Source organism: Drepanopeziza brunnea (assembly GCF_022702325.1).
Source record: "Drepanopeziza brunnea f. sp. 'multigermtubi' strain 214-2 chromosome Unknown ctg11, whole genome shotgun sequence".
Taxonomy (NCBI): Eukaryota; Fungi; Ascomycota; class Leotiomycetes; order Helotiales; family Drepanopezizaceae; genus Drepanopeziza; species Drepanopeziza brunnea.
In genome coordinates, this window is record NW_027094074.1 from 1,526,216 (window position 1) to 1,662,391 (window position 136,176).

The 136,176-nt window shown below is 47.3% G+C and overlaps 37 protein-coding genes across 38 annotated transcripts; 21 read left to right on the forward strand and 16 right to left on the reverse strand.

Moving 5' to 3' along the window:
* Positions 1–309: 309 nt before the first annotated feature.
* Positions 310–1,335, forward strand: L3040_006553 (uncharacterized protein; the record flags this gene model as incomplete). The annotated part of the gene is made up of 2 exons (XM_007290128.2): positions 310–539; positions 612–1,335. The coding sequence occupies 2 exons, from the start codon at positions 310–312 to the stop codon at positions 1,333–1,335; spliced, it is 954 nt and encodes a 317-aa protein (XP_007290190.2).
* An 833-nt stretch (positions 1,336–2,168) lies between these two features.
* Positions 2,169–3,095, reverse strand: L3040_006554 (uncharacterized protein; the record flags this gene model as incomplete). The annotated part of the gene is made up of 1 exon (XM_007290129.2): positions 2,169–3,095. The coding sequence occupies one exon, from the start codon at positions 3,093–3,095 to the stop codon at positions 2,169–2,171; it is 927 nt and encodes a 308-aa protein (XP_007290191.2).
* Positions 3,096–4,544: 1,449 nt separating this feature from the next.
* On the forward strand, positions 4,545–6,223 carry L3040_006555 (uncharacterized protein; the record flags this gene model as incomplete). The annotated part of the gene is made up of 5 exons (XM_007290130.1): positions 4,545–4,770; positions 4,821–5,056; positions 5,108–5,387; positions 5,447–5,540; positions 5,623–6,223. The coding sequence occupies 5 exons, from the start codon at positions 4,545–4,547 to the stop codon at positions 6,221–6,223; spliced, it is 1,437 nt and encodes a 478-aa protein (XP_007290192.1).
* A 994-nt stretch (positions 6,224–7,217) lies between these two features.
* L3040_006556 (uncharacterized protein) lies at positions 7,218–8,468 on the reverse strand (the record flags this gene model as incomplete). Its single annotated transcript, XM_007290131.1, has 2 exons — positions 7,218–8,344; positions 8,411–8,468. 2 exons carry the CDS (start codon positions 8,466–8,468, stop codon positions 7,218–7,220), a joined length of 1,185 nt encoding a protein of 394 aa, XP_007290193.1.
* Positions 8,469–9,031: 563 nt separating this feature from the next.
* L3040_006557 (uncharacterized protein) lies at positions 9,032–10,187 on the forward strand (the record flags this gene model as incomplete). The annotated part of the gene is made up of 2 exons (XM_066154157.1): positions 9,032–9,286; positions 9,480–10,187. The coding sequence occupies 2 exons, from the start codon at positions 9,032–9,034 to the stop codon at positions 10,185–10,187; spliced, it is 963 nt and encodes a 320-aa protein (XP_066011139.1).
* A 651-nt stretch (positions 10,188–10,838) lies between these two features.
* On the reverse strand, positions 10,839–12,284 carry L3040_006558 (uncharacterized protein; the record flags this gene model as incomplete). Its single annotated transcript, XM_066154158.1, has 5 exons — positions 10,839–10,894; positions 10,946–11,438; positions 11,509–11,921; positions 11,981–12,114; positions 12,172–12,284. The coding sequence occupies 5 exons, from the start codon at positions 12,282–12,284 to the stop codon at positions 10,839–10,841; spliced, it is 1,209 nt and encodes a 402-aa protein (XP_066011140.1).
* Positions 12,285–14,532: 2,248 nt separating this feature from the next.
* L3040_006559 (uncharacterized protein) lies at positions 14,533–16,668 on the forward strand (the record flags this gene model as incomplete). Its single annotated transcript, XM_007290134.2, has 2 exons — positions 14,533–14,707; positions 14,759–16,668. The coding sequence occupies 2 exons, from the start codon at positions 14,533–14,535 to the stop codon at positions 16,666–16,668; spliced, it is 2,085 nt and encodes a 694-aa protein (XP_007290196.2).
* A 2,085-nt stretch (positions 16,669–18,753) lies between these two features.
* Positions 18,754–20,603, forward strand: L3040_006560 (uncharacterized protein; the record flags this gene model as incomplete). Its single annotated transcript, XM_007290135.2, has 4 exons — positions 18,754–18,864; positions 18,922–19,006; positions 19,107–20,336; positions 20,440–20,603. 4 exons carry the CDS (start codon positions 18,754–18,756, stop codon positions 20,601–20,603), a joined length of 1,590 nt encoding a protein of 529 aa, XP_007290197.2.
* A 280-nt stretch (positions 20,604–20,883) lies between these two features.
* Positions 20,884–21,894, reverse strand: L3040_006561 (uncharacterized protein; the record flags this gene model as incomplete). Its single annotated transcript, XM_007290136.2, has 1 exon — positions 20,884–21,894. The coding sequence occupies one exon, from the start codon at positions 21,892–21,894 to the stop codon at positions 20,884–20,886; it is 1,011 nt and encodes a 336-aa protein (XP_007290198.2).
* A 1,051-nt stretch (positions 21,895–22,945) lies between these two features.
* Positions 22,946–25,553, reverse strand: L3040_006562 (uncharacterized protein; the record flags this gene model as incomplete). The annotated part of the gene is made up of 2 exons (XM_007290137.2): positions 22,946–23,758; positions 23,808–25,553. The coding sequence occupies 2 exons, from the start codon at positions 25,551–25,553 to the stop codon at positions 22,946–22,948; spliced, it is 2,559 nt and encodes an 852-aa protein (XP_007290199.2).
* A 767-nt stretch (positions 25,554–26,320) lies between these two features.
* Positions 26,321–27,219, forward strand: L3040_006563 (uncharacterized protein; the record flags this gene model as incomplete). The annotated part of the gene is made up of 3 exons (XM_007290138.2): positions 26,321–26,540; positions 26,689–26,935; positions 27,027–27,219. The coding sequence occupies 3 exons, from the start codon at positions 26,321–26,323 to the stop codon at positions 27,217–27,219; spliced, it is 660 nt and encodes a 219-aa protein (XP_007290200.2).
* Positions 27,220–27,621: 402 nt separating this feature from the next.
* On the reverse strand, positions 27,622–28,926 carry L3040_006564 (uncharacterized protein; the record flags this gene model as incomplete). Its single annotated transcript, XM_007290139.2, has 2 exons — positions 27,622–27,651; positions 27,703–28,926. The coding sequence occupies 2 exons, from the start codon at positions 28,924–28,926 to the stop codon at positions 27,622–27,624; spliced, it is 1,254 nt and encodes a 417-aa protein (XP_007290201.2).
* Positions 28,927–29,951: 1,025 nt separating this feature from the next.
* On the reverse strand, positions 29,952–31,181 carry L3040_006565 (uncharacterized protein; the record flags this gene model as incomplete). The annotated part of the gene is made up of 4 exons (XM_066154160.1): positions 29,952–30,317; positions 30,365–30,573; positions 30,622–30,901; positions 30,951–31,181. The coding sequence occupies 4 exons, from the start codon at positions 31,179–31,181 to the stop codon at positions 29,952–29,954; spliced, it is 1,086 nt and encodes a 361-aa protein (XP_066011141.1).
* Positions 31,182–31,651: 470 nt separating this feature from the next.
* On the forward strand, positions 31,652–33,180 carry L3040_006566 (uncharacterized protein; the record flags this gene model as incomplete). Its single annotated transcript, XM_007290141.2, has 5 exons — positions 31,652–31,700; positions 31,768–32,250; positions 32,311–32,419; positions 32,487–32,539; positions 32,627–33,180. 5 exons carry the CDS (start codon positions 31,652–31,654, stop codon positions 33,178–33,180), a joined length of 1,248 nt encoding a protein of 415 aa, XP_007290203.1.
* A 9,633-nt stretch (positions 33,181–42,813) lies between these two features.
* L3040_006567 (uncharacterized protein) lies at positions 42,814–44,782 on the forward strand (the record flags this gene model as incomplete). The annotated part of the gene is made up of 2 exons (XM_007290142.2): positions 42,814–43,640; positions 43,720–44,782. 2 exons carry the CDS (start codon positions 42,814–42,816, stop codon positions 44,780–44,782), a joined length of 1,890 nt encoding a protein of 629 aa, XP_007290204.1.
* A 3,256-nt stretch (positions 44,783–48,038) lies between these two features.
* On the reverse strand, positions 48,039–50,004 carry L3040_006568 (uncharacterized protein; the record flags this gene model as incomplete). Its single annotated transcript, XM_066154161.1, has 6 exons — positions 48,039–48,084; positions 48,427–48,491; positions 48,747–48,805; positions 48,860–48,893; positions 48,955–49,168; positions 49,286–50,004. The coding sequence occupies 6 exons, from the start codon at positions 50,002–50,004 to the stop codon at positions 48,039–48,041; spliced, it is 1,137 nt and encodes a 378-aa protein (XP_066011142.1).
* Positions 50,005–50,552: 548 nt separating this feature from the next.
* Positions 50,553–52,298, reverse strand: L3040_006569 (uncharacterized protein; the record flags this gene model as incomplete). The annotated part of the gene is made up of 3 exons (XM_007290144.1): positions 50,553–50,693; positions 50,743–51,616; positions 51,664–52,298. 3 exons carry the CDS (start codon positions 52,296–52,298, stop codon positions 50,553–50,555), a joined length of 1,650 nt encoding a protein of 549 aa, XP_007290206.1.
* Positions 52,299–52,500: 202 nt separating this feature from the next.
* On the forward strand, positions 52,501–53,408 carry L3040_006570 (uncharacterized protein; the record flags this gene model as incomplete). Its single annotated transcript, XM_007290145.1, has 4 exons — positions 52,501–52,531; positions 52,602–53,056; positions 53,109–53,331; positions 53,383–53,408. The coding sequence occupies 4 exons, from the start codon at positions 52,501–52,503 to the stop codon at positions 53,406–53,408; spliced, it is 735 nt and encodes a 244-aa protein (XP_007290207.1).
* A 1,095-nt stretch (positions 53,409–54,503) lies between these two features.
* L3040_006571 (uncharacterized protein) lies at positions 54,504–55,525 on the forward strand (the record flags this gene model as incomplete). Its single annotated transcript, XM_007290146.1, has 2 exons — positions 54,504–54,553; positions 54,610–55,525. 2 exons carry the CDS (start codon positions 54,504–54,506, stop codon positions 55,523–55,525), a joined length of 966 nt encoding a protein of 321 aa, XP_007290208.1.
* An 847-nt stretch (positions 55,526–56,372) lies between these two features.
* On the forward strand, positions 56,373–58,870 carry L3040_006572 (uncharacterized protein; the record flags this gene model as incomplete). The annotated part of the gene is made up of 8 exons (XM_007290147.2): positions 56,373–56,455; positions 56,527–56,559; positions 56,785–57,026; positions 57,133–57,328; positions 57,379–57,540; positions 57,597–57,742; positions 57,787–57,828; positions 57,882–58,870. 8 exons carry the CDS (start codon positions 56,373–56,375, stop codon positions 58,868–58,870), a joined length of 1,893 nt encoding a protein of 630 aa, XP_007290209.2.
* A 429-nt stretch (positions 58,871–59,299) lies between these two features.
* On the reverse strand, positions 59,300–59,788 carry L3040_006573 (uncharacterized protein; the record flags this gene model as incomplete). Its single annotated transcript, XM_007290148.1, has 1 exon — positions 59,300–59,788. One exon carries the CDS (start codon positions 59,786–59,788, stop codon positions 59,300–59,302), a length of 489 nt encoding a protein of 162 aa, XP_007290210.1.
* Positions 59,789–62,374: 2,586 nt separating this feature from the next.
* L3040_006574 (uncharacterized protein) lies at positions 62,375–65,232 on the reverse strand (the record flags this gene model as incomplete). Its single annotated transcript, XM_066154162.1, has 5 exons — positions 62,375–62,934; positions 62,994–64,099; positions 64,157–64,889; positions 64,947–65,153; positions 65,208–65,232. 5 exons carry the CDS (start codon positions 65,230–65,232, stop codon positions 62,375–62,377), a joined length of 2,631 nt encoding a protein of 876 aa, XP_066011143.1.
* A 557-nt stretch (positions 65,233–65,789) lies between these two features.
* Positions 65,790–66,443, reverse strand: L3040_006575 (mitochondrial 54S ribosomal protein bL21m; the record flags this gene model as incomplete). Its single annotated transcript, XM_007290150.1, has 1 exon — positions 65,790–66,443. The coding sequence occupies one exon, from the start codon at positions 66,441–66,443 to the stop codon at positions 65,790–65,792; it is 654 nt and encodes a 217-aa protein (XP_007290212.1).
* A 203-nt stretch (positions 66,444–66,646) lies between these two features.
* On the forward strand, positions 66,647–68,017 carry L3040_006576 (uncharacterized protein; the record flags this gene model as incomplete). Its single annotated transcript, XM_007290151.1, has 7 exons — positions 66,647–67,057; positions 67,286–67,352; positions 67,436–67,554; positions 67,604–67,723; positions 67,777–67,796; positions 67,921–67,953; positions 68,002–68,017. The coding sequence occupies 7 exons, from the start codon at positions 66,647–66,649 to the stop codon at positions 68,015–68,017; spliced, it is 786 nt and encodes a 261-aa protein (XP_007290213.1).
* Positions 68,018–68,468: 451 nt separating this feature from the next.
* On the forward strand, positions 68,469–69,792 carry L3040_006577 (uncharacterized protein; the record flags this gene model as incomplete). The annotated part of the gene is made up of 2 exons (XM_007290152.1): positions 68,469–68,761; positions 68,904–69,792. 2 exons carry the CDS (start codon positions 68,469–68,471, stop codon positions 69,790–69,792), a joined length of 1,182 nt encoding a protein of 393 aa, XP_007290214.1.
* Positions 69,793–70,762: 970 nt separating this feature from the next.
* Positions 70,763–71,283, forward strand: L3040_006578 (uncharacterized protein; the record flags this gene model as incomplete). Its single annotated transcript, XM_066154163.1, has 4 exons — positions 70,763–70,776; positions 70,849–70,996; positions 71,093–71,183; positions 71,237–71,283. 4 exons carry the CDS (start codon positions 70,763–70,765, stop codon positions 71,281–71,283), a joined length of 300 nt encoding a protein of 99 aa, XP_066011144.1.
* Positions 71,284–72,420: 1,137 nt separating this feature from the next.
* On the forward strand, positions 72,421–73,636 carry L3040_006579 (uncharacterized protein; the record flags this gene model as incomplete). The annotated part of the gene is made up of 2 exons (XM_007290154.1): positions 72,421–72,429; positions 72,482–73,636. The coding sequence occupies 2 exons, from the start codon at positions 72,421–72,423 to the stop codon at positions 73,634–73,636; spliced, it is 1,164 nt and encodes a 387-aa protein (XP_007290216.1).
* Positions 73,637–76,565: 2,929 nt separating this feature from the next.
* L3040_006580 (uncharacterized protein) lies at positions 76,566–76,997 on the reverse strand (the record flags this gene model as incomplete). The annotated part of the gene is made up of 1 exon (XM_007290155.2): positions 76,566–76,997. The coding sequence occupies one exon, from the start codon at positions 76,995–76,997 to the stop codon at positions 76,566–76,568; it is 432 nt and encodes a 143-aa protein (XP_007290217.2).
* A 5,703-nt stretch (positions 76,998–82,700) lies between these two features.
* On the forward strand, positions 82,701–83,918 carry L3040_006581 (uncharacterized protein; the record flags this gene model as incomplete). Its single annotated transcript, XM_007290156.2, has 1 exon — positions 82,701–83,918. One exon carries the CDS (start codon positions 82,701–82,703, stop codon positions 83,916–83,918), a length of 1,218 nt encoding a protein of 405 aa, XP_007290218.2.
* Positions 83,919–84,433: 515 nt separating this feature from the next.
* Positions 84,434–85,156, reverse strand: L3040_006582 (uncharacterized protein; the record flags this gene model as incomplete). The annotated part of the gene is made up of 3 exons (XM_007290157.2): positions 84,434–84,916; positions 84,975–85,058; positions 85,124–85,156. 3 exons carry the CDS (start codon positions 85,154–85,156, stop codon positions 84,434–84,436), a joined length of 600 nt encoding a protein of 199 aa, XP_007290219.2.
* Positions 85,157–85,211: 55 nt separating this feature from the next.
* L3040_006583 (uncharacterized protein) lies at positions 85,212–85,796 on the forward strand (the record flags this gene model as incomplete). Its single annotated transcript, XM_066154164.1, has 4 exons — positions 85,212–85,331; positions 85,420–85,616; positions 85,671–85,717; positions 85,765–85,796. 4 exons carry the CDS (start codon positions 85,212–85,214, stop codon positions 85,794–85,796), a joined length of 396 nt encoding a protein of 131 aa, XP_066011145.1.
* A 189-nt stretch (positions 85,797–85,985) lies between these two features.
* L3040_006584 (uncharacterized protein) lies at positions 85,986–86,697 on the forward strand (the record flags this gene model as incomplete). Its single annotated transcript, XM_007290158.1, has 4 exons — positions 85,986–86,234; positions 86,287–86,367; positions 86,417–86,586; positions 86,679–86,697. 4 exons carry the CDS (start codon positions 85,986–85,988, stop codon positions 86,695–86,697), a joined length of 519 nt encoding a protein of 172 aa, XP_007290220.1.
* Positions 86,698–87,473: 776 nt separating this feature from the next.
* L3040_006585 (uncharacterized protein) lies at positions 87,474–89,642 on the forward strand (the record flags this gene model as incomplete). 2 transcript variants are annotated; one of them, XM_066154166.1, is made up of 2 exons in its annotated part: positions 87,474–88,535; positions 88,585–88,626. In XM_066154166.1, 2 exons carry the CDS (start codon positions 87,474–87,476, stop codon positions 88,624–88,626), a joined length of 1,104 nt encoding a protein of 367 aa, XP_066011146.1. The 2 variants fall into 2 exon arrangements, with proteins under 2 accessions (XP_066011146.1, XP_007290221.1); XM_007290159.1 differs by having other exon boundaries at positions 87,474–89,642.
* Positions 89,643–90,764: 1,122 nt separating this feature from the next.
* On the reverse strand, positions 90,765–92,607 carry L3040_006586 (uncharacterized protein; the record flags this gene model as incomplete). The annotated part of the gene is made up of 2 exons (XM_007290160.2): positions 90,765–91,928; positions 92,089–92,607. The coding sequence occupies 2 exons, from the start codon at positions 92,605–92,607 to the stop codon at positions 90,765–90,767; spliced, it is 1,683 nt and encodes a 560-aa protein (XP_007290222.2).
* A 1,313-nt stretch (positions 92,608–93,920) lies between these two features.
* L3040_006587 (uncharacterized protein) lies at positions 93,921–95,993 on the reverse strand (the record flags this gene model as incomplete). Its single annotated transcript, XM_066154167.1, has 5 exons — positions 93,921–94,978; positions 95,034–95,117; positions 95,169–95,434; positions 95,492–95,823; positions 95,889–95,993. 5 exons carry the CDS (start codon positions 95,991–95,993, stop codon positions 93,921–93,923), a joined length of 1,845 nt encoding a protein of 614 aa, XP_066011147.1.
* Positions 95,994–104,177: 8,184 nt separating this feature from the next.
* L3040_006588 (uncharacterized protein) lies at positions 104,178–106,102 on the forward strand (the record flags this gene model as incomplete). Its single annotated transcript, XM_066154168.1, has 4 exons — positions 104,178–104,208; positions 104,275–105,609; positions 105,739–105,925; positions 105,979–106,102. The coding sequence occupies 4 exons, from the start codon at positions 104,178–104,180 to the stop codon at positions 106,100–106,102; spliced, it is 1,677 nt and encodes a 558-aa protein (XP_066011148.1).
* Positions 106,103–106,732: 630 nt separating this feature from the next.
* Positions 106,733–107,768, forward strand: L3040_006589 (uncharacterized protein; the record flags this gene model as incomplete). The annotated part of the gene is made up of 2 exons (XM_007290164.1): positions 106,733–107,198; positions 107,272–107,768. The coding sequence occupies 2 exons, from the start codon at positions 106,733–106,735 to the stop codon at positions 107,766–107,768; spliced, it is 963 nt and encodes a 320-aa protein (XP_007290226.1).
* Positions 107,769–136,176: the final 28,408 nt, after the last annotated feature.

Sequence of the window (136,176 nt, forward strand, 5' to 3'; positions counted from 1 at the left end):
TTACAACAAAAATCAGATAGAAAATCCCGACGAACTTTTTCCCCCCATTCCTTTTCCCCCCAAGCACTTCTTGCATGTAAAATCGTCCAGCCAAACGGCACTCGGTCACTCAACACCGTCACCGTGGATATCTCCCTCCTCCTCAAGGCTCCGGATTCCAATGAGTCTCCGTCATCCTCGTCGTCGACGCAGAGACACCATACGCGATCGACATCCGTACCGTCGAGCCGTGGACAGCCGGAGCCGAATTCATCATCCTATGCCCTCGCTAACACGTCCGCCGCCGCGGGCGCTGGGGGGAAGCGTAGCATGCCTCCCCACCCAGCAGAGTCCCCGGCCAAGAAGCAGAGTAAATGGTCGCCCGAGGAGGATGCTCTGATCATTGACCTGAGAGGGGGAGGCATGAAATGGGAGGACATCTCCAAGAGACTGCCGGGACGAAGTGCCATCAGCTGCCGCCTCCACTACCAGAACTACCTGGAGCGGAGAAGCGAGTGGGACGAAGAGCGCAAGAACAAGCTCGCGAGACTCTACGAGAGGTAGTTATCCCCCCATCTGATCATTGAATATATCACGATCACCACAGATCTCTCTAACACATACCTCGCTAGATTCAAGCCAGAGATGTGGTCCAAGGTAGCCGAGGAGATGGCTGTCCCGTGGCGCGCAGCGGAAGCGATGCACTGGCAACTCGGAGAAGCAGATATGGCACGGCGCGCCGGCGTGATCCCGTTCTCGCTGTCGAGCGTCTCGACAGACGTACCACCAGCACCAGCACCGTCACTGGGACACCGCTCTTCGCCTTCGCGAGGCCACCGGTACGGCCAGTCCCAGTCGAACATCATCATGGGCAGCGGGCCTGGGCCAGTGCTGCAGCAAGGACCGCCACTGCCACCATCAGGCCGCTACAGCCGGCATGCACACTCCCACAGCACGTCCAGCTCGAAAGGGCACGGAGGCGGATCGGCGCGGACCATCGCGGCGCGGAGAGAGAGCACGCCGCGGTCCGTCCCGCCCGCGAGTCCGAGCGATGGGTTGGCGTTGGCGGCCATCGGAGGTGGAGGCATAGGGGGAGGGGGCATGGGCAGCAGAGGCGGTCTGATGCTCCCGAGTGTAGCGGAGATGACGACGGGCATGAGTCCGTACAGCACGCCGGCGTACGCCATGTCGATGTCGATGCCGATCCCTGCGATGGCGGGCGGCGGCTATCCCAGTCCGGGACCGGGACCGATGCTGCCCTCCATAGGCATGATGGGTGGGAATCTGCCGGACGGGAAGAGGAGAGCCAGCCCTGACAATATGGGACCGCGGGAGACGAGTCGGCGGAGGCAGTGAAGTCGGTGGAGGCAGCGAAGTGAATCTGATGCTTTTTCCTTGTTGTTGTTGGAGACTTGAGGGACGGACAGGCTTGGGAGCTGGATCGGATACCGGATCGGATCGCATTGCATTGCATTGTATGGCATTGATACGGAGGCGTTGCGAGGAGTGCTTGCTTGAACGACGATATGACCTGACGGCTTGGGATAGAAGGAGGATTGCGAGATCAGATCAGATCAGATCAGATCAGAGGCGGGCCAAAAAATCCGAAAGCATAGCGTGGCACAACGTACGGCATGATGAAAAATCTCTTATCTTAATGACCTGCATCTCACTGCTTTTGGGTTTGTTCTTCTTGTTCCGCTTTTTTTCTTCTTCTTGGGGGGTTTTTTTTTTGCTTCTTTCCTCTTTCTTTTTTCTTTTCTTTTTTTGAGCGGGTTCTTCAAACAACTGATGTCTGGCGTCACGGTGTCTTCCTCCCTTCTTCTAGACCAATCATGTATTAGCGTGTTGTTGTTACGGAGTATTGTGCTGTGTGTTGTTGTACGTAACTGTAAAATCCAAACAACAAAAAGCAATCTTTATTTTGCTAGCTGGCCTCCCACCTCTCGAGCCGGGGAGAGCAGCTCACGCTTCCCTTTCCTCCCTTCGTTACTGTCTGTCTACTTCGTCTGTAGGTCGTCGATCCGCTCAAGACCCATAAGCAAGGAGAGAAACCCAGCTAAGCCATGGCCGTATTCCACCGCAACCAGGCTTTGCTTTTTGTCCGAAGAGAGGGCGGCAGCACCAGCGTCAACAGCTCATTGATCATGTGCAATCCACACACCCTCCTCCAACGGTTTCTTCACTCCCTAAACGCCCTTCTGACAGATAGCCCACCAGTTATCCTTCTCATACCCAGCTTCCAACACCTCTCCCCCCACACTCGCAATATCGTCCTCCAGCTCCCCCTTCCGGTACAGATGGTAGTACCGCTGAAACGTCTGCTCGGGCTCAGCCCCCTCGGCCTTCTTTTTCCCACTCTTCAACACCCACGGAACCATGACATCCTGCTCATGTCCCACATCCCACCCCCGCCGACTACCCCCCTGCTCCAGCGCCCAGACGTACACCAACGCCTTACCGCCCTCCTTCAGGGTATCCAGGATACACTTCACGGCTTCTCTCCGCCTCTCGGGCGTGGACAGGTGATGCACGACTGCTATACAGATTGCGAAATCGAATCTGGCATTTTGATGCGGTAAGAACAGCGAGTCTGCGACGACGACCGAGTGAGGTTCGTGCTGCGTAGCGATCTTGACCAGGTTTGAAGAGCGGTCCGAGCCGATGATAAAGATGTCTTTGTTGACGGCCAGGTACTTGCCGTTGCCGCAGCCGATATCGAGGCCGATGGAGCCGGGCAGGAGAGACTGGAGGAATGATTCGACGATGGGCCAGGGCTTGTAGCGTGTAGAGGAGAAGTGCGAGGCGATCTGTTCGTATACCTGGTGGACGTGCTGTTCTTCGTATGATTCTGGGACGATGGCGATAGTCTCGCTGGGGGGACACGAGTTTGCTGCACTGCCTGTTTCCGTCGGTATGGAGCCCGATTTGTTTGTTCCCCGACCAGGTTTGACGATGTCTTCACTCAGGGGCTCGCTTATATTTGTGAGTGGTTGTTCTGGTCGTGTGACTTGGATAGCTTGGCTGCCAGCAATCTCAATAGCTCGCTGTTGCCCATTGGCTATAAACGTATGTGACTGCTCGTTCACTCCATCTTCGGCCGCCATGTCAATCATCGTTACAACTCCTTTCTCCTATCTTTCTGCCCGGGTTAAGGATTGAGATGTCGTCTCCGGACCAGACCTCTGATGCTTTGACAGCTTCACGCTCCACTGGGTGTTGCTGATGGAGAGCTTGGTGGTTATTCCTTTCTCAAACCTTTCTCCGAGGTGTGTGTATCTTGATGAGCGTGAATCTGTTCGTTCCTTGCCCACCACCCTTCCCTATTCGCTTATTCCTCCCGGAACCTTCCAGGCTGGGTACTTGAGGACTTCTCCGGATGAGAAAGGCCCAAAGTCTACAGAGACGGTACCAACAACAGCGTACGGAGACGGACGTGTATGCCTGCTCAATAGCTTGCCTGCCCTACCCGCTCTTCCGGCTATGGGTTTGGTATATCTATGAATCGTCGCTCGTGCAAGCTGTTTTCCACCCTGCGGGATTCTGGATTGCACAGCACAGGGCAACGGGCACACAGCAGCTCGGATCAGTCACGCTGTGAGAGATGTCGTCAAAATAAGCTCTTGTTGTTGTGCAGAGAGACATGCAGTGCTTCCCGAGACAGTGTCGGTGTCTACCTATACTCTGTAACGAGAAAACATTGAAATGCGAAAATAAACGAACGTGCCAAGGTTTGGCACCTACGCTCACTCCCAGCCACAGTCATAGCCACAGCCATACTCCGGAGGTAATAAAGTTAAAGCTAAAGCTAAAAGCTAACACTAACACTAACACTAACACTAATACTAACACTAAAGCCACACCCGCTATCGCCACAGCTTAAGCGAGACCAGCCGATAAAATTAGGACGTCGAGAACCTCACACTGCATGCAAATTTGTTATCCCGATCATGACCGCTCATCCACCACTCTGACGGAGCACTCCAAATCATATTACTGATCAATCGTAACTCTTGAATTCTCTCAAAGACGACAACGCTGGAGAGGGTCCCATTGCCCGTGGTATCACACCGCCCAAAAAATTGAAATTCGAGATCTACAGAAAATTAAACGGTTCGGCTGGACTTCGCTCAGATGCATATGCTATATAAACTGCCAAACGGAGAAATCTTATTGCGTGTGCTTCAAAGGGGGTACTCGCTCATTCTGATATATATACCGTGGTGTGCTCCAATATCTGTTGCGGGTCAAAGTCTAGGATCGGATACGGCTGCAGCTGGTCACCCGTTTCCTGTTCCCGTTTGGAAAAAATCGAGGTGAATACATACACAGCTAGCCGAGCAGTGCCATCCATTGCCTCATCGGGGCTATTGTTCTCGGCGTAAGTACCTCAAGCATCGACAATGCTAACACGCCCCGTCGTCGCCGACGCGTAGATCCACAACGCGCCTCACAATCCTCCAGAAACCTATTGTCCTCGCCGGCGCTAGAGCACCGCGAAGGTATTGTCAACCGCGGACAATCATTACAGTACATTGCTATTGTCGCTTAGCGCCCTCGCCATCATGGCTCGCGAATACTTAAACCCTCGATTCCCCCAAAGCTTCAAGAAACTTTCTCTCTCAGCATCACCAAGCAAGAAGCAGCACCCTATTCGCAGCAACTTCTTCGACCACAAAACATCTTCTTCACTTTCAACACCCTTTAGTAACAAGCTTCCACTAAGATCTCGTCCAATAATGTCGTCCTCTGCCGGCTCGAGACGCCAGCAGCGCGATCCCGCTGTAGCAGGTATGGCAACTGTTTGTCTGGCTATTTTCTATATACTGACACTGCACCAGCCCCTCCTCCACCCCCCGCGGCTCCCGTCCAGGTCCTCACGGGCCTTGAAGAGTGTGGAATCCTTGACAGCATGTCAAAGAAGCGTACTCGGTCCCAGAGTACCCCGAGTGACGAGGCGCGATACGCGAAGCGTGTCAAGATAACCACCATCTCAGCAAACGATGACATGGTTACTAATAACCGTGTCATCACGCGGTACTTTGGCCACGGCCTGATCAGGAAGCAGAAGAGAGCTGTAAGCTACATGTTCTTACTAGCATTTGGAACCTTCAACTGACCTTGGTAGCTGGCGAGAATGAGACGTGACTCGGCGCGTATGCCAGCTTCCTCCCAGAGAGGCATGGCCAACCCTGGTGTTCTCTGCTACCGCTTGAGTCTACTCCAGTCCCTGCTACACCTCCCAGGTTTCGTCAACTGGGTCATGGACTTCTTGGGTCCCGAGCAGTGCGTCTCCAACCACTGCTCGGACTGTGTGTCGTGTTCGCTGCACCAGCTGTGTGTTGCTTACTGGTCGGGGGCCTCGCTCGCCATCCCTCTCAAGCACTTTGACAACACGCTGAAGAGCAGTAAGTCATTCACATTAGACCCAACCCAGCTGAGTACATTGGGACTGACCAACTGTTAGGCGGATGGTCCACCGACACAGAGATCGGCCACGGCGACCCGGATGAGCAAATGGTCAAGCTCTGCGACTACCTGCGGGGAGAGCTTCCCACCAAGTAAGTAGCTTTCTGGGTCTCCGATCTATTCAACTGCGACCCAACGGGTCATGGGGATATTCAAATGCTGACTTCTGCCCAGGTACTTCTCTCTGTTGGACCACACCATATCCATGCGGTTCAACCAGGTGATCGGATGCCCATGTGGCAACAAGTCCGTCACCCCAAACCGGACCACCTCCAACCTGGCACTGTCGATGCAGCCCAAGTCTGCCGCCGGTCTTACCGGATACGTGCGCAATCTTATGCAAGACCCGAGCCCCATCGACGACTACCAGTGCCGAAAGTGCGGGAAGAAGGTCACAGCCCGGATGTACTCGGAGGTCACCCACTTCCCCAAGATCCTGTCCATCCAGCTCAAGCGGATCGACTTCAGCGGTCGGAAGGACAACTCCGCAGTCAAAATCCCTGCGACCCTCGACCTCAGCCAGTACGCCGTAGACCCGCGATACAGCAAGGGCTTGTATGAGCTCGTCGCCGTCATCAAGCACCAGGGCACCGCCCAGTACGGCCATTACATCTGCGCGGCTAGAGGCCCGGATGGGCTGTGGATGAGCTACGATGACCTGAAGATGAGCAAGACTACCTTGGAGGCCGCGACCAAGAACTGCCGGGGGATGACACCCTACATGATGTACTACGAGAAGAAGCGGGCTCCATTGGCCGGGGAGGTGCAAGCTTGATCTTTCTGTGGCGGAAGGGGGTGGGGGGGGAGAAGGGGGTGGGTAATGGGTGGTAGCTGGTTTCCGAGTTCCTCGGTGTGCAAAAACCGGGTACATCCATAGTACATAGCGTGTTGCTGCTTTTCTAGACTAGACATGGGGAGACGGGCGGGATGGGTTCCTTCGATCCGGCGTTACTAGAGATACCAGTTGTGTTGTCGGCTGCAAAACCCGACTTTTTGGCGCTGGCTTGGCTTGTCTTGTCTTTTTGCGAAAAAAAAGAAAAAAAAAAATCTTTTTTTAAAATGTTTCTGAACGAACGAATGTAATTGTGTTGTTGGTTTGTTTACTCTCTCTCTTTTCTCTTTCCTCTTTCCTCTTTCCTCTTTCCTCTTTCCTCTTTCCTCTTTCCTCTTTCCTCTTTCCTCTTTCCTCTTTCCTCTTTCCTCTTTCCTCTTTCCTCTTTCCTCTTTCCTCTTTCCTCTTTCCTCTTTCCTCTTTCCTCTTTCCTCTTTCCTCTTTCCTCTTTCCTCTTTCCTCCTTTTCCTTCTCCTTCTATATGCTGCATGCATGCAGCTTGCCACACTCTACCTCTCTCATGCCTCTTCTCCCCTCTGATCAAGAATCAGGATCGAATCCTGTCGTCCCCGGAAATAGGAGTACGTACATAATCACTCAGTAACCATAGGTAATGAATTGCAAGCGCTGAGCCGTCTGTCTTCTCTGTCTTCTCTTCTCTCTCTTATTTCTCGTCAGTTCAAGTGTTTTCAACGGCAGCCGGGCAAGGTTGTCACCGGTTGAAAAGTGAGAGCTGTTAGATCACGACGCGGATCGATTGTCAGGCAGGCACCAGGCTGGGAGCAGGCCAAAGGTGAGGCTGGGAACTTCAAAGATAATTTAATCTCAGAGCCTGTTTAATCTGCATTTCGGCAATTGCACCGGTTTGGAGCATCCCGTGTACAGGTTTGGAAAAAAAAAATCTTTCCCAGACTTTCATGGGTCCTTCCCTCCCTCCTCACTTTCCTGTGTTCAGTGAGCTCTTCTCATCATACACGCTGCTCTCAATCAACTCAGGATAGACAAGGCCTCCTTGCTTCCTGACCTCGTCCATCGTCTCCATGATCACCAGACTCTCCTCCCATCCGATGCCATCACTCTCCAGCTTTCCATCCCTCAAGCATCTACCAGCCTCGTCCGCCTCCCAGAACATCCCGTGTCCAAAGTCCTTTTGCTTATCGAACGGAATCGCACACTGCACATCGTTAACAGCGCCCTTCTCACCTCCCTGCATAATGACTCTGTAGTGAGTCGGTCTGTAGAGTGGTCCCATGATCTGGATCTCGCCCTTGGACCCCTGAATTCTCGCTGCCGGGCCAGCAGCCGGGCTTCCCTCGCCATCAGGCGTAGTAGCAACTCGCAGGCTCGTCGTAGCGATTCCCACGCTCTTCGCCTTTGGGAATGAGAGGATCATGGACGTGGTCTCATCCGCACCAGTCTTGTCATACTTCTGAATATCCGCCAAAACCTTCGGCTTCTCCCTCTGCCCAACTGGCTGGCAATGATACAGAATCTGGAAGACCCAGGTCAAGGAGTAGATTCCCAGATCCAGGAGCGCACCACCCGCCAAATCGACGTTTACCATGCGGTGCTCGTCAGCGAACGTCAAGCTCCCATCATCCTTGGCACTGCCGAACGAGAGATCAGCTGAGACGCGATGCACCTTTCCGATGGCTCCCGACGTCACCAGTTCTCGGACTTGGATGCTGAGCGGGAAGTATCTAGTCCACACTGCCTCCATGAAGAAGAGCTTCTTCTCCTTGGCCGTCGCGATCAATTTCTTGGCCTGGGCGGCGTTAACAGTGAGTGCTTTCTCGCACAGCACATGCTTGCCCGCTTGCAGCGCCAGCATGGAATTCTGAAAATGGTGAGAATGCGGAGTTGCGACGTAGATTATATCCACGTTGGGATCTGCGACGAGCTCCGCGTACGAGCCATAAGCTTTTGCAGAAGGGGGAGCCCCGACATCTTTGAGAAAGGTGGAGGCGCGGGATGCAGAAGAAGAGGATGCGGCGGCTGCAATGGTATGCTTGATGTCGGACATCTCACGGAGAGAAGGGTTGGTGAGAAGGTCTTTGGCGAAGGCTGGAGATCATTTGTCAGACAGAGGTATGTAGCTTATTCCATCGTGAGGAAAGAGTTTGGACGGACTTGTTGCAATGCCCCCCGTGGCCAGGATCCCCCACTTCACTTCGAAAGGAGAAGACATGGTGGTAATGTGGTGTTGGTAGGGTTAGTTATGATGGGTGTCACCACGGGATGGAAAGAGAAGTTGAAGAGGTTGATGAGGTTGAAGAAGATCAAGATGAATAAGAAGATGAAGAAGATGAAGAAGATGAAGAGAAGATGAAAAAGTTGTAGAACTTGAAGAAGTTGACGAAGTTGACGAAGTGGACGAAGTGGAAGAAGTCGGACTTGAAAGTGGGAGAAGGACTGCCCACCCCACCAAGCGCCAAGAGGCTGACTGATGTTGAGATTCAGAAAAGAGAAGCACCTGCAGACTGCAGACTGCAGAATGCAAAATGCAGTTCGTGAGCAGCCCGAGTCGTCTTGACAACATCCCGGCCCTTTCAACTTTCAATGCCGAGTCAAAACCCATAAGGCTTGCAATTGACTGAGTAAGGTAAGTAGCCGAGGGCTCTCAGTCTACGAGGAGTGGCCCGATTCCGCCTTACCCAGGCAAAGCTCCACAACACCACCACCACCAACACCAACACCATATCCACATCCACTTCTACTTTCGCACTCTCGTATCCAGGGCTACAGAAGTCAATGGCCATGTCTTCAAAGTCGGCATTAAGCGTGGTGCTGTCTCCCCGAGCCAGTCCTGATATCAAAGTGCCCAAGTTCATCTATGGTACGGCTTGGAAGAAAGAGAGGACGGCCGAGCTGGTGTATCAAGCCATCAAGGCCGGCTTCAGAGCTATCGACACCGCGGCTCAGCCAAAACATTACAACGAGAAAGGCGTGGGAGACGGGATCAGGAGGGCTATCGAAGAAGGAGTGGTGCGAAGGGAGGATCTGTTTGTAAGTCCGCTATTTAATCTCCACTTTTCTCCAACGATCACGAGATCCGAGCTTGATTCAAAGTCAACAGATCGAGTACCTTGAAGTATCGAGATCCTCGACATCCCCTGCTGCTGCCGCTGCTGCTGCTGCTGCTGCTGCTGCTGCTGCTGCTGGCTCTCCGGCTGTTTAGATTCAATGCTAAGACCATCAGATCCAAACCAAGTACACCCCCCCCTCCGGGCAGGACCCTAAAAACATGCCCTACGACGCCACCTCCCCCGTGGAGGAGCAGATCATCAACACCCTCTCATCCTCGCTCACAAACCTCACGTTTCCTCTCACAGTCCAAGAGCCCTACATCGACTCTGTAGTCTTGCACTCCCCGCTCCCCACCCCAGAGCTCACCCTGCAAGCCTGGCGCACCCTCTCCTCCTACGTGCCCACCAAGATCCGCTCCCTGGGCATCTCAAACACCACCCTACCAATCCTGAAATCACTTGCCTCATCCATGACGTCGAACCCCGGTCTCCCATCCCCGGCGTTCGTGCAGAATCGCTTTTACGGGGACACGTCCTACGAAGTGCCGCTGAGGAAGTTCTGCAGGGAGAACGGGATCGTGTTTCAGAGCTTCTGGACACTGACTGGTAACCCGGTGTTGCTGAGGAGTCATGTGGTGCAGGAGGTTGCGAGCGCGTTGGAAGGGAAGGTGGAGAGCGGTGAGGAGAAGGCTGTTGCGCTCTATGGGCTGGTCTCTGGACTCGGAGGCGTGGCTGTGTTGAACGGGACGACGAACCTAGCGAGGATGAGTGGGGACCTGCAAGGTTTGGAGGTATTGAAAGAGCTGGTGGAGGGTGAATGGGCGGAGAAGTGGGAGGCTTGGATGAAGGGGTTCAAGGGGGTCATTGGAGAGCAAGACTAAGCACCTTTGTGTGGCCGAACCTTGTACGGGTGTGGCGTCTACTAAGATTCTTGTAGCTGGTCCCAAAAGAATTGACTTCTTATCCAGCGTAGTGTTCATTTATCGTTCAGCTCACCCGCAAGAATGTGGTAAAGTGATTTCTTCTCCAAGCTGGTTGATTTGATGTTCTCGACGGTACTAAAGAGGGAGCTGGCGGCCTGAAGAGGTAGAAATGAGAGTAACATTGAGATTTTGCGAATTATGACGGAGGGCGTGGCGGATTTTGCTTGAGCTAAGACGGAGGGGAATTTGTTCAGGCCGTTGTCGAGGATTTTTGGCGAAGGCAGCATTAGCGAGGGTGGGATGAAGCGATGATTTTCCGGCGGCGTACTTGCCGGATGCTGTATTGTGAGCTTTGACAGAAGTGGTGCCTAGAGGGATTTTAGCTGGTTGTGAAGACGAGTCAGATGGAGACGAGGCATTGGAGGACGTATCGGAAAGAGATAAAGAAGAATAATTAAAGAGGGCGGGTCCCGTGACACATGAGAGCCTTGAAATCGGGCAGGCAATGGAGCATTTACGCTACCAGATTGAAGATTGATGCAGATAGCAATGAACAAAGCAAGCCATCATGGACGATTGCATGACAGATTGACAATTTGTGTTATGGCTCTACGCCTTGCCGAGAACCTGATCAAGCACACCGATTACCTGCTTAACCTCATCCACTACGCCACAGTTAGAATGTGCAGATCCCGGATTGAAGGCAACCAACTCACCGGTATTGTAGTGCACCATTGACACTCTCACGACCCCATCATCCTGCGGCAGCCCCAGGATCTCATCCGCCAATCTCACACTGTAGAAAGTACCCCATCTTATCCCCACTTCTCCATTTGTCAGGGCATCGACAGCTTCGACAACATCCCTACTCTTCTTCCCCGTGACGACGAAAGAAATCGTGCTGACCCGCTTCTTGGTATCCTTGTCTTTCTCTCCCATGACCGTCACGTCTGACCGCGAGTTCAAGTATTCCAGTAGCGTACCCTGCAGCAGCTCTTCATGCTTCTCGATCTTTGCCCACGACTCTGCAGGCTCAGGTCCAAAGTACTCCAAAACCGCCGGGACAGAGGCCGTGAGTTCGTAGCAAGAGCCCGCAAGAGCGAGCTTTTCTTGGAGGGTGCTGGATGGGTTGAAGTGATGACCGAGGGACTTGACAGCTTTCAACCCAGCCTCGGATGCGTAGAGCATGGAGATGTGAGGCCCGTACACCTAATTTTCGCTCATCAGCAAAAATTTCCAGGATTAGGGAGGCTTCAGACAGAGAAAGCAAAAGATGTACCTTGTACCAACTGAAGCAGTAAAAGTCCACCCCCAGAGCCTGGACATCGATCTGCCTGTGAGGAGCATAGGCGACCGCGTCAACGCACAGCAAAGCCCCCGGGATGGCGTGTACTGCCGCGGCAATGGCGGCGATGTCGTGGATCGTTCCCAGAATGTTGGAGGCGTGTGTACACGTGACCATCACGGTCTTTTCCGAGAGCAGGTCCTTGAGGTCAGAGGCCTCCAGCTTGGGATTCGTGGTGGTCTTTGGGATCCACCATTTCACGGTGAGGTTTTGCCGAGCGGCTATGTCCACCCAGGAGGCGATGTTCGCTTCGTGGTCGACCTTGGAGATGATGATCTCGGAGCCGGCGGGGAAGTTGAGGGAGAAGGAGAGGGTGCGGAAGAGTGATGTCGTAGAAGCTCCGAGGACTTTTTTTTTTTTTTGATCATTAGCAGGCTTTGGGAATGTCGTGGATATATGTACTTGCCAATGTTGTCGGCGGACGCATTGATATACTTTGCTGCTGCGACATATCCATCTCTATAAAGGGCGTTGGATTTCTTGCCAACGGCGTAGGACGCTCCCAGTTGGACATTGGTCTTTGAGAGGTAGTTGCAAATGCTTCAAGAAAATGTCAGACTCGGATTTGAGTATCGCTGTCCTGAAGAGGGTAATTACGCGTCTATGACCGTCCCAAGGGTCTGACTTCCTCCAGCATTGTCCAAAAAGACCTGCTTCTGTTGTAAGGCCGGGAACTTGTCCCTAGCTGTAGCAACATCGAAGGAGCCCATGGCGTATATAATTGATAGAATATAGGAGATAGATTCCGCGATGGAGAGAAGAGTTCACAGAGTGATGTTCTTTATACCCCATTCTTCATTCTCCGGAACTAGGTAGAGCATCCAGCCAGCCAAATGCCATGGATTTTCCTTGGACTTCCAGTCAATTAACCAATAGCCGCTATCTCCAAAGGAAATCCATAACCCAATTATGTAAGATACGGATTTCAGAGCCGAGTTATCTCAACCTGCGTGATCACTGGATTAATTCTACAATGAGTTAAATAAGTTAACTTTTCTAGCCGGATCCCGGAAACACAGTTCAAATATTGTATGATCGTAATCTTATTCGGTACAGAATGTCTTTGACTTGCGCTTGGGGAAAGAGAGGGGGAATCTTGCGAGCATGCAAAGTACGGATACAGCGCCGACGACAACAATAATTATCACATGATAAACGGAATACAGCACTGGAACGAAAGCGGTCGATAGCTATAATCGATAGTGGTTAAGCTTTACGTACGAGCATATGAAAACACGATCACAAAGGTGCAAGATACGATACTGTATGACTTTAGCTATATCTACCAAAAATATTTGCCAAATCGATCTCTCATATACCACCTGCGCCAGAACACCAAGAAAAAAACCCGACTGCTAACTCCGATTCCTAGGTAATCTAACCTTTTTCCTAGCCCGTCCCTTATCTTGACTCGGCTCGCTACGTATGCTCGCCTTAACTTTTGTAACCCTAAATCCTTCTTTCTTCACTCACGGTACAACTCTGGGTGTATTTCTTCAAAGCCAAGACCTAAACCCGCTGCGCGTCGAAGCTGCCAGACTGGGTTGACAGGCATGGTGGATCTGGAAATTGTGTATGGTACCGGTACCGGTAGATGTACTACGTACAACTAAAGCCGATACTACCCTTCCGAAAGTGTAATTCTGTAAAGGATCTTCTCAGCTGGGCTTTAATGCCCCATCACCCTACGTATAGATAGATGCACATTCCGCTTGGAAAAGTTCATTTAGAGCCGGTACTCATGTACAAGCCGCTTGTACTGTTCTATGCTTACCCCCCCCCTTAGTCGAAGACGCCCGCGCGAATCAATCACTTCCACCACAAGACCACGATCGAACATTTGAGGTCCTTTGCGTGCATCTAGGAAAAGCTGTCGGGGGGCTGGTAGGCTTGGCATCCAATAGTGCCAGGGCCTTCCTTCTCCGCGAGCAGCGCGATCACGGCATGTAAAGTCGAAAGAATCGACGGAATTGGAATCCCTGAGAGCGCACTTAAGAACGATAGGAATTAGTCTATATATCATGCGGGACGATTATGTCGTCAGAGTCGTCGAGGTCGAACCGTCTGCGAATATAGGCAAGTGGAGGTCCATATATCGAGGTTGAAATGGCCGTCCAGCAATGATCCTTTGAGCGTGTAAAGAGAGGTTTTTGAAATGGTCGCCAATAGCTCGAATTACACGGCGCCGCCGGTGGTGAATGTAATATAATAGTAGCAGTACAGCACCGGATTGAAGGCGATTGATGGCCATATTCAGCGACCTGATGAAGTTTTCAAGCCAATGCCGTATACATAAAAACACACTGTCACTAAAGCACGATCTGGGACCCAGTTTAGCTCCATAAAGCATAGAACGATGGTTTCTGAATTGCTCAAAGCCGCATCAACTTTACTGCACAGACGAATTACTTGCTTAAAGATGCTGTTCAAGGCTGAATCCTTATAGTTTTATTAGTTCAAGCCCTGGTAACAGCCCTTGCAATATTATTCTTTCGATAAACATTTTGGGGGGAATACATGTCAATTGGTCCAATGACTAGGTATTTCTTTTGAAGGGGGGTTAGAAGACCGTTGAAATGCCCCCCCCCCCCAGCTGTCTGCCTTCAAGGACGACTTCAAACCTCGTTTCATAGTAACTCTAGCATCGTTGGCCTTATTGCCTGTTATTTCGACTTCTGATCTTGCTACCCAGGTTCTCATGCAGCGTGTCCTTGGTGGACTGGAGACGCCGGCCTCGGCAGTCGAACGCAGTCCTAGAGCCAATTTCTGAGATTGGTTTGCATGAAGCCGAAAAGAAATATTCGGCATCCATAGAAAATAGTCAGGTTTGCAGCATCAAGCGCTTATGCGCACATTAAAGCCTCGTTATTCAATGAGCAGCGTTGAAGATACATGCACCTTTCCCAGCTGAGCCGACGAGGTCCCATACACGGCCCCGCTAAAAACAGGTCGGTCAAAATGGGCAGATTTCCAGCTCGACAAAAACTTTTGTTGGAGGAGACTGATATCTCGACTGCATCAATTGCCCTTCCACAACATACAAATTATCGCAGGAGCACCATGAAGCGCAAGGCAGACACCCAACCGGGCAGCCAGGACGGCAAAGGTATCCTAAAAAAGCGAGCGAAGATTGGTAAGGCTTCTCTAGATACCTGACACCGCATAGCCTGACCCGAGTCAACAGTCTTGTCCAGCGAAGATGTCAAGAAGAGCTTCCGCAAAGGCCTTTTCGCCAAAGACGTTCTCAGGAAGTACGGAGAGGATTACGCAAAGTCCGAACCGTATAAACATGGCGTCATCACCTCCCTCATCGATGATGACCTCCTCCGCTCGGTTCGCGACGAAATTCGCGAGAATGTCCAGTTCACCCCAAAGGAAACGGATATTTACAAGATCCACCAATCTGGAGACTTGGCAAACCTCGACGGGTTAGAAGATAGTGCTTTGGAGAAGCTGCCATCGGTACTGAGGCTGAGAGATGCAATGTACTCTTCCCAGTTCCGGAAATATGTTTCCAAGATTACAGGCTCGGGAGAGCTGAGCGGACGGAAGACGGACATGGCGATCAACGTGTATACACCTGGATGCTATCTACTGTGTCACGATGACGTGATTGGAAGCCGAAGAATCAGCTATATCCTGTACTTGACAGATCCGGATATACCCTGGGAAGAGAAATGGGGTGGTGCGTTGAGATTATTCCCTACGACTACCCATGAGGATGATGGGGTTACGACTATTACGCCAGATCCTGATACTAGCAAGATTATCCCTCCTGCTTGGAATCAATTGAGCTTCTTCGCAGTACAGCCCGGTCTTAGCTTCCATGATGTTGAAGAGGTTTATCATGCGAAGAACGAGAAACAGTTGGCGAAGGATGGTAACAGAATTAGGATGGCTATTAGTGGATGGTTCCATATTCCTCAGATTGGAGAGGAGGGATATGTGGAGGGCGAAGAGGAGAAATGGGGAAAGAACAGCAGCTTGAAGCAGTTGCAAGGTAACCCGGATCGATACGATATGCCCAAACCACAACCGATTACAGTTGACCTTCCGACCGAATCGAATGTAGAGGGATTCGATGAGGCGGATCTCGATTTCTTGTTGAAGTATATGGCTCCTACCTACCTGACTCCGGATACATTGGAGGCTATTGCAGAGCAATTCGCGGAGGAGTCTACAGTTACCCTCGATGGTCTTCTCTCCAAAAAGTTCTCAAGTAGAGTACGGGAGTACGTTGAAGCTCAAGAAGCATCTCCACTCCCTTCCAGCAGTACCGAGATTGACAAAGGTCCCTGGAAAGTCGCTAGGCCGCCACATAAGCATCGTTACTTGTATCTTCAACCGTTCAGTAGCTCGACTGTCGACAAGGCTTCCCTGGAAGACCCGATCAAGGAGTTGACTGAAGTCTTTCTGTCGAGTCGACAATTTAGGCAATGGTTGAAGCTGGCTACGAAGGGCGAGATTGAGAATTATGATATCCTGGCTCGAAGATTCCGGAGAGGCCTCGATTATGCTCTCGCTACTAGCCATGAAGGGGAGCCGCGATTAGAGCTTAGTCTTGGCCTAACCCCGACGCCTGGCTGGGGTGCTGAGGAGGATGAGGGAGAGGGGGCCGATGAGCATGAGGAAAAGGACCCTGCGCCTAAGAAGAAAAGCAAGTCCAAGAAGAACGGGGACTCGCAAACGAATGGCAAGGACAAGAAGAAGGAGCCTGAGCCTGAACCTGAACCTGAGGAACCCAAAGAAGAAGATGATGTCGGAGGCTACGAGACCTACATGGCTGGCGACGAAGATGACGCAGCAGATGCGGCCGTGTACAAAGCTGCTACGGGCGAAGAAGACGATAACGTTCTCTTCACAATGCCAGCTACGTGGAACAAGATGAGTATCGTTCTGCGGGATAGTGGGGTATTGAAGTTCGTCAAATATGTCAGTAAGAACGCTAAGGGTGATCGGTGGGACATCAGTGGTTCCTTTGGGGTGAAATTCTCGGACGAGGAGGGTGAGGAGGAGATGGTCCCTCTGCCGGAGAGCGACGAGGAAGAGGTTTTTAATGGGTTCCCGGATTCAGATGATAGTGACTCTGATTGAGAGTTGGATACGGACGTGGCCACCGTGTGTTTGTATGTTGGGCTTTGAGGGGAAGATTGCCTGATCCAATCGACAGGACTGCAGTTGATAATCTAGATATAGAATACAACAATCCTCGCAAACAAAAGCAAAACCAGACTCCGCCGTAAAGTACATATCAAGATCCCCTTTCTCTTTACAACAATTACGATATACATAGCAAACCCCCCTTCGTACTCTACTCGCGCGCTCTCCCCATATTGCGATCCGCCAAGCCAGCGTGACCTTTCAGAGTGGAACTTCCATCTCACGCGTCCCCAATATTTTTGGTACACGTCTACGTAGATCTACTTACCTGTCAAGGTGCTGCTGGGGATGATTTGTAGAGCTGACAAAAAAAAGAGAGGAAAAGGGAAGAGAAGAAGCTGCACTACAAGATCTAAAGCTGATGCGGTGGTGTACTTAACCAAGTTCCTCGCCACATGGATCTCGTTTGCGTTTGCTACGGACAGTAGCATCAGTCGACGATACGATGCTGTACAGTATCAATCTGCATAAAAGGCTGTTGATGGAAAGTGGTGGTCGCTTGCTTGCTTGCTGCTTAGCCAGCTGTCTGCCTCTTCTGGAGATACCGGCGTCGCTTACTCCCAAGGTAGGTAAGTAGGTCGGTACTGACCGTATCAAGCCGATTGGAACAATTAAGGACGGAGCTGTGGATATTTTTTGCCATGGGTCAAGAAGAGAGAGATTGAGAAGGCGACGACCACGACGATATGTATGCGAAGAGAGCTAGCAGGCCGGCTAGCATGGCTAGCAAAGCCAAGGTTGTCTGGGTTTATGATGCTCCCTTATCAAAACATGTAATAAGTCTCTGGATCGCATTAAGTTGAAAAAGGACCAAGTGCTGATGGATTTATCTGTAGATGGGTTTTACTTAGGCAAAGGCCGATGGCGATGGTGAAGACGACACCTAGTATTATGCGAGTTGTCGTGGACTCGTTTTTTTTTTTGTCATCTCTCAACGGGCGGTAAACCAAACGATGGGATTGCTCCTCTGACTTTGAGCGTGTCGGATTCGTGAGTCGGTAATCAAAATCTCAGATGAGCTCGAGCCGAGTCGGGGTTTGGTGTCTGGGACCTGAAGCAGCCCTCTGAATGTCCCGGCATTTCTGGGACATTGAAGCGGCCGTCATGCACCAGAAACTTCGGCCCTTTCCTGAATACGCAAATCATTATTCGAGGGTGCTCCATGTCCCATTCGATTTGGAATGTCCCGCGGGATGTCAAAGAGCCAGAAACGTGGGACAAAAGGTGCGACTTGCAACAAAACTCTCTCAGCAAGCAGCACGCTTTTGCCACGTGATCAAGATGGGCCTGTTAGTAAGCTCTTTCCACGGTCTCGGGTGGCAGAATCCCAAACAGTGATGATCAGGATCAGGTAGGTGGAAGAACTACAACTACCTTTATTCATTGTTGAATAGTGAAGGTCAGAAGATATCCAAGTTACTCCCACAATATGATCTATTCAAGACAAGTTAGGTTAACTTGTGCAGCAACACGGGAAGATTTGAAGCCGAGGAAACGCCCTCAAAGAGTCTGAAAGGGAGAACGCCTTCAAAGAAAGGAAGAGATGTGGGTGGTTGCAGAGGGGGGGTGTCCCTTTCGATCTCCAAAATATATCCAGTTCCATCTACAACTGCAAATTCAGAACAGAAAACTCTCACGCCGCTCGCTTTGGTGCTACGTGAGCTGCTTGCCATCTACCTACTCGACATGCCAATTTATCCAACTCTACTAAAGCTTAAGGCAACATAAGTATACAGCTGACCGCGGGGTGACATTTGGCCACCGCCGGATAAGCGAATGCGAACACGACGACGGGCGTGGAATTCAGCGAATCACGACTGAGCCAGAAGAGAAGTAGTTGCCTATGGAGTGGACAGAGCGTACGATAGTCGAAGTCTGAAACGGTGCTTTGCGAACACACAGATACATATATACATATATGTATATGTAGGTATATATCAGACGCCTGGCTACTTTCGACCTGTCTGGTCTCCTGTTTCTTTCGCTACTCATTCTGAGCCGTTGTCTTGCGTACCCGTAATGTTTTTCTTCTATCTGAAGAGCCTGGTCCTGCTTCTGGTATCTGGGATCGTGTACGGCAATATCAGTAGCTGGATTAGATGGAGGCGGTTGAGGCAATGGGGAAAGCAGGTGAGCAGAATTCTTGGGATCCCCAACTCTGAGCACTGATGTTAACCTGACGGCAAGTATGGATGTGGTGAGGCGCCAAAGCAGCTGAACAAGCTGCCTTGGGGAGTCGAGAAAGTTTGGTTCATGATCAACAATATAAAGGGTATTTATTTGCTCTCCCTCTCTCTCTATCCACCTCGACCCTCTCCCTTTGTCAAATTGTTTTTAAATATCTTAATCGCCATATTGACTGGGGACGCCAGGTCTGGATTTCCTGGAATACATACGTGGGCGCTACGTTAATATGCAATGTTATACCTATCGCATACACGGCCTCTTTTTCAACTCCATGGTCACAACCTCGGACCCCGAAAACATCCAAGCTATCCTCGCCACCAAGTTCCCAGACTACGACCTGGGACCCGCGCGCAACGATGCTTTTTACGAGCTCCTCGGCAATGGCATTTTCACAGCCGAAGGCAAGTCATGGTCGCATTTCCGCCAACAGCTCAGACCCCAGTTCACCCGCGACCAAGTGAGCGACCTCGAGGCGGCCGAGCATCACCTCAACGTCCTCTTCAAAGCCCTGCCCGAAGAGAACGCATCGGGCTGGGTCGAAAACGCCGATTGGCTTCCCCTCCTCTACCGCTTCACCCTCGACACCAGCACCGAGTTCCTCTTCGGGCAGTCGGTCAACTCTCAATCCACCGCCCTGCACGCCTCGGACTCGGGCTACTCAGCCGAAGAACAGGAGAACCTCGCGTTCGCGAAAGCCATGACCGACGCCCAGGAATATGTGGTTTCGCGCCTGCACTTCCGCATCATGGCCTACTTTCCCATGTCCAAGGCGTACAAGAAGTCCTGCGCTACTGTGAAGGCGATGGCGGATCGCTTCGTGAAGCGCGCGGTGGAGTCGAGCCACGAGCGCAAGGAGGAGCCGATCGATGGCGAGAAGCGGAAATTCGTGCTGCTGGATGCCCTGGTGGCCGAGACGAAAGATCCGATCGAGCTGAGGGATCAGACGCTGCACATCCTGCTCGCGGGCCGCGATACCACCTCCTCGCTCCTCGGATGGACGATCCTCCTCCTCGCCCGCCACCCCGAAGCCTTCCAGAAGCTGAGACGGGCCGTGATGGAGCAGTTCGGCTCCGAGACGCGACCGACTACGCGGGAGCTTAACTTCGCCAGCTTGAAGGCCTGCAAGGAAATGACGCACGTCCTGTACGAGACGCTCCGCCTGTACCCCATCGTTCCCATCAACGGCCGCCTGGCAACGAGAAACACGGTGCTGCCCACCGGCGGCGGCCCGGATAGGAAGCAGCCGATCGCCATCCGAAAGGGGGAGCCGGTAGGGTACTCGGCGTATGTGATGCACCGCCGCCGAGACCTCTGGGGCGAGGATGCCGACGACTTCAAGCCGGATAGGTGGGAGGGCAGAAAGCTAGGCTGGGAGTTTGTGGGCTTCAGTGGAGGGCCGAGAGTGTGTATTGGTCGTAAGTCTTTCCCCTTGTTGTCGCTGGCTTGTGACCTGTGACTTGTGACTTGTGACTTGTGACTTGTGTGGGTGAGAGAGAGCATGGGGCTGATAGGGGATAGAACAATACGCGTTGAACGAGGCCAGCTTCTTCATGGTGAGGGTGCTGCAGAGGTACGACGTGATCGAGGCCTTGGACATGACGGGTCCGCTGAAGAAGGGCCTGACGATTACGTTGCAGCCCGGGGATGGAGTCAAGGTCAGGATGCATAGGGCGAGCTCTTGATCGAGCCGCGCCGCGAGTTGGTTGAAGCCGTGGACACTGATCCAGGCGCTCAAAGCTGATTTTTCCCGTTTTTACCTTCCCTGTTCCCTTTCCTGCTCTGGTTTTCGTCTGATCATTGCGGAAACGTAGCAAAAATGGGTATCAATTTTCTTCATCTCAAAAAAAAAAAAAAAAAAAAAAAAAAAAAAAAAAAAAAACTCCCGCTTCCCAGCTCCGCAACGCAGAAAGTGCATACATACATACAATAATCCATGGACAAGCAAGCTCAGCTCAGCTCAGCTCAGCTCAGCGCTCCTCCTCCCACGGCATTCAGCGCACCCGAAGTCCCCGCACCAGACCCAGACCCAGACCCAGACCCAGACAGGAGCCCTCCCTTCCTCTTCCTCTTAGTCGGCGGCTCCGGCTTGTAGCGGCCAAAGGCCACCTCCAACTCATCCTCCGTCCACCGCCTATGCTCCTCACTCCCGATGTAGCAGCCCTTCTCGTCCCGCGCGAACCACTTCTGGTACTCCCGCCGCGGCATGTACACCACCTTTAAGATCCTGTCCGCGTCTCTCCTACTACCACTACCACTGCCACTGCTACCTCCGCCGCCGCCTTTCAGTTTCCCGAGCAGGCCTCCGAGTTTGCCCCCTTCTGGCTTCTTCTTCTTCTCCTTCTCCTTCTCCTTCTCCTTCTTCCGCACGTCTTCTCCCTCGGCGGCTGCCGCGGCCTTGATGGTGGAAGAGGGAGAGGCAGAGGCAGAGGCAGAGGCAGAGGCAGAAGCAGAGTAAGATGGCGATGAAGGAATCACATCCGTGATGATGGCAGGGATGATGCTATCATCGGTATACCGCTTCGGCAGCAGCTGCGGCACGGTGTACATGTCGCCGGCCATGCTAGCGAGGGAGCTGGCGCGGAACCGCAGCGGCGCGGCGCGGCCCGTGGCCGTGAAGTGCTGCATGTCATACTCGGAGAGCCCGGCGGGGAAGGGGGGGCCGGCCTGATTGTCCATGTTCGGAGCGGGGGAGGGCGGGTGCTGCTGGCTGACGAGAGGCTCGGCGTCGGAAGAGGAGGAGTAGGGGGGGCTTTCCTCCTCCTCCTCATCCTCCTCCGCGGCTGTTGGGGGAGGAGTGTTGCTGCTGCTGCTGCTGTTGGGCTTGGGAGCGGCGTACGCGATGGTCTTGTTGTCCGTGTCGCGGTATGGGAGCATGCGGGCTTGGGTCTGGGTCTGGGATTGAGATACTGCTCTTGCCGAGCTGTTGCGGCGGCGGGCTTTCTGGTCGGGTCGGGAAGGGAAGCTGAAAGGCATGTTGGTTATTGTTATTGTTGTTGTTGTTGTTGCAAAGCAGCGTTCGACGTAAGACTTATATATCTTGGTAATGAATAAATGGTATTGGTATTAGGACCGAGACAATCCGATGTCAGATGATGATACTGAAGTTGCAATCCGTCACGACCGTACAATTCATCAAGTTGACGATCTGGTCCAACCAAAGCAGCGATCTCTAAGCAGGACGGCTGAGGTTGGTCACAGGATGTCATAAGTTGTCACACTCACTCACTCACTTACCATATATATCCGTATTCGAGAACAAGGTCTTCAAGCCCCAAGATATGGAAGCGAAAAAAAAAAAAAAACTTCAAATCCGAGGGCAGAAATGCTGGCTCGGCTTGTTGCCTGGCGATCTTGAGAAATCCGGCGGGTCCGGATTAAGAGAATGGAGGGAGAGAGGGAAAGAGGGAAAACAAAAGGAAAGAAAACAACTCCTTCGTACGAAATCTACCCCGCACGCACGCACGCCCGCGCGCACTTTGTCCAACCCAACCCATCGCTGCTGGCATCGTACGTTTTGTTTGACCCAAAGATTGTGATGGGTCAGCGACTCGTTGTCGATCTCGGTCTCATTTACGTTCAGGATGAACAAAGGCTCTATCTCGTTATCAATCCAGGCCGGCAAACTTCTGGTTGGAACAGAAGAAAGGGCAAGAGGGGGTGAGAGCAAGAGGGCAGCAGGCATAATAGCGGGTAACGCGGACAAGATAATCCCAAAACCAGAGAGGCAAACGGGATATACTGCTAGCAACAGAAAAAATTAATCAATTATACACAATACAATTCAAAACGGCATCGGCCCTGCTTTGGAAAATAAGTACACGGAGGCGCTCATAACTCTAAAAATGGTATATCCAGCGTCAGAAAGAAGCCCGTTGCATAGAAGAACGCCCATCGCACGCTAAGCAAACATCGCAAAGGCAGGCAGCCATCCCCTTTCCAAAACACCTTATTTAAACAGTGCTCTTCCCCTCACGAATCCAATAAATATCTACAAAAAGAAAAAGGGTCACTGCGGTAGGTAGACTTATAACTCTATCCCCTCCGCCATCTTTTGGCGCAGCCGATCGAAATAAGCCTTCGGCCATATCTTCGTCAGCTGGTCGTTAGTAGGCGGCTGCTTGTTACACCGATCCATCACACTAGCCAATATACGGCCCAGCAAGTCTTCTGTAATAGGTAATGCCTCGTCGTAATCAACCGGATTCAAAAATGGATCTCTGTCACTCAGCAGTTGCTCCGCCGAAGGCCGTTGAAACTGATCTCTGTTGAGACATTTCTTGAGCGTCTTGATGAGAGAAGAAGGCACAGGCACCGACCCGACGCCCAGAGAGGGATATTCGATTTCGTAGTTGAAGTTGATGATAGCTTGACACCGATGCATCTGGTTGGGGATGTGAGCGAAGGGTGCGCGGCCGTAAACCATTTGGTAGAGAATGCACGCTAGACTCCACACGTCGCTGGGTTTCCCGAGTTTCATTAGTCGCGGCTCGTTGGGGATACGGCCTCTTGAATCAGGTTTTGCGTTCGAGTCCATCAGGGACTCAGGGGACATGTAATTTGGGGTACCGATTTGCGTTTCTCTGTGGACGTTTACGGTCTCGTCGGTTTGGATAGCGTTGGCGATGCCGAAATCGATCAGTTTTAGTCGGCCTTGGACCAGGACAAAATTGTGTGGCTTCAGGTCGGAGTGCACAATGTCGTGCTCGTGGATTGCTTTTAGACACTCGAGCATTTCTTTCCAATAGTGGCGGACGAAGCTGGGGTCGAATTTGGCGTTGTCGGACTTCAAGCGCATTTCGAGCATCTTGTTCATATCCAGTTCTCCCATTTCCATCAACTGCAAGACATTAGTATGCGTCGCAAATACGCGAGCTCGAGCCACTTACAACAGTCAATGTAGACTTTTCCTCGTTCAGCTCAAAGTCCCATAGACGGATAACTCTTTCCACTCCTTCAAGCTTCTTAAGCAAATCAATCTCGCCCTTAAATCCTCTGACTGCTGACTCGTCCGCGTCTTCGAGAGAAACCCGCTTCAGAGCAAAGAACTTCGAATTCTCCGCCATCACTCTGTAAACCCGGGAACTTCCACCACGACCAATGCAATCCAATCTGGTATAGATCTTTCCGTTAACCTTCATCTTATTCCTCTTCCCGCCTGCGTGAGAAGCCGTGGCAGCACCAGCAGTACTGGTCGCGGCATCTAAGATTGACATTTTAGGCGGTGGAGGCGGCGGTGCAGGTCGTCGAGGGGTGTTTTGGCTCCTGAGTGTCAATGGCCGTCTCTTCGAGGGAGTGGATGCCCGTAAAATTTCCAGGTCTACGCTCTCCGGACGAACTGGAACTTTTTCCAATTTATCAAGGTGTATCAACGGGGCCTGCTTGTTTCTCTTGAATGTTGGAGGTGCCTCGTTTTCTTGGTCGTGTGCTGAAGGTAAGTCCGGCCTGGGAGCTGGGACTTTGAAGACTGGCTGGACAGCTGGCGGAGCTGCTTGTGCCTGTGAGGAAGCTACCCGCTGAGAGCTAGCCAGTGTAGGGGGTGGTGGTGATGTTGATCTCAGGATAGAGTTCAGAGCATCTTTTGAACTGATAGGACTCCCGGAAGCAAAATCTCTGTATGCCGAGGAAGCATAGAACGACGCCTTGTTTGGCTTTGACTCCTCGCTGGAGCCTGCTTCTCGATTCTGTGATTCGGGTGCTTGCGACTCCTGGCTCTGAGGCTCTTGACTCGAGGGTGCGGAGTCCAAGCCATCACCATGCTCTTCAACTGGGCTTTGTTCCTCGTCCTCCATCCGTCTTCTTCCTCGCCGAGCGGGACCACTCAAAAAGTTCCCGGTCCCAATTCTCTTCACTCGCATGGAACTTTGTAGTCCAGCATTTTCACCGAAACGTGTGCGTCCAATCGTCGAAGGTCCATATTTTGATACACTCCCTTGGCTCGTCGCCAGCTGGGCTTTCGCGACAGTCGAGGGATAATCTTGAGGCTCAATCTCCTCTTCGTCATTCTTCGATGCCGATTCCGTCCTATACGAATGTTTCCCTGAAGATCCTGCTGATGCCCCATGGTTTCCAGAGTTAGAGGCGGGTATGCGAACCTTCCGGGGGACTTGAGCTGGTGTACTCAAGTCCAACGGGCTCTCGACCTTGGCCTTCTCGGAAGACTTTTCGTTCTGCCACCGCGATGCATTTGATCCTGAGGATGTCCTTCGCATATTCGAAGAACCAGGCGTGGTGCTCAATCGCACAACTCGTCTCTTATGTGGACTCTTGACCCTAGTGCCCACTGGTGATAGCTTGTCTGCGTTGAGGCCCGCACCCCCCGCCTTGAATTGGAACCCTCCATCCGTCGACTCTGGCGTAGTCTTCGCTGTATGTGGTAGTGACACTTCGACTGCGGGCGTGGCATCATTCAGTAGGGCGTTTGTCAAGGCCGAAAACTTCATCATCGGCAGGGGGGTCTCGTCGTCGGAGCTATCGTTCATGGAATACGTCCGCACATGGGCCACCGAGGACACCGGGTCGCTACGATACAATTGCGGTCTTTGTATTGGTGGCTTGAAGTTCTGTCTTGAGGCTGGCCGCCTCAGCGATGCGTAATGGGATGATCCCATTGGGGTCGGGGATGCCATGGCCATTAAGGGTTTCCAGGGGCTGCACGTCAATTGATAATAATTAGTTGGCGATGGTGTCGGATGCTGGGGATTAGCGCGTCGATTCTGATTTTTCCATGCTCAATCAATGGGATTGGGGAGCGAAGGAATCTTCGCACGTCGTGGGCGCGAATTGTCGCGTTTTCAGGTTGCGGCTGCGGGTCGAAATATGGAATTGCATTTGTTTGAGCCCGCCATCACCACAGCAACGCCGGGTGGATCCTTCAACTTACCTTCTCCGCGAGGCTGATACTTGGACCACCTCGCCTCCCTCTACCATTCATTAATGTAGCTGAAAATGAGGATTTGGCTTTGGAAGTGATATCGGTTTTTCCGTTTTGTAATTCTCTCAATAATGTTAGCTTACTGTAACGTTTAGCAACCTTGTAGCGTAAACTTTCCATTCTTCGCTTCGGCTACTATCACTACATGTACAATGACTTCAGATTCGACACAATCAACGTACGTACGTGCGAGATGGTAAGGAGCCTGAAAAAAGTAAATGGATAATAGTAATATTCCCATCATTCTCAAACCTGCGATTTTCAAAATAGAATAAGTCGATATCGTTAGTTTATCGTCGATACCAATTGCCAAGCGAGTACGGTAATCGCCACGCTTGTTTTGGGGTCCAAACACCTCTTCCACTCCTGACTGTACCTATATAACAGCCATCCTTTTGGGAGTGAGTGATTACCAGAGTCCCCAGACTGAAGAGGCGTGAGAAGCAAGGCCAGAAAGAAAACACCACCATGATCATAACAAACAGCCTCCACGTTCTCTGCTTCGGCAATAGCATCACAGCCGGATACACGCAGGGCGGCCGTGGATTCCATCCATATGCCATCGCCCTGCAAGAAGCTCTGGAACAGGCATGGCCTTCGTGGAACATCTCTACCGATGTCCAAGGGCTGCCGGGGGACCAGGTGATAAGCCCACCCGGAGCCTTCCTACCACGGATGGACACGCTATGTAAGTCGAGTCAAGCACCGATTACGATCCTTACTTTGCTTCTGGTTCAGTGACATAACGAAGCCCCCATCACCTGGTAGCGATGTGGTGTTTTCTCGTTGATCTCATTCATCCCTCAGACTTTGGTCCATCTTCTAACACAATCCAGACGAAGAAGTCCACCCCGTCCACCCCTACGACTGGGTCATCATCCTCGGCGGAACCAACGACCTGAACCAGAACCGCGTCTCACGAGAGATCTTCCCGGCCCTCGAAAAAGTCTGGGACATCCCCCTTTCAGACAACACCAAAGTCCTCGCTCTGACCATCACCGATTGCGGCTTCTGTGCTCCTCAAATCGGAGCGAGAAGAGCGGATCTCAACCGAAGAATCCTCAAGCATGAAGCCGACAATTTGTAAGTCCACCCTGTCTTAAATACAAGCTGCATTCTCGATCTGGGCTTGAGAATTGTAAATCGGAGAGGGGCCGGACTGATGGTGTGATAGTTATACTTATGACCTCTTCGGAGCAATTTCGTTCTGGGACATGCCCGAGAAGAGGCGGAGGGATATTTGGGATGATGGGTTACATTTTACTGCTGAAGGGTATGATTTGATGGGTAAACTATTAGCTGCTCGACTTATTGAACTCATCGAGGAAGAAGAGAGGCTTGAGCCGGAGAAGGGGGAATTGAAATAGAAGAGTATGGTAGAGCAGAAAGAAGTCGTCCATGGGGGAAGGAAGTTGAGGAGTGAAAGGATGCTTATATGAGAGGTGGATTTGTTATCGCTTGCGAAGTATAGCCTGCATCTGAGTAGCTCTACTGTGACATTGCACTCCGCTCGCTAAAGCTAAAGGCCGCCACGTCGTTGGTGGCTAGAATTCTTGAGATGCAAGAGTCTGGGATAGTTGTACAATATGGTGCGTATATTAGGACTGATCTCGTGCGCACAGGGAGTACCTGTGAAGTCTGTATATTATCCGCTCTTGTTGGGCATCCTGGCCTTATTTCTGTAACGCCGTTACAATGTTTTGAATATCCGCTGCTAATAACCGTGCAGGTCCTCTAAACGCCAATCCATAACCCGTCTAGCTCAGTACTCATAAAACCAGATTCTTTGCAACAAACTCCTGTTACCATTGTTAGCAGATTATAAGTGCTTGAAATCGGGACGGACTGACGGGATAAACGAGCTGAAGCTCCGAAGTAACCTTCTCGACTTCTTCAGCTAGACCCTGAACATTTGAATCCCATTGCTTCAGCTCTCGTCCCACAACACCCTCCGATCTGCCACTTCCCTTCTCGCCCGTAGCTTCCCCACCCTCGAACCAGATGAATCGCTCGATTTGATCGATACGTCCCCTCAGGCGACCCTGCTCAATCATCCTAGCAGTGGTTTCCTCGGCTTTGTCCCCATCCAGACCAAGCAGCAGTCCCAATGCATCAAAGCCAACATTGCTGTACAGTCTCGAAGCAGCTCTCAAATTGTGTTCAACCACTGCCTTGTCCAGAACCGTACTTCCATCTGATGTCCTCGCCAGTTGGTGTTGTGCCAGACCCTCCGCGAACTTGGCAACCTCCTCCGGACTTAACAGGCGATCCAGGAACATCTTCTCCAGAATGCTGTACTCCTCCAGTGTACTCACTCTCTCGTCTTTGTACAGACGTCCCAGTGCACGGCTTCGGGCTGGTCCAGCAGGAGCAAGGACAGCGCATTTTATAGCCATGCTCAGCGTATGCAATCTCTCTTCCTCAGCAATAATCGGCATAAAGCTGAGGTCCTGGTAACCTTGCGCCGCATCCAGGAAATTGCGTCTGGCATCTTGGATTCGTGCCTGGCAAAGACTAAAATGCAGGTTCATCTCTCGGTCCGTCACAGTGTAGATCAAATTCTTCGCCTTGTTCAGGTATTGCTCTGCCAACGCAGTATCATCCACCTCCAGGTAATTTCTCGTGATGCGAATCCAGAAACCAACCTTATCGCGGTTCGTGATCTTGCGCTGAGAGCTCTCCAGCGGGATTCCAGCAAGGATCTTCGCAGCCGCAAGAAAGTCTTCGTCTTTTTCGTAGGCACCAGCCATAAGCTCGCGGATCTGGGCATTCTGCTCTTCGAAGGAGGAGGCTTGCGATTGGAAGATTGATAGTGCATGTTCGCCGACTTCGATTTTGGTCTCATTGCTGCCGACCGATTTCAGGGTTTGGACGAAGGAGAGGGTGAGATTGCGGGTCGCTACTATTCCCAGAGCGCAGGCGAAGATGCTGTCAATTACCGCGATGAGGTCTTTGGGGAGGACTTTCGAGGAAGGGGTATTGTAGAGGCTTGCGAAGAGGGCTTCGTAGCCATTTTGCTCGTCTCCAGAACCTTCGATCTTGCTGAGCATAGCCTGGATCTCTGGGGATGCCATGTTGAGATTAATATCTGAGTCTTATGTTGGGAGAGTGGTTCGTGGAGCTATGGTGAGTGACTTGGGGACGAAGGTGGGGAGCTTGAGCTGATGAGGCTGAGGCTGAATACGATAGCGGGGAGAGCTCTTGAGGCTGATGCGGTATCAAAGCCGCTAGCTCTGCCGCGCGTGGCCTAGCCGAGCTGTCTACATCCTGGCTCTTACTGTATTCATTTCCTACTGCACGATAAAACTGGGTTCATATTATGGATCGCATTATCCGTATATAACTTCTTGAGCTATGGATTGAAAGCTATCGGACAAATAATTCTGCGTTATATCCCATCAGATGTCGAGAACATCAATAATGCTCATGAATCATTTGATAAAGTCTAGACGATATCGAAGACGTGGTAGAGCATATGACTGAGAAAAGATGACGAGAAATGGCAACAAGAAGTACCCGAAGACAAATCCTTGAAGCATATAGTGAGATTCTGGATACGGTGCAACCCTGCTGACTTCGAATAGTGCTAAAGTGGATCACGAAGGCGTTGTTTGCATCGAAGTTTTGATATTGATTATGGCAAGTATACGACGCATGGAGAAGTAGGTGGGGGAGCTCAGAATCTGTTGATCATATTCAAATCCAACCATTTCGATCAATGTCACAAGACTGAGGCCGAGTTCACAAGACAAGCAAGACAAAATTGGAACACACATTTCACAAATCATTGACGCGTAAGTATTGGCAGTAGAAAAGATTACAATGAGGACTATTTTTGATGTCGTGAATTCAGTCGCATCTTGCTTAGGTTCAATTCCGAGATCTAGCAACGTCCCGCCGAGTCATGTAGAGAGCTCTCTCCCGTATACCGAAGACCAGGCATGCTTTCAAATCGCGCGAAGTGAGCAGTCGGTCAGCCGATCCAGCATCGCCGTCGACAATAAATCTCCTTCAAAATGCAGAAACGCCAGCAGAAAATTCCCTCCCATACCAGTAACCGCTCCCAAACGCCGCCCATGCAATAAAGCTACTACGCCTCTCAAACATCCTCGAACTTTACATCCTCGTCGTCTTCTCCGTCTTCCCCATCCGCCATATCACTATCATCGGCTACGGTGCCCTCGAGCGGCGCTGCTTCATCACCTCCATCGTAGTTCTCAGGTCTATTCGCGGGCTTCAGGTACCAATTGCCTGTAAACTTTCCACTTTTTGCTAAAACAGCAATTAAATCGAGGGTTTCTCGCAGGTAGACTTCTGGTTGTTTGAGTTCGTTGCGGAGAGCTTTCAGAGACCAGTAATTGTATCTTCTGAAGCATTCAAAGATGCGGTCCAGAAGTTCGTTCTGGGGCATACGGGCGGTCTTCGTCATTTGTGGACGCTCCTTCGTAGCTGGATTCTTTGTTTTCTGTAGACTGTTAGCCGGGAGAAGTAAGTGTGGAGTAAAGAGCTTACAATAAAAGAGTTGAAGGATTTCTGAGCGCCCATGGTTCCAGGTTGGATGAAGGTGACTCCCAGGGTTTCTTCATCCTTGATGTATTTAGTATGTAGCTTGGGACGCATAGCCTCCAGAGTTCTCTCCGCCAGAATGCGCTGTGACTCCTGGTTGTCGACTGCAACACAATTGACTTCATGGCCAATCCTACCTGCAAGCGTGGTCTTCTCTGCCTGACCGTTAGCTCCCTCTTCAGCAAGAATGAGACTGCACTAACTCGGGATTGCCTTTCTGAAGTATGGCTGGAACCGCTTGTTCGGGTCATATGGCTGCTTGGTAATTGGCTTGTCATTCTTTGGGCGGGTGAGTCGGGCAGGCATGTTCGCGCTTGCAGGGTCGAATTTGGCCCTCGATCTAGACTTGAAGCCAGGCAGGTCCTTCTCTGTGAACACATAGGTATTGTTGACGGTCTCGGCGGTCACGTCTAGGTCAAACTCCTTAGGAATTGCTTGATGAGCAGCAATATCGGAGGTGAGAAGCATCGAAAGGCGTGTTGTCTGCAGTAGGTTAGCTATACAAGTTGCCCAATGGTCTGGAGTGACTTGCGCCCTGGGGTGTTGCACTCTGTCGAATTGTCCCAATCTGTATCTCCGCATCATCATCGAGTTTTGACCATGCCTCCCATAGGTACTTGGGCACTCGAGCGAGATAGAGCTTTTGGAATGCTGGATCGGGGTTGAATTCCAGATCTCCTGCCTCTTCGTAGATATCCTCCTCGCTGAGGCCTGCAGGCGAGCCCTCGTTCTCAGGATCCGGCTTGATCTTCACGTCCTCCATAGTGCGAATGCGGTTGCGGTTGCAGTTGCAGTTGCAGTTGCAGTTGCTGTAGTTATTGTTTGACAGACGCTCTATCGTGTGTAACCTGTAACCAAGCTGAGAAAATGAAGGTCGTGGGAAGTATGCGCCAGCGCGCTTTGTTCTTTGTTGAGCAGTGACCTAGAAGATGAATGAATGATTGTTAACTTGAATGTAGAGAATCAGCAGCCTTACGACAAGGGTGTGGGGCGCAAGCGGCGCAAGCCCACAAAAAAAGCTAGCCTAAAAAGGTTTAGCGTGGTTCTTGCCACTTGCAATCGAACTTATAATCATGTCCCGCATTTTCCACGCATCAAAAACCCCGACATTCACACCACCAACGCCCCGTCCCTTTCGACTACGAGGTCGGCCTTGTAACATCACAGCTTCATGCATCCTTAGGATAGTGATAGAAAAACTAACTTGCAGAAGAAAAGAAAAGAAAAACAGCTATGGCTGATGACCCTGAAGCTCTGGCCGCGAAGGTCGCCCATTTGCAGAGTGAGTTGCCACGCGGGACGCGCCGCGCGCCTATCGTTTTCCAAAGTCAAACTAACAGACATCGCAGCCATGGTCAATCGAGCTAAGAATAGAGAGGTCCCGGAAGCCGATACTTCCTACGCATATCAGCAGAGCCATCCATATCCCTCCAGAGGCTCTAGAGGAGGATCCGGACGCTCCAGAGGTACATACCGAGGCAGAGGTGGTGGTAGATCTCCTGTGTATCGAAACAACAGTCTTGTCCTAAATGGAGCTGCAACACCCCAAGCTACCGCGAATGAAAATACGCCTCCAGCTACCACCGGAGCCAAGAAAGAGTGGACAACCAAGCCTACGAGACAGAGCCTCCAACTTATCAAGGGCGATGTCTTCGAGAAAGTTCACGCACAGTCAAGAGAGCAATCAAGAAAGCAAAAATTGAAGGTCAAGGAGCAACGAGAGCAAGCTAGGATCGAAAAAGAGCTACAAATCTTGGATTCTCGTAGCATAATGATTCAGGATATTCGATTCCAGGTTATGAGTAGAGGCAAGAAGCTTTACAGACTTCCAGGTGAGCGCTCGATTGCATGAATTGGTCAAATTGGACCAGTCGTCGACTTACAGTGTACAGGTGGCGATATTAAAAAGGCTACCCCCAAGCTGGCAATTGTTGCGGGTGTCAAATTCCTTAGGAGCAAGAACGGTCATTTGTATCGCGACTCTTCTCTTAGGCTTTTCCGGTACATTCTTTCACTTGGCCTTTGCACACAGCCTTAGTACCAATGCAATACTCACTGACAGAATCAGGATCGACAAACAAAAGGCTATCGCGAAGCCATGCCGCCAGTTCAGCATTACGGGTATTCCTTTTCCCCTTCAAACTTCACATCTGCGCTCACAGCGGAGGAGGGACGCGGGTTGCAGCTAACACTTCAAATTTCTTCTAGGTTCATGCTCAAAAGGCCCAGACTGTCCGTTTATCCATGACCCCTTAAAGGTGGCAGTGTGTCACACGTTCGTTAAGACAGGAGAATGTCCAAGTGGAGATTCCTGTGATCTTTCACATGAACTGACCCCACAGAGAATGCCTGCTTGCATGCATTTCTTACGAGGAAACTGCAACAAAGCAAACTGTCGTTATTCACATGTGCGAGTCTCACCAACTGCACTTGTCTGCAAACCATTCGGCAACTATGGCTACTGCGAGAAAGGTTTGAGCTGCAGTGAACGCCATGTCAACGAGTGCCCTGCCTTCAGCAACACAGGTACATGCCCAGTCACCGGATGCCAGCGACCTCACAGACACAAGGCGAGCAACATGCGAGCCAAAAATGCACGTGCCGAGGAACCCTGCCAGGCCGACGAAGATCACATCTCAAGTGATGAGGACGCTGATTCTGACGTTGACTCTGACGAAGTTGAAGAGTTCTTTGGTGATGAAGACGGAGTGGTTGATCAGGATATCCCAAATCAGCAGGATTACGTTACGATCAGAACTTAGGTCAAATGCCTTCTAGTTCTACCAGCAGCCTTCTGGTCTTGATTCCTTTTTCTGTTAACTGCGTGGGGATACATGGAGGGTGCTGAAGGGATGGTACGATACCCCGGACAAGAGTCCTAGCATTTAGTCTTCGTTACTGTAAAGTTTTGCAGAAGAGGAAAAAAGCAGAAAATAGAGAAAAAAATCGCAATGCATGGCATTCATAGACCCCTTTGCTCTGCATATTTCTTGCAATTTGTTTTGTAAACCCAGATGTCTCACCCCCGCCCAGTTGCGTTCTCTGCTTCTTAGCTCCGATATCTTTCTTCCAATCTGTCACTATCACATCACTGTTCTTTGGAGCTACTATCTGCAGAGAAAGAAAATGTTCATCACAACACCAATCTTGGAGCAAAGGTCGTACTCTTTGGAGGGGAAGGGGGCCACTTGAAAAGTAGCCAACCGTTGAGAGTTGACACCACAAGACGCAACTTTGGACAGGCCCCCGAGATGGATATTTTTTTGCTTCAACCCCAACACGAACAATTCTCTACTTTCTGTTCTGTATCCTCCCTCTCTCTCCCTCCCTCTCTCTCTCTCTCTCTCTCTCCCGACTCCAGACACTCCCCAACCTGATATTCTCAGATGGGATGGGATATACGGACACAACACAACCACAACGAATATGTTATGATGATCGTATTGTCAGAGAGAGAGAGCTCTTGGGTCGATGTGCATTTTTGTTTGTTTGTAGTGATCTTTTGCCTGTTTCTGTTCAAGGGAATAGTGTAGTTTCGCAGTATAGCCATCAGGCTGCGGGAAAGGGGATGGAGAGATGGAGAGATGGAGAGATGGAGAGATGGAGAGATGGAGAGATGGAGAGATGGAGAGATGGAGAGATGGAGAGTTCAAGAGTTGGAAGAGTCAGAGAGTTAGCGAATATGCAGGCTACGCAAGCTTTGCAGCAGCGGGGGCCATTACGCGGCGGAGTGGCTCAAGCAAATCAAGCGACTACCTTATTAGGTAGACAAGTAAGCAAGCAAGCCGGCAACTTTGAACCCCTATTCTATTTTCTTTTTTCTTTTTTCCTCTTCTTTTCTTTCCTTTCTTGTGTCATGGTATTTCCCTCGTCGGTGATTGGTAGGTATACCTACCGGTCCCGGTACCGGTCCCGACACGTCGAGTTTAGACTTTCTTTCCCCTTTCCTCCCTGGGCCGAGGCGGGGCAGAAGGATTGCAGGAGGATTGAAGAAGGAATGTAGGTACCGTAGGTAGGTACCGTAGCGTAGCGTAGCAGGAGAAGAAGAAGAAGAAGAAGCGGAAAGAAAAGAATGAAGAAAGAAGGGGCGGCGGGCGGACGTACGCTTGCGGCTTGACTATTAGTAATCGGTATTTGTCTTTCTTTGAACGTCTTTTTGTCTTCTGTCTTCTGGGGCGGGGTTTTTCTTGGGTTTACTGGGGAAGGATCAGATGGGGGGGGTTATGTGGTGTGGTATAGGTAGGTAGTGTAGTGTGGTGTGGTGTGGTGTGGTGTGGTGTGGTCCTATACCTAAGCTAATTATCTACTTCGTATACCGGTATTCACGACTTCTTTCCTGGGAGATGGGCTACATGACTCGATGCGATGATGCAATGATGCGATCGATGATGGATTGGGATACACCGATCGATATAATATGGGAGGAATCGATATGGGTGGACGGGACGGGTACGGTACGGTAGGTCTCGCTTCTGCCCAGCCATCCCCTATCCTTACCTCTCTCTCGCTCGTTCTTCGTGGGGGAACGGGAAGGAAGGGGGGCCACTCCGAGTCGAAATGGTCTTGGGGTTCAGATGAGAGAAGAGAGATCTGAGAAGAAGGGAGGGATCGCCCGGCTCCACGGTCCTGGGTCCTTCCTGTACAGACGGAGTATGATGGACATATATGTATCTATATATGTATCTAGGTACTCCGTATATATAAGTTCTTGGGGGTGGAGGGGGACCGTGAACAATATGATATAAGATATAATATGATATGATATGCATGGTATGCATGATATGATATGATATAATATGATATGATATGATGTGATATGATATAGGTCGGCTTTGAGTTATATCACGGATCCCTTCCACGCCGTACGGGGGCGTACAGGAGAGGAGGTTGGGGGTTGAGATAACCGTTTTGGTCCGTCCGTCCGTCCATCCGTAGGGAAGAGGTGGACGGGGATGGAGATAGAGAGAGGAAATGATAACGGTGGTGATGGAGATGACGTTCATAGAACGGCAACGCCACGGGCCTTTTTTATATTTCGCATCGTTATGCGCCTGGTTTGATACCCGCTGCTACTCCTAGAACGTCGATCGCGCGGAAGGGAAAGAAATTGGGTGTTTCATGGGAGCACGAGCTTTTCGTTCGGGAGCTTCTATTACTCGGTTTCATCGTCCGTTCGTTTGATTGTGTACTCTGCCGCCTTGGGCTGCGCCGGTGATGGGTACGATAGGTATGGATGGCATCGACAACTCGGCCCGTATCGTGAGAAAGGGGATCCCGGGGGGGGGAAAGATGAAGATGGAAGACATGCATCCATCCATCAGCCATCTGTCTCCCACGAGGGAGTTGAGCTCCGATCCAAGAATACGCAGCGACAAACGCTCCGTCCGATTGCACCCGTCCTCTGCCGACGGGGACGACCACACAGTCTTTGGAGCGTCAGGTAGATGGGATCAGCTGGAGGGATCATTCGGTTCTACAGCATTGGATCTCCCTGCCACTTTTCCAAGGCCGGAGGAAATAAGGCTTGGGGCTGGCTGCTAGCCTGCGCGTTATACGGAGTATATCGAAAATCAGAATGATGAACCAAACCAAACCAGAAAAAAAAAAAAAAAAGGGGGGGGAAACTAAAAACCGAAATCGCAATCGCGTCTCTGTAAGAAAGGACGACGTAACGCCGTCGCTGGAGGAATAGATTCTCCTCTTCTCTTCCTCCTTTTTCTTCTCATTTTTCTTGTTTTTCTACTTCTTTTTCTGCTTCTTTTTGTGCCCAAATCTCTCTCCTGAAATAAATAAAGAAATAAAATAAGAGAAGAAGAATAAGAATAAGATTGCCGAATGGGGCTTCGGATCGATGTTTGTAGCAGCCAATAGATAAGTATAGATAGATAGGTAGACAATCGTGATCTGCACCCGGACGGGGGGGGTGGAGTGGAGTGCGGGGAGAAGAAGAAAAAAACAAACCTTAAAAAAAGGCTAATAATGTCGTCACTTGCCTGCCCACCCAGCCGAACTGGTGATACGTAGGAAAAACAGATATAGATCTAATTAAAATAGTATATCTGCAGAAATAAGTTAGACAGTATAGCTAGCTAGCGAGCTAGCTATAGGCATATAAGTAAGATAGTAGAAGGTATCATGAAGGCAGGTAGGGGGTCATTTTCAATGGTCCTCTGACCCTCCTCTACTGTATAAGCTAAAGTCGGTATCAAAATTCTAATGACGAACAGCTTAGGTACTTGATACGGAGGCCGTCTTATACTTAGCCCGTCCCCCCCTTTACTGTAAATATGCAAACCGAACTTCCGTCAAAAGGATGTAATCATCGTCTATATTTATTCTGCGATCGATTTCCACATGTCCTTCCTTTGAAGATCCATGCTAGTGACGATTTAAACGATCCAGAGCGTTCGCCTTCAGGATCTACTGCATCTCAGGTTATCAGGTAGATCGGCCTGAGGTGATCCACTAGCCGTGCCAACCTCTTCCGGTGCTCGCGAGACCGTCTCTGAAAGAAAATCTCCAGCAGGTGATCAGCTAACGGTTAAAAAGCTCTAGCATTCCCCCGCCCCCCCCTTCTTTTCAAGATATGAAAATAGAACGAGGGGGGGGAAAAAAAAGCCTATGGGCGGTACGGTAGCAATGATATCAAAGCTAACCTGGCGCATGTCGATGGTTCAATCTCGGCTCTCTAGACTGACTCTCTTGCCGGGCCTGTCTGCCTTGATGCCTTGATAATTGGCGCGGGAACCCGAAGATGGTTGTTGGAAACTACCTTACCTAGGTCCCCGACCAGCTTTCGCTATTCCAGCAAATTTTTTATCATTATTACTAATATTTTTACTTTCAGGTTTTTTTTTTTTTTTTTTTTTTTTTTTTTTTTTAGGTGGTGGTGGTGGTTAGGTTCAGACCAGATGCGGTTTTCAGCGAAAACCTCTTTCGCCAATATCGTAATGACCTGCCTGATGTTGCGAATACCTACCACGCTGGAACCAAACCCCCCCGCTTATTCATTAATGCACGATCATTACCTACGAGCCGCGAGATTAAGAAAAGAAAGCTCAAGAAGAGACGAAGAAAAGGAGCGTAGAGAGCGAGAAAAGGAAAGAACCCACCTCCCCCCCCTCAAAAAAAAGGTGATGGCTGAGCTTTTTGCTTCATGAGGAAGACGATATATGGTTGCATTGGGTAGAGCTTTTAGAGGTCGAGGCAGGTAAAACGATAGGTACCGACCGGTATTGCACTGAGCAGGCACGCAAGTAAATAAAGCCATTCGTAGTTCAAGTCTGTTTCTCAAGTCTAGGTCGGTAATACGGTACCTACATATCACAAGAAGTCAGATGACAATCTTCTAGCCCCTTTTGGGCTAGATTGATTATCGATAGAGGCAACTAACTAACTGTAACTGTACTGTAGAGCAATGATTATTGGTATGTCGGAATGAAGCGATCTATGATCCTGGTAATGGAGGTGGTAAGATTTAAAATACCTACCTCCCCTTCCTATACGTTTGTGGTTTATCCATTTCGTTGCTTTCTTTGTCTTGCTCTTTATCTCACTTACTCACTTACTCACTTACTCACTCACTCACTCACCGCTCGGATGGATACCTACCTACCTAGGTAGGTCCCTACGTCGCAAAGTCCAGGAGCGCGTCGGACGAGAAACCGATCATTGATACCTACCTACCTACCTACCCATCGTATCCCCCCGTTCCCGTACCCGTACCCGTAACCCGTTTCCGTTTCCGTCTCCGTTTCAAGAGGCGAGAGGTTCACGATCGATCTCGTGGGTTTACATTCTTCGGCGTGTTCTTTCTATTTGCTTCTTCGGCGACCTTGGTCAGGAAGGAAGGAAGGAAGGCGGGGTCGGGGTCGGGGATCGGAGATCGGAGATCGGAGGTTGGGAAAAAGGGTAAGTGTGTGTAAGTGTGTGTAATTTGTGTGTGTGTGTGTGTGTGTGTGTGTGTGTACAGATGAGTAAGGGAGCTTTTGCTGCAAGCTGCACGTTGCCGGGCGGGTATGCTGCTTGCTGCATTAGCTAGGTAGGTGTCTACGGAGTGCGCTAGGTAAGGCAGGCTGGCAGGCTGGCAGGCAGGCCGTGCAGGCGCCGGGCGGCAGTCAATTGCAAGTCTACGGAGCCTGGTGGGATAGGCGAGGCGAGGCGAGGCGAAGCGAAGCGAAGCGAAGGAAGGAGGAGGAGGAGGAGGAGGAGGAGGAGGAGGAGGATGAGGAGGATGAAGAGAATATGCATGATATAGTTTTCTGCTGCCCGTTTGGATTCAGATTTACTACGTACTACTTACAGCACTGGTCGTGGCTCACTCACTCAGTTGCTTGGCGAGCAATTGTTTTCTTCGATCGGTGCGATGCACCGTGGTATATACCGGTCAGCCTATTGGAAATTTCATACCGGTATCTTATCCTCTGATAGAGAACCGGTCAGTCGGCTGGCGCGCGTCATATCTTGTCCCTTACATACAACACCTACAACCAGTACAAGTAAGTACAGGAGAGTGCGACAGGAGAAAAAAAAAAAACAAGCTCGGGGGTCCAAGAATTCTTGTCTCACTCCGGCCCGTCGATTGGGTTGATTTGTGAATCCTCTGTGTGTCCTTTCCGCGTCTCGTTTCCAAAGTCGGTCAGTTACTTTTTCTTTCAATCCGTCAAGTGAGTCAGTCAGTCAGCTACAAGTCCCGGAATAGAAATACGGAGTACGGATAGACAGGCGGTGAAGTCCTGTCGCTCGCCAGCCGCCTTTCCGTCCCGGCAGAGCACCCGACGTCTGTCCTCCCACTCGGACGATGGGAGGAGGGGGGCAGAGTGGGGGGATTAGTGGGCGGTTTTTCCGCAGTGCACGCGTCGAGAGGATCTCAAGTAAATGTATGGACGGTCGGCATCTGGAAGGCCAAATGGGATGCAGTTATTGTCTGAGGGCCAAGCGACCCTGTTGATGTGGTTGTGGTTGTTGTTGTTGATATCGCTTCAGCCACCCGGGGATCAGGAAAAAAGAAGAAGAGTACCGGTAGAGATCTCTTGGGGAATTCGAGAACTCCACTGTGTGTCATCTCCTTTACCTTCACCGCTCTCCCCTTCTCCTTTGTTTCTCCCGATGACCTCGTCCGTCCTGTGTGTTCTGGAAGCCTTGTGGAGCGCGGCACTGAGTACGGTACGGTAACGGTACGGGAATACGCCCTGTCGGCTCTGGGAAAAATTCGCCCGGATGTTGCTCGAAATCGCCCCCGTGGAAGAAGATATATGAATCAGGTCAAGGGAAACTCAATCGGAGCGAAGGATGCCGTCATACTCGCCATCGTGATATAGCCATCTTCATGCGCCTACTCATGGCTTCGACTTGATATTATAACATCAGTAATATATAGTATGGTAGTAGTATGCTCTGTCGGATCGTAGGATCTCCCCGGGGCAGAATCGACCGGTAATACTGTGCGATATTAAGGTCGGTGCACCGCAAGGGCCGGCCCCCTTGGCTCTTCTCCATGCTGGACAGGGAGGGCATGATTGTCGCCATACGTAGTAGTACGTAGTATTATCCTCCCGCCGCCAGAATATTATTTTGGCTTCCCTAAGTTCCCTAAGTTCCCTTACTTTTCCTAATTTGACTGATGCCCATCATCCATGCCCATGCCCATGCCCATTCCCATGCCCTGTCGGCCCTGTCGGCTCCAGCACTTGGGAGACGAGACGAAGGGGGGTGTATGGCTATCAGCCCGATAGGAAGACGATTGCCGTAGCAGAGGGGGAGGCATATCCGTATCGCACTGCGTCGCTGCGAGCGCCGTGCATCGGTGTCCAGTCGTTGGAGAAATCTGGGGTTGCTTGCCCTGACCGTTGGGCACGAGGGGGGTGTTGGTTTGGGTAGCAGCATCAGGTCAGGTAAGTCAGTCAAAGTCACCTATCACTTGGGGCTGTCGCCGTGGTGTCTGCAACCTTGGGCCACATTGCAGACGGTCCGGTGGGACTGGAGAAGATGCTTGAAGAAGGTTATGCGAATAGGTAGGTAAGTACTAGTAGTAGCTCTCTATCGATTGATCTATAGATTATCTATTGGGAGAGCTGCTTGCCCGGCGCCTGCGTGACGTGCGCTGCTGAAAAGCCTGAAGAATCCTTGATTCACCCCCATTCGTCGTGTCACCCCACGCCGGATCATAAAGCCAGTCAGTAAGTACAGTAGCAGGATGAGTAAGTAAGTACCTAGCAAGATGATGATTCTGTACCCAAGGGCATGGCATGGCATGGGAGAGTAAACCAAAGAATGGACAATAGACAGACAGACTGACAGAAACCAGGCTTCCTCTCCTGCTCGTCTGTTTTGTTTGCTCCTTATCAAATAATCAAATCAAATCTGACTCGACGCGTGACATTTGCCTGGCCTTCACTCCCTCCCTTCCTCCCTCCCTCTCTCTCCCCCTCTATCTCTCGATCTCTCACATCTCGTACTTATGCTTCTCGGAACAATAGGCACAATAAGAAGCTTGGTCTCGCATACTGTCCCAAGGCGAGCAGAGTTCAGAGTCCAGAGTCCAACGATTTTCGCCATTGGCGTTCGTCTATTCCCCAGACCATGCGTAGGGGGCCAGCTGCTGCGTGCAGCCAACCAGCAGCTTCAAGGCTTTCAAACAATGGCCTCTTCTGTGGGCGGGAGTCGGCGGAGCACGAGAGACGTGAGTAACCAGTCGCGACGACTCCAATGAGAGCGCGTGGCCATGGAAAAAGGGTGCGCGCAATACAAACTTGGCCCCGGCCACTTGTCATGCAAGAGGGCAGTGAGAGCCTATCGTTTCAGAGGAGAGCGACCGGCATGAGGAGGGAAGGGAGCGAGGACGCGACTGCGATTGCGACTGAGCGAGGAGAACAATCAAGAGGGATCCATAGCTGCCCAACCTGATGGTATCGGGGGAGTGGTCTGAGAAAAGCGAGAGAAGAAGGAATTGGAAGAGGAGGAGGAGGAGGAGAGGACGCAGTTGCAGCGCCTGGCCAGTCAGTGGTGGATAGATGCGATACCATAGTCGCGATAGGGACTGACTGGTGAGTGGTGAGCAGTTCTCGCCGGGGACGTTGGGTCGATCCCCGACTGGAAGCGAAGTGAGTCTATTCCCAGTTTCGCTTGCTGGGCCTGCTTTGCTTGGTCTGGTTCCTGACAATCTGTCGATGGCCGCAGAGGAGAGTCACAACAAGACTCCGCTTTGGATGAGTCTTCAAGTAGGACTGAGGCGAATCATACTTCTTTTCCAGGGACATGTCATCGTGAGTTGCCTGGAGCGGTTCGGTCTAGTAATCGTTGGGTAGTCAGTACCTTTTGTTTTCTTCACTGACCTCGCTTACTGCGGTAGGTAGGCAGGTACTCTTGCAGTCAGTCCATCACCTATGCAACGGTGGAACTATTTTTATCTTCTTTTCAAAAATCATGCCTTTTCAGGACTGGATAGTTAAGGTAGTAATATCAGACGATGGCGCAGTAATTCTAAAGTGTGTTGTTACGTTAGCCTTTACTTGCATTTATGGGGGAGAGTGGAACTCACAATCCACCTCCTACTCTTGGCCAAACTCTCTGTTTATCGCGGTAGCACAGTAATACGGAGGAATAGGAAGTAGGACGGAGAGTACAGGCAGAGTACCGTACAGTAACATCGTAACACCCGTCTACAGCCACCCCTCCGCCCTTTGGGCAGACCTTCTAAAGCCACCTGCCCTCGGCCTCCCAGCCCAAGCCATTTATCTCAATCACAAGAAACGTAAACACGGCGTCGCTTGCACCCGTACCCGTCGCCTTGCTTTTCTTTTTTTCCTTTCTTTTTTTTTTTTCCCCGTTCATCTCTTCGCTCCCTGATCTGGTTCTGGACGCATGGGAGACCCAGCCCAGCCCAGTTGCCCAGCATGACAGGGGCAGGGGCATGCCATGCTTGCACTTCTCGCACTTGATCCATTCACACTCACTTGACTTGACTTCTCGGGTCGGACGAGAAACTGGATGAGATTGGGATAATAAGAAGGCAGCGGACCCGTTCCCTATCGTAGAACTGCTCCGCACTTTACTTCTTCTTACTGCACAGCACATCACAGCTCGGCTCAGATCAGCTCAAGCTCAAGCTCAATATCAACAACAACATCAACAACACCATCACCAGCAGACTGAAGCATTCCACCCATACCAATACCCCTCATCCATCCATCTTTGCCCTCTAACTACACCACATTACCCCCCCCCCGCTGCTTATCATCCATCTCGACAGTGGTGATCGACACATCCATCTATTATCCGCATCGCAATACCCCTCCTCTATCTATTATTTTCCCTCGCTTCACCGCCACAACACAACACAATTTCTCGCTTCCCTCCCCCCCCAACACCATCAGCATCACGATAATATCCCAACGATGGCAGCGTATCCGATGCACAACTATTTCAGACCGTCGACGCTGACCATCGATACCCATACGCAGAATTACTTTGAGGAGGACGAAGGAAGCATCTTGGACGAGAACATCCTGGACCAGAACGCCTTGGACTCCGGGCTGGAGATGTCTCCACCCATGGACGGCAGCCGGCGGCAATCCTTTGCAGTCTCCTCATCATTATTCTCACCGAAGACTGATGAATGGCAGCATGTCGACATGCAGCAGCAACAGAATCAACATCCTCAACAGCCTATGGGCTCCAACAATCCCTTTGTGGAGCAGAACAACAACAATAACAACAACAACAACAACCCTTTCATGCAGCGTGTGGAGTCGCAACAATCGTACGGGCACACAACTCACGCATGGTCGATGGGTAACGCATCTGCTATGAGCACTCCGATGCAAGGGCACGATGGACTTCCCCACGAATTCGATATCCCCGTCTTCCAAAGACCGATGCAAACGCCCTTCACCAACACCGGAAACCAGCAATTACCCATCTTCTCGTCTGGAAGCACGAGCAACAGCTCCATCCCAACCTCACCGCAAAAGGACTGGGCTGTCTCAGATGCTTTGGAACACCGGTCGATGCCAAAGAGAATGCGTCCCCACAGCCCAACTCTCCGATCGCATCCTGATATGTCGAGAAGGGGTGACGGGATCCGCAAGAAGAACGCCCGGTTTGACATTCCCGCGGAGCGCAACCTCAACAACATCGACCAGCTTATTGCGCAATCCAACGACGAGCAAGAGATCAAGGAGCTGAAGCAACAGAAACGACTGTTGAGAAATCGTCAAGCAGCGTATGTCAGGATCCCCCCTCCATCATATCTCTCTTCTTCCCGCTCGCACCGACCTCACCCGCTAACCAACTCATCTTAGTCTGGATTCTCGACAACGGAAAAAGCAACATACTGAGCGCCTTGAGGATGAGAAGAAGTTCTTCACGAATCAGATCGCTGATCTCGAGGAAGACCTGTCCCAAGCGAACGTTGCTCTGGACGAGTACATCCGCAAGGAACAACAGTACGAGCAGTACATCCAGGCCATGCAGCAGGAGAAGGAAGAGATCGTACGCAACTACACCATCGAGACTGGAGACCTTCGGAAAAAGGTCAGTGTTCTTACCGAACATATCCAACGGTTAGAGAGTGCCCCGATAGCTCCTCTGCCCGCTCCCACTGCCTTCTCCTCCGACTTTGCCGACATCGACAGCCTCACGATGGACGGCGCGTGGGACAACATCTCCTTCCTCAACGACTTCGCTCCCGAGCCGGAGGTCAAGGTCGAAACCTCCATCGTCCCCGTCAAGAAGGCCGAGAACTCTCTCCTGAGCGAGCCCGAGAAGCCCGCGGCTCAAGGCCTGCTGCTGATGCTCCTCCTCGTCGGTGCTTTCGTGGCTTCGAAAGGCTCCTCCCCGGCCATCCCCAAGATGTCAGACGATGTCCAAGCTGCTTCATCTGCTCTCCTCGAGGACATCTTCAAGGATGCTGGGGTGAACTCTGCATCGTCCATCTCCGACGCGATCGCCCCTCTCCCATCCGGATCCTCCTGGTCCCCGACTCCCATGCCCTCGATGGGCGGCAGCGACATGAACGGCGTCGCGCACTCCACCCTCGGCGATCTCGCCAACAGCCTCTCTCAACCGACCGAAGACCAGAACAACGAGCAACTGTTCTCCCTCTCGGCAGCCCAGTACAACGGCCTCACCAACCAAGACTTCCTCAACTCCGCCCCTCAACCATCCACGTCGCAGGGCCGGCGCAATCTGGGCGAGACCCTCGCGGCGATGCGTCTCAACAGCAAGAAATCCGCCGCCGAGGTCTACACCCGGTCGCTCCTCTGGGATCAGGTACCCAGCGAAGTCGTCCGCAACTTTGCCAAGATGGTCTCGGATTGCAATTCGCCTAGTCGGAATCCCGAGGAATGCGCTATAGCAGGCTGAACGACTTGATGATGATGATGTCTTGACGACGCACACGCACACGCACACACAACATTCTCGTCACGTTTACGTGCACCACGGGGGGGGATTTTTTTTTTTTTTTTTTTTTTTTTTTTTTTTTTTTCTTCTTCCTTCAGGAAATATACTATGATCAACGGTAACGAATATAACGGCATATCACACACAGCGGCAGCAGGCAGCAGGCAGCAGCAGCAGGAGCAAAGACTCTGCTGCTCACGCAGAATCACCTTATCGGATTTTCTTTCCCCTCTCATATGTTCAGCGAGCGAAGCGTCAGCGTCTTGATATTTTTGCATGCTATCCAATCTTCACGACTTGGTTTTTGGGTTTTTTTGGGGGGGGGGGCCAACCTCTCCCTTCTGCATCATCATCATCACGGCTCGGCAACGGACGGTGGGACGGAAGTTTACTCATCGGCTTTCTTATCATATTGGCTATTTCCTGGATTCGGGGATATTGGATAACTGGCTGGACGGCACAGCGAATGGGGGGGAGCGAGGTGGGGATGGGGGATATTGGCATAATCCCCAACAAAAAAAACCCAATTTGTTCCGTTGCATGATTCGCTGCTCCCGGCACTCATCGCAAACTTCCCTCCTTGGGTTGGAATTGGATCGAGCCCACGGCCATCTGGAAATACATCGCGGCTCGCAGTCGCACCCAAGCCCCGGGGGACGGACAACGTTGGACATGTGTAAATTGGACTTTTATCTCCTTACCTACTTCACTGTCGATTATGAATGGGATTTGTATGCAGAGGATGAGGACTGACGACGAGGAGGAAGATGTCACTCCGCACATTAGTTTTTAGGATTTAGTTTCTATTCTCCCCTTATTCTTTGTTCCTCCTTGTTTATTTTTCTGTTTACGGGAGGCGCTTTAGAGCTGGTGGGGGGGGGGACAGAGAGAGAGGAGGGGACGGGGGGAAGAGAGAGAGAAAGATGTAGAGAGAATGGCATCAATAAATAGTATTACATTCGAAGCAATCCCGGATGTCCTTTTTTTTTTTTTTTTTTTTTAATTGATTGTGTTTCTGGACTCCCCATTCATCATCATCATTATCACGGACGATCTTCGACCGGAGGAGGAGGCTGACCTAGGTAACCGGTACTTATTCACCTACTTCCTACCCGCCCTATACATACATAGGTACATAGGTACATACACAAAGACACAGTATCAAGCCAGCCTGACCTACCTATACCTACCTATACACATGTATGTACCTTATACCATATCACACAAGCACGACCTTCACGACCTGCACGACCTGCACGACCTGCACGACCTGCGCGACCCTCGGGACACACTCACTCCCAACCCCCAATCATCCAAACCCCAAGAGAAAAAGACCAGAGACATCCATCCAACCATCCATCCATCTATCCCATCCATCCATCTATCCACCACCCAGAAATCCCCACGCCCATCTCCCCTCCCCTCCCTCCCTCACGAGAAACCCTAGAGTAGAATAGAATAGAATAGAATAGAATAGAACGAATAAGAAAATGGGAGTGAATAAGAAAGAGAAAGAGAAATGTAGCTAATATTATTATTATTACTATTATTATTGTTATCATCGTCCTTAATAACCCTTTTATTCTCACTCTTACTCCCATTCCTCCTCCTCATACCGGTACTCATGCCCATGCCCATGCCCATGCCCATCACAAAACACAAAACACAAACCACAAATACCACTCACTCACTAAACTTAATGTCCGCACTCATACATACAGAGAGAGAGAGAGAGAGAGAGAGAGAGAAGTTTCCTACCAGATACCAAGTGTCCTCATCGCCAGCGCCATCGCCATCGCCATCAAAAAAAAAAAAAAAAATCCCAAACAGACACTGCCTTTCCCCCATCTCAGTCCAATCAATGTCCATCTAACTCAACTCAAGTCAAGTCAACTCAAGTCTTTCTTACATCTGAAAAAGAAAAAGAATTTTTAAAAAAAAAAAAAAAAAATTTTTAAAAAAAAAATATTTAAAAAAAAAAATAATAATAAAAAAAAATAAAAAAAAAATAAAAAAAAATTTAGAAAAAAAATTAAAAATAAAAAATTTAAAAATTTAAAAAATTTAAAAGATTTAAAAGATTTAAAAGATTTAAAAGATTTAAAAGATTTAAAAGATTTAAAAGATTTAAAAGATTTAAAAAGTCTTTCGTTCGTTCGGTTAACGGAATGGAATAGAATGGAAAGGGTGTGGCTTCGTTGATTGATTAATTGATTGATTAATTGATCGATTGGTTGATCGATTGATCAACTTGATCACTTAATTAGTCTACGGTTTTTGAATCGATGTTTATATAGAGATACACACACATATATACATATACATATACACACAAACACCCATCAAATCCAACCCAAACCTTCAAAACAGGCAGATAGATACCTAATCGCCTGCGACTCTGCGAGGAGGACGTGCGCGCGTGCGTTCGTGAGAGAGAGAGAGAAAGGAAGGAAGGAAGGAAGGAAGGAAATGTGGCTGATAGCGTACCTACTTACCTGACCACCTATTTATTTACTTACTTACTTACTTACTTATTAATTTATTAATTTATTAATTTATTAATTTACCTACCTACCTACCTACCTACTTACTTCAGATCAGACAGCCAGACAGCCAGACAGCCAGACAGCCAGACACCAGTAAGCGGAGAGAGCACGGCGACAAGACGTGACAATCAACCAAACACACTACAGTATGGATATTTCTCTCTGTCTGCAGACTGCTTGCAGAGTTCGGATCATCCATCCTGGGACGGCAGCACCTAGCTCCAACGCATGTCTCGGTAATGGGAAATGGGTATGGATGGATGTATGGATGTATGGATGTAATGTATGTCTGTATGGCAGTAATGTATGTAATGTATCATCGATCGTATCATCGATCGCATCGTATAGGTAGACTGCACATCTCCTGGTGTTTTTGGATCGAGCCTGAGCAAGGAAGAAGTCTAGACCCTCCTCTCCTCGACTCGAATCTCCGCTTTTGCCCCTACCTTACCTGCTTACCGGCCTGCAGTCCTGTGCTATTCAGAGTCTCGACCCGGATCGAAAAAACTAACTCCCCCCCTCGCCCCCCTTACGCAAGACGTCAAGTCAAAGGTCCCTAGCCACAGATAGAAAATTCCCGAGCCCAACCTTCCCCACGGCGGTCGTTTTGCAGCGCCGCGCCATGCGACCAAAAAGAAAAAGAAAAAAAAGAAAGAAATGTGCGCCAGGTCTCACTTCTTCCCTGTATAGCCCGGGTCGTACTTCTCCTTCCAGATCCTATTCGTCTCTCGGTTAGTCGATTCCCAAACAATCATACATGATGTAGCAGTGGCCGGGCTTGGTATGGGAAACGTGGTTTAGGTTTGGGTTTGGAGGGATAGTTGGGTTGAGGAGGAGGCGGCTGGGCCTATCATCTGGAACGAACACTGCACCCACCGGGCCGTGGCGCTGCAGGTCGAAGTAAGACGTTGCTGCAGGCAACGCAGGACACGCCATGACTCTGGAAAAGAGCTGTGTTCCGTATGGCTGCGCAAGAACAAAATAATGAACCAGAATGCCCATGACGAGTCGGCGGTCGTGGGGGAGAGAAGAGAGAGGAGGTGAGCCGACGTGACGTACCAAGAATTGCCCAAGGTCTTGCTGCCTCCCTGCTCCGCGAGCCTGTAGTATTTGGCGGCGGCGAACTGCCGTGGATATGTGAGCCTCACCGGATCTGAGTGGTGGATGATGATACATGATACGCAGAAGGAAGAGAGACAGGAGTAGACAGCCCCGTTGCTGCCCAAATGCAGTCATGGTGCAACGTGCAAATGCGCACCAAGCCACACTGACGACTGCGAGGCTGGTGCTTCTCAATGGCTATGAGCCCATGAAGCTATTCACAAGAGCTCGCTAGCACAGGGGCAGATTCCGGAATACTCTGAGTGAGAAGATCGTACCTTGTCTTTTTTGCAGCCAAATCCCTCGACATAGCACCAGCCGACTTCGTTCATAGCATCTGTCGCATCGTCAGACCTGCACCGCGAAATTGAGGCCCGAGTGAAGCACATACCAGTGTCGCCCAGGTTGGCAGCAGTTTCGTAGTACTGGCCCCGGCATGTCAGCTGGAAGGCTGCTCCCCCATCCATTGCTTGAGAACCTCCTCACCTGTTTGGCGGCGAGTTTGTCGACCTGGACTCCCCAACCATGCCGAAAACAGTTGGCCAGCTCGAAGATAGCGAGAACCAGTTCCCCTTTAGCTGCACCTCCTTTCTTCATACCTGCCTTCAGCGCCAGTTCCTCTATGGACGCCGCGTTTGATGCGGCCGCCGAGAGGTAGTTGACAGCTTCAGCTGCATTCGGAGTGCATCCCCAGCCGTGCCTAAAGAATGAGAGACATCAGAATTGATCGGACCGCGATAGGCACTCCTCTGGAAATACAGTGGTCTCGGCCGTTGGAGTGATGACTATTACATGTACAATGGCTAACTGAACATACCGCAACGCAAGACCGTACAGCACCTGGCTTAACGCATTATTCTCCCCAGTGGGGTCAGCCAAGCGACCAAACATTTGGGTAGACGTCTCCAACTCCCCCGCCTCATGAAGCCGGATAGCCTCTTGTATGTTATCATCCGTCTGCTTGGTAGCTACGACTGCCTCCTCCTTCGAGCCCCCACTGATATTCAAGTCCTGGAACGAGCGCAGATCGGCTGCAGAGCTTCCGACGGGCGTGGTAGGCCTGCTTCTCGACATCTCGTTCTTCTGAGCCAGGATCGTCGCCCTCTTCTCCCACTGCGATTCGCGCACTTCCCCCCCATCTTGCTCGTCTCCGGGTGGCACATAGATCTCTGGCAGATCAGCAGGTACGCTGTCAGATTTCTGCTCGCTCTTCTTGAAATGCAGGCGCTGCGATAGCCGCGACGGATTCGCGCTCTTGGATTTGGAGGATATGGCTGAATTCTGCGAGCTGTTCGAGGCACTCCGAGAGCGGCCTCCGAAGAGGCGGCTGGTTCTGGATTCGGACTGTCCGTCTGTAAAGGAGGACGGTCCAAACGAGTCTTCCGAGGGAAAGTTCGGCGGGTTGATCACTTCTTGGGTGTAGGTGTCTGAGCGCATAAACGTGAAGTGTGGAAGTGCGTCTGAATCAGCAACTGGAGCCGGCACATCGTGATTCTCGACTTTCGCCTTCTTCCTGAGCATATCTCGAATCGGCATCTTGGTAGCTTGTAGAGCGTGTGGCTGTTTGCAATAACCTGTTATTGGTAGAGGGGGGGAGCAGAGTGTTTGTTGTATTGTATGTATAGGTAGGTAGGTGTAGGGAGGGAGTTGGCTTGCAATAAGTAATGACTGACAGAGTGGTCGATTGAATGAGCGCTCCTTTGTCGTTTTATACTGTCAGCTAGGAGATTCGGCGGCTTGCAGCTACGCAAGCTTGTGGTAAGCATTCGGGGTAGTCGCACCGGGGCCTTTGCTTCTTCACAGAGTATTTGGGACTTTATTAGACTTGATAGCAGTTGCTGACCTTGGCCTTGACATGCAAGCGACATCCAGGCTTGGTTGATCAAGTCAAGCTTCGTACTACGAATAAGAGGTGGTCTTGGACCTTGCTTGCATGAGAGATGGGAAATCTCGACCCCGCTCGCTAGAGCTGTTGACGCGGTTGACCTGAAGAGGTCCGAGGTCTTTCGAGAAGCCAGAGTATCGCACAATTTACAAGTCACAGCTTTCCAACATATACGTCGACGACGGGTTTCAATTGAAGTCTAGCTGCAATCCCAAAGGACCACCAACAATCGGTCACTAACCTCCGACGAAGCATCCTGCCTCATAAAGATCTTCTTGGGTATCTCGAACTCTACTACAGGTGTCTTCTTGACATCCTTCACGTACTCTGCATCAAGCATCTATGATCTATCAGCATTTGGGGTTCATCATGAGTACAGGTATGCTTACACTTCCATAGGAGTGGTCTAAAAAGTCCTCCATATTGTAGGACTGCTTGGTGAATTGCTCCGAAATTATCTTCGCCAATGTCGCAACGTTGGGATGATAGTGTGATTGAAGCATCACTATCTCCCATAAACTGCTGTCGATTGCTTTTGTCTCCATTGGGTCCTCTTCGTCCATCAGAAATGGATCGTCCATTCCTTCGCTTTCCAGTATGTTTCTCGCCTCTTGTGTCCTCGTCACCCGATGGATCATGAATGTACACATTGGGTGCTTCTTCAGCACATTGTATAGCCAAGGCACAATCGTCACGACAGCTGCTGGTGGCGCATTCAACGTCAGACGGGCAAGCCTTTTCAAGAAGCTGGCAACAAGCACGGCTGGAAGATGCGTAGATCCAAGGAAAGTTTCTAGGAGTCGGAAAAACCTTGATCGATGTTTCGAGTGCAGGATTTCCGAGTCCAATAGAGAGTACAGTTTTCGATAAAAGGAAGGGTAGTCCAGGTTTCTCTCTTGAAGAAGATAAAACACCCCAGATAGGGCGAGAAGGGACGTGGATCCACCCGAGTTGTACGAGTCTGTCAAGAAATCCATCAGCAGCTCTGGCTTCATGAACCATGGTGCGATAGATTTGGCCATGAGTCCCAATATGGATTTCCGCTGGTCCTTGTCCATTTCCAAGTTCATCAAAGCTAGCCAGGCTCCTTGCGCTCGCTTCTTATGTTGAGTGAGAGAATATAAGGCATGGTTTGTCTTCGTAGGTGCGGGTACGTAGAAATCTTCCAATTCTTCTGTCGACTCGGGGACAGATTCTATGGCAGTCAGGATATCTAGAGCATTGTTGAACAATTCCTGGGAGTCGGTTTCGCTCAAGATTTTCCTGCGATCTTCTTAGCAAAGCGCGCTCGTATGATATGTTTAGCTTACTCGAGTGCCTCCAAAGTATAGAAGCGAATGTCGTCGTATTCCTCAACAAACTTCTCGCTGAATTCTTTCCTCGTGCTTGCATCACTTTCTGGATCCAGTAAGACTCGCACCATATCCGCGAGAAACGTTGTGGGGAATTTGTATTCCAACCCTCGAAGGTGCTGTCCCTCAGTCTTCAATAGCCGCATGCAGATATCCAATGCCGTCGACGAGATCCCCTCCTCCCCAAGAAACAACAATAGCCCGGACTTATACTCCAAATATCTCTCCTTCAGCCACTTGATCACCACAGTATCCTTCTCGGTTGCGCCTTTCTTCGCAGTCATGTCCCCAGACACCATTAACCGTGTGAAGACTCGGCATAATGAGACTGCTGCAAGCACCGAGTCATCCGCCTCTTCACTATCCTCTCCCAATATCTGTATTAGCTTCGTGATATTATTGTAGTTCTTCTTCGACTCGAAAATTTCCTCGGCCAGTAGGAGAATTTGCGCCTGGCCATCTTCCTCCTCTTCCTCCCCCTCCTCCTCGCTGCTACCAGGGCTCTCAGATCGCGCTCGTTTTGAACGATATTTTTCAGATGAAGTCCGTTTCCTTTTGCCAGATTGGCTTGATCCGGGAATGGTTGCTGGCATTTGGGCGTTGCAGGATTACGTTCTTCCTCCTACGAGTCAATGGACCCCATCTCATAGAAAATCATTCCGTAATTTTTTTTAGCGCAGCCTTAAGTGGGGCAATCGCGTTTGCAGGCCAGCAATGAAGCTAAACCCCGACGACAGTTCAATCAATCCTTCCAGCTAACCACAAAAGCTGTCCATCAACTCCCCTTATCCCACAATGGCATCACGTCTAGCCAGAAGCGCTGCAGGTATGTAATTGACTATGTGGCAGATGCTTTAGAGGCAATTGGAGCTCGGCTGGTTGACTGACCGCACCAGGCGCTGCTCGTCTCCGACCAGCTTTCTCCCCACGTACCCTCCCAGCGATCACCACATCCCTCACGAGCTACCGATCGTCATCGACTGTCCCAGCGGAGGATCCCAAGAAAAAGGCTCAATCTCTGCTCGATTCGCTACCAGGAAACTCGTTGATCTCCAAGACCGCGATCCTTTCGTCCACAGCCTTTGCCTCGATTTACGCCATCAGCAACGAATACTATGTCGTTAACGAGGAGACAATTGTCGCGATCTGCTTGTTGAGCATCTGGACCGCAGTCTTCAAGTATGGTGGACCCCTGTACAAGGAGTGGGCGGATGGACAGGTCAACAAAATTAAGGACATCTTGAACGCTGCTCGGGCCGATCACACCGAGGCCGTGAAGACCAGAATTGAGAGTGTCCAACAACTGGGAAGCGTGGTTGATATCACCAAGACTCTCTTTGAGGTTTCCAAGGTTCGCAGCAGATGCACGTGAATAAATGGATAGATGAGCTCACGATAGGCAGGAAACCGCTCAACTCGAAGCTAAGGCGTACGAGCTCGAGCAAACCACCGCCCTTGCTGCTGAGGCCAAGGCTGTCCTGGATTCGTGGGTTAGATACGAGGGACAGGTCAAAATCCGTCAACAGAAGGAGTTGTCGGAGTCTATTATTGCAAAGATCCAAAAAGAGCTTGAGAACCCCAAGATTCTTCAACAAATCCTGCAACAGAGCGTGACGGACGTTGAGAGTGAGTCAATATTGGATTTGGAATAGCTTCACCCACTAACAAATTGAACAGAGATCATTCAGTCCAAGGCGCAATAGGTTGAAAATGATTCGAGCGGAAACACGTCTCTTTTGTCACCCCTGTTGTTTATAAACCTTCTGTGCCATAGTAACCTCAAACCCTCAATCCCTTGATGTCTTCAACGATCAGATTTTGTGATCATATCGTTGCCAGAAGTCTGATTGTCTTGTTATGAGTCGCGACTTCATATCTACCAAGAACATGTGAATATCGAAGGCTAGCAACTACTATTCAGTTGCTCATATGCTGCTTATGATGTTGTCTCACTTGATTTGGAGGCCCCTCAAAGTACCATCTTCGTAATACAACACTGGTGAACTGGGATAGTTTTCTGCCAGTCCAACAAGTCAATATCCGACGAGGGCATTAGAAGGTCGTCATGCCTTGAAGTTTATGTGTGGCTTTGAAGGCACTCCGTCAATGTCTAATATGGCTGTGTAGGTTTGACCGCGGCCTGGCCGACGAGTCGTGTAACTTGAAAATGCAATTCGAGCTTGCTGTAGCTGGAGCCTGGACTATCTCTACGAAGTCTCACCTGCAATATGTGCCACACCTTGCCTTTGCTGGTTTCCCATCTGTTGAGCACCTTTTGAAAAAGCTAGATCCCAGTCATACTCTCTAGAACATTTAAACCTGTTCAAGTCTAGATCTCCACGGAGCTGGAGTGTATTTAAGGCGTTCTGCCGCCTAAACCCGAGAGGATACTCGCATCTGCAAGTGTGGGATCATCATTGCCTAAACCTTGCTAACTCACGTCCATTTGAGCTCGGTGCTCCATCCCAAGCCTGCGGCAATAACCGTGAGGAGGCTTCATAGAGAATATTCGGAGAGGCAAGAATAGAAACCGAACAAGAACCAACTGATCATGTGATAGGTTAAGATACCTAATCGGGCTACACGCTAAATATTAGACGAGAGCGCTATTTTCAATCTTACCTATTCAGCCTCACCTTCTGTTTGGAACACACGACCTTTTCACAATTTCAAAGACAGCGCTCTCACCCCCACCAGCTGAGAAGGCCACAAGGCCAGCTTTGGAGCTTGCGACAGCAGAATTTTGGATCCAGGAACTGCCCCGAAAACCGGCGTGCGTCGTCTCAGATTCGCGCAAAATGGCCACTCTTACCAAAAGCTACTTGGACCTTGTCAACGACTGTGACAGGTAATCGTTCCCTGCTTTGTCCTAGAGTGCCAACATATCCTGACAACCTCTGATAGCTTTCCCTATGATGAGCCGGGTAAAGGGCCTTGCGACCACTGGTCGACCCTGTACCGCTTCTACATGCCCGAAGACCCGCGACCACACGGACTCATGCTTCCTGAAATCGTCAAGAAGATGCCATGGACCAAGGATTTTCGAGTCGATCATGACGCCAGATCCGTATGTCTTGATCCCGAAGACAAAGATCACCTGTCGGACGCATGCACCCACGCCTTCTCCCACCTCATCCAAAGAAGTATCGACCAGGACAACTTTCAAATTATCCATAAGATGCACAGCGAGCCCTATCCAGTAATCGGATACAAAGTCCCGGTTTCTTTCGAGCGGTATTCGGGCAACCTATTTGGATTTGTGTCACGTGGCGCCCATATGACAGTATACTCGAAGACTGCTGAGGGCATGAAGATATGGGTCCCCAGACGCTCAGAGCATCTGTTCACATATCCTAACTGCCTTGATACGACTGTTGCAGGTGGCGTTGCTGCCGGCGAAGGACCGTTTGAGTGCATTGTACGCGAAGCAGACGAGGAGGCTTCCCTGCCGGAGGATCTGGTACGAAAGGAAACCAAGGCATGCGGATGCATCACCTACGTCGGACTATCAGATGCTCGTGGCGCTGGTGAGCAGGGGTTAATATGTTCCGACCTGATCTACGTTTACGACCTCGAGCTACCGGAAGGTATCACATGCGAGCAGAACGATGATGAGGTGAAAGAATTCAGTCTGATGAGTATCGAGGAGGTAAAGGATGGTCTTAGAAAGGCGGAGTTCAAGACAAACAGCGCCTTGGTGATGATTGATTTTTTCATTCGACATGGCATCATCAAGCCCGAGGAGGAGAGACACTATGCGGAGATTATGGCTCGTCTTCATCGCAAGTTGCCACTTCCAACGGATCCAGTGAGTGGTTAATCTAAAGGGCATCACGGCTGGTGCTGGTTGATATCAGAATAGAAAAAGTGCCTTTTTTTTTCAAAAAAAAAAAAAAGAGTTTCTTACAGTAGTACAACACGTTGGCTATGTATTCCATTCCATTGTATTTTCCGTCTGAATTTTTGGGAAATAACTCTCCTCATCCGATAGGGTTCGATCTTTCAAAATAATCATGCATACAGAGTTCTGAGGAGTTCTCGCTTACTGGATATTCACTGCGAATTCTATCTGAGATATTCCTCACATCCATCTCTCTGGCCACTTCCTCCAGATGCCAAACGGGCACTCCCCATGCTCCAGACATCCATCCACCACTGTGGTCACATTCGAAAAAGCAAAGGGCCCGATAACAAAAGTCGGCTCTTCAGCACGTTTTCATCTCGGCCCTGTGAAGAAGAAGAGATGGGATGGGATGCGGAACCTTGTTAACTATCGAATGAGGGGGTGGCTGGGAGGTATGTAGAACTCCCGGAAACAACGTGCGGATACCGTGGAGGGTTTTCCGAGATCTATATACCTATCTCTGGCGCACCTGTCTCGTGATAGGTAGTAGGTAAGTAGTGTTAGGTTCCTGGAATTCAAAGTGTTTCATTTGGAATCTTAAATGCTGAGGAGGATCTAAGATGGGGGGGGGGGGCGGGGTTCATGAGTGGATTTCGACCGTCGCGTGTTGACATGAATATAACTAGCTGATCGATCGGATGGGATGGTAGCATTCTTTGCGATTGGAAGGCAGAGTGTTGCTGGTACGAAGCCATCCATGATCCAAGGATTTTCGGGAACGCCTTTCGGGAAGTAAGTCTGCTTGCTCACCTCCTCGGATCCTATGATCGAGGCTGCAGACGAGAGAATTTGCCTGCTTGGCATGATGTATTTACCCGTTTATCAATTGCGTGTGCGCGCTGGTTGGTAAGTTCGGAAATCCTCCTCGAGATATGTTTGCCTCTTTGCACATTTCGTGCTTCTAACAATGTACTTAGGGGGGATTCCGATCGAGAGGAGACCGGTCTGCCGTACGCAAGCATATAATAGCCTCATCGCGCATGAACTGCCCGATCCCCCGCCCCTTGAAGGATAAATCGCAGCTTGAAATATGTTTATGAGATCGGGGAGGAGATGGGGGCGATCCCCGGGAATACCTCAAAGCCGTGGTGGACGGAATAGAGGCCGTGGCCATGGCTGTATCCTTGAAAAGGGACTCACTCCCCTCCCCTCAATTTCTGCTGTTCATACTCCAGCTACATCACATGGCTGCGAAAGTCGGAAAGTCAGCAATCAAACATGCGATCAGCCATTACCTTCTCGCTCAAAGACGAGCCGGTTGAGAATCAGCGGCGACTGAAGGTCCGGGTCATAGGAGCTGGCTATTCGGGGATCTATTTGGGCATTCGCATCCCGCAGCGTCTGCGGAATGTGGATCTGCAGATCTACGAGAAGAATGAAGGGCTAGGCGGAACGTGGTGGGAGAATAGATATCCAGGTGAGTGATTGTGATTGTGATTGCGATGCTGCTGCTGCTGCTGTTGTTGTTGTTGTTGTTGTTGATTATCTCTGACGACACGAAAGCTGACAACATCAACTTGCAGGTTGCGCGTGTGACATTCCGTCTCACAGCTACCAGTACTCTTTCGATCCGAATCCCAACTGGTCTGCGTTCTACGCTCCCGCGAAGGAGATCTGGACTTATCTGAGTGGTGTCGCTGAGAAGTTTGGGGTCACGAGATTTGTAAAGTTGTCTCATCGAGTGGAGAGCTGTAGATGGGACCATGAGGCGAAGAAGTGGTGAGTTTTCTCAGAGCGTGTTGTCGAACATAGGTGTTGATACTGTCCAGGAATATTGCCGTCCAAAACCTTGCCACGGGAGAGACTTTCCAAGACGATGCAGATGTTTTGATCTCGGCTCGAGGGGGCTTGAACGAGATCGCCTGGCCGAAAATACCTGGACTCGGCAGCTTCACAGGCGAGGTCATGCATTCTGCTGCGTGGAATCAGAGGTTTGTCATCCTTCTGGGTGTCTGGCTCCCCGGGCGTTTGAGCTGATATTCGATAGCTACGATTTTAAGAACAAAAAGGTCGGTGTGATAGGTGGCGGCTCAAGCTCCATCCAGATCGTACCCATATTACAGAAGGTCGAGGGGGTTCAGATGTCCTGCTTCGTCCGAAGCAGGACATGGATCTCAAATCCATTCGGTGACGGTAAGTGACTGGTGAAAATTGTGGACTTGGCTAAGTCTTGCTAGATGCAATGAAGAAGCTTGGAATTGATCCGCATGACCTCAACTGTAAGTCTGGCATCCATGAAGACCAGTTTTTAACACAAGCTGATTCCCCATAGTCTCCGAAGAGAGAAGAAAAGAGTTTGCGGAGAATCCGGAAAAATTGCTCGAGTTCCGCAAAGTCATTGAAACTGATGGCAACACAATTCACGCTGTGAGCTTCAGAGGATCCGAAAAGCAGAACCAAGCCATGAAATATTTCCGGACCATGATGGCGGACCGTCTTGCAAAGAAACCGGAGATTCTGGATGCACTGGTTCCTTCCTTTGCTGTCGGCTGCCGGCGGCTGACTCCAGGGCCTGGCTATCTCGAGGCATTAGTCGAGGATAACGTAGAATTCGTCTCCGATAGAATAGCTTCCATCAGACCAGAAGGAATCATCCTCGAGAACGGTCGGAGGGTTAACGTTGACGTTCTGGTTTGTGCAACTGGATTTAACACCTCGTCGCAACCTCCTTTTCACGTCGAAGGAAAAGGTGGGATCAGCCTTCGGGATAAGTTCTCTCCATTCCCGGAGACATACTTGACTATTTCCGTTGATGGCTTTCCCAACTTCTTTATGATGTTAGGACCGAACTCGGCTATAGGGACTGGCTCTCTCACGATGATGATCGAGACCGAAGGCGACTACATCATCAAATGTCTGCGCAAATTACAGAGGGACGACTACGCCTCTATGATGCCTAAAGCAGATCGTGTAGCAGACTTTTCGGAATACTGTCATGAGTACTTCAAGAATACCGTCTACATGGACGAGTGCAACTCCTGGTACCGAAGCGAGGGTGGGAATGGGGATAGGGTCACAGGGTTGTGGCCGGGGAGCACGCTGCACTGCTTGGAGACGTTGAGAAGTCCGAGATGGGAAGATTTTGAATTTGAGAGCAAGAATGAGAATAGGCTGCGCTGGCTGGGGAACGGGTGGAGTCTTACTCAGATGCCCGACGGCGGCGATGCGGCGTGGTACCTGGAGCCGAGATTTGTGGATGTCCCTGTACCGGGGAAACCAGAGGAGGACCCCGAGTTTAAGAGCCGTCCTTATTCATACTAAAAGGTGAATAGAAGGCACTTCGATTAATTACGACCGAGCGTTGAAAGGAAGTCCAAGGCAACAAGCCCACATACTCGACCCAAGTTTCTATCGCCGAGAGCGCATTACTCTCTGGGTCATGCTTTCCCCAGAGGTGACCAGTACGACCACTAAGATATTTTTGGACCCGGTATCCTCGATTCGTCTAGGAGCGTTAGATGTAAATACGAGGAGATCCATCTTTTGACACCTAGTCCAGACAAATCAAGTCCGCTAGCCACGAGTATCTCCAGGCTGTCAAGAGTCAAGAATCAAGAAACAAATCTTTGTCTAGAGAAAATTTTCACAATCATCACGTCACTTCAAGCCGCTCCTAGAAAAAATTGATATCTTTTCTTGCTTCTCCAGACCTGTCTGTCTAAGCAAGACCACCTCAATCCAAGAAAGTGCTTACCGCCTATACAGCTCAATCGGATCGAACTCGCCATCATCAACACCATCCGAAGCAGCATGCTCCTCCCACCTCACCTCCATGAACCCCTCTTCTTCTTCTCCTTCTTCCTCTTCACCAGTCCTGCCAGCCAGCTTCTCCCTCTCTCCCCTATCACCCTCCTCCCCCCCCTGCTGCTTCTCATGTCCTCCTCCCCGGCCACCACCAGCAACACTCTTCCGGTGCCGCGCCAGCTTCTCCCTTGCCCCTTTCAGCTCGTTCCGAATCTGCTCAAAAGTGGCCCGCGCCCGGCGCTGCTTCTTGCCGCACCCGGGACACGCCATCTCGACCCTCACCGAGTGCAGCGGGTGCGCGTTCATGGTGTCGCAGGGCTGCGCGAGGCCGGCCTCTCCGTCCAGGAAGTTGTCTTGGAGGGGGCAGGCGAGGACTTGGCGGCCCCAGGAGGCGTGGCCGCAGGGGCTGTAGAGGGTGCGCTTGTGGTAGCACATCCGGGTGATTTTTGTCGGCTGAATGGGCTGGATGGTTGAGAGGTGGTGGTGGTGGTGGTGGAAATTGATGAATCAGGGATATCTGGTGTCTGGACTGTTTAGTCTGCAGGCTTTTTTTTTCTTTGGAAATTGCGAAAAGAGGTACGTGTGGTTGATTTTTATGGAAAGAGTATATAGAGAGAGGTAGTAAGTAGATACAGGCTCATCTTGTATCGATATAAGCAAAGCCATTCTGAAACTTTTCGAATCCCTTTCCTCTCCTTCTTTCTTTGAAAAGAAACGAGAGCTGCTATGATCCCCACTTTTTTTTCTTTCTTTCTTTCTGGTACTACCTACCTACCTACCTACCTACTACCTATGTATGTGGCAAAATCAAAACTCGTCCTTTTTTCCCTCACGTTGATCAAGCCCAGCCATCGATTGGCCTCTGCTGTTTTCTTTCTATCTATCTTTCTTTACTTCTTTCTGGGCCGGTCGGGTCGAGGGAGAAGGAGAGAGAGAGAAAGCAATCCCTTGTTGGGTTGTTTTGAGACGAGACTTTCTGTATCCTATCAAGGCAAGACAGACAGACCAAGGAACAAAACAAAGGCGATTGTGTGCAAGCTATCCCAGAGCCGAGTTCGAAAGGATAGGCAGGCAACAATTGATTAATCGATAGGTCCAGGAAATCCCGTCTGATCCTGTGATTTTGAAACTTTAAAGAAAGAATCAGGAAAAAACCCCTTTTGCAAGGTCTGTGTGTGTATGCTTGAAAAGATACCAGTAAACAGTCTGAGGGTCGCCGCCTCGATGATGTTTCTCGCTTAGCCCGGGAAGGGGTTACATATGGAAGGGGGGACTAATTAAGTCTTGTCGGACAGGGGGGGGGGGGGGACAAGCAAGGGGAGGAAGAGGGTCTCGTTCTTGGTTAATTAAGGCAGATCTGGATAATCATTTTCCAATACCAAAGAAAGGCATTTGACTCGACGTGGGAGGCCTCAAGGCCGCCTGTCTGTGTCAAGCTCGGCGCAGCGCGCGGACACCTACTACGGCGTTAACTCATTTCAAGGTTCATGAGTAGAGTACTTCAATAAACTAATCCATTGTGGAAACCTTTACCAAGTATCACATCGCCCACATTGAATCAGAACTATCAAAATCATCGGCAAGACTTCGCCGACCCGAAAACCAACGGCATGGCGGCTCCCCTCGAGAAGAGTGCATCGTCGAGAGTTTGGCGATTCGAGTTTCTGATACTGGAGATACAGACATAGATATGTGCGCTCTAAGAGTTTGCAGATAGTTTGATGCCGCATTACGATGCATGCGTCCATCCCACAGGATTCGACGCGCATAGCTGGACGGTACGCAAAGGCGCTGTAGAAAACGGCGAGGGGGAGGGGGGGGGGGGGGGGGAGAAGGGGAGTTGGAAAGCGATAAATACTGCATCCGCACAGGCAAGTCAGGAGCGCGAAGCATTTACCTGGGACCGGGGCTCAATGATGTGTTGGATTGTAGTTCTTGGTTCTAAAAAAACGTGAAAAATATCAGAGACGAAGAAGCAGCAAGACTTTTCAGGGAGCGGCGTAGAGTCGTGATAGCGACAAGATACTAAATACGACGGTATGATACTGAATTTGCTGAATAGAAGAGACGAGAGGGAATGGACCATGGAGGCAGAACAGTAGCCTCCTTCCGCTTCTAGTTAATTCTAGAGTAATAGCTGTCAAAAGCATATTCCGAGCCGTGACGATAGCACAAGACAATCCTATTTTTTCATTGCGTACTCTTAATATCAAGATGCTTCTGTTTCCGAAGACAGGTTATAAGAATAGATAGAAGATTTCGAGGTCGAGAAAGCAGAAGGTGGCGAACTTTTGTGTTCATCTCAACCTCTTCAAGGAAGGTCAGAGCACTTCAAAATTACATGGTTGATAATTCAAGACGCTCCGATTCCTCGAATGATCAAAGAATTTGGATCATATTGGCTTAACTTTGTATGATGGCCGAGAACTGTAGGTTAAGCAACAGAGGAGGTACTTCATAATCTTGTGTAGCTGGGCTGACAGGCTAATGTCGCAACTGACCCCTTAAGCTTTCGGTTAAATAGGCGGGTACTTGCTAGACGAAGGCCGAGGAGGCGGATCTTTCTGGCAGAGGAGATGAGGAGGCAGAGTGAGTCTAGTGAGACAAAGTACTAGAGGCTATATAGGGTTACGCTGGGGAGCTTCTTTTGATGTGATGTGCCATTTTGTGCTTTTCTACGCATTCATATTAACCGGGACCTTTCAGTGTTTACAGCGAGGAGTTGACGTTGCTAAAAGAGGAAAGTGTGTAACTGTAGAGATTTTAAAGATTTTAAAGATTTTAAAGATTTTAAAGATTTTAAAGATTTTAAAGATTTTAAAGATTTTAAAGATTTTAAAGATTTTAAAGATTTTAAAGATTTTAAAGATTTTAAAGATTTTAAAGATTTTAAAGATTTTAAAGATTTTAAAGATTTTAAAGATTTTAAAGATTTTAAAGATTTTATAAATTAAAGTAGGATTATGCTGCCTGATATACCCTCCTTCGCCATTCAATAATTAGAGATAGAGGTGTCGGGATCTAATAGGTCCAGAGTCTATCGATTCTCCGTTCTTCATCTATCCTCAATCCATCTCCATTTACCACGCCCATCGCATAGAGAGCCCCCTTTTCCCTTACAAAGTCATCCCTCTCCTTCCTCTCCATAATCGAGCAGCCTTCCAATTCATCCATCAAGCCGCCATGTCCCTCACCAGCCCACTCGCTTTCTCTGCGAGCCAGATATACCCCCACACTGGCCACTGTGCGCGGGCTCCTAGGGAGCGGCCTCCCTCGCATTGGTCTCAGTATCAAGGCCAGGATACATCCAACCATCAGGATCAAAACGCCCATACTAATGCCATTGCAGACCTCGTACGTTTGCTTCGTGACGGCGGGAGAGAATGAGATGTTGGCCAGGCAGATGGGGAGGAATTCCGAGAGCACCGAGAAGAAGCAGATTAGAGCGACAAAATAGTGTTTTCTGCGTAGAGCGGGTATGATGGCTGCGAAAGGGGAAGTCCAGATGGGTACTAAGATTGAATCGTCGGGGTTGGAAGATCCTTGTAGCAGACGGTCGAAAGGTGCCAACTGGCGGAGATCTAACTAAGAGATTAGTGATCTATCGCGGAAGACAATATTGACAGCGAGATGAACGAACCTTGATCAATACCACCCCAGAATAATTTGACAATTACACCTAAACTGGTCATCATGAATTTCACGCCAAACCCTTGCGAGTTCATGAATCGTTCGAACCCTGTATCCGCACTCGTCCAGTGGTAGTAGGCAATCAACGCCAATAAACCTCCAAGTAAGATAAATGCTGCAACATAATACAGCTTCTCCTGGAGAATCCACCACATCTTCGCACCTCGCGTGTGGGTTGAGTCGAAACTTGAAACTCCTGTGTCTACCACCAGTTTACTTTCAGAGCCAATGACGAGTTTGTAGCGCCCTTTGTTTCCTGCTCTAGCAGCTTTTGCAGCAAGCCCAGTCTCGACGTCTAAGTTGAAATTCACGATGCCATAGCATGGTATCTGATCCGAACTCATGAAGTAGGAGAGTGCGTATCGCCTGCCGGATAAGATGCTCTTCAGTTCCTTTTTCTTTACCTGCGAGTCAATTTCGCGAAGGTCTTTTAAGACGGGAGATTTGTAGAGGAGAGAGGCGAGTCCAACGATGCTGAGGGGCTCGGAGTAAACGCCAGAGTTGCGGTTAAAGACGAAGCCTAGCAGGAGAACAAGTAAGACAGCCACGAATGCGAGAATGCCCTGGATGCCGCGTACCAGGCCTGGATAGACGCCCCATACCGCATGACACCCGCTACTCGGCAGATTCGCACCACAAACTCCACTCAAGCTGACGAAGAATGCCTCAGATGATAGAGGAGCGAGGAGTAGAACCGCGATCGAAATAAGAGAAGACCAGAAAACTATGAAGTGGCCTCGGAACATCGCTTTGAATGGCATTGTCATTAAGAACGAGCTGCCGTAATTTAAACAGAGAGAATGTTCGGCAAGAGCACCGCCTGGCCGAGCGAGCTGGAAGAAAGGCTCGAGTTCGCGAAGTGTGCTGTCGAGAATTCGCCATGGGATCGTGTAGATGACTGCGAGCATAATGGGAAGAAATGTGACCAGAACATATTGGACGAGAGTTATTCTTGGGGCGATTGTAATACCACCATTGGACCAAGCGAGGTATGTGCCTGTTGAATTTACAAAAGTCGCTGTCGGTACGACTGCGTTGTTGACATCTGAGGGCTTACTATTTCAAGAATTCATTAACTTGGATGTGTGTTCATCCCTCGGGGATGTAACCCACCTTCCCTTCACATTACTTGGGGCACTCGGAGCAGCTCCTCCAACCACAGTGAAAGTCTGCCCATTGATCTTCGTAATGAGGGAGAAAGGTTCTCCGTTTGATTTTGTTGCAAGTTGGCCGGATGATAAGGTGGACTCTTTGTTATCCACAATCACCACAAGAGGCTCTGAAGTGATGGCAGCTGAAACCGGGTTTTTCGGTGTCGGTGAAGCAATAGGTGTAAGTGTTGAGGTTTGGCCATTGGCAATGACAAGAAGGGGAGCCGGAGACGCAGGGGCGGGAGTGTTACCAACAGGTATATGAGTGTTTCCGGTACCGGTCGGACCCGGAAAGATAAGGTGACCATCAGTGGCAGTATAGAGGACTGTCGGGTTCCCCGGCACTGGATTAACACCCGCAGGTGCAGCAGGTGCTGTATTCCCCCCTGTATCAAGACGGCCTCCGTTGCCGTTGGGCTGACCGACAGGAGTTGGGACCACTTCTGGCTGTGAATTTACATCTCCATCTGCAGGAGGCCCTGGAGGAGTTGGCGTTGGTGTGAAGCCCGGCTGTGTAGTGGGATCGGGTGGGGGTATGGGGATTGAACCGTCGCCGAGTATAAGGGGGCCTTCAGGACCCACTGTACCTGTGGCCGACGGATAGTATGCAGAAGTTGGCTCCGTGTTAAGATCTGCTGAAATGCTCGTCGCCGAGGAAGCGACTTCGAGAATAAGGTTTGTTGAGTCAATAGAAGCTGCCATTGTCAGTTTTCTGCAAATCGCGATTATCAATGCAGATGATTTGGCCTTACTCCATTGCCGCCTCTCCACATTTCGCCCAATATCTATGTAAAGCGTCTGGTTTAACTCATCAGCAACCTTGCTCCAAGTCCCAACACCAGCATGAGCTGGCAGAGAGCGGGTGGCAACTTCAGATAATGCAATGAGACTAAAAGTACAGAGTAAAAGGAACAGAAGAATAGGAGCCCGAGTCACAAAGGGCTTGTAGAGGGCTCGACCTACGACAAAGTTAGCCATGCAAATAACGTGAAATCCCCAAGGTTGAAACAAACCATTATCGAGAAAATAATCTTGCATTTCAGCGAATACACAATATCAACATGGAACCCGCAGGTCTTCGAGGGGCAGACGAGGTTCTCTTAGTGACCCTTTATCCCACAGCATCCAAAGAGCTAGAAACCTGTGCAACTTGGCATGTAACTGGGAATATAGAAGCTTAGATACTAACGAAGAGTGGCAAAGCACCAAAATGAGACTCTAGATTCCCGGCTGTGAATAGGCCATGTGCAGAGAATCGGATGTTGAGGCTTGAGGCTGAAGCTTGGCATTTGGAAGCACCAATGGATTCAATCAAAAAGCAGAGACGAAGACGCATGCGCGAGAACTGCTCCAAAAATAATATTCCTCTTCGCGGCACAGGATCTTCCGCACGGAGAAAACCCACCCGCTGAGCTTTGAAATAGCGTTGCTGCAAATCCGCGGCAGCGTTCCAATAGTCCTATGCCTACTCAGCATGATACATAATATACATCTGGTACATGTGCTTCGTCGCCCAGAAAATTTCCGGAGTCCCAGTTCGCAGAATTCGTCTGGTTCTTACCCATCCATTGCTTTCAACACCTGTTTCCGTCTGATCATTGCTCGATCTCATCAAGCTCCTTGATCTTCAATTCGGAGATCCGTAGCATGGTGAACTTGAGCTTGGTCCTGACCGTCTTAGTCTTCCTGGTCCTCCGCTTCTTCTTCTCTTTGATTCTCATCGGCTCTGCCTCCACGCCCATAACCCTCGCCCTGCACTCGAATATCCTCTCATCCACATAGGGCGTGCCCTTCAACGTGTAATCTCGAGATCCAATGGCCGACGCACGATTCAGACGTAGAACATCCCCCGGAACAACACCTGGCATGTGGAATGGCAGCCGTACCATATCACCGACTGTGACAAGATATGGCTTCCCGTGAATGTGCGCGCTTACGTAGTGAGATGGTTGTGTCGCTAGTAGAGGGAGCATCTCTTTGACTGATTGAGAGAGGGCGAGTGGTGTGGTGATTGGGGCTGGTGGTAGAGGAACAGATCTCTTCGTTACTTTTGGGGGAATTGGTGTAGCATTAGGAGATTCTGCGGTCGGCAATTGAGAGGATTCGAATGCTCCTGTAGGAGAGTCGACATGTTGAGTTGTAGCATTGAAGTATCGAGCGCGACTGGGGAGGAGAAACGTTGGTGGGAGCGCCAAGTGGGGTATTCGTGTGTCTAGGAGGGAGCGTCTGATCGCTCTGCTGCTGAACATCTTGAAGATGGAGATGTACTGCCTTTGAATGCTGGAGACTTGTCTCGTGGAGATGAAGTTGCCCGGATGGGAATCTTGAGAAAATCCGGATGACTAAGCATATTTAGCGCGGAGTCCAAAAAAATCTTATCGATTATGGCGAGCATCGAAGCCTCGTCAACGTCCCTCCACATCACAACCCACCAACGAATTGACCGCCCATCATGCCTCAAAATGAGTACATGGACAGATGGCGCAAGCTGCATGGTCGTAGACTCGACCACGAGGAACGCACCCGGAAGAAGGCGGCGAGAGAGGGCCACAAAGCCTCTGAGGATGCCCAAAAATTGACGGGATTGAGGGCCAAGTTGTACCAGAAGAAGAGACATCATGAGAAGATCCAGATGAAGAAGCAAATCAAGGCACACGAAGAACGAAACGTCAAATCTTCCGCGCCGAACGAGCCCAGCAGCACCCCTCTTCCCCAGTACCTTCTCGACCGCTCGAACCCAACTTCTGCGAAAGCCCTGTCCTCAGCAATCAAAAATAAGCGCAGTGAAAAGGCGGCCCGCTTCAGTGTACCATTGCCAAAGGTCAAGGGTATCTCTGAAAATGAGATGTTCAAGGTGGTTAAGGTACGTTTTGGAGAGCTGCATTACACAGGCGGCTTGCCTGGGGCGAATACAAATGCTGGGTGCTCTGGTAACGTGTGGGACGCTCCAAAGCTGTGGATTTCTGGGTCGCCTTTCGGCTATCTTGAATGATTTCCTTGGGCTTGTTCCCCAGAGTACCAGAGTCCCTGCGGCTGCTCTCGAGATACACTGTATAATTCTTGAAAAATACATGGCTAATATACTTTTTAGACGGGAAAGAAGACTGCGAAGAAGGGATGGAAGAGAATGATTACAAAGCCTACATTTGTTGGTCCCGGTAGGAAAAAAAACCCCCTTGATCCATGGGCGCGGCGTTGAAACCCCTTTCCTCTGATATAAGGTCTAATTTTCCGTGCCCAGATTTCACAAGACGGCCTGTCAAGTACGAAAGATTTATTAGGCCCATGGGTCTCCGCTATAAGAAATGCAATGTCACACACCCAGAGCTTGGTGTCACAGTCCAGCTTCCAATAATCTCTGTAGGTCATCTTATGTTCTGAATTGAGCTAGAGCTAATCATCTTTTCAGGTCAAAAAGAATCCTCAAAATCCTATGTACACTCAACTTGGTGTTTTGACCAAGGGAACCATTATCGAGGTTAATGTTAGTGAGTTGGGTATGGTCACCGCAGGAGGAAAGGTCGTTTGGGTAAGTGGAATTGTCCTTACATTGTGAGATGGCAATCACTAACAATATTTCAGGGTAAATGGGCGCAGATCACGTAAGTAGACCTACCGAGATCTTAATTCTTGATTTGGATAGGGTTCTTGAGTCTTATTATCGCTAGCTGTCTCTTCAGGGAGACATCGTATTATTCACAAACAATCACTGACTAGATAATACAGAAACAATTGTGAAAATGATGGATGTGTGAATGCGTGAGTCTATCTCCAGGCCTTACAACTTCCTCAGTCTAATGTTCCCAGTGTCCTACTCGTTTGATGGCCCATATTTACTAGGTCGTTCGTTGCATGGCAAAGGAGTCAGAGGCGTCAAGGGGATACAGAAAATCGGATTCGAAAAATCGGGTATCACTAGGTAGGAGACTAGATAGTCGGCATTTCACGACCAGACTTTCTTGTAATCTGACACATTCTTTTGACGTCCCTCTTTCAGAGTGATCGGCTGGAGGCTCATTTTCTGCTTAGTAAGTCTTCTATGATTGGCTGAGACGTACCTTCTCAGGCCAGGCGGTTGCACCTAAAAAGCTGGCCTTGCCAAAGTCCTTTGACGACTTGGCCACGCAATTCAGCTTGAAATCAAGCACTACCAAGCACTACTTTACTCACGTCCTTTATACGTGACTTTCGCTCCTTCTTCAGCATCTTTCTTCACCTCTTCCAAGAGCAATTCCTAGCCCAGTGATTAATTATCTTTGCTCAGTCATTGAAACATGGATCTATCAACTGCCTCACAAGTCCCACCATCATCAACTTCTTCTGCCCCAAACATCAAAGTACAAGCGCTCGAACTTGCTCAACTCCCCAAATTCCACCGCAAGTTTACTTCTCCAGGGACTAGTACTCACGGCGAGTTGCAAGTATCGTACTCAATTGCCGGACCAGACATCGGAGACGATGCCCCAACGATTTTGTTCTGTGGTGGCATGTTTGGTATGAGGTGGATGGCTGTCACGCAGAACTGGTTTGCAGAACAGAATGGTGTCAGGATGATATTCATCGACAGGTAAGCTACAAAATCACACACAAGAACATGACTATCTACGCCCAAATGAGAAGGGGCCACAACACGTGATGCACATTTCTCCCCCCCTGGTTTGGCTACGATACAGCCGTTATGGAAAGCATTGTGTTGACGGATGAAATAGACCAGGCTTTGGAGACAGCACACCAGTCTCCATCTCTCGACGCATCTCTATCTTCCTCGAGACCGTAATCGCTCTTCTCGCCGAATTGCAGATCCCACACATCGCCATAGCAGCCCAAAGCGCCGGGACAATCTACGCACTTAACCTCATCGCCCACCATCCCGACCTCCTCTCCCCGTCGCATCCCACCCTGACGCTCTTCTCGCCTTGGGTCCACCAATCCATCTCCGGCAACCTGGGGTTCAAGGCCGCCGCCAAGCTCCCCGACATCAGTCTCGATTACTGGAACACTCTCGTCGGCGGCATCATCACGAAAGGCGGTCCGGCCTTGAACCACAGCTCGGGCATCCTGACGTCCGCGACCAAGATGTTCACGGGGGGTGGCAACGGCAGCCCAGTGTCGTCGGAGGGGCTGGTGCGAGCGGCGCAGGAGAAGAGGTGCAGAGAGAGGTATGGCATCAGCCTGGATCTTAAAGCCGAGCTGGTCTCCACTTCCAACGCATTGTGCTGGGGGGAATCCACCGTGGGCGGCAACGACGAGGCGAGGATCTGCCTCAAAAGCTGTCCCGGGACGGGCTGGGACCGCTGCGAGGTCTACCCGACCTTCGTACAAGACCTCAAGCTCGAGTGGGGGGATCGTGCCGCGAGGAGTGGGCACAAGCTCAAAATCAGGATCGCGTTCGGGGAGGGCGAGGATTCGATGGTGGGCTGGAAGGGGATGCGGTATTTCGAGGACTGTTTCGCAAAGGAGAAGTTGGGGAGGGGGATCGAGGTTGAGAAGGTGGTACAGAAGGGTGCGGATCATGATTCGATCGTGGGTCCTGGTTTTGATGAGATTCTGAGGCTGTTTGAGAGGGTTAAGGAGGGATGGAAGAAGGACAGAGACTGAGACAGGGAATGGGGAGTTGACAAGTGGGTTGTTTGCTTGGCGCTGATGGTGAGGATATTTTATCCAGCAGTCTGTGGTTATGGAAGCAGGAAAAAATAATATATAGTGGAGAAATGCCGTAGCAGCATTACTGTGAGATGAATATGTTTGAATTTCATACGCCGATAGAGAAAATTAGCCCGCCAACTCCAATAAGCGGCCAAGAAAGTAAACATCAATTCACGCCTCGTCTTCGCTCTCTCGGTCTTCTCGTGTCGATCGTTTCCAGGGTTCAGTTCAATGATCAGCGGCAGTCTTTATTCGAGACTAGAAGCATAAGAATCAGATCTTGGGAGCCGGCAACCAGTTGCTGGCAGAGTTTGGATGAAGTTGGGTAAAGGACAAACACTTGCTTCTAGACGAATCCCACCCCCAAACCAAAAAAGAGCATTTTCGGTGAGAATTCCCACTCCAAAGAGTAGGAATGACCTCGGCCGTCTTGTATGACTAGAATTTCAACGAGGTCTAACCTCCAGGCCAGAACTGACACTCGCGGGATGCTCTTCAGCTGCCGAGATCATAGGTGGTTACCACTTGGACCTGGATCTATGACATGACATATATAATGTCTCTGTAGACTAGAAGTGAAGGTTTATGTGCGGCCACACACTGTTATCAACGTCGCTTGAGGAATGGTGGCAGAGGACTCGAGAAGTTGGGGACACATGTCGACAGGCGACGGCAGTATATCAGAGTAAGCAGTCCTTCTGGGTGTAAAGTGCCATCATCTCCGGAAGTCGCATCAGACGCGGAATTGTGGTTGTTCCGGCGCTGGTGAATGTGGGATTGAAGTGGAAAGCCATATATATATCACTCACTAATGGATCATCTGTGAAAATCTGATTTCAGTTGATGCCTCAGATCCCAGGCGCCAACATACCCTCTTCAGGTGCCTCGCGATCGCATCTAGCAACGTCACTTCATAGCCAAGATGCTTTTCTTTAGGTCTGCCCACTCCAAGCTTAATCCAAATACTTCTCTGTCGCACGAATGCTAACGTCTTGCCTCTGCGGATAGCTTCTTCAAGACTCTGGTCGACCATGAGGTCACCGTCGAGCTCAAGAACGACATCCAGATCCGGGGGACTTTGAAATCGGTGGACCAATACCTGAACATCAAGCTGGACAATATCTCGGTGGTGGAGGATCTCAAGTATCCCCATCTGGTCAGTACATCCGCCTGTCGGAGCGAATTGCAAAGGAGAATCTGCGGGCTTGCCGCGTTTGTGCAAAAGCACATGCTGATATTAAAACTGGTCTAGTCTTCCGTCAAGAATGTTTTCATCAGAGGCAGCGTAGTCCGATATGTACACCTGCCAGGCTCCGCGGTAGATACGGCACTGCTGGAGGATGGTTGGTACCCCGCATCTTTTCTCTCTTGGCCAGTCGCTGATTTTCATGTACAGCAACACGTAGAGAAGCTGCAAACCAGGCTGGCAAAGTGGCTAAGTGATAGCACTCAGTAGGTTTATACCCGAGGAAGGATGGATATTGAAGGGTACGCTTTATGAGAGGAACCAACAGCGCAATGAAGCTTACCACCACGACCTTTTCCCGATCATTAAACCCTCTCTCCGTTCGGACGGAATTCGATATTTTTTGCAAGGGACGTCATTTCATGCCTGGGTGAAGTTGCCGAATCGCGGGCACGGCACGTAGAGAGGAGTTCAAGGCTGGAGGCGTTTTGCGCAGGAGTGCAAAAGGCAACTAGGTAGACAATACCCAATGGACGATGGTTTCAGCTGCAAAGGAAAATGGGACATTCTGCTCTACAATTCAGAAGAACAAGGTGCAGTAGACTACGGGCTGGCGAAGTTCTTGCGCGTTTTTGTCGCGCTATCGAAGCCAACATTAAAGCTTCAAAGCTCGATCAGGTTATGCCCAAGCTGCAACTTCATATATCACTTGTTGGGTGACGTCTTAACATGTTCCTTTTTGAGGACTGTTAGAGAGCATATCATGGCGCCGCCTCTTACGGTACAAAGAGTCACTTGCAAGTGCATAGCAGATAAGGCAAATTTGGAGATACTTAGAGTAATAGGATAATAGTGCGAACAAGCGTTGTAGCGTTGTAAAGAAAAAGGTTACGGCTTTCACACCAATCGTAAATCAGAAAGGGTACCTGGGTGGAGGTTGCCGTTATATACACATCTATCTCTTATTTGGACTCAGATATATAAACATAATGGAATGCTTAAGAACGCCTTGAACAATCGACAGAAAAAGACCGTTTTAGTTCAGTGTAGTGGATATTGAGTATTTACATCAACCGATGTTTCCGCGGCCGGCGCTAGGTCGAAAGGAAGCTTAGCTCCCATGGGCTTGCCCTGATCACGTGTAAAAACAATCCCTGCAAATATAAATTGTGCCTTCGACTTCGACTTCGACCTCCACGCTCGAAATATCATCAACACAAGACCTACCCCACCCACGATACTCCAAGACATCCTCACGCTTTCACAGCTTTCGCTCTCTAGCATACGTTCTTTACGGATGATCTTGTGAGCAATCGCGCACCCGCGAAGCCCGCGACCTGCGTCCTAGAATTTCGAAAGCGTTCCGTTGCTCCGATCTTTAGTAACCCACAATCATGCCTCCTGTACGTTCCCTCTCACCTTGAAGGCCGACAGCCAGCTGACATTATGGTGCAGATCGGTGACCTCCTGGCCCAGATCTCTGGGGAGCCGAGCCCTATCCAGGCAACATGCCCTCCTCTTCCGAAGCGCAAGGCCAGCGAGCAACTCCGGAAGCCAGTTGACAAGCTGCAGAAGACAGACGAGCCAGCAGCCGACTACTTCCAGCCCCCCTCCCCGATTAGCAGGACTTCGAAAGTCAGCAACTCGATTACTGCGATGACGCTGAGTACAAAGGACAAACCCGTGGCTAAACCCGCTGCTAAACCCGCTGCCAAACCCGCTGCCGAACCCACTTCCAAACCCGCTACCAAGCCCGCTGCCAAACCCGCCGCCGAACCCACTGCCAAACCTGCTGCCAAACCCGCTGCCAAACCTGCTGCTCGCCACTCCGCGTCGACGACGATCATCAAGAACGGACAGCCAACCCCCCCACCTGCTACCGATGCGCCCAAGCCCGCTCCTAAGAAGGGGTCCTTTGCAGAAATTATGGCGCGGGGTAAGGCGGCACAGTCAACTCTTGGACAGGTCGGAAAGATTCAGCACAAGCGTATCGAGAAGATGCCAAGTAAGCGTGAGAAGGAGGAGCTGAAGGCACAGAAGTCCTCGAATCTCCAGAAGAACTTCGACCCGGAGAGCAAGTTCAGCAAAGTGGCTCCGTCTATGGCTCGAAATGGACAGAGCGTCAAGGATAACGGAAAGGCTGGACAGAGTGGGGCGAGACAAGGTGGAAAGGGCCGTGCAGAACCCGAGCAGCCTGAGAAGAAGATCAAGAAGGCTGCGACGGCTACGACTGGATACACTGGAACTTCTCGACCAAAACCCGGTGGATCCGCCTCGAAGCCTTCTGCCTCTGCCTCGTCGTCACGTTATGATAGAGGTCCTGATAGGGACCGACATCGGACGAACGATAGATACGGTGGTGCTCGTTATGCGTACACCAGTGAGGAAGAAGACGAGGAGGAGGAGGAAGAGGAAGAAGACTACGATTCTGACCTCTCTGATATGGAAGCTGCGGCATTCGAAGTCGATGACGAAGAGGAAGAGGCTGCTCGTATTGCTCGCCGTGAGGACGCTCTGGCTCTGGCTGAGGAGAATCGACTCAAGCGAGAAAAGGAAGAGAAGCGAAGAAGATTGACTGCTATGGCCAAGGCCAAATCGAGCAAACGCTGAACCGAGGTGTGGTGGATTTTCATTTGCTTGATTAGCATGGGTTTCGTCGGACGGAATGGAAAGGAGAGGCATGGCTTTACTTTGAGTGGATAGTTGCATTGGAGACGCGATGGGGGGACTCTGTTTTAGCGGGAGGGCGTCAAAAGGTTACGAGCATTGGAGGCGTTGCACTTGGGCGCTGTGTTGACTTTGAAGTAGAGCGTCTAGCATCATGACTGCAGCGAGAATCCTTATGTATGTATCAATGTCTGGATTACTCTGAATAGAACGGAATGGGTCATGCAGTGAAATATTTGCAAGTCGATTTCTGTACGCAGTGAACCATTTGGCAAGTCAATATCATGCTATACGCACTGAACTACCTATGTAGCAAGTCAACGTCACGCACGCATACTGTATGTACGTAAATCAACCAGAACCCCCCCCCCCCCCCCCCCCCATCATCCTCCACCGCACGACTACTACCGGTACCAGGTACTAACTACCGTACTCAGCGTCCAGACCCTTTCCAACACCCTGCCTGCCTTCTGCCCACCAGAGCTCGCTCGGTTTCTCCCTCCGAGCCGCGAAGTAAGGAAGTAACTAGGCGACTTGATCCTCGTCTCAGCCTGAGAGATTGATTGGTTGATTGGTTGATTGGTTGGTTGATTGATTGATTGATCAAAAGGGCTGAGTCGATCGTCGATCGTTTTTCTTCTCTTTCCCTGTGTGTGTGCTCGGCGCAGGGCACTGAAACGGTGGAGGGGCGGAGGGGCGGAGGGGCGGAGGGGCGGAGGGGCGGAGGGCAGCGCCGATGGTGCTGGTGCTGGTGGTGCTGGTGCTGTTGGTGATGGTGATAGATAGATAGATAAGAGACGTGTTGTGTGGTTTGGTAGTGGCTTTTTCTTTCTTGGATGAGGGCGGGCTTGTTTGTTTGCTTGTTTACTTGTTTGTTTGCCGACTAGCTAGCTAGCTGGTGTAGGTAGTGTAGGTAGTGAGTGTAGCTGCTCAGTGTAGCTAGCTGCTTAGTAGGCGAGCGAGGTGGTCTCTTAACCTTTGATGGATATATTCATAAAAAATTGAATTTGTTTATGCATGATTCTGTCGATTTATTTCCCTTTTTTATGTTTTTCCTTTCTGGTATTTTTCGGGGGGGCGTTGTTTACTACTACGGATGGAAAGCAGACGGACGAGTCGCTTCGTGGTCACCGCCTGTGGTACCGGTCGGTGCTTCAGCCCCCTTCTTTTTATCTTTGGTTTTTGTTTTTGTTTTTGTTTTTGTTTTTCCTTCCGCTGGCGCGCTGTTTCGGAAGGTGATGAGCGGATGGGTGAGTGAGTGAGTAGGTGAATGGGTGAATGAGCGAACGAGCATATCCCTTTCCCGAAATGTCTCTTGTGAGGATTAGGATTAGGATTAGGATCAGCTAGCAGAGAGAGAGTGTGTGTGAGAGAGAGAGAGAGGGAGAAAGAGAGAGAGAAAGGCCAGCAGCCAGGGCGGGAGAAAAGAAAAGCCTATATTTATCTATCTATTTATCTATCTATATTTATTTATCCATAAATATATATCTTTATATCTTAATCTTAAAACGCCAACTGCTTTTCGATTTACGTGACAAGAAAAAGATATCCAGATCTAGCCTAGCCTAGCCTGCCCTGCCCTCTATCCCGTCGTAGATGCATAAAAGGGGGGGGGGGGGGGGGGGCTGGCTAGAAGTAGTAAATTCTTCTCGCGCACTCGTTAGGTGATAGGTGGATGCGTGGGTAGTGGGTAGTAAGATGGGTAGGTAGGTATAGAGACGCGCCTTCTTCCGCCGAGAGCAAGCGAGCAAGCGAGCAAGCGAACGCTGCAGTGTGTCGGGAGACAGACAGACGGGAGACTAGGAAGGAGCGGTGGATCGGATCGGACCTGGGATGGGAAGGGAACTGCGAACGCGCCCTGCTCTCAGGAGGTGACATGCATCCTTTCGGTAACAGGATCTAAGTATAGCGCGTCGTCGATGATGTTAGATGTTGGGGCGCCGATTTCTGGACTCGGCCTCGGGTTTAACGGAGGAACGCATCGTCGCCTGGCCGTCTCCGTCTCGGTATACTTCTCGTTACTCGGACTGCGGCTGGGTTGGTTGGTGCCCGTTCTCAGGCCCGGGGATCAAAGGTCCGTAAAGAGGGATCATGCGTGCGGGATCTGTGGTGGTGTCGCCTGTGCCCCATCAGGTGTGAATTGAGCAGGCTGTGGAGTGAGAAGGGAGGAGAAATCGGTGCGGATGATGTTCTGCGAGAGGCGAGAGGGCGCCTCGGTAGGGACCAAGAAGAGAAGATTGCGGCAGGGCTGTATGATTTCATTTTTTTTTTCCGGTCGTGTCGTGTCTTCGCAGCCTGGCTGACTGCCACATCTGCCGAGGACTTCTTGCTTTTCTCGGCCTCGAAGATCCGCAGCAGGGCTGGTTCCGTCCCGAGGCATTGCTGCTGGCCTCAAGAGATGCCCGAGGCTTCATGGCCGCGTGCGAATATGACCGCCAGCAAAGTCGCTGATGCGAGGAAGGTTCCGTGGAGGAAAGGCATGAATGTGGCGGGATGGTCCATTCCATGGCAAGTAAAATCGAGCTTGTCTTGGCTGGAGGAGGAGAGCTGCTTTGAATCTTTACGGAGGAAAGCATAGTAGGGTGGTAAACAGAATGCTGCCGCGAACAGTAGAGCTGTGCCAGTGACTACGCGCAGAGTTTGGTGGTTTTTGAAGAGAGAGAGAGAGAGATGCCAGTCATCCTGGGATGCACGTGCTTGCAAGGCGAGATTATTTTCATGCTGTGCCTTTTCCTGCCCTGTAACAGCTCATTCAGAGAGGCGTTCCTCTACACAAGAGCCGAGAGTGAGACGATGCACGCCGACCTTTGTTTTGGCAAGCCTCGCTCGCTTATTTGGCGTCACGGGCGACCCTCCACCACCCCCCTTCGGCTCACGCTTCAGACTCATCGTCGCTATCGTATTCCGCCGCCCCCTCGCTCTCCTCCAGATAGGCGTAAGTCCCCGTGAGGCCTACACTCACAGAAGCGAACACGACAATCACGGCATACCCGATGCCGAACCACAAGGCCACGATCGAGGTGGCTTTCCACACCCAACCTGCCCATTCCCGGGGTGTCCAGGCGTGGTACGAGTCGAGACTGCGGGCCATGAAGAAGGTGCACGCAAAGTGGAAGATGGCGATCAGGTCGAAGAAGACGAGCCGGCCGCAGGCAATTGTCCAGGTTCGCCATGAACGTGGCCCGACGCGGGCGCGATAGCCGATGAGAGCGATGAAGGTGAGAAGAAAGGCGAAGGAAGAGAAGGCGTAGATCATGTGCCGGTTGATGGCTCCCAGCAAGTCCAGAGAGGCGGATCCGGCCATGATGGTCGATGAAGACGGACGGTGGGAATGCGGTGCGAAATTGGAGATGGAGATGCCTTTATCCTGCGGTAGCTGATCCTTCAGCATTCCTCACTCAGCACTGATCAATGCCAAGGCTCCCGCGGGCATACGAACAGACATTCCAACGGCGATTTAGGTATGGACGCTCGATTTTATTCTTAGCATGAGTGCCCAGGCACACCCCGTAAAGCAGTGAGGTAAGGTACCGTATTCTCTGTCTAAAATGACCGAGGTCTGTTCCCTGGCGGCCCTCCGAACGCTCCGGGGCCAGGCCAGGGGACCTCGCTTCGTAACGGTCGCGCGTCAGGCTGCCTCTAGAGGCTTGTAACATTTACGCTACATCAATTTTCTATCAGAGATGCATTCTAAAACTTTGTTTTTGGAAAAACAAAAATTTAAAAAAAATAAACGCTCTAGCCGGCCGCAAGCCAAACTTACTGCCCTCCGCAAATCTACGAGGTAGGTCTTCCGGACTTCGCGGTCAATTGAGTACCTTCAAGGCAGTTAGTTAGGGGGTTATCTCAACGGCCAGCTGATCCTCCGATGACCACCTTTCTCTTTCAGAGACGGGTCCTCCGGTAAGAGCGTGTCGACATGGCCAGCGGATCACCGCAGGCCGATACCTACCTGAATTGGAGATCAAACCCGTAATCAAACCTGTAATCAAACCTGTAATCAAACCTATAATCAAACCATCTATCCCCCAAAACTATCATTTTTTTCCTTTTTCAAACCGTAGCAGAAATGGAACCGGCTAAAACGAATCAAATCTAATCAAACCAAATCCTCTTGTGTGTGTGTGTGTGTGAGTGTGTAAGAGCCCGCCTCTCCATCCGAAAGATCACGCCCAGCAAGTACCGGTACCCAAACCGTCTCGAACCGACCCGACCACTGACTCGTCGCGCACGTCGTACAAAAAAAAAAACAAGCGTCTCGGAGCGTTGCGTTTACGGGACCGTTTTACCGCCGTCCCAGGGCCCCCGTTCGCGACCTGGAAAACGAAATCAAAACTCACACCAACACCGTCCCTGAAGACCGACTGTACTACCTACCGTGAAGGCAGGTGAGGGTTTTTTTTTTTGTTTTTAAACCTTCAGCTGACAATCCGGTGACGGTCTCTTGAAAAAGAAGATTCTAAGAGGTTGGCATGGCATGGCTGGTGGATCGATCACCTTGGGCCGATACCTACTTGAGATTAAATAGAATCTGATAAACAAACGATTTGGTTTATTTAAATCGTATCCTAAATAATACTATATCAATCGATTAAATCGTTTTTTCTAAGAGCTCGTCTTTTCGTGGAAAGATTATTATGTAAATAAGCTCGTGTTGATCGATCAAATCGTCGTTTACCGGTATAAAAGTCGATCTTTTTTACGAAAAGACCGTTTTAAGACCGTTCTAAGGCCGTCCCCGAACTTAAAACCGTTTCGGAGAACGTGAATTAGTAAGCAAATAATGTCTTTTTCCTTTCCATTACTTGCTAGTCTGCCTTCTACTATGCTACACCTGTACCACACCCCCTTTCTCTCTAGAATCGAAGGAGGTGCATCGACGCGGCTGAACTTTTGCTGAATCGACCGATTCCGATTATAAAAAATTTAAAGCGTTGATATACAAGCCGTAGCAGCGATACCGAGAGATATTCCTAGCATCGAATCTATCAGGTTATTATTCAAACGATTCCATCTGAGAAATGATTTTTATCTACAACTCTAATATCTATCTTTTTTTGAAACAGTCATCGAGCCACTATACTTTTTTAAAATGAGCTTATTAGTAAGCCTGTTCTAAAAATATAGACGGGGCCGGGCTATAAGACGATCGAAAAGGTAAATCATTTTTCATTTGTAACTAGTGCTGATTTCAAGCGGTCTAATACCTTAAAGGGGAATGCAGGGAGCATCTAGACGGTCAGCTGATCGTCCGATAACCATCTCTTTTAAGGACGATTTGAATAAGTTAGCATGGCTGGTAGATCACCCAAGGCCTATACTTAAGATCGAATAGAATTTGAAAACAAACGATTTAAATGATTTACATCGTAGCTAAAAAAAAAACAACTATTTTATTCGATTAAATCGTTTTTTTTTTAAAAAAAAATACTCGTCTTTTCGTATAAAAACCGTCTGAGGACCGTCTTCGAGCGTTGTAAGACCGTCCTATGGCCGTCCCCATGGCCGTCCTTGAGCTTAAAACCGTCCTGGAGAACGTGGATTAGTAAGCAAATACTCTTTTTATTGCTTGCTGGTCTACCCTGTACTACCTTAACCGCTTACTACACTCCCCCCTCATACTGCTACCCCCTCGAGGACTGCAAGGGCGGCCATCGTGCGCGGGTAGACTTTTGCTGAATCGATCGATTTCGATTACAAAAAATTTAAAGCATTGATATATAAGCCGTAGCAGCGATACCGAGAGATATCTTGGCATCGAATCTATCAGATTATTATTCAAACGATCCCATTCGAGAAATGATTCTTATCTACAACTCTATCTTTTTTTTGAAACAGTCATCGAACCATTATACTTTTTTAAAATGAGCTTATTAGTAAGCCTGTTCTAAAAATACAGACGGGGACGGCTATAGGACGATCGAAAAGGTAAATCATTTTTCATTTGTAGCTAGTGCTGATTTTAAACGGTCTAATACGGTAGGTAGGTAACCGTCTCTTCTAAAAGAGGGTCAGAGGACCGCTCAAATGACCCCCTACCTGCCTTTAAGGTAGGTAGTACTTAGGATGACGGTCCCTGAATTCAAATTTCGCATCGACTCTACCTATAGTAGACGGGTTAATGTCCGTCCTTCCCTTACTGTATAGCAGGGAGTCAGAAGACCCGCTGAAATGCCCTCCTACGGTACCTACCTACCTTACCTACTCGCTTCCAAGTAAAGCAAGTATAAAATCCCTCTTTCTTTTCATAAATACTAGTCTCCTTCCTCATCTGTCTATCTCCATCTCCATCTATCTCTATCTCTATCTCTACCGTATATCACAACACCAAGCTCTCTCCAAGACAGGTCAGAGCGGGAAAGGAAAACCCGATACCTACCGATACCTACACGAGAGAGGGGTGATAAAGCAGGCAGGCCGGCCTTGCGAAGACGGGAATCAGATTAGAGGTCACGGGGGAAGGTGCGTAGCCTGCACGCGTGGGTGGGCAAGGGCACTTCTACGTCCCGGCCGGTACTGTAGAGTTGTGGCCACCGAAAGAATCCTCACTCCGTAAGTAGCTTCCCGGGTGGGATAGGTAAGGTAAGTGGCGTGTCTATCCCCGTGGACCGGAACAGCCTGCTCTCTTTGGGAAGGAGGGGGAAGGGGGTTAAAAAGATAGGCCGTACCTGCCCTTACTACTGTACTGTATAAGTACCTACTATAGGTAGTGGTCGTGCCCCCTCCCTGCCCTGCCGTAACAGGCAGCCTTCCTCCGCACACGGTGCCCGTACCGGTACCTACCACGACCATTGCCAAGCGCGCTCCCCTGACCTGGCCCCGGAGCGTTCGGAGGGCCGCCAGGGAAGGAATAGGTACCTACTTAGAGAGGTAGGTAAGTAGGTAGGCCTCGTACAGTAAGTAAGTAAGTAAGCAAGTAAGTAAGTAAGTAAGTAGCCCAAGGTCCGCCCGCCGCCATCGAGCTGCTTTCACGGATCAATCGACCTTTGCGAAACGACGTGGTATCAACGCTTCTCCGCGGGCTCTTTTTTGCTCGCCTGCACTTCCATTCCATCCCGATTGCGCAGTGGCTTGCGTAGGTCGGGCGGTCGGTCGGTATTGCTTTGCTCTACTTTGCTTTGCTCGGTCGTGGTCGTGGTCGCGAAGCGCTTGTTGGGAAGGAGAGAGAGACCCTATCTACGACGGCTAGCGGTACTGGTACCTACACAGCCTTGGATGGAAGCTTGCACGTACGAACCGAGACTCGCATAGCGGAGATGAGGATGATACCTATACCTAGGAGCATGCCGACGACCGTGGAACACACACACATACACACACGCATACACAAAACAAATAGAAAAAAAAGGGGGGGCTTTCTCAAACGCACTCACTACCGCTATCGCGCCCCTAGAGAATCCGCCGCGGGCTGGCCCAGCCTAGCTACATAGCCTAGCTTAACTTAACTAAACTAAACTACCTAGCAGAAGGACCTCCAGGTAGATACCTAGATGGGTTCCGCCGTCGAGGCATCCATCCATCCATCCATCCATCTATTCATCAGGAAGGGAAATGCTGCGGGGCTAGCCATCCATCCAGCCAGCCAACCAGCTATTTACACCGGTATATGTTGTGCAAAAGGGCCGAGATCATGAAAAGAAAAAGAAAGAGAGAAAAAGGAAAGAAGAAGAAAAAAGAAAAAAGAAAGAAAGGGAAAAAAGTATTAGTTTATTTAGTTAGATCTTTGCTGTTCGATTTGGTTTTTTTTTATATATATATATATATACACACACATCCCCAAAACGCGCCCTGACAGAAACGGAATTTCCATTCCCCAAGACACGTACGCCTTCTAATTCTTACCTGCTTGCCTGCTGCGTACTTACTTAATAACCTCGACCAAACACACCGCGATACCAGCATCGCATCGCATCGCATCGCATCGCATCGACCACCAAGCTCAATAAGAACAACAACGAAACCACCAAACATCCAGCCTGACCTCAACCGCGCCAGCGAATCCGCTCATGATAACCACTTTTTAAACAAGATAGAGATAATATAACCAACATGACAAATCGCCGCTATATAGCTTGGTGTGGCAGGATAAAGACCAGGCGTCTAGACGTGAGTGAGCTTGAGCTTGAATCGCGAGGGAGCAAGCAGTTCGAAAAGTTCTTGAGAAAAAGCCACAAAAAAATATATATGAAAAAAAAAAAAAAAAAAAAAAAAAACCACCCCGTCCCACTCCCTCCTTCCCTCGACTTGCTGCTTTTCTAGCCAGCCAGCCCAGCCCAGCCCAGCCCAGCCCAGCCCTCTTGCACCGAACCTCCACACACAAGCGCAAGGGCTCTCTCTCTCTCTCTCTCTCTCTCTCTCTCTGCCAAAAGGGGGTTTTTTTTTTCGCTTCTGACCTCTGACCTCTGACCTCTGATCCCTTTCAGCCCTTTCAGGGGGCCGACGCCCGGCGGAGGGTAGGTTGGTTTTGCTGTCCCGGTCTGTCGCGTAGGAGAGAAGACGAGACGAGCAAGCAACGCGGAACAAACAAACAAACAAACAAACAAACAAACAAACAAACAAAGAAGGAAGGATCTCTCCAGGTTCTGCTGCCTATCCCGTGAAAGAGAGACTCAAGAACAGAGGAACACAAAGAAAAAAAATGCCAGACAGTGAGGTCTCCCCATTGTGCTGTTGTGCAGTGTCGTCAACGCCAAAGAAAGAACATCCCGTCACGGGCCTGGCCAGTACAAAGACCCGCGACAAAGCAGCAGGGGAACAAGGCCAGCCAGGTCAGTATATAGGACCGGCGACAATGTCTATTGTTTCCGTCCGCCAGAGACGAAGCTTGCCGGATCATTCTAGAACGACTTACATACAACGTTGCGATTCGACCGACGTACCCAGACGATACCATCACTTACTATACAGCATATCACGTCACAACATATCGAGAGAGAAGAAAAACAAAACCCTATACAAAGATTGGAGAAAAACAAAACCCACACGGCAGAGGCGACGACGAACAGCTATGTGCGTCACCATCACAGAGTACAGCTGCTCCCACAGAGTCCCCTCGACGAAGCCCTGCTTTGAGTACCGAAAGCAGCACGAGCAGTACCAGAAAGCAAAGAGGAGCCAGGGCCTCTTCCGCTGCTTTCTGAGCACCTCCCTCAAGGAACCGCGCTGTCGCGCGCCCCCGGGCCGGGAAGCCGTCTACGGTCGCGTTTGCGAGGCCTGCGCGCGATCCATCTTGCAAGGAGAGAGGGAGAAGCAGAGGAGGGAGGAGAGGGCGCGGAAGGAGTCGAATCTGAATACCAAGCAGCAGCAGAACCAGATAGCTCAAGATTCTAGGCGCCTTGAGATGACCGTCAAGGAGACGTGGAGGTGTGAGCAGTGCGTGCAGGAGAGACGGACGCCGAGTCGCAGGATAAGGGCGGCGAACGGGGGGTGCTGTTGCGCGAGGGGCTTGGAGGAACTCACTAACATGAGACAGGAGCGCGAAAATCGGAAGAGGAATGCGAAGGGGAAAGGGAAGGGGAACAGATATCCCCAACGACCTGCTGAGCCGCAAAGCTATACGCATTATCAGCGTCCTGGAGCTCCTCGACCAGCTCACATCCCGAGAAAGAAGGAGCGCACGGCGGAGCTGCAGTACGTGACGAGTACTGAATTTATCCGGGGGGCGGCCACCCGAGCGGCAGATCAATACGGCTGGAGCCGCTTGCAGAAGAGAGACTCGGAGTTCCTCGAGCCGGAGCTCGTCGAGGCCTACGTCAACATGCCGGGCGTGGACCCGCGGGTCATCGGTCAGGGCCCTCGTGTTCCCGTGGGCCACCTCGTCCAGCCATCCATTGACTGGGAACGGTGGAACCGCATGCATCAGGGCAACCATGGCAGGTTTCCGTCGGATATGCCGCAGGGAGCGACGCCCATCACCCCGTTGAACATCCGGAAAGCTAGAAATGCAAGGCCGAGCCAGATCTCGAGGAAGCCGGTGCCGTGTCGGAAGTGGAGCAGTTCTGAGGAGTTGCTCGTCTCTTCACATGAGTCGCCCAGCAGACCGTTGTCGCCTTGCTCGCCGCTTAGCCCGGCGAGTAGGAGCAAGCACCCGGGACGAGAGGTGAGGAAGGAAATGGAGAATTTGAACCACCAGATCGGTGATTTGATGAATAGTTGGAACGCTGACGCACCACCCTCTCCGCAGTCGTGGCACCAACACCAGGACTGGTATGAGATCAGGTACTGATCAAGCTCCGACTAAAGGTGCTGTGAAAGCTGTGAGTATAAATTGAGTATTTTCCTTAAACCCAAGTATATCAATTTCCCTTGAGTACCCTTCCTGGCGCAGACTTATCTTATCCTTTGTACCCAATAGTAATGATAAATACGACGTGAAAAGAAGAAACATTTGTTCCCCATATTTGCATTGTGACTTGCTGATCGAATCGACTGACCAACGCCTAGCTCCAGAATGCCGTTCTAATCGCAGAAACTAAGCGCACCCGCAGAGCAGGAACCTACGCCGGGTGTGGGAGAAAACAGAAAGATTCTCGCAGTGCCTTCCCTTCCTCACAGCCGTACCGTACCCCGCAATCGTGTGATGCTTCGTCCCAGATTACTGCGCGGTTCGTTTCAGGTGCTTCCTGAAGTAAAAATTATTACAAAGTCCGAGTGTCGTTCATGGCCTTGACAGCCGTCGTGATGCTATGGTCGGGCAACACGATCCATTGGAACCCGTAATGATAGTCCTGGGATTCGATCCTAGTTTGCCTTACCGTTCTTGGCGGCTCCGTTCCCATTCTGCGCTTTCTCTGCCCTGAACCTCTTGATCTCCTTGTCCACACCAGCGGCAACTCTCTTCTGCAACTCCGGTCTGTAGCCGAAGGTGAAGAGGGCCTCCATGAAAACAAAGAATGGGGCCAGGACCAAGGCCTGAACCAAATTGTCTAGCAGCGCGGGTGCCCGGCCCTCGTATACACCGTGACCGACAAACTGGGCGATCCAAGACACGACGAAGACTGCGATGCTAGCTAGATTGGCGAAAGTGCTGGTCGACGCCGAGGTAAGGTGGTTTGCGAAAGCAGTCCATCCGATAATGACTGGCAGGAGGATGCTGCCTGCAACAGGCTCTAGGAGGATATAGAAGCCACTGTATAAGATTGCCCCGATGGTGCCAAAGTTCAGAGGGAGATTAGGAATCGTGAGCCAGTGAGGCAGAGGGATCACGGTCGGAGTGTTGGTGGCCTGCAGAGATTCTCAGCATCCGGTAGTCGGATAAGAGGTAGCAACTAGTAGAGCCTACAAGCAGTATAGAACTGGCGAGGATTAGTGGCACACATAGCATGTGGATGCCGATGTTGACGCTATTGTGGTGGTAGGCTCCGTACTGGATAGGTAGTGTTAGCATAGCACGTCCATGGAGAAATCAGGGCATAGGGGGTATCAGCTTACGAAGCACAATTGCTTTTCGAGGTTGAGAGACATTTTGGAGAGAGATGGTTGGGGGGGAGGGGGGAGAGTTGCGGAGGGTAGAAGAGAGATGGACGAGGTCGAGGTCGAGGCCGAGAGAAGAATTGTGGTGTTGATGGTTGTGTCAATAGATTCTGGAGGGGAGCCGAGGGCCGTTGGGGTTGCCCGTTCTTCAATATACGCGCTCACGGTACACTTCTGGTCACTCCCACGCACAGATGCTTGAATTCACATAGAAAATACTCTCCCAACCCGACCAAGATCCTCCCTTTCCACAGCCAGACTTCTCACGCATCGATTACGGAGGTACGGAGTACGACTGCCTTTGTGCACCCTCTGCGAAAGCCTCCAGAGCAGTGCCCGGAGCGTCTGGTTCAGTCCAGTCCAGTCCGATCCAGTCCAGTCCGATCCAGTCCAGTCCAGTCCAGTCCAGTCCAGTCCAGTCCAGTTTCATTCTTGCATTCTTTGGAGCAGTGTATGTCCTGAGACTCACCCAGCGCTTGACTGCGCTTTGGATTGATGACTCTAGATTCTTTAAGCAGGGGCTCGAGAGCGCATTCTATAGAGTATTTACAGGTTTGGAGCAGTTGACGCGACGACGGAGATATCATTGATGCGTGAAGAGGAGCGCGTTCGAGATTCGGTTCGGGCTTAATTTGAGCACGTCCGACAGACACGAATTCACCTTTGCCTCTGCCTCCTCGATTCATCTACATCTCTATACCGGACATTCTCTCCATTCTCTCTTTCGAGATCGGGCACCTGGATAAAAAATACTGCGCACAACCTCATTTCCGAGCGATCACTTCTTCGAGCAAACACGCTTTCTTCGTTATTGCCCAATATGTTCTTCCTCTACAACCTCGAGCGCCAGGTCACCCTGCACCCCTCTTACTTCGGCCGGAACATGCACGAGTTGGTCACGGGGAAGCTGTTGAAGGACGTTGAGGGTACATGTACTGGTCGATACTTCATCATCACCATCATGGATACCTTTAATATCTCTGAAGGCCGTATCCTCCCTGGTAGCGGTTTGGCTGAGTTCACGGTTGGATATCGCGCCGTCGTTTGGAGACCTTTCAAGGGCGAGACCGTAAGGACATAGCTATGACGGTTGTCTCTACACTAGTCTCATATCTCAACAGGTCGATGCTATCGTCACCTCCGTTAACCAGGTCGGCTTCTTTGCTGATGCTGGTCCTCTCCCCATCTTTGTTTCCGCACATGTAAGAGCGTGATTTCTATGACAAGGCACATTGCTAAACTTCTCTCCAGCTCATCCCTCCTGACATCAAGTTCGATCCGAATGCCACTCCGCCCCAATTCACTAATAACGAGGACTCGGTCATTGAAGTCGGAACGCACGTTCGAGTGAAACTGATTGGTACGAGAGCAGAGGTCGGAGAGATGTACGCGATCGCCAGTATCAAGGAGGACTATCTTGGGTAAGCTATTCCACTCGGTGGCTCTGGGTCTACGATTCCATCAGTTTTCTATTATTTCTGTGAATTGAATTTCAGCTAATAGAACCAATCAGATGCTTGGCTGGTGCTTAATCTACAACCTCCCTGAACTGAATTTCGGAATCAATTAAATTTGATATTCGAAATGTTCAACGGAGGTGAGCTATGCCGGTCGGTAGTGGTAGTGGAAGTTTGGAGCGGATCCGGACCTAGTTAATGCGTCATTATCGATTCTACCCGGTGTCCGACTGGGAGATGCTTCAATCTCGAGATAATGCTCCTCAACACAGAAGGGCTAATATCAGTGCGAATCTGCTAGAAGCATCGATGCTTTGCAAGATAATAAAGCACTGTCTTCTACCAAGTTTGATATTTTTTGTGTGTGAATTTGAGGTTACCTTAGTGTGAATGCTCCCGCTTGCCGTCATGGTCAGCTAAAAAATAAGTCTAGACATTGCTAAATAAGTCTAGATGGTCCTACTATCCCGTTTTCCTATAAATAATTCATCATCCGCACTTCAAATTTCTCATATGACGAGCTGCACCTTTCTTCCTTAAGTCCCTCGCTCAACAACTCCGAACCTATTATTTGAGAACTTTCATAGCTGCGATCACAACAACGCCTTCACTTCGCTGGACGCTGCCTTATATATCTCCAAAGATTACTTAAAGTTCTAATAATCATACCTTCACAGCTTAAATTACAATATCGCCGCAACTTTGCTGGACGAGGCACTACATATCTCAAAAGACCAACTAAAGTCCCAACAGTCAGATCTCCAGCGAGCTAATCTGGAAAAAAAATTCCTGGATCTTCGACCCAGGACGCTCATCGCAACAGTTATACCGACTATTCAGCCTCCTTCAAAATGGCTACGACACTGATAGAGGCTATTTCTCCACAGCCTCAAGGGCCTATTTCAGCAGGCTCAAGTCACTTAATGCACAATGCCGAAGATATCGTCACAGCATCAGCGAGCGGCATCACTGCACCAGTCAGTGTCTTCACACCCAAGAAACAGAACCCTACGGCACATCTCGTTATTCTCCGGAACCCCAAAGAGTGCTATAGACGATACACTCCAGCTTTCTCCCCAGCACTCGGTAACGGATCAGACACCTATACTCGGCACATCGCAAAAAATTTGTGGTCACTCCACGAGGCGGCATGCATTCAGGATCTTATCCCTTTGATCTCCGATAAGATGGAACAGGAGGAAGAGCTACAGCAGCATAGAAAAGCCAGGAAGCAGTTCTCGAAATTTGATGACAAGTTTGCCAAATGGGTCTTCTACTTACCAGCCTTAGAACGCCACTTGATAAAGCAAGTCCACGAGCAACAATTCTGGAGATCCTGGGGAGAGACCAAGGTCATCCTCACTGGTGAAGATGGAAACAAGAAAGCGCATTGGATGGTCAACGACAATGCGGACCAGCTTGGGCAAATGCTGGATAGGCGCATGAAAAAGGATGGCTACAATCTCTGCGACAAGCAGACTCTGGTGAAGAATCTTGAGGATTTGGAGACTGCTGAAAGAAACAAGAGGATGATTCTCCACAGAGAATGGTGGTCCAAATCTCAGGGGGCGACGCGGAGGGATAATTTGGCTACCGAAAACGCCAAATCGCTTACGGCTAACACGATCGCCCACATGGATCTCTCTAGTTCAACCGGGCTTGCCGCGACAACACAAACTTCTCCAACAACATCGGAATCCACTGCGAGTCTTCAAAAAAACGACATGGAGGAGCTACCGAAACAAATCTTACGGAACATCACCCAAGACGAGGCAATCCTCGAGCTATCGCAAGCCCTCACCGAGGACTTAACCGAGCGTCAAAATGCTTACACTCATGCCGCCAACGCCAACATGAACAAAGCATTCTATGCCCTCGAGCCGCAGCGACTGCATAGCCGCTGCAGTTGGCTCGTCCGTCCCATGGCGATGACTACCAAGAACCTGCAACCACCACCAGCAGGCGAAATCCCAGCAATCCGTCTTACTCTCGACAACAGTGTGACTTGCGAGCTATTCGAGCGCTTCCAAGACTTCAGTCACCCGGACTGGGAGGAGGTATGGCAGGTGCGTGCTGATGCTCAGGCGGGCATGGAGCATAAGCTCAAACTACGGAAACAAGTGGAGGAGATGAAGATGCGGAAGTTGGCGTTCTATCAAGAAGGAGACTACGAGACGGACAGTGATAGCGATGAAGACGACGATGAGGGGTATTGGTACTCGGACATAGGTTCTCCATTCGACAAAACCCAACCATCAACCAGCTCGGGCTCCAACGACACGGGATGTTCCACAATCATCCCGCACAACGATACTCCCACCAAGCTTGACATCGCCAAAGCCAAGCTCGCCACATTCAACACAGTCCTGGCCAATAACCTCGCCATCGTCAAAGCCGAATGCCTCCTGAAGATGAAGCGCTTCAGCGGCATCCTTCCCACCCCCAAGACAGAGGACGAAATCAAGCGAGAGAAGGCCTGGGCTCAAGCACTGTACATCCGGAAACTAGAAATAAACCTCGTCAAACTGCAGCTCCGTATCTTCGACGAAGGCATGACTGCAACCGACAATCGCAGAGTCCGCTTCACATCCTCTGCCCCCACCGGAGCCGGCGAGGTCCATTTCGTCGGACCTTTGGTCAGACTCAATGACGCATCCGAGTCCGGAAGCCTGAAAGTCCGCGCCGCCTTCAAGATTCTCAAGAGGCACAGGCTATTCAACGCCTTCAGAACGAAGGATCACTTCCATTTCGTGAAACGGCTATTGGCGCGCGTCACGAACCTGGAGGACACCGAGCACGCAATCTTCAAGGAGGAGATCAAAGAAGCTTTCCAAATGGCCCATAAAACGGATGAAGAGGTTTTAGGGTACATTCAGAAGGCGGTTGAGGCTGCAGAGAACTCTGTGTTTACTAAGAGGTGTAAACACGTTGGCGGGAGTGAGATTGCGAGTTGGTATGTGAGGCTGGGCAGACGGGCGAGGGCCGACTGGAACATTGAAAGAAGATGGTATAGGATATGAATGGTTGGCATGGAGTTGACTATGCTTTGTTATGATGGATGACATATCCGGTGGAGGAGTTACATATACCCAGAACGACTGATTGGATTGGATTGGATTGGATTGGAATGGAATGGAATCGAATGAGAAGGAAAATGGGATTCGCGCATGTCACGTTGCTGGATCATGGGTTACGATATATTTTTCTTTTGAGAATTCCGCGAACGATGTCTCCGAGGTCCGTCAAGGGCCTAGGATGTTAAAGTCATGTACCAGCTTTCATTATTTGGATGCCAGGGGATGAAAAATCGATATCCTCTTAGACACTGCGCGCTTTCTCTACTTTAAAGATTTGCGTTTTCTTTCTTTTTATTTGAAAATGCTTCTCCACCTACAATTGGCAAAGCGTGTCTTGCCCAGGTCTCTCATATGCCAGAGCAACGCAACACTATTGAACAGTAATCTATCTAATCACTCTTCAATTCATCTTCATAATATCCATCTAACTACAAGCGATCCACAGACAACAGCTTCGAAACAAACAGTATATAATTACATCAAAAAGACGAAATACGCACAACACCATGTTATGGCTGGGCTATACTTACGACACCTTATATGTATTCAACCTCAATTCCACACCATCCTCTGCTTATCCCTCCCTCCCCATTCCCACTCTGAAGGCAAGCACCCAGCAACTCGTCAACAAACCCATGCCTCACATACCAGATATTTCTCCCAAGCAACTACCTACATAACTGCTGCATGCATCTCTAAGCTTCTTCCCCTAATCAGCCCTCGCCGCCCGATCTGATCTGATCTGATCAGATCGAATCGGGGAACATCAGCCTCCTGCGCACGCGCGGGCTACAAGCGAGAGGACTCCCCACTCGTCTACAAATTCGCCGCCCATCCGCTGACTTTACACGCGGAGATGTCGTTCTTGGCGTTCTTGGACTTCTCTGACGAGCTCCATGTTTGCGGCTTAGGTGGCAGCTTCTTCGCCGATTTGAATTTGGACCATGGAGGCTCCCGATGCGGCATTATCCAGCTCGGCCTGTATTGGTGCTACGCTCGGAGACTTGACATCGTCAACTTCTTTATCTCGCAAGAAGACTGGATGGGAGGGCCCCGGCCACAACTTCAAGTCTTGGTCTTCTTAGACCCTGATACTTCTTGATCATCGCCCTCCCTCTTTCTAGAGAGACCTGCATCTCCTCGCATCGACGGAGCAATTGTATTCGGATCCAGCCTTCCTCCTCTTCCTCTCAGCGAAGGCGTATATCCCAATGGATTAGTCCCACCCCGGGTAGACATGAATCCCGCTGGTGGCTCCTCGTCATCTAAACGATCGGTCTCGTCGCCGTCCTCATAAAGGGCAAACTTCGCGATCCGGCTCTCCCAGTACTCATAAGCACCATATCCCAGATCCATATCTCGAATGAGATCAAAGACAGAGATGCGGCTGAAACGACGCGTGCCATCTGCAAGCCAGGTAACACCCCAGTCATCGACTCTGAAACGCGACGGATCCTCAACATACAGACGCGCGAGACGTACGAGGCCGATGCAGAAGTCCACCCACCGGCTGACGTCCTCAGCGTCAAGACTGCCTCTCGCTTGTCGAAACTCGATGGTCCTCGGCAGCGAACTGTCGCGCAGGAGATACGTCAAGTTGACCTGACGGTCCTTATCTCCGTTCTGCCGGTTCGGCTTCTCCTGGAACTTGTCGTAGACCGCCGGCCAGTGCATCAGGTGCACCATGTTCTCAACCGTCGCCCTTTCCATGGCGCTTCGTATAGCAGGGATTGAAGCTACCTCACTTGCAGCTCGCGTCGAGCAGTCGACGTTTATAAAGCTTTTCAGAGACGTGTCTACCGAATCATTGATCAGCTCGCCCGGGAACTTCACAAGGCGGTCCTTGATCAGACCGAGGCGATTGCTTGAGAATTGATACGCGGCATTTGCATGGCCGGGATGGCGACACGGGGGATGCAAGCGAGCGATCTCGTACTCGTAGACGAGGAGAATGATTGCAAGCTCTTTCTTGATATCAGAGGCGTGCTTTTCTGCCGCGGCTCTTTCGAGATGGCCGAAGTCATCGGCGGTAGGACCTCCGACGTTGACGTGTAGGCCACACTGGTTTGTGACGAAGGCTCCAGCTGTTGTGTCACCTTTCATGGCCTCGATTATATCGCGGATCCTGTCCTTGTCGGCTGGCTGTCCTGAGTCCAGCACAGGAGATATGATCTCGACACCGATGGAGTCCCAGCTGTCACTACCACCTGCTGCTTTACCAGGAAGCCACTTGTCTGAGGTCAGTAGGACTCAGTACTCATGTTGACGAGCAAGAAAAAGAAGAAGAAAATGGTAAGCGGGAGAGTCCTGCTTTTGAAGCGACGTCTCCACTCCATGACCCATCTACAAATCGAGCAATTACAACAACGCAAGGTACAAAAGAACATACACTAGAGATGTTCCCCGATCCAACCCCACAAACCGAATGATCCTTCGTAACCTTCCACTGCATCTTATTCTCCCAATTCAGCTGCTGCTTCTCCCCAGGCAGCAACGTATTCATAACCCTTACAGTCCGACCTGCCATGCCCCGAGCCGCACCCCGCTCCTCCTGCAGCGCCGGCACCCCCTTCCTTAGGATCGCTTCCACGATCCGCAGCGGCTCCACCGCGTACGGGTTCAGCGCGTGGCCATCTCGAGGAGGCTCCTCCGTTTGCACGCCCCAGCTGTTGTAGATCCTGTTCGGGACAAAGCGGGGGCTGCATCTGCTGAAGCGCTCTTCGGCGCGGGTGGCGTAGGGGAGGTCCTTGACGAGGGTGCGGCCGTGAGGGTTGCCGCGGAAGGGAGTGAGCTGGATCAGGCCCTCCTTAAACGCAAATACGTACTCGAGTTCGACGCCGTAGGTCATGGAGTCGTGAGATATTCGGATGGGGTTTGGGGAGCTATTGCTGCTAGGTCGGGCCGCCATGCTGGCTGCTGCAAATTATATATATTATATATATTATATATATTATATATATTATACGTATGAGACTCTATAGACTAGCTGATCGTTATTATATGGTTAGAGATGATAGCAGTATGTGTATATACGAAAGTTTGAGATGGGTTTACAGCCCAGAGGATTAATCCTCAGCAAGTCAAAGAAAGCCCTAAAGTCCCTTGTTGACATTTTTATCACCGAACTTCAATCAACTTCCAGGCCCTAAGACAAAGAGCACCTCGAACTAGGTTTTGATATGTACCAGATGCGTCAATATCAATGTCTACTAACGAAGATGACGAAAACGGTAGCCGACAAAGCTATTCTTTGACAGTGCTGTCAGTAAGCGAGTCGTAAGCGAACGAAGGAAAGAGGTGTGACACGTGACCAATACGCCAATGCTATTCCAACCTCATACACCTCAACTGTCGACGTCTTGTATACCTAACCTCTGGAAGCAGCCGCAATCATACCCGGGTTCCTTGATAAGAAGTATGGGAAAGTGCAGCCTACCCAAAGGCCAGTCACGAACGCGATAGACCTATTCCATAAACCAGCATCCTCCGTTCTCAAAACTACCCATGGATCACTGCGGGTAGCTATCTATCTCTTTCATCTTCTCAGCCCATCCATCCCTATTCATCGAAGCGTATGTTAGTTATCCTAGAAGGTCATCCCGGGCCCAATACATGTCTTTGCGTGGCTGTCTGGGGCTTGCGCGGCCGCGAGTAGAGGATTCGGAATCGAGAGATGTGAGAAGGATTCCCGGACTCGGACATCGAATCAGAGGAAGGGTTTCCATCGTGCTCCTGGGTGGAAGATTGAGGCTGATGTTTCGAAAATGCGAGACCCGCCCTGTCGAGTATGAGAAGTTACGAGACGCGGGAATGGGGAGACGGTTTCATCGTGAGCGAATCTGTTTGGGGACGCCTGGATGTCTGACATAGATGGCTGGATGGCGAAACGGCGTGCGGTATGCCGAGTAAACACTCATCTGGTGGAAATGGTTGGGGTCTCAAAGAGGAGGGGCGTAGGGGCGATCATGAACGAGTTGTCCTCCACTCGCGGCTCGACTCTCTCGCATTCTGGAGTACAGCAGACCCAGATGTTGTGAAATATCAAAGACTTCGTTGAGAATAATGGTCGTGATGATAGATTAACAGGGTGCTGCGCTAGCTTATTATATAACCTCTAAATATCTATCTGGAATGCGCTCCGCTCGAGCCTTGGCCGCTGGCCGGTGAAACAAAAATATATACAGATGTAGACGAAATTGTCAAAATTCGCTTTCTTTGCTTTCAGATTATTGGCGACTTCCCTTGCGACTGTATGTATTTTTCCATCATGGCGCTGGCTGCGAGAGCGCCGCCCATCGTCTGCTGTTCCAACATGACCGCCAAGGTAGCCATGGAGACGGTGACGCCTGCTTGGCCTGCGGGCTGGGCACTTGAAGCTCTGTTCATGGCCCCAGTAGAAGATGTTTCGTTGCGTCCGGCACTTGCGGCTCCTCCAGCCTCTGATGCTGCCTGACCAGCTGAAAGTTGCATGGTCAGGATGAACTCTCCGTCGATCTGGTTGACAACCGTCATGACACGGCCATTGAGAGGATCCAGAGTAGTGGGTGAAGTGATGGGCGTGAATGTTGGTGACAGGAGTAATTGAGCAGCAGCAGGGCTCTGTGGGCTTGTGTTGGTCCCTCCGTTGGTTCCCCCGTTGTTGCTCCCTCCGTTGCTCCCTCCGTTGGTTCCTCCGTTGCTACCTCCGTTACTCCCTCCGTTGGTTCCCCCGTTGTTCCCTCCGTTGTTCCCTCCGTTGGTTCCCCCGTTGGTTCCCCCGTTGGTTCCCCCGTTGGTTCCCCCGTTGCTCCCTCCGTTGCTCCCTCCGTTGCTCCCTCCGTTGGTTCCCCCGTTGTTCCCCCCGTTGCTCCCCCCGTTGGTTCCCCCGTTGGTCGAAGAACCTGTACTCGGGCTCGATGTTGCAGATGGAGATGAGCCGGTATCATTCGTACCTGTGTTTGACGCGCCGTCCATAGGAGTGGTACCATCAGCCGATGCTGGGCTTCCGCCATCAGTTGGCACCATTTGATACGAGTCTGAAGTGCCATTCATAGATTCGGGGCTATTGGCCGCAGTCTCGGTCGAGTCTGCAACTACAATAGTAGGAGCTTCGGCGTCTTGACTTTCCTCCTTCCCAGACGAAGCTGCTCTCCGTACGCGGCGTCTGCGCTGAGGTGAGAGATTGCCAGTGGCCCCTCCGGGGTTTTGGAGCACAGTTCTTTGCGCGACACCAATAACAACCGCATCGTTGGGACCAACGCCCATTTGTTGAGCCATTGCCATGACACGCTGCATGTTCACTTCTCACTATTAGCCCTACTTCTGAAGAGGCGTGGCTAAAGACATAGGCCTTACATGGGAGTTGAATAACTGAAACCATCGAGTTGAGGCTAGGCGAGACTGCTGCCAGGTTTGTAGTAACCAAGTACCTGTAGTTGTCTTGGCAAGTCAGTATACGAAGGGACACTTGATGGAATCTTTAAAACTTACTGACTGGCATCATTCCTTGAACAGTGATCATAGATGAGCTGATACCATTGACAACGTCCGTGTTGAGAGTCATCGGCTGAGTAACCTTCATTGACATGCGCAATCCGTCTGCAAATTCGGCCTCCTGAATTCCAGATCCAGTGATGTTGACGGATTGCGATCCGAACTGTGTCAGCACTTGGCTCGTCTCCGTCGATTGTCGGCCAACTGCCATGTATTCGCCATCGATATTCGTCATCTTGACTATGCGAACGGTGTTGTCAGTGCTGTTATACTGGTCAGTCTTCAAACTGCTTTTCTAATGAATCAAGTCCTTAGCCTACGTATTCACACTCTTCATACCCTCCATCACCACCCACGTCTGCCGTCCTGGAGAAAGCATCGCTACAAAAGTGTTGTCCGGGGACACATTGTTCTGTTGGAGTATCGCCGGATCAATAGGAAGCTCAATTTGAGCAGCAACAAGATTTGCTGCACCGTTTGTCTGAATTGTCATCGAATTTGGTGAAAGCGCAACGAAAGACTGTCCTGTAGAACCCACAACATGGTTCGCTGGAAGGGGTGCCGGATTTTGATTTACAATCAATTGCTGTTGTGATTGAGAATATGTTTCGATTTTTGAATTGTCGGGAAATTGGTAGCTGTTCAATTGCATCTATTATAAGGTCAGTATTGAAACCAACTTTCAGAACTGCACATTCTTTGGCGAGCTGCACTTACATTACCATTCACGTTTAGTACTTGGTTCCATCCTGCGGATGATTGCCCGTTGACCAGATTTAAGCAAAAAATGAGTACGGAGAGAGAAGAGCGCGTTAAAGTCATTATGAATAGAAGACCACCAGGGCTGAGAGGGAACCACCAGGGTTGAGCAATTCGAATTTAAATTAGATAAAGAGACTACAGCGAACGGTGATGAAGAAGAGGCAATATGCCGATAATTATGTCTAGCGATGAACCGAGGTCAGATTAAAACGCCAGGACCAATTTATGACGCTTCATTTCAAAACTTAGGTACATACGCCGTAGGCCTCTTTGAAGCAGCTCGCGCTCGCGCTCGCGCTCTCGGTAGAATGTAGGATATAACTTTCGGGAATCTTAAGACGATCTGTCACGTCCATGAGAACTGTGGGAATGAGGGGATCGGAGTTAAAGACTCGATCGGGGATAAGGGTGGCCCGTGCTTGGCACGTGCACCTTTGCCATAGCAACCACATGGTGGCCCGTGCACCCATGCACCCAACTACATGTAACTGCACCTCGCAGCTAGAATAGCTTCTTCCCTCAGACTTAACAACACCACGAATGCAACCACTTGCTATTCGTACCGAGTCTCACGTGTGCACCCTATTGTGTAACCAACACTGATCAGTGGTTAAATTCACACTTAACCACAGATGAGCTAGGTACAAAAAAGAAGAGGTAGTTTTTGCCCCCTTAAAGGTATTAACTACGCTATAAGCAACCGTTAGTTCTTAACAAGTCTAGCGGAAACCCAATACAATTAGCAGTACTATCACCAGTTGTAGCGTCTATCACGCAACCACCCCATCACGCAACCACCGCCGCTAATATAGCGGATGACAGAAACAGAAACCCCCTCCCTTACGAATTCGAAGACCCCCCCCCCCCTTCTCAGAGAAATCTGTTCGGCCTCTAGCAGGTAGCTTCGAGGAACTCGAATAGACTCTCCGAGGCAAATTCAAAGTCGACCGAGAGGTATAGGAAGCTGATGATTTCGACCCCACTGATAAGACCAAATGGACCCAAGGTTGCGTTCACTCGTATATCATCCGAGCCCTCGATATATTCAAGGATGATTATCGCTACGCTACAAGTGACAATTTATAGGAGACATACTAGAGCTTCTTCGAAGGATGGACTGAACTATTGTTTAAGCTAGGTCACATCACAATCTTAGGATACTTATACAATCACCTTTTCGTCTATTACGTGTAGATAAAAGATCTAAGAAGTGGTGTAAGCTATGCTTCAGCCCTTGCTAAACTACTTCACAGATCGACATTTCCCGTATTTCTACCTTACGAAAAGGCAAGACGAGAAAAGCGACTCAGTTTAATGACATACAGACCTGCCGTCAAACCTCCACCTTTACCTTTACCTCTTACACCTCTCACACCGATGCAACTTACACGACCACCTTTCCTACCGATACACCCCCAACTGTATCGACCCCCACCCTTACCCCCGAATGATATACAATTCGATATACCATTCGATAGGCAACCCTATTAACAGCAGAGACAATAGGAGTTCACCCTTGACCCTCGACTACCCCTTGACCCTCGACTACAACCCTTACCACCGATTCACCCGATCTTGTCTCGACCCCCACCCAACCTAATGGTTCATAGACAACCTTACGTACCACCTTTCGAACACCGCGAACCTTAAGGACGAGGAGCAAATAAGGGAGGCGGAGGTGATGATAGTGGAAGCAACTATACGGAGGACTCTTACCGCAGAGATAACTACAAAGGAGGTGGAGGAGGCGGTAGAGGAGGAGGTAGAGGAGGAGGTGGAAGAGGAGGTGGAGGAGGAGGTGATAGAAGAGGAAGAGGTGGAGGTAGTAATGGAAAAGACCTTGACCAATCAGCTAGAGGAGGCTGGAGATCAAGCCTAGCGCAGTTGATTAGCGGACTTAGTAAGATGTATGGACATAAGAAGGAGCTCAAATACAGTAGAGGAATGTGAGATATACTCTTCGTAAAGCTGAAGAAGTTCTACAGCTTGTGCGAAACATGCGACATCCCTTTTACCTTATACGCTAAAGCTTTCCTTATCATGCTTACCGGAGCAGCAGACGCTTATTATATCGATCAAATAGCTGGCAGAAGCTACTCTTTCGAAGCTATGACATACCTTATAGCTTAACACTTCGAAACCGATGAGAACCGAAAGCACTATATGAGCTTGTAGAGAACTACTACATTCGCTAGTGTTATTGCAAACAAAAAGAACATCGGGAAGACTCGACTAGAGTGCTTAAAGATTACGATGAAGCTTTTAAAGAGCTGTTAGCAAGGCCTTACACTCGAATACTAGACCGATAACGTATTGCGCGATCAACTTATTAGCGCTTGCAATAGAGTCGAGGAATGCAGACTAGCAATGTTCAATCCAGCTAATACATACGAAAGAGTTGCTGCTCAATTACGATCAGCAATCGGTACTATTCAAAAAGAACGCCAAGTACTCGAATACACAGCCCCTCCTACTATGTACTATGCTTCTAACGACCACAATTGCGATACTAATTGCAATCACGAGACTTACTACACCGATCGAAACTATAGAGGATTAAGTAAGAGCTATAACCGTGGCTTAAGAGGCTACAATCGCGGTAGTAGAGGCAGAGGTAGGAACAGAGGTTTTGCACGTAAAAGAGAGAATAGAGGCTTCCGCGGAAGTAGAAAGCTTAAAGTATGCTTCATCTGCGGCAAACCCGACTGCTAGTCTACAAAACACTCCTTCGAAGAACGAAAACGCTTTTACAACGAGTACAAGAAAAGCGCTACGTACTACACTACTCAACTAATGACTTTAGCTTATTTTACAAGCTTCTTAGCGGACTACGAAAGAGTAAAGGGTATTGCAGACGAAGAAAATCATTAAGATCAAGCAACATACGCTACTGAAAACTATCAGTACGACGAATACGATCACGGTGATCGCAACTACTTCACTCAAACCTTTCTTACCGAAGCTAGAGAAGTGACAAGCGCCGAGACCATTGCAATTTTGCAAGAACGCTTAGCTTACTACGCTTTCACCACCTTAAACGCTATGAACCCTTTAATTAAAGAAGATGAGACCGTTCTATTAGAGACTTATATTTCACACTCCCGGTATTCAGCTTACCGATTCCAAGGCTTCTTTCTCGATTCGAGAGCTGCAAGTAAGTCTTTTGTAAGAGAAGCACAAGTGAAAGCTCTTTAGCACTACTTGCTTGAATTACAAGTGATTACTACTCAAGGAGGTACTATCAGCTTCGGCGAGACCCCGGCTATTATTAAAGGAACCGTAGAAGTACAAACACTAATTAGCAAGATTGTTTTTTATGTAATCAATACTGATACCCTTTTTTTAATCTGTCTGAAAGACATAGATTCTTTTAGCGTGTATTTTAACAATCTAAGAAACCTGTTTGTGCAAAGCTATAACAGCGTGCTAGTTGTTAGAAAATAAGGCTACCCATTCTTACTGCTTAGTCAGCAAGAAACCATTACATGCTACCTTACCGAAAGAGAATTGCGTCAAATTCATCGCCGCTAGGGACACCCCTTAGTACAGCGTTTTGCTACCACTCTTAAGGCTGCCGGTAAGGAGTTTGAAACCGACATCTTCGAGAAGATTACTAAATATTATGCGCAGTGTCAATTACATAAGCAAGCTTTTCGCAGATTCAAAATCTTTTTGAAAGATAAGTATGAATTCAACTATTCGATTATTGTTAATATTATATATATTGACGGGGACTCCGTATTATATATCGTAGATTCAATTATAAGCTACGGTTCTGGAAGATTCTTTAAGAATATGACTGCAAAACACGTGTGGGATACAGTACGTTACTATTAGATCGATACATACTTAGGCCTTCTAGATGTAATCGTAGTAAACGCTAAAACTAACTTGAGCTCTTAAGAGTTTAAACAACAAGCAAATTCGATGAATACTAAGATCAAGGTAGTCTTAATCGAAGCTTACAATAGCGTCGGAAAAGTAGAACGCTACTATGGCCCTCTCCGAAGAATATACAATATTCTGAAAGAGGAACTAGCAGGTGAAAGAGTTGACAAGCATATAATACTTTAAATAGCTTTCAAAGCTATCAACGATATAGCCGGCCCCGAAGGTATTGTCTTTACATTGCTCGTATACGGCGTATACTTACGCTTTTCTAAGACAGATTCTCTAGCACTATCTGTAATAAAGAGACGAAAAGCCTTTCGAGCTGCAACTAAAGAGATTCGTCGACTACAAGCTAAGAGAAAAGTCAAGGACGCCTTGGTAATGCGAAATAGACCAAATACCTTGGAAACCTTCAACCTCTTTTTGCAATCAGACGTCAGAGTTTATAAAGAAGTAAAAGGTAAACTAAGCAAAGGCGAATAAACCGGACCGCACAAGCTAATTGCACGTGAAAACGAGACTTGCAAAGTACTCGTAAACGACCGAATTAGCGAATTCCGTTCAATAGTTGTCAAACCGTATTATAAAACACTTTCAAATACGCTAAACCTCGAAGAATCCTTGCTATCGAACCGGTTAATTGAAGCTGAACTACTACCGGTCCAGCTTACAAGACAACTTACTACTTTAGCTATTAAGATTAGATCACGCCCGCGCAAACCGAAAGGCAGTTTGGCAGTTCGCTATAGCCCTTATCACCTTTTTACAAGTATAAAAGAGTTCAAAGATTTTGACGAGCAATTTCTCAATCACGAGAATAATGTCATTATAGTATTCTTTACTTATAAAGAAAAGGCTGATGTTGCGCTCTCTACGAAGCTTAGAAACGAAAGAGTTATCACTACGCCCGGCGAGCAATTCGTAGAATCACGCTTCTAAAAGCTAAAAGGCTTAATAGAAAAAGAGGTATTTGAAGTTGTAAAATACAACCTTGCGGTCTACGGAACAGGCCGTATATTCAACTCTCGAATAGTCGATAAGGTTAAAAGCAAGAATACCTTTAAACTATACGAAAAATCACGCCTTGTTATTCAAGCTTAAGGCGACGAAGGCAAGTATAATATTCTTACTCAATCCCCGACTATTTAGCGCAATAGCCAGCGTTTAATGATTTCCTTAGCCTTATTCCTAGAATCTTTTAATCAAGCAACAGTTTCTTTGCGAGATATTACTCAAGCTTACGTATCGAGCTAACGCTACTTCGAGCGTATGATCTTAGCGTATTTGCTTAAGAACTTCCAACACTTATACCCTCCGGACTATATCTTACTGATTCGTAGACCTTTATACGGGATTGCGGAGGCAGGTACCTATTAGTGAGACACTTATTACAGACACTATAAAGATAAGCTATTCATAGTCTCCTTTACATACGACCTTTGTTTATTGATCTCTACAACTAGTAAATTCGTTATCATTAGAATGCAAATAAACGACACACTGATGATAGCTAACAAAGAGTTCAATGACTTAGAAGAGCAAGAGCTTAAGAAGGCTGATTTTAACGCCAAGCTAAAAGAGACGCTTATAATAGAAAACGAAATGACATTCAATGAAAGAACACTAAAGAAGCTCGCTAATAGCTCGATTCTACTCAAGCAAAAGGACCAAAAGAAGAAGCTAAAGCTAGTTACCGAAAATAGAAACAACTACTTAAAACAGCGAGCACGTGCAGCTTATATTGCAAGCTTGTGTTAGCCCGAGGCTATTTTCGACTTATCTACCGCCGCGCAGATCTAGCAAAAAGACTTTACTTTGAACGACATCACCTTCTTGAACAAGAGAATTACATAGATAATAGAAAACCAGCAACGAGGCTTAATATACTTCAACATCGACTTACGTTCAGCGAAGCTGTTCGTATTTGTAAACGAGAGTTTTGCTAACAATAAAGACTGCAATTCACAAATTGGTTTTCTAATCATCTTAGCAACCGAAAAAAAGTTTAACAGCTCCTTCTTTATTCAAAGGAACCTTATCGCTGCTAGTTCCACAAAATGCAAGCGAGTAACACGCTCAGTACTTGCTTCGGAAATCTATAACATAGTCTCCGGTGTAGATATTGCTATTTGCGTAGCTACTACTTTTAAAATAATTACTAACAAGCTAGAAGTCCTCGAGGTCTCTATAGTCGTTTATACCGACTTATATTCTTTCTACGAATGCTTTGTCAAGCTCGGAACTACTAAGGAGAAGCGCTTAATGATCGACATTATAGCCCTTAAGCAATCATACGAGCGCCGAGAGCTTGCAAAAGTCAAATGGATTGAAAGAAAGGATAATTTGGCCGACTCTATAACGAAAATCAACCTAAATAAGTCGTTAGCGACCTTCATTGATACGAACAAGGCCAACGTACGTGTCGAAAGGTAAGTGGAGAGAGCATAAGAAGGTCAGGCCGAATTTGGAAAGAACGGTGATAGTATTTTTTACCGACAACGTTAAGAATGAAAGAGCTATTTTTACTTGTATTAAAATTGCAATTGCAATTGCAACTACTGCAATTGCAAAAGAGAAAATTGCGAGTGTAAGAATGAGGGGATCGGAGTTAAAGACTCGATCGAAGATAAAGATGGCCCGTGCTTGGCACGTGCACTTTTGCTATAGCAACCACATGGTGGCCCGTGCACCCATGCACCCAACTACATGTAACTGCACCTCGCAGCTAGAATAGCTTCTTCCCTTAGACTTAACAACACCACGAATGCAACCACTTGCCATTCGTACCGAGTCTCACGTGTGCACCCTATTGTGTAACCAACAAGAACCAAATATTGCCGCCTCTTTTAAACCCCTACTCCCTCCTTTCGGTTTCAAAGCCGAAGTCTCTGACGCGAAATGACGTGGGAATTGACCCCCAACTCACTCCACTAGATTATTTAGAGGTTGGAATGCGAAATTACCTTTTCAAAAGAGATCCATATCATAAAATGAGCCTCTCTCAGTACGACTCTATTGGTTAAGAATACGTGAACATGATTTGACGATATACAACTTTCGCAAATGTATACAGGTCGGAATATACCTTTGGAGTGGAAGGGTAGTAAACGGGAGGGTAGTAAACAGGGACCTCGCCTATTTTCCCCCAGACCCTCAGACTCCGCCAATGAGAGCTCCGATACTCGTGCGGCCAGTAAGTATGTTCCCATGTCGCAAATTATCCCAAATATGGAGTCTTAAAGTCAAATTTACGAAATTTAGGCATAGCCAACCATACAGAGCGTTGCAACCCCTTTCCCGAGTTTAAAAAGATCAACGCCTGGGAACATATTCAAAGATCCTGGCCGCACGGGTCGTCCTTGGACGAGACCAAGCTTCTCGGGTAGATTTTAACCTTACTCAGAGATACCAGTTTACGGACACTGCTTCACCACGGTTATATCGATTTGCACAGACTCAAATGTCATTGCTTTGGTCTGGACTCTCTACATGTCCGTGTTTTGGACTGCGATTGGAAACAGGGAGTATCTTCTCGCTCAAATATCACTTCTTGGCACGCAACATGATGGGTTTCTGATGTGATAGATTCGGGAAAGCTAGGCTTTAGATTCGTGACAGCTCTTGCAAGACACACGGTTTCATACTTAGATTTCAATCATCCCATTTACACGGAGAGATTGGCTGCGCCAGAAACGAGAATGCTTTAATCAGAACGGATGTTTCAATTGAATCCTATAGTAGAGGCAAACATCTTCGAGCTGAACTTATGACACGAAGCTTTGATCAACTGAAGCAGCGTGTTCCAGGGAGAGTCAAAGTTAAGCTCAGTCACCGAAGGGTTTGAGCTGGGTGTCATGAGGTAATGCAAAGTAACTATTAGCGCGATCATCTCTATACACATCTGCTAGCTGTCAAACAATCTATGGAGCGATAAACACGATGTCACCTTGATTGTGAAATACATTCGTGGGGACGAAACTGTGATGTATCTTGGCTGAGTTTGAGCAGTCATATGCGACGGGTGAAGAATTCTGTATTCAACGTGGCTGAGTTTGCATACTGGGACATTCTAACATCGTTGCCATATTGAGATAAAAGTAGAAGGAAGATCGGACGATGTCAAGCACAAAGGGGTCACATCATCTGATTCATATCCTTCTGTAGAAATCATCAAGTGCCTACTTAATCTCTCCAGTATCCTTATACTTTGTCTTTATTTTCTTTATCTAAATAAACAATTCCCATTTTAGTACCTCATGTTTGGTTTAATTTGTTTCTCCATCTTCTATTCTACAAAACACGAGCTGCTGGTCAATTTCACCCTAATTTTTACCTACTAGAGATATAAACATTATGAAGTTCATCTCCATCCTCACCCTTTCCCGTACGTATAGTTTCTCCCAATAACTCTCTGATCTGTCAACGACATGAAGTTAACAGTGTTTGGAAGTGCTCGGCACCGCAGTTGCGGCTCCTCTCCACGAACGAGCGGCCTCCATGCTACCCGATAGCAACGGGGTCACTCAACCCACAGGAGCAGCGGCCAAAGCCCCAGGACAAGCAGCAAAGGCAAATGCCCCAGGACAAGCGCCCCCGGGGGCCGCCGGTAAGGCTCCAGGTGCGGCAAAGGCAAATGCACCAGGACAAGCAGCAAAGGCCTCGGGAGCAGCGAAAAATGCCCCGGGACAAGCAGCAAAGGCTTCAGGAGCAGCGGTGAAAGCTCGACAAGCAGAAAATGCTTCGGGAGCAGCGAAAAATGCCCCAGGACAAGCGGCAAAGGCCCCGGGGGCCGCCGCTAAGGCTCCAGGTGCGGCAAAGGGAAATGCACCAGGACAAGCAGCAAAAGCTTCGGGAGCAGCGAAAAATGCCCCAGGACAAGCGGCAAAGGCCCCGGGGGCCGCCGCTAAGGCTCCAGGTGCGGCAAAGGGAAATGCACCAGGACAAGCAGCAAAGGCTTCAGGAGCAGCGGTGAAAGCTCGACAAGCAGATAATGCTTCGGGAGCAGCGGCCAAAGCCCCAGGACAAGCGGCAAAGGCCCCGGGGGCCGCCGCTAAGGCTCCAGGTGCGGCAAAGGGAAATGCACCAGGACAAGCAGCAAAAGCTTCGGGGGCAGCGAAAAATGCTCCAGGACAAGCGGCAAAAGCAAATGCCCCAGGACAAGCAGCAAAGGCTTCAGGAGCAGCGGTGAAAGCTCGACAAGCAGATAATGCTTCGGGAGCAGCGAAAAATGCCCCAGGACAAGCGGCAAAGGCAAATGCACCAGGACAAGCAGCAAAAGCTTCGGGAGCAGCGAAAAATTCTCCAGGACAAGCGGCAAAAGCAAATGCCCCAGGACAAGCGGCTAAGGCCTCAGGGGCAGCAGTGAAAGCTCGACAAGCAGAAAATGCCTCGGGAGCAGCGGTGAAAGCTCGCAAAGCGGCCAAAGCGGCCAAAGCCTCGGGAGCAGCTGCTAAAGCCTCGGGAGCGGCAAAAGCGAAGCCTGCAGCTTCTGGGAACCCGGCTCCCGCCGCGAACGATCCATCGAAGTCCCCGGGCAACCCCGCGGCTGCTCAAGCCGGCGCAGCTAGTGCGAGTAGCGATGCGCCGCAAGCAATGGCTATGGGATCTACGGGGGCGGCAGCCTCGTCTGGATCCAATATCCAGACTGGAGGCGGGCCTGCCGCTCCAGGTGTCCAATACGCGGCTGGTGCATTTGCGAACGATGCCAACACCGTCTCGGCCTCGCTTAATGCTTTGGGGACGGAACAGAACCCCGAGATGATTAGATCTCTTGCGACCGTAGCCTGTATGTTCAAACCTTCTTCACCCATCTTTCCCTTCCTAGAGCTTGAGATTCTCAGCATGGAAGAGCAGGATATCTTTCAGACCCCGTCCCTGGATCTCAGAAACAGTCAGTGCTAACCTTTTTATGTAGTCACCGCCGAGAATGACGAGGATCAACGCCGAAATGTCTTGAACACTGCAGCTGGAAGCGCGGCCCAAAACGCCAACTCCATGATCGTCATGAACACGCCTACGGTTCTTAATGGACTTCAAGCTATTATGAACGATCCTACTCCGTTAACTGCACAGGCAAACCTTCGGACCATCGAAGCTGCAAGGCACGTAACGTCTCGGAATTTCTTCTGTCCCGGTGCTAACTGTCGTCGAATAGAAACCCAAACATTCTCCCCAGTATTACAAAGCTCTCGAATGCTGCGATGATGATGTCTGGCTTGCAGCCGATGGCAGTTCAGTTCCCACCTACGACTGGAGCCAGCCAACCGGCTGGAAATTGACTTGGACGATAACTGTCTTCGGGTTCTGAAAGTTGTGTTAGCGAAGATATGAAGCTGAAAAGTCCAGGTGCGATTTTTAAGTAGGTGTTGCGGAAATTCATAATCTAGCGTTGATTATGTTTTTGCAATGCAGTTTCAAATCTCCATTCTTCAAGATTACATACCAAGACATGTCTATTTCAGACACCCAGTGTCTATGCAGGGGTTGTAAGAGAGGTCCCGTAGCCCGTAACCGATTTTACGACCATGAATACCGGTAGTCAGTCCTATACGTAGGGGTTCTGTGCTCATTGCTTGAAATTTGGGTATATGTTCAAGTAGTGGCAGGGTCGAGGAGTGACATTTGTTGTTGTCGGGGGACGAATTGCAGATTTAGCGAGTGGCTTGAAATCCGAAGCTGTGGATTATTCAGGCTAATATCTGACCCGGGTAATCTTCAACGACTCCACTGTTTATCTCAACATCCAAACACCAACCCAAGAGGAAAGATGAGGAGCTGCGGGCAAGGATAAAGAGAATGGATAAATGCTGCGTTCCTGACTCTACTTAAATCGTCAAGTCGTCCATGATTTATTTTCCAAGAAACTCTATTCCACATCCCGCTGACAACCTCAAAGCTTAACATCCGAGATGGACCAGCCATTGGTCACCCACATCTTCACAGCGGATCCTTCTGCCCACAGCTTCAATGGCAGGCTCTACGTCTACCCTTCCCACGATGTCGAGACCGATATCGAAGACAACGATAATGGCGACCAGTATGCTATGAACGACTACCACGTCTTATCGATGGATGATGTTGGGACCCAAGTCCAAGATCACGGTGTCGCCTTGGCTCTGGAAGATGTCCCGTGGGCCTGCAAGCAGCTCTGGGCTCCAGATGCGGCCACCAAGAACGGCAAATACTACCTGTATTTCCCCGCGCGGGACAAGGCGGGCGTCTTTCGCATCGGCGTTGCCGTGAGCGACGTTCCGGAAGGACCGTTCAAGCCGGAAGCGAGGCCGATCGAGGGCAGCTATAGCATCGATCCCGCGAGCTTCGTGGACGATGATGGAGAGGCGTACCTGTATTTCGGTGGGATCTGGGGTGGACAGCGTAAGTATCCTTCCCCTTTCACCTCTCGAATCTAGGACATTTTTCTCAGGAGTCAGTTCTAATGTTGCTCAAGTTCAATGCTGGATCAAGGGCGAGTTCGATAAGGATGCATACACCAACATGGAAGCAACGAGCGGGCCGGCCTACTATCCCCGCGTGGCGCGTCTGAGCAAAGACATGCTTCAATTCGACGGCGGGGTCAAGGAGCTCGTCATCCTCGGGGCGGACGGCGAGCCTCTCCCCTCTTACGACCACGAGCGACGCTTCTTCGAGGCTGCGTGGATGCACAAGTATAACGGCAGATACTACTTCTCCTACTCGACTGGCGATACTCACTACATCTGTTATGCCACCGGCGAGAGCCCGTTCGGCCCTTTCACCTACGCGGGCAGGATTCTGGAGCCGGTGGTAGGCTGGACTACGCACCATTCTATCGTGGAGCACAAGGGGAAATGGTACCTGTTCCATCACGATTCATCCCTGTCGAAGGGGGAGAACCACTTGAGATCTGTGAAGGTCAAGGAGATTTTCTACAACAAAGATGGGGGGATGCAGCTCACACCGGCGTAGAATATGTACTTATTCACGATTGATCAACATTTGAGTGCATCCTCCTCAGTTTTGGCGAGTAGAATGAAAGGGAGCGCGTTTCTAATTTATCTGCGTAAGAAGAGAAGGGATAGCTATCTGAGATCAGACTGAGATCAGATAACATGCTTGCAGGTTTGCCGCCTTAAGCAGACGCTGGCCGACACAACATCTTTGTTCGCGCATGATAGCACTACCTATCATATTCCCATCATGGGCATCATTTCTAGCTTTGCAGTGCGGCCTATATGATTAAGCTGGCCGATTATAGACCCGAACTAACGATCATGATCATCCTCCATCCAATCCGTCCTGATACTTCTGGGTGTGGGGGGGGGGGAGCCGCGTTGTATGGAGATGATAATATTATCAAGTTCTCCTTGGTAGGAGAAATCTATGTACTTCCTTAGCGAAATTTAAGAAGTTTCTTCAAAGCAAGCTTGTTCTTTCCAGCTTTAGTCTTTCAATTTAATATACATCCTTTAAAATATTACTTAATATACAGCTCGCGAGAGCCTTATATATATAAGTTTTTATTTTTTCGAAAAAAAGGAAGGGGTTCGTAAATTGCAGCGAAAGCAGTTCCGAAATCGCGAAAGTCGAATTGCAATTATGGCAGTTCAAAAAGAAGTCTAGCTTTCTTTGGAACTATAATTAATAAAAAGGTCTGATTGAGGCACTTCAACTTGAGAAAAGGAAGTAAAAGCTAGTGTAACCTAAAGGAGCTTCGAGTTGCAGCGGAAGCAAAATCGAAGTATATCAAGGAACGGGAGTCGATATAATGCTTCGCAGCGAAGATGGTCAATCTTTCTTTATATTACGGCTGGAAGAGGTAGTGTTGTAATACTATTAATTGGTATGCTATGTAATTTTAAAGAGTAGTAATAATAGTAGTATTGTTTTTGCGCCTGCTGCGGGTCCTAAAAAGGAGTCCGACTTACCACCTCTTTAAGGGTATAATGGCGTGCCGGCATTAGGTCTTACTTACAAGCATTCCGCAAAAACAAGTGGTATCTTAATTAATTAAATAGCTATTTGAATATAAAGTTTATTTATACCGATAAGGTACAAACTCGTAAGAAAAAGACCAAATTAATATAAAGTCTCGGGTCTTTGATCCCGCGGTATTGCAGCTTTAATATAACTTAATGCTTTTTATTAACGGCAAATCTAGTTAGGAAAGCATCAATTGCTGCGGTCGCTTTTTATTGCGATTAGTTATTAGCAGCTCGATATACCGTCTTTCCGATTATGTAATCGAGTATTCGATTAAGATATTTTTTTCTTTTTTCTTTTTTGATTTAACCTTTTGTATTCGTAATCGATTATAATTATAAGCGTTTTCAAGCTAGCTTTTGCTAAAGGTTTTTTTATCGTATAGCAATCTCGAGAGTTCTAAAAGCTAAGCCGCTATCGTATATATTTCGTTTCCTTAGCGTCTTTACATAATCGATTGTAAATACCGCTTATCGTATCGGCTTCGAAAAAAAAAAGGTCGAATTTAATCGTTAGATAAAGTTATCGAGCTAATCGATAAGGTCGAGTTAGAGTTATATACGAAAGAGTATATTGTAATACTTACTTTGTATTTTTAATCGTCGTTCGTTCCGTCGGCAGATACGAAAAATACGGCTAGCATTAAAGTATATCGCTTCGATTACCTTTCGAAAAAGATGCGTTTTCTGATCGGCTTTGCGAATATTATTAAGAATATCGCAAGTTCGTAATCAGCGCCACGTACAAGCTCAGAAATCCGTCTTCGCTGGCCTGTAATATAAAAGAAAGACGAGGACAGAAAGAATTCCAATACAGGAGGGCCGAAAGGTCTTGTACTCTGGGGCGGCCGCTAGTCTCAGCTGACTAATCACTTAACCAATCCCCCAACCACGCCAAGGCCTGAGGCTTGCCAGCACCCGACCGTAACGCCCGGAAGCGCGTGCCACGCTTAGCGAGGCAGGCTCATCGATGCCTGAGATACCCTAGTCGGCCACATCACTCACTACCTCGGATCGATATGGATGTACCGACACTAGTTGATACGAAATCACGGACGTTCGCTACCGGCGATCCAACAGCAAGTAGTAAAGTATTAATAGCAAAAGTTTGATTTTTAATATTTAAGTAAGTATTATAAAAGTGATATGCGGATGATTCTTTTATAGATTCTCAATAATCAAAATAATAAAGTAGGTATTTTACTTGATTCAAGCTAGCTAGAGTTGTTGTCGGTTCATCACTCACTGAACTACATTGAACTGCTAGTTAGGAGAGTGCGATGATAGTGAAGGATTATTTGCCCCCCGGGTATTTACCCCTAATATATTTACCTCAGTTAGCTCTCGGTAGATCCCTACATCACATCTGTTTCGGAGCACTCACTTCCGCATCACACGGTCCCCGCACTCATGAGATAGGATTGATCTATTCCCTTATGTAGAGGGGATTCCCCTTAGCTGAAGAACAATCAAGAATTATGGACCAAATTCAGTACTGAGCGAACTACCAATTTTACCTTTTGCGATACACAAATGAAGCTTCATTAATTTGACGTTTGTTAATACCGGCAAACCAACAGTTATAATCGAAGTGTTTTTTTTTCGCAAGAGTTTAAGAGCTTATAGTCTTTTTCTTTGAAACGATCTTATAAGTTAGTTTTAAGATTGATTTGGTAGGTTTTCGATATTAGCTTTATCTTAGTAATGAGATGGTTTCACAAGCTAGAACTTCAGAAATTAAGTAAAGAACGTTGCTTTAAAGAGATTTTTTGATAGCAACTTGATTGCGAGTTGAAAGAAATCCTTGGGACAGCTCTCGGCGTCGATCATCAGCTGAAAGGTTGGTTTTAAAGGTGAGAAGATCGATGTATTAGCTAAAAGGTAAAAGCTGTCGAAAAAGGGGGTGACTCTTTAATTACACGGTCTGTGCTTTAAGCTCCGTGCGTGACCCAAGCCCCACGATATCAAAGCAATCTGCCGAAGTTCGGTTCGCGGCAAGATCATCATTTCTCCTACTTCATTAACCTTAAAATAAAATAGGTTTCCATTTCAAAACGTGCGGCTAAACAAGTTTCGATTCCTCAATAGTATTCCTAATACCTTTTTTGATGGCGCGGCTATAGCTGGTTTTATCACTATCTTTTTTAGTATCCTGAATACCTGGCATACCTGGCCTGGACTAAACCACTCTTAAGGCGGGTGAGTAAGTGTTTTGGAATCAGTATTCAAAAAGAAAGAAATAAAAAGTAGGGAAAAGGAAAGAAAGAAGATTAAGAAAAAACATCGTAAAGAGAAGAAGTCTATCACGAAGAAAGAATTTCAGGGCGTAGGGGATATGAATAGATCCTTTAAAGGGGGTTTTACAACTTCAATCAGTAAGTACGAGTTGTATAGGATGGTTGTAGAGCAGAGCATGAAATAGATAAGATTAAGAAGAGAGCGAGATTGGGATTCTTGGGAAAGTTAATCAGCGGAAAATAAGGAGATAGGGGTCCAGCTGTCCGCACGTGGTCTTTGCTGGATCTTATCTCTTCAGTCCCATGTAAGCAAGGGGGTTCATATCAACTCTTCAGTCCTACTATATTTTCCCCTGTAAAAGTTTCGGCCCTCGTTACGAAGTACCAGTTGTAGTACGATAATTTGGCATGTGTAAGGTATACCTCGAAGCGAGGCGAAGTTCGCGTAAATTTTAATGTAATGTAGCGCGCAGACTTGGGGAGTAGTGAGGTACTTGGATATAGTAGTTGTAATAGTATATCCGAAGGCGCCTCCGTACATTAGAAATGGATCATCAATTTCACTCGCTCGAAAGCACGCCCAATTCTCTATCCGTAACAGTTCGACATTCCTCGACTAATAGTATTTTTTTACTTTGAAATGCATGCAGTACTTTTCTATTCCAACGCCAACATCGACGCTTTTTTTTTACCGCCGCTATGCCTCCCATCCGGGTTATCTCTTTCGTAAAGGCTACGGAGTTTGTAAGCTCCGAAGCTCTTACTTAGCAAAGCGATGCGAACCATTAAGTTAGGTTTTAATCTGATAAATAAATGGCCGTCGCTATTAATCATTATTGTGCGGAACAGGCATGGTTCCACCCAAGCTACATATGATATATCATATGACCTCGCCTAGTAGCGCCCTTGGCATACTAAAGCTCTTAAGTACATGTATATAGATCTTAACGAGCTTTTTAAATAAAATATACCAAGCTTTATTTAATCTATAGAATCTCTTCTTGATCTTAATATTAGTAAGCATTATAGTTAAGAGCTACATTCGTACTCACGAGCTATTTAGTTAGTCTTTAACAACTTCCGAATTAATCGAGAGCGGATTTTGCAAGTTACTTTAACGCTACTTTATTATAACTTTTATTTTGCAATCTATCTTTTTTTCAATTATATTCATTCTTTACAATTAACACTTATTACTTTTAAGAACTCTAACTAATTTTCAAAAGCTTTAATTATAAAATCAACTACTATAATAATAGACGACAAAGTAAAAGAGGTCTTCTTGATTAATAAAACGAACCTTATAAGTCGTAGCGATTTCTTAAGATAGATTACGAACTACAAATACTTTATTAAGCGCTTTAGCATAGAACAATACGCATCTCTTCGTATTAGCGTAAAAGAACTTACTCTTTTTATCGAGCAGATTAAATTAAAAACGAAGTCTATTATAAAGATAGTAACGGAGTTTAATAACGAATAGTTCTAAGAATAAGACCGCTAACGAAAAGCTTAAGAAGAATTGCACTTAAGAGCTTTTGCAAACGATCTTAATAAACCTTTAAAGCTAAAAGACGCTAAGTTCGAAGACGTCCGAAAAGCGTATAACGATAATATAAAAGAATACAACTTCGCTATAAACAATTAAAAAGTCTTAAGTAATAAAAGCAATTAAATTATAAATTAAATTAAAGAGACGGTTAAGAGCTTTATTCTCGAAAAAGCGATCTTAGCGGCTTTAAAAGAAGACAACACTTCTATTTAATTCTTAATAAAAAAGCTTTAAAAAATATACCGTTTATCCGACTCGAGCTTTAAGCTATCGATAATACGAAATTATAATAAATCCTTGCAAGCAGCTAAGCAAGAAAACGTCTTTCTAGCGGTATAAATCAAGGAACACCGAGCTATTTACAAGTTAACGAAAATGAATAACTTTTACGAGACGACGAGTATATTCGCGATAAAAGCATTTTTAAAAGCTATTAGCGAAAAATAGTTATTAATGTTGGATTGCTTCCAAGCGATTGGGAATATATATTCGTAAGGTCGTAACGGTCGTCAAAGTACTTGCAATTGCAAAACACTCGGTTGATAAAGTATCTGAATTCTGTCTGCTCTCTAAGGCTCAAGAGAGCTGATTCCTTCTATACGATTAAAAGGAATCACGTGCACTAGCTAGCTAATAGGTTTACTTGTCAAGTTGAGGGTCCCTTGACTGCTGACATGCTAAGCGAGGCATGCCAAATGGCCCGTGAACCATGGTTCACGGGTGAGCTTCCCCAACTACTACTACTACTACTACTACTACTAGCTAAGGTCGATATAGATATACCGACACCGGCAACTCTCTCTTTAGCAAATAATGCTTTGCCAACTGCTATATCGACCGAAAAAAGAAAGAAGGTAATTAAACAAAGGAAAAACAATCTCCCTCTTCCTTTTACAGCGGCCTTTCTACTTATCCATCGACTTGCACCTTCAAAGTATTAGTCAAAACTAGCTCTTGCAAAAAGATATTAGCCCCGATTTTAGTCATGGCGTCAGCAGGGTTAGATTTGCTTCCGATCTAGCGTACCTTAAAGAGCTCTCGCCTTTCGTATGACTCTCGAATAGCTATAATATCGATTATTAAACGCTTCTCCTTAGTAGTCCCTAGTTTTACTATGCACTCGTAAAGCGAGTAAAAGTTAGTGCATACGACTACGAAGAAGTTAAGGATTCTTAGCTGAGCCGTGATTTAAGCAAAGGTAGTCGATATAGCAATAGCTATATCGATACTTAAAGACATCGCGTATAGCTCAGAAGCTAATACTGCTCTTGTCACCTTCTTGCACTTCTGTGACACTTAATATAAGATGTTACCCGTTAAAGTGAACTCGTTTTCACTTACGTGAGCCTTATTGCTAAAGATAGCTACGAAACCGATCTAAGAGTTAAGGTCAGCGTTATTAGCAAACGCTTCGTCTACGAACACAAAGAGCTTCGCAGTCTTTAAGTCTAAAAGCACGTAATAGATCCTTCGAATTGGGTAATCGATCAGCTACTAGATCACTTTATTAAAGGCTTTGTAGTCCTCGTCCTTCGGTTCTTAGTGCTAAGCGGCTATCGATAGAGCGCAAGATGCTTCTAAGTAGCAAATGGTAGCTAAATACGCCTTTCGGGCACGTTGCTCCAAGTACTCTTTAGCCCGTGTGGCTGAATCGAGCTTGATCACTGCAAGCCTCTTACCTTGCCCTTTTTGCTCAACTGACAGTCCGAATCCTTTTTTATCTAAAGATAACTTGCATTTATTGAAAATCATTAGCTCGGCGTATGTAAAGGTCTTTATTTCTTTGCTCTTTAGCTTAGATTTGACCAGCTCCTTCTCTTCCTTTGCTTTTATAGCTGGATTGACAATTATAAGAACATCATCCGTTTGTAAAGCAGCTATTCTTAACTGATCTTTGTTAGTTAATACAAAAAGGCAAAAATCAAAGCTCGATTGCTTTATTCCGAAGTTGTCCGTGAAATACTTTGAAAAACGCTTATACTAATGCGTTCTTACCTCGAAGATCCTATACAAAAGGCTAGTTATAAAAAACAAAGTGCCGAAAGGGAATCGATAAGTGATCTTTTTAAGTGGTCGCACGACGATTATTCGGATGAGCTTCGTGCTTGATTAAGTGTAAGCTTGAGTGATATCTTTGCTATAAACTTAATACTCGTAGTCCTTTATTAAAGAAGGAGCTAAAGCACAACAGAGTCTTTGGCCCGCTCGCTGCACCGTAAGTGACTCGGTAAGTACTTTCGTTTTGCTTTTGTCTTAAAAAGCTTAGACCATTATACGAGACTTCTCGTATAGCGTAAGTGTTCTTTTGCCTTTGATCTTATCAACAAACTTAGATCCGAAGATCTTGACGCTTTTAGCGCGTAAGTCGATGCCCGGGATCACTTAAAAGATGCTTTAAGCTATCAATCTAGCTAATTCTTTTGCTCTAGACTCTTAAAATGATGCTCCAAGGCTTTTAATGATTCTTTCGGCTCGTAGCTTAGCTAAGAGCTTATAGTCCCGGCGTTCCTTGTCGGTAATCAATACCTCGGAGTCCTTAGTGAATAAAACGTAAGAATCGCCCTTTTCTTCGTCGAGCACGGTCGAGATATTAAGATCGTACTTCTAGTAAAGTATCTAGACTATTAGTATTATTGACTTTTAAGGATTAGCAAGTTAAGGGTTAAAAGGGCTGTTTGTTAGTCTTAGCGAGCTTCTTAGATTAAGCGATCTCGGTGGATTAAGCGAATGTTGAAGTTTAAGCGAATTTCGTATTTTTAGCTCTTTTTCGCTTTCGCTTTAATCATCTTCTACCTTTTCTTTTACTTTTTCTTCCACTTCTACCTTAAGTACTTGCAACTCTTCTAGCAGCTTTTCAACTTCAAAGTAATAAGGTTTTATTAAAGTTGACCTGAATTCCGTAGGCCTCGGACAAGCCATTGTGCACGTATGCCCTTGCTTGCCAAGCAGCTGAAAAGGGCCCTTCCACTTTTGGTTTTCCCGCTACACTAGCACCCGTAAGCTAATAAAGAGGTCTAAGGTATGCTTCGTAATTGGGCCATTCCTCCTTTTAAGCGCGTCCTTAACTTGCCTCGCAGCGTAGCATTTTCGTACTTTCTTTATAGCTTTGTTGATAGCAGTAGCACGCTCTTAAGTAGACGCGGCAAGTCGATCTTGCTCCGTCAGCTTCGATAAGGTCTTAAAAACGAAGAGTATAAGAACCAAGCTACTAGGTCTAGCTGTGTCGTTAATGGCTTTGATAGCCATTTAAAGCCGGTCTTCTTTTAAAGCTTTTAGAAGCTCTTTTATAACGATCTCAAAGGCGCGTCGCATAAGGACGTAGTAGCGTTCTACTAGCCCGACGCTATAATAGGCTTCTATAAGCATCTGCTTTAAAGTGCTGCTAATACTTTTAAGGTAGCTTCGGAACGTTGCCGAATTAAAGTTAATTCCGAGATCGTGCATTACGTTTGTAAAAGGTCCGACGTAAGTATTGACTTAACATCGACTGAATCCTTTAAGTAAGTGCTATGCGGATATGCTTTTAAAGAAAGTGGCGGCTTGAAAATTAATAGAATCGCAAACGACGTGTAATACGTTTTTGCCGTCAAGGTGCATTACGTTTACGTATACCGTATTATTAAAGTTAGTATCGTCTTTAAGTCTAATACTAAACCTCCTCGGAGAGCGTCCGAATACTTAGCAATAGTAGCAAAACTTTTAAATGTTATAAAGCAAATCTCGCTTAAATTCGTACCCGGCCCTTTTAAGAATAATAGCAAATCGACTTGCTAAAAAGTGGCCAAAACGCTTATAGATAGTCCTCAATTGTTCTTCCGTAAAATAGTAGTAGACGGTCTCGCTTTCGGTATTATAATAAGTAGCAGCGTGCTTTTTACTCAATAGCATCTACACGTGCTTAAACATCTTTATTATTAGTATTTTCTTCTTCTTTTAAACTAGCACGTTCCGCAAGTTATCTAAGATCACTTTGTGCTTGTTTATGTCAGCTAATAAGAGTAAAAAAAGTACGTCGCTTTCTATAACGTAGAACTCTACTTGACTTAAAAGAGTATTTAAAGTAATTGCTTTAATAGAAGTAGCAGAGCCGATGCCGTATTTAACGGACTTCTCCTTTGCTCGAGATGTATCCAATTAAACTTCGGAGTACTTTTTTTAAAGTGCTCGTAGTTAAGGCAAGCTAGCGGTAAAGAAATTAGCTGCTCTGCTATCAATCATAAGGCTTATGAATACGTTTTTAAAGTACTTAAAAGCTATATAAGTCTCTGCTTTACTCGCGAGCACACGCGGATCTTGCCCGAGCATCTTTTAAGTCTTTACTTAGCTGATAAAGGCGTGGAATGCCGTTTGAATCTCTAGCTGTTTGTATACTTCGTTAGCGTTAAAAGTGCCGTAAGTAATCACAAAACCTTCCGATATATTAACGTAGCTGCCCGATTCGGATAGCTCGTCTAATAGGCTTGCGATAAACTAATCGAATTCTTCTATAGATACAAATAGCAAGCCTTCGATCGACGCTACGTATTAAGAAAATTTGCTTTTCGTCACCTTTTTTGCGTCTTTAAAAGCTTAGAACTTAGCGACGGATGCTTTCTTTTCGTCGAAGGTATAGTTGGTGCTCTAACAACTTGGCTTTTTATAAACAAAACACCTTTTCTCACTTTTAATAGCCTTAGCAGCTTTCTTACTTCCGAAGTATTAACGGTCTTAAATAAAGCATTCGTATTCCTCGTCCAAATCGAAGTCAGCCTTTAAAGTGTTGTGTTAAGAGCAGGTATGATCGTGTAGCTCGTTAGAGCTCGCGTAAGCTCTACTCGCTTTAGCAAGAGGTCGAGAGGTCTTAGTTGCAAACGCAATAGCCTTGCGAATATCGGCAATTGCGGCGGTAAAAGTAAAAGCAAAGTTCATTCGTGCAATCGTAGTCTCTGGCACGTTTTTATAAGCTGAATACAGCTTGTTAACAAGACTTCGATCATCTTTTAAACTTGGTCGTAAAGAGCTTTAAATCTTTTTAAGCTTTTTAACGAGCTTCTTAAAGCACTCGCTAAGCGAAGTCTTTAGATTCTTTTTCTTGATTAAATTTAGCGAAATTTCTTCTTAGCGGTCGTATTTTGCTTGCCGCCGGTGGTCAATCTCGAAGTAGTCTCTTACTGCAATAGCGTTTGCTTTGAAAGTCGGAAGTCTGGCCTTAATAACGTGATTATAATAAAAGGTTATAGCTTCCTTTATAAGCATAATCGAGAACGCCGCTAAATAGTCCTCGGAGGTCAAACCGTATCGACTTGCTTAATTAGTAAAAATTCTTAATTGAGTCTTGAAGTCATCGTCGGGTCTTGAATACTTCAGCTCTTTAAGAAAGCTTCGCGCGAACAAAGCCAATTCCTTCGCTCTTAAGTAAGGGTCTGCTGCCCTTAGCTTAAGGAAATCGTCTTTATCATCGTCAAAGGCGCTTAAAGTGCCGTACGCAAGCGTGCTTTGCTTAGCCAATAGTCTAATCGGTAAAAGGTTATTGATATAGTTGCCGGTGGTCCGTCTTTTTTTAAGGTCTTTAAAAGGCTCATTTCCGAATCCGAGGTCCTTTGAAGGTCCGTTTCCGAATCCTTTTGATAGTCTAAAAAGGCCGTTCCTACCTCTTCCGTGCTCGTAGCCTCGATCTCCTTGCTAATCTCCTCCGTTTCCTCTTCGTCGGTCATCGTTAAGATCGCTAAAGCTATTCGAGTTACCGGCTAAAGCTCTAGCTTAATAATATCCGTACCCTTAAGCGCGCTTTTAGCGATCCTCATACCTTTAGTATCCCTCTTATCGATACGTAGCTTGTTAAAAGATCTAAAGAGCTTGTCGGTACGTCCGAAGGTGCTAGATCTTCCCTTTAAGTTGCTAAGGTTAAGCACGGAAATCTGCACGCTGTCTTTAATAAAAGCTGATTTTGTCCGGAATGCTTTCAAGTTTTAGCGGGTCTTTTTTTAGCGTATAACTGCTATTGCTTTGCGTATTATCAAGCCCGATTATGTTTTCGAGGCCGTTATTGTTGCTACTCGGCTTTAGATTTTAAGAAACCCGGTTGTAGCTCTTAAAAAAAGGGTTTAAAGGCCGCTAAGATGATTTTAGCTCTTGTATGATTAGCGTATTGCGTAACGGTTGCTGAATTAAGAGCGTCGAGTACGCTGAAGTGCTTCGTCGTAGCCTTTCGTTAGATTATATAGCGTAAGTCCGTAACTCCGCCATTTGCTTTGCTATCACCTTTATATTTTGCTTTATATTCTTTTTCTCTTTCGCAAATTCCTCGCGTAACTTTCGAATCTCCTTTTTTTCTTTCTTTAATACCTCCTTTTCTTTTCTTTTTAGACTTCGTAAAGGTAGTAGAAGTAGTTAAAGCGTATTATCTTCGTCGTCCGTAAGGTTTTCGACGGTCTACTTTAAATCGAGGCTTAAAGGTGCTGCTTGCTGCTCTTTTATTTCTTGGAAAGTCTATTAGTATTGCTACTCGTCGTTTAAGAGCTTGACCATCTTATTAGCGTAGCCCTTTTGCTTTAAAGGGCACCATACGCTTTTAGATATCAAATGTTCCTTGAAGCTAATAAAGGTAGCAAACTTAAAGCCTCGTCCCGTATTGTCCTTCGTTATCGTAAAACTCGTCTAATCCTAGCGTAAGAAAGCGTGCCGGAATAAGCTTTATAAATCGTAATCTTTTAGCCTTCTATACTTCGCATTTAAAAAGTCGTTCACTATCGCTCGAGCCGTGATCTTATTGTCTAGCCTTGCGTATAATAGCTCGTTTAAGTCAAATGAGATGCTCGACATCTCGTCGTCTGGTCCTTCCGAGAGGCTTAAGAGTCTTAAGTATAATAGTCCTTTTAGTTGAATAGCTAGAGGTTCCGTAAGTGGTGATAAGACTCGAAAGGTATAATACTTTATTGCTCTTTGTCGGCTGGACTTTTTACTTAAAAGTCTAGTTGCTCGATCGGCTATAGTTGTTGTCTGCTCGTACGTAAATCGATCGTATTGATTAGGTTTACTATGTGTAGCAAGCGCGGCTCTACAGCTTTGAAAGTTGTATAAAAGTAACTTAGTTCGGAATCACTCTTCCGTAAGAATAAAAGAAAATCAATAGTATAAGAAGCGACTTAATACGGAATCGCTCTTCCGTTATAAAAAGAGAGAAGTATCATAATGAAAGGTATCTTCGCTATAAAGTATTCCTAGCTTCTTTATGATTGATCACTTAATAGTAAATCAACCATTGATTAGTATTAGATTACTTTTAAGCGATTAAGAATATATATTCGTAAAGTCGTAACGGTCGTTAAAGTACTTGCAATTGCAAAACACTCGGTTGATAAGGTATCTGAATTCTGTCTGCTCTCTAAGGCTCAAGGGAGCTGATTCCTTTTATACGATTAAAAGGAATCACGTGCACTAGCTAGCTAATAGGTTTACTTGTCAAGTTGGGGGTCCCTTAACTGCTGATATGCTAAGCGAGGCATGCCAAGTGGCCCGTGAACCATGGTTCACGGGTGAGCTTCCCCAACTACTACTACTACTACTACTACTACTAGCTAAGGTCGATATGGATATACCGACAATTAACTTAAGCGTCGTTAAAGCTCGCAAAAGTCATTCGAAACGACGAGCTATTATTGCTTTAAAAGCGCACTTTTTACGACTACTTTAACTAGTACGAAAGCTAAGTCGAAAAGAAGATTAGCAATCCGAACTTTAACCTTTTTAACGTATTCGCTACTTTCGAAGATCAAATTATTCGTAGCACTTTCGAAAGTAATAAAGCTAACGATACTACTTTTAAGTAGTCCGATAAACGCTTTAATAGCTTTAAAAGACTTGCTAAAGGTTTTAAGTGCTCGTGCTTTAAAAAGAGAAACTATTATTAAGACGCAATTAAGTATAAGATCTTTCGCTATTGCTTTAACGGTTTTAACGAAAGTAGATTCGCAAAGCTGAACCGAAATGATATCGTCGCTATTAAAAAAAAGCTTTAAAAGCTTAAGTTTAAAGCGCTTCGAAAAGAGATTACGAAAAAAGGTTAAGCATAAATTTAAGTCGATAAGATCGTTTTAAAAGGCAAAGAAAAGCAATCGAATAATAACGATAAGTCAAAATACTTTAAAAAAGTATTAATAGCTATTATCGATCTCGAGCTTCTTAGCACGTTCGATAATCTTGCTTTTAACGGTCTTTATAATACGGCTAATAATAAGCATTAGCTATTTAACAGCACTTTTTTCGATAATTGCGGCGCTACTTACTTTATTAACGATAAGAATCTTTTAAAGCTAAAGTCAATTTAACGCTTTCGCTTAATCGACTTTATCGAAGCTAAAACGAGTAATCTCTTAATCGTCGAGCGAAGTATTAAAGTCTTTAAAAGAGCTTTAAACGGATTAAATAAAGCTGAGACGGAAGATTTGAAGTTAGAAAACGTCGCTATCATTAAAAGGTTTAATATTAATATCATCTCGAAAGCTCTTTTAAGCAAAGCTAGCGTATAATATTCGAAATATAACGCAACTTTTCGTTACGAAAAGGTTAAAAAAAGCGTTGTATTAAAAAAGTTAAAAAAGAAGTTCAACTTTACGTTTTTTAAATACAAGCTATTTAATTATTTTCTGCTTTAATTGATTCGTAGCTCTTTTTACTTAATGATATTTCTCACAACTTAAAAGCGCTTATAAACACGCTACAAATTTTAAAAGAGCAATGTCTTTTAAGCTTTAAAAAAAGATTTATCGGTACTTTAGCATTTACGAATAAGTCATTTAAGTAAAAAAGCGCTCGAAGCGCTAGCTTATAATGCTAAAAAGGTAAGACTTAAAAGAATTATTAAAATTAAATATAAAGCATATGCTATTACGTACGCTTAACAAGTCATATTTCGCCGTACGTTAAATAACAAAGCAGCTAAGCTATTTTACAAAATCGCTTAAAATCTATTCGACTTTTTTAACGGTTTTAATAAGAATAAATAATTATTAATAATTAAAGATAAATACAATAAAAAGCTATTCGGCTTTATACTAAAGGACAAGTTGCAATTAACGGTTATAAAAGTGCTAAAAGAATTTAAAGCATAAACGAAACGCAAATACAGTTTTTTAATAGTTATTATACGCTATGATAACGATTCTTTAGTAATCGCAATTAACGTTATCGGCTTTATCGAATATTAAAAATAAGCGAAAGAGGTTGAGATCGAATTAAAGCTCTTATTATCTTTTAATCACGAACTTAATAAAAGAGCCGAAAGGGCTAAGAAAAAGGTGATAAAACGGTTTATCAAAATAAAAATAAAAGCAAAGCTTTTAAAAAAGCTTTGGCCTAAAACTATACTAGCCGTTATTTACTTTTATAATATAACACCGAAAGCGAAGAGCTTTATGAAAAGTCCGAATGAAATGCTACAGCTTTGATTTAAGCAATATTTTAAGTAGTACGATCCGGCGATCTTTATACGGATCGACATCGATTTAAAACTAAATTATAACGGTTTAATTACGTATAGCGCTCGTGCGTACTTAATAATTAAAAACCGAAAAGCTTTTCGTAATAAAAGAGCTTTTAAAGTTAAACCAAAGAGATATATAAACTACTTAATTAAATATATAGCTTTTAACATATATAAAGTCTATATTCTTGTGCTTTATAAAGTGATTGTTATACGCAACGTGACGTTCGATAAAACTCAATTTTATTTTAAAAACAAGAAAAAATCGGTCGGCTAATCGATTAGCGAGATTAAAAGCATCGTTATTAAACTAAAAGATATTAAAGACTTTAATCAAATAAAAGACGCTTTATTTAACATAAAGAACGTTGCAAAAGATCGCTTAAAAGAAACGAATGCAACTAATATAAAAAGTAATTAGCCGTTAAACCTTATAAAAGTTGATTTAAAAAGATCTAGTTAAAGCTTAAAGAATGCGACTTTATTTAATCCGAGCGATACACAAACGTTAAGAGCTTTAACTTTTATTAAAGACTTTATAAATACGTTTATATTAAAAGCAATTACTTTACGAAACGATTTAATAAATCTTAACGATTCGAATTATACCGTTAAACGTCTTATTAGCTCTTTAACTAAAAGCAAAAGCGAAAGTGCTTTAAAACTGTTAAAAGTAAAGAAGAGCATCGTAAACGAGTAAAAACTTAGCTTTAATAAAAAAGCGCGCATATTATACTTTTAAGTTGTTATTTAAAGCCGAGGCTCGAAAGGCTAAGCTATAAGCCGATTAACGAAAGCTTTTACGTTAACAACCGGCGGAAATTCAAACCGAATAATTAAGAAAGAGCTTTTAAACTTTTTTAAAGCGAGTATTAATAATAAGAAATTAAACTATAAACACTTTAGATAAAATTCCGACTTTAATAAAAAGCATTCACTTATTAATAGCCGCACTAGAAAACGCGCGAAGATATACGCAAGTGTTAGTAAGCTTTTTTTAAATAACTCTCGCGCCGATTCGAACCGCTATTCGCGCGTTTTAGATTTTATATCGACTTTTTAAGCTAATAGCGAACTCGTGCGCGAAAATAGTAAAGATTACGAGACATTACACGCTATTATAATAGCTGCTACTTCGTTTAAGCTATTATTAAAACAGCTTAATCTATAAATGTGACAGCCTGCCTCGTTACTTGCATCAGCTGATCACCCATCCAGGCCTAGCGCCTGTGGCCATATATATAGACCTTCCTGAGCTCCCCGAGCTTCCTGTTTTCCTCTCCTCACTTTGTATTCTAAGGTCAGAATTCATCAGTTCGTCACATTATACAAAGTCCTTCGATTAGGTCGTCGTATTACAGCTTATTGTTATTGCTTATTGTTACAGATTACGGCTTATTGATTATTGTCAAGAACGGAGTGAGTTACTTGTTGGGTGCTCCACGGTCTTCATTTATTGCTTACAGATTATTGTCTTTTTTACGACTTCACCTCTTCCTCAGCTCTTCCGACCTAAAAGAGCTCCCTTCTTCAATTTTTTGCACTTCGGTTGCAAGACGAACTCTCTTCCCCACTCTTTTTCCTGGCGTTTCCGACACTCAAACGCCCCCCTCTCATTCCACCACCATGTCCTCCCACGAAGACGACGGCCCTTCCCCTTTTACGAGAATCGCTCAATTGGAGTCTCTCGTAGAGCAATTACGAATGGCCCCTCGCCAGCGCAATGCGTTCTCTTTTCGGATCCCGATAAGTTCAATAATACGGTCCCTTTTTTCAACGCTTCAGCTCAAGACTTCGGCGATCGGAAGTTCGGAACTATAATATCGGTATTCTCGGACCAGCTAGCTTTCGCTTACGGTACGGTTCAGCGATAGGATGCTAGGCTCCCCTCTCTCACGGCCCAGCTCCTTATCGGCGGTAAAGCTCTTGGCGGACCCACTACTCAACTCAATTACGTTTACGGTACTCCGATACGGCTCCCGGTCCTTACTCAACTATACGGACTCGCTCAAACAGCCAAATTGACACTCTTTAACGTATACCGAGTACGCGCACGTTATTCAATTTCAGCAACCTGAACGCTTTTCCGGCTCTCTCGGCCTTCCTAGCTTTTCGGTCCGTTTTTACGGGTTCCTTTTTCCTTCCTTCCGGCCTTCGGTTTTTCGGCTTTTCGGCTCTTCGGTTCTTCCGGTCCTTTTGGTTTTTCTCCCGGCCCGTCCTACGGATTCTCTTCGTCCCTCGGCTCCTTTCGGCCCCTTTCGGTTCCTCAAAACCGCCCTCGCACGGCCACGGGCCCCCTTCTCTTCCAGCGACTTAACCGACCTCCCGGTACTCAAGTATTTGCAGCACGTCATTTGCAGCTTGAGCACTTGCAATACGCTTTCGGTTCCTTCGGCGCTATAGAACTCTTTCGACAATCAAACAAAGACTCAGCTTTTTGGAAGATCGAAATCCTACCCTCCAGCATGCTCTTCACAGCTCCCTCGATTAGCAAGCTTATCAATCTACCCGTTGTGGTGCAATCAATTTGGATTGCTGGGTGCTCCTTCCTTTTAGCTAAGCTTTGAGTTCTTTTCGAGAGAACAAGGGTCTAAGGGGGTTTGATTCAGACGAAAAGGAGGATATTTTGGCGGATTTGGAACGCTTCTAGAAGCTACGACGCATGCTCTTTGCGATCGGTAGCTTCGGCGAATTTTTTGGTTTTTTTTCAGCAATTCCACCCGTGAACCATGGTTCACGACTGAATTTTTTTATTTTTTCCTTCCTCTGTCAGGTACTTTTGAGAGAGCTGGGACCGCTCTCTAAGGGGGTAGTGTGACAGCCTGCCTCGTTACTTGCATCAGCTGATCACCCATCCAGGCCTAGCGCCTGTGGCCATGTATATAGACCTTCCTGAGCTCCCCGAGCTTCCTGTTTTCCTCTCCTCACTTTGTATTCTAAGGTCAGAATTCATCAGTTCGTCACAATAAAAACGAAAATATCTAAAACTTCTTACTTATTAAAAAGAGCTATAACGATACTTATACGGCAAAGAGTTTAAAGACGGAGCTTTTATAAAGCTAAATAATCTAAAAAAAAAGAACTATTAAAAAGTGATTCTCGAAAGCGAAGCTAAATCAAAACTTATACCTTTTAAGTAAGTGTTTATATATAAGACTAGCTCGTCCGAAAAAATCGTAAAGTTTAGATCGAAGATTATTATTAAAAGTGACTTTTAAAACGAATCTATTATTTATTTAATATACGCGGCTACGCTAATAGCTAGATCTTTTAAGATTATAATAACTATAGCAGCCGAATTTAACTTAAAAGTAAAACAGTTCGATATCGTTAACGCTTTTATTAACATTATAAGATATACGGATAGCGTTTTAATCACGTGTTATTTCTTTAACGGTTTTAAGCAAAAAAGTATGCTCGTAAAAGTCGATAAAGCTTTATATAAACTTAAAAACTCGCTAGCTTTATAATATTTCGACTTTACAAGCACACTCGATAAATTAAAGCTTATACTACTCGATAAAGAACTATGTATTTTTACGAATTTAAATAAGACGGTCTTTATAGCGTTTTACGTAAACGATATTCAATTTATATACTATCACTTTAATCTTTTTAAAGCGTAAGAGATTATTAACGGTCTTAATAAAGCGTATAAGATCGAAGCGATAAGAGATATTGAATAGTTTTTTAATATAAAAGTCGCTCGAGACCGTTAGCGAAAAACGCTAACGCTTATATACGACGCTTATATTGAAAAAATAGCTAAGAAATTCGAACTTACGGACGGACGCTGCTTAGCAACTCTATTACCGTTTTATGACTTAATCAAAAATAAAAAGATAGCTTCGCGAAAGCAAGTGAAAGAATACTAAAAGAAAGTTAAATCCGTATTATATATAACGATCATACTACGCTTAAATATAGCTTTTGCAACCTTTCAACTCTTTTACTTTAATATCAATTTAAGCGCGGAGCACCTCCGAGCTGTAAACTAGTATCTACGATATTTATTTAGCTCGCGCTTTAAAAGTATTTAATATAACCAGTTCAGCAAATTAAAGCTAGTAATAGCCTTTAACGCTTTTTACGCCGATAACGAAAAGACAAAGCGATCTTTTCAAAAGTATATTATGTTTTTATTCGAAAGTACGATCTTTTAAAAAGCTTTAAAGCAAGATATAATCATTATATTATCTACTAAAGCGGAGCTTCTTAGCATAGCCCTTATAATAAAAGAGACTATAGCGCTCTAACGGTTTTTTAAGAAGCTGCACCTTCGTTTTACGACGCTTTAAGTAATTTATTATAATAATTAACAAATAATCAAGCTTATAGCTAATAAAAAAGAGCGTATTTTTACTAAGCTTCGTTACGTCGATATTTATAATATATAGCTGCGCTAAAAGCATTTTAAAAAGAACTTTTAAGTTTAATATCTTTTTATTAAAAAGATATACGCTAACGGTTTTATAAAAAACTTAACTCGACAAAAGTTTAAGAGCTTTATTAAGCTTTTAAATTTATAAGACGCTCGCGCGTTAATCGAAAAGCTTTAATAGCACGCATATATTATTCATTTATTATATTTTATTTTTTTTTCATTTGCACGTGATTTAAAAGAAAACATTTATTTAACAATCTTAATCGTTATTTTATTTTATCTTATACGCTTCTACTTTTCGCTTTTTATAATAAAAGATCGATCAAAGCTTTTAGCAATCTTTTTACTTTAGCTCGGCGCTCCGTAAGAGTTATAGCAACAGCGGGCGCCGCCGCGAGAGCGGCAAGCGCAACTGTTGGATTGCTTCCAAGCGATTGGAAATATATATTCGTAAGGTCGTAACGGTCGTCAAAGTACTTGCAATTGCAAAACACTCGGTTGATAAAGTATCTGAATTCTGTCTGCTCCTCAAGGCTCAAGGGAGCTGATTCCTTCTATACGATTAAAAGGAATCACGTGCACTAGCTAGCTAATAGATTTACTTGTCAAGTTGAGGGTCCCCTGACTGCTGACATGCTAAGCGAGGCATGCCAAGTGGCCCGTAAACCATGGTTCACGGGTGAGCTTCCCCAACTACTACTACTACTACTACTACTAGCTAAGGTCGATATAGATATACCGACACCGGCAACTCTTTCTTTAGCAAATAATGCTTTGCCAACTATTATATCGACCGAAAAAAAAAAAAGAGGTAATTAAACAAAAGAAAAACAATCTCCCTCTTCTTTTTATAGCGGCCTTTCCACCTATCCATCGACTTGCACCTTCAAGGTATTAGTTAAAACTAGCTCTTGCAAAGAGATATTAGCTCCGATTTTAGTCATAGCGTTAGCAAGGTTAAATTTGCTTCCGATCCAGCGTACTTCAAAGAGCTCTCGCCTTTCGTATGACTCTCGAATAGCTATAATATCGATTATTAAACGCTTCTCTTTAGTGGTCTTTAGTTTTACTATGCATTCGTAAAGCGAGTAAGAGTTAATACACACGATTACGAAGAAGTTAAAGATTCTTAACTGAACCGTGATTTAAGCAAAAGTAATCGATATAGCAATAGCTATATCGATACTTAAAGACATCGCGTATAGCTTAAAGGCTAATACTGCTTTTGTCACCTTCTTGCACTTTTGTAACACTTAATATAAGATATTACTCGTTATAATAAACTCGTTCTTACTTACGTAAGCCTTATTGCTAAAGATAGCTACGAAACCGATTTAAAAGCTGAAGTCAGCGTTGTTAGCAAACGCTCCGTTTACGAACACAAAGAGCTTCGCAGTCTTCAAGTCCAAAGGCACGTAATAGATCCTTCGAGTTAAGTGATCGATCAGCTATTAGATCACCTTATTAAAAGCTTTATAGTCCTCGTCTTTCGGTTCTTAGTGCTAAGCGGCTATCGATAGAGCGCAAGATGCTTTTAAGTAGCAAATAGTAGCTAAATACGCTTTTCGAGCACGTTGCTTTAAGTACTCTTTAGCCCGTATAGCTGAATCGAGCTTGATCACTACAAGCCTTTCACCTTGCCCCTTTTACTTAATTGACAGTCCGAACCCTTCTTTATCCAAGGATAGCTTGCATCTATTGAAAATCATTAGCTCGGCGTATATAAAAGTCTTTATTTCCTTGCTCTTCAGCTTAGATTTAACTAGCTCTTTCTCTTCTTTTGCTCTTATAGCTAGATTGACAACTATAAGAACATCATCCGTTTGTAAAGCAGCTATTCTTAGCTGATCTTTGTTAGTTGATATAAAAAAGCAAGAATCAAAGCTCGATTGCTTTATCTCGAAGTTGTCCGTGAAATGCTTTAAAAAACGCTTATACTAATGCGTTCTTGCTTCGAGGATCTTATACAAAAGGCCAGTCATAAGGAACAAGGTGCTAAAAGAGAATCGATAAGTAATCTCTTTAAGTAGTCGCACGGCGATTATTCGAATGAGCTTCGTGCTTGACTAAGTGTAAGCTTAAGTGATATCTTTGCTACAGACTTGACACTCGTAGTCTTTTATTAAAGAGAGAGCTAAAGCACAATAGAGTCTTTAGCCCGCTCGCTGCACCGTAAGTGACTCGGTAAGTACTTTCGTTTTACTTTTGTTTTAAAAAGCTTAGACTATTATACAAGACTTCTCGTATAGCGTAAGTGTTCTTTTGCTTTTAATCTTATTAACAAACTTAGATCCAAAGATCTTAGCGCCTTTAGCGCGTAAATCGGTGCTCGAGATTACTTAAAAAATGCTTTAAGCTATCAATCCAGCCAATTCTTTTACTTTAGACTCTTGAAATAGTGCTTCGAGGCTCTTGATGATTCCTTCGGCTCGTAGCTTAGCTAAGAGCTCATGATCTCGGCGTTCTTTGTCGGTAATCAACACTTCGGAGTCCTTAGTAAATAGAACGTAAGAATCGCCCTCCTTTTCGTCGAATACGGTCGGGATACTAAGATCGTACTTTTAGTAAGGTATTTAGACCATTAGTATTATTGACTTTTAAAGATTAACAAGTTGAGGGTTAAAAGGGCTGTTTGTTAGTCTTAGCGAGCTTCTTAGATTAAGCGACCTCGGTAGATTAAGCGAATGTTAAGGTTTAAGCGAATTTCGTATTTCTAGCTCTTTTTCGCTTTCGCTCTAATCATCTTCTACCTCTTCTTTTACTTTTTCTTCTACTTCTACCTTAAGTACTTGCAATTCTTTTAGCAGCTTTTCAACTTCAGAATAGTAAGGTTTTATTAAAGTTGACTTGAATTCCGTAAGCTTCGGACAAGCTATTATGCACGTGTGCTCCTGCTTGCTAAGCAGCTAAAAAGAGCCCTTCTACCTTTGGTTTTCTCGCCATACTAGCACCCGTGAGCTAATAAAGAGGTCTAAGGTATGCTCCGTAATTAGGCCATTCTTCCTCTTAAGCGCGTCCTTAACCTGCTTCGCAGCGTGGCATTTTCGTACTTCCTTTATAGCCTTATTAATAGCAGCAGCACGCTCTTAAGTAGACGCGGCAAGTCGATCTTGCTTCGTCAGCCTCGATAAGGTCTTAAAAACGAAGAGTGTAAGAACTAAGCTATTAAGTCTAGCTATGTCGTTAATAGCTTTGATAGCCATTTAAAGCCGGTCTTCTTTTAAAGCTTTTGAAAGCTCTTTTGTGACGATCTTAAAAGCGCGTCGCACAAGGACGTAATAGCGTTCTACTAGCCCGACGCTATAATAAGCTTTTACAAGCATCTGCTTTAAGGTGCTGCTAATACCTTTAAAGTAGCTTCGGAACGTTGCCGAATTGAAGTTAGTTCCGGGATCGTGCACTACGTTTATAAAAGGTCCGACGTAAGTATTGATTTAATATCGATTAAATCTTTTAAATAAGTGCTATGCGGACATGCTTTTAAGAAAGGTAGCGGCTTGAAAATTAATAGAATCGCAAACGACGTATAATACGTTCTTGCCGTTAAAGTGTATTACGTCTACGTATACCGTATCATTGAAGTTAGTATCGTCTTTAAGTTTGATACTAAACCTCTTCGGAGAGCGTCCGAATACTTAGCAATAGTAACAAAACTTTTAGATGTTGTAAAGCAAATCTCGCTTAAATTCGTGCCCGGCCTTTTTAAGAACAGCAGCAAATCGACCTGTTAAAAGGTGGCCAAAACGCTTATAGATAGTCCTTAATTATTCTTCCGTAAAATAGCAATAGACGGTCTCGCTTTCGGTACTATAATAAGTAGCAGCGTGCTCTTTACTCAATAGCATCTATACGTGCTTAAACATCTTTACTACTAGTATTTCTTTTTTCTCTTAGATTAGCACGTTCCGCAAGTTATTTAAGATCACTTTATGCTTGTCTATGTTAATTAATGAAAGTAAAAAAGGTACGTCGCTCTTCACAACGTAGAACTCTACTTGACCTAGAAGAGTATTTAAAGTAACTGCTTTAATAAAAGTAGCAAAGCCGATGCCGTATTTAACGGACTTCTCTTTTGCTCAAGATATATCCAATTAAACTTCGAAATACTTTTTTTAAAGTGCTCGTAGCTAGAGCAAGCTAGCGATAAAGAAATTGGCTGCTCCGCTGTTAATCATAAGGCTTATGAACACGTTTTCAAAGTACTTAAAGGCTATATAGGTCTTTGCTTTACTCGCGAGCATACGCGGATCTTGCCCGAGCATCTTTTAAGTCTTTACTTAACTAGTAAAAGCGTAGAATACCGTTTGAATCTTTAGCTATTTGTATACTTCGTTAGCGTTAAAAGTGCTATAGGTAGTTACAAAACCTTCCGATATATTAGCGTAGCTGCCCGATTCGAGTGGCTCGTCTGATAAGCTTGCGATGAACTAATCGAATTCTTTCGTAGATACAAGTGGCTAGCCTTCGATCGACGCTACGTATTAAGAAAATTTGCTTCTCGTCATCTTTTTTGCGTCTTTAAAAGCTTGGAACTTGGCGACGGATGCTTTCCTTTCGTCGGAGGTATAATTAATACTTTAACAACCTGGCTTTTTGCAAACAAAACACCTTTTCTCACCCTTAATAGCCTTAACAGCTTTTTTACTTCCGAAGTATTAGCGGTCTTAAATAAAGCATTCGTATTTTTTATCCAAATCGAAGTTAGCTTTTAAAGTGTTGTGCTAAAAGCAAGTGTGATCGTGTAGCTCGTTAAAGCTCGCGTAAGCTCTACTCGCTTTAGCAAGAGGTCGGGAGGTCTCAGTTGCAAACGCAATAGCTTTACGAATATCGGCAATTACGGCGGTAAAAGTAAAAGTAAGGTTCATTCGTGCAATCGTAGTCTTTAGCACGTTTTTACAAGCTAAATACAATTTATTAGCAAAACTTCGATCATCTTTTAAACCTGGTCGTAAAGAGCTTTAAATCTCTTTGAGCTCTTTAACGAGCTTCTTAAAGCACTCGCTAAGCGAGGTTCTTAGATTCTCTTTCCTGATCAAATCTAGCGAAATTTCTTTTTAACGATCGTATTTTGCTTGCCGCCGGTGGTTAGTCTCGAAGTAATCTTTCATTGCAATAGCGTTTGCCTTAAAAGTCGGAAGTCTAGCTTTGATGACGTGATTATAATAAAAGGTTATAACCTCTCTTATGAATATAATCGAGAACGCCGCTAAGTAGTCCTCGGAAGTCAAACCGTATCGACTTGCTTAGTTAGCAAAAATTCTTAATTAAGTCTTAAAGTCATCGTCAGGTCTTAAATACTTTAGCTCTTTAAGAAAGCTTCGCGCGAACAAGGCCAATTCCTTCGCTCTTAAATGAAAGTCTGCTACTCTTAGCTTAAAGAAATCGTCTCTATCATCGTTAAAAGCGCTTAAAGTGCCGTACGCAAACGTGCTTTGCTTAGCTAATAGTCTGATCGGTAAAGGGTTACCGATATAATTGCCGATGGTCCGTCCTTTTCTAAGGTCTTTAAAAAGCTCATTTCCGAATCCGAGGTCCTTTAAAAGTCCGTTTCCGAATCCTTTTAATAATCTAAAAAGGCCGTTCTTACCTCTTCCGTGCTCGTAGCCTCGATCTCTCTGCTAATCTCTTCCGTTTCCTCTTCGTCGGTCATCGTTAAGATCGCTAAAGCCATTCGAGTTATCGGCTAAAGCTCTAGCTTAATAATATCCGTACTCTTAAGCGCGCTCTTAGCGATCCTTATACTCTTAATATCCTTTTTATCGATACGTAGCTTGTTAAAAGATCTAAAGAGCTTGTCGGTACGTCCGAAGGTACTAGATCCTCCCTTCGGGTTGCTAAAGTTAAGCACGGAAATCTACACGCTATCTTTAATAAGAGCTGATTTTATTCGGAATGCTCTTAGGTTTTGACGAGTCCTTTTTTAGCGTATAGCTGCTATTGCTTTGCGTATTATCAAGCTCGATTATGTTTTCGAAGCCGTTGTTGTTGCTACTCGGCTTTAGATTTTAAGAAACCCGGTTGTAGCTCTTAAGAAAAAGGTTTAAAAGCCGCTAAAGTGATTTTGGCTCTTGTATGATTAGCGTATTGCGTAGCGGTTGCTGAATTAAAAGCGTCGAGTACGCTAAAGTGCTTCGTCGTAGCCTTTCGTTAGATTGTATAGCGTAAGTCCGTAACTCCGTTATTTGCTTTGCTATCACCTTTATATTTTGCTTTATATTCCTCTTCTCTTTCGCAAATTCCTCGCGTAACCTTCGAATCTCTTCCCTTTCCTTCCTTAATACCTCCTTTTCTTTCCTTTTTAAACTTCGTAAAAGTAGTAGAGGTAATTAAGGCGTATTATCTTCGTCGTCCGTAAGGTTTTCGGCGGTCTACCTTGAATCGAAGCTTAAAGGTGCTGCTTGCTGCTTTTTTATTTCTTAGAAGGTCCATTAGTGTTGCTGCTCGTCGTTCAAGAGCTTGACCATTTTATTAGCGTAGCCCTTTTGCTTTAAGGAGCACTACACGCCTTTAGACAGCAAGTGTTCTTTAAAGCTAATAAGAGTAGCAAACTTAAGGCCTCGTCCCGTATTGTCCCCCGTTATTATAAAACTGGTCTAATCTTAGCGTAAGAAAGCGTGCCGGAATAAGCTCTACAAATCGTAATCCTTCAGCCCTTTACACTTCGCATCTAAGAAGTCGTTCACTATCGCTCGGGCCGTAATCTCACTGTCTAGCCTTGCGTATAATAGCTCGTTTAAGTCAAATAAGATGCTCGACATCTCGTCGTCTGGTCCTTCCGAGAGGCTTAAGAGTCTTGAGTATAATAGTCCTTTTGGCTGAATAGCTAAAGGTTCCGTAAGTAGTGATGAGACTCGAAAGGTATAATACCCTACTGCTCCTTATCGGCTGGACTCCTTACTTAAAGGTCCAGTTGCTCGATCGGCTATAATTGTTGTCTGCTCGTACGTAGATCGATCGTATTAGTTGGATTTGCTATGTGTAGCAAGCGCGGCTTTATAGCTTTAAAAGTTGTATAAAAGTGACTTGGTTCGGAATCACTCTTCCGTAAGAATAAAAGAAAATCGATAGTATAAAAAGCGACTTAGTACGGAATCGCTCTTTCGTTATAGAAAGAAGGAAGTATCGTAATAAAAAGTATCTTCGCTATAAAGTATTCCTAGCTTCTTTATGATTGATCACTTAATAGTAAATCAACTACTGATCAGTGTTAAATTGCTTTTAAGCGATTAAGAATATATATTCGTAAGATCGTAACGGTCGTCAAAGTACTTGCAATTGCAAAACACTCGGTTGATAAGGTATCTGAATTCTGTTTGCTCCCTAAGGCTTAAGGGAGCTGATTCCTTTTATACGATTAAAAGGAATCACGTGCACTAGCTAGCTAATAGATTTACTTATCAAGTTGGGGGTCCCTTGACTGCTGACATGCTAAGCGAGGCATGCCAAGTGGCCCGTGAACCATGGTTCACGGGTGAGCTTCCCCAACTACTACTACTACTACTACTACTAGCTAAGGTCGATATGGATATACCGACAGCAACGATTAGCGCAAAAAGAACGACGATAATAAATGCGACGAAAGCGACGGTAGCTGCGAAAGCGACGAGAGCAGCGAAAGCGACGAAAGCAATAAAAGCAATTATCGCAAGCGCAAAAGCTGCTATAGCAGCAGATTAAAGCTTTTGCATAAAGTCCGAAAGGAAGTTTTAATTAAAAAGAGCTGCTTAGATTAAATCAATTCGTAAGTCAAAGAGCTTGACTTACGAAAAGATGATATGCTCGAAGCGTTCCGCGTTATTAGATTACGGTTCGTTGCTATAAGACTATTCAATCTAATAAAAGCTATATTCAAATTAAAGGTCTTAAGAGCAAAAGCAAAACTTGCAAGGTTATCGAAACTACTTTTAAAACCTTTACTTTTACTCGCTAGACCGCTCGAACCACTAGCAGCACTTCTTAAAAAAGCAGCATTTAAAGCAAGCTGTTATCGCATAATATCTCGAAGACTTCGGCGAACTCTTTACATAGTATTATTGTTTTTAACGCTTACAAAGTTATCGAAAGCGGTATTAGCAGCAGCAAAAGCAACGGTGCAATTGCTATAGCTATTTTTAGCACATCGAAGATAACGAATAACGCTCGTATCGCAATTGTAGCAGTCTTTATTAAACTTCGATATGATCTTATTATTAATACATTTAATGCACTTTAAAGCTTTAACGGTCGTTAGCATAAGCAAGCGCTTAATAAAAAAGTTTAAAAGAAAAAGCGAAGCTTCGAAAGTAAGAGTACGTAGTATAGCCGCCGCAGCTGCCGCAGTTATAGCAATAGCAATAGCTAAAGCAAAGAAAGGATTCTCTTAATAGTTAGCATAAATATATTAATTTATTAAAAGCATTTACTTTTAAACGGCTTCGGCCGCGCTTAACGATTCTATTAAATTAAGTTACTTGCTTAAAAAGCATTGTGTAGATAAATAAAAGTTAAGTATTTGTTATAATAAAAAAGAACGCGCTCTCACTTATATAACAACGCGATAAAAACGGCGCTAAAGACTTCCGCTACGTGATAAGACCGATTTAAAAAAGAATTGCATTTTTAATTAACACTTAATCAATAATAACAACCGCTATTTGTTTATTTAAATTGCGATGATAATCTCTTTTGTTTATATCGAGTTTAAAAAGCTTAATCACTTATTTTTTTTCTTTTTTATTTGCTTGCAACTTAACAGCTACGCTACTGATTTAAAAAGTATATTATACGAAACAAGCATAATTCCACTTAAGCTATATGTGATATATTATATGACCTCGCTTAATAGCGCCCTTAGCATACTAGAGCTCTTAAGTACATGTACATAGATCTTGACGAGCTTTTTAAATAGAATATACTAAGCTTCATTCAATCCACAAAATCTCTTCCTGATCTTAATGCTAGTAAGCACTATAATCATGAACTTTCTTTTTTTTTTTTTTTTTTAATAATCTATGAATAGATTCATTTTTTAACTTGCGCTATAAGATATATAATAGTAAATTGGATTGTGGCGCTTTGTAATTGTTATGTATCTCACCGCGTGTTAAGCCCGCGAAATCCTATTTGAAAAAATCCAACTCGGTTATATAAAACGTAGTTTTAAAGTTCATTAGTCGTCACGCAGATCAGTCTAAATCGATAGCGAAATCTTTCTGAGATTGAAGTTGGTATATGCATAATTAATTGTGATTGTATATAGCCGTGAAACGAGTCGGAGATAAAGAGAGACTGATTAACCGGGCATTACATCGCTCGTTTCGCTCAAGTTAGATTTCTGCCGGTCCAAATGCGTAGTACACACCCTCTCCCCCCCTCATCAACTTAAAGAAAAAATATAAGAAAAAGGATAAGGAAAAGATAAGAAAAAAGATAAAACAAAAGATAAAACAAAGGATAAGAAAAAAGATAAGGAAAATATCATCCTACTAGAATGTCGAAGCCGTTACATGCAATCAAGCGACGTTTCTAACATGCTAACATGCTAACAATAATATACGGAGTGCGCATAACACGGAGTATATCCCTTTCAAGGTACGGAGTCTCGGGATATCTTATCGGCGATTGATTGGGGGCCAAAAGATCGTGACTTCGCATAAGTCAAAGTCAAATACAGAGCCTAGCCGAGCTGGACCGGACTCTGGAAATCGTATTAGCGGGGGGGAAAAAAGGGAAAAAAAAAAGACCATTCGGCAAGACCGCCAAAGGACGTACTCCCCAGATAAT